Genomic DNA, 129,290 nt, shown 5'->3' with positions numbered 1-129,290 from the left:
TGCTCCCCCCTCTGACACTAACCGAAAAGCCCTTAATGCCTGTTCTCTCCAGCACCCTAGGGTTATACTGGTGGTTCCGGGACAGGAGGGCTGAAGTAACTCTACATTCTGGGATCCTAGCATTCAGTTGCTTAGTTTTCTTGGCAGAGAAAAGTTCCTGGACACTCTGAGCACTGTTTGGGAATATTTATGTTTATATATTATATGACATGTAAATAGAATGATTGGACGTCACACAGTGAAGGAAATTTACACATGTGCATGATACCATCTATTCTGTAGTCTCTCACTTTCTCTTTTTTCTCCTCCTCCCTCTTCATTATCTCCTTTCTCATCTTGACTTATTTTTTATTTGGAGTAGGATCCACATCTATGTTCAAGGCTTACTTTTCTGTTTTTGTTTTCAGGCCCCATCAGTCAGTGTGTGTGTTACTCTTTACTCTGCACTCAGGAATCACTTCTGGCAGTGCTCAGGGGACCCCATGGGATACTGGGATTGAACCTGGGTTCACCATGTGCAAGGCAAGGCCCTATCCACTGTATTATCTCTTGGGTCCCTCAAGGCTTACTCTTGATTTTGTGCTCAGGGGTCACTGCTGGCTATGTGTAAGTGCCTTAACCCTTTCACTTTCACTCTGACCTCTTCTCCTTCAGTCTAACATTCAATACCCTCCAGTACTGATTTGTTTCCTGGAGAAATAAAAGAGACTTAGTACCCTTGTTTGACTGCCCCTCATCTATTCTTTATATTGTCAGTTTGTTTGAGGTACACATTTGCTGGTACTGAGGGCTTACTCCTGACTCTAAGCTCAAGGATCACTTCAAGCAGGGCTTAGGGAACATTATGGGACTGGAGGAATGGAACCCGGATGATGACCACATGCAAGGCAAGTGCCCTAACTAGCTGTACTGTCTCTCAGTCCCCTTTCTCAGCTGTTCTAATCATGAAAGTCTACTTGCTGTTGCACCAAAATGATAGGTAATCTTTTCTTTAACCATAGCTTGCTGTGAGAGAGGAGGGATGGCCCAGAGTCAAGCCTGATATTAACCTCTGATCATGGGAAGATGGCACCTTTTTGTGTTGTCCTTCCCAATCTCTGGAGCAGTGTCTTTGAAGCATTTCATCTCAAGAATTCCCGGAACAATTACTCATTGAGGTTCCATCTGCCAAGCAGTTCAGGAACAGCAGTTCGGGAACAGGGGACTCCTCTGTTCCTCTTTCTCTTTCTTCGATGAAAGGATTTCTCCCTCTCCATTTAAAAATCTTTTAAATTTGAATGATAGAGAATTGAGTGTAAAGAGGTAAACAAGGTAGACAAGAGATAAGCTATGAGTAGAAGGGCATTTTTAACAGAACTGGAGGTAAAGGCTGTGAGGTAAATGGGTGGAATTAGGAAAAGAGAATGGAACTATTTCTATGGTGGTCCCCATATACCAGACTCTATATTCAGACTATAAAATGGTCTGGGAGAGTCTGGCTTTAAGACAGACTTACTTTCATCAATAATCTGGAAGTGATTTTTGGACTAATTCTGAAACAATGCCTTTAGATATCTGCAAGATTCTATTTTCTTTTTTTTTTCTTTTTTTTTTTTTTTTGTGGTTTTTGGGTCACACCCGGCAGCGCTCAGGGGTTATTCCTGGCTCCATGCTCAGAAATTGCTCCTGGCAGGCACGGGGGACCATATGGGACACCGGGATTCGAACTGATGACCTCCTGCATGAAAGGCAAACACCTTACCTCCATGCTATCTCTCCGGGCCCAAGATTCTATTTTCATACTCTAGTGGAAGTCTGATGCCACGTGTAAAAGGATCATTATGAGAATGTCAAGTTAAGAAAGTCCAGCCTCATCACAGAGAGAGGACATATGAAAAAGCACTAATAGGGGCTAAATGTGTCTATTCAAATCCATATGTTAAAGTTTTAATCTTCAAATGTATATTTGAAATTGGGGGCCTGGGTAGATAATTCGGATCAGATGAGATAATAAAAGGTGGACCTTCATGTTACTTCTCAAAAAAGGAACTAGAGAGTTCTTCCCATCCACCTCCACCCTGTATTTGCACAAAGAAAAGATCTTATGAATACATAGAAACAATGTACAACACAAGGAGAGTACTCTTAGAACCCAACCATTGAGGCAACTGATCTCAGACTTCCAGTCTCTAAAGTTGAGAAAATAAGTTGCTGATATTTCAGCCAGTCAGTCTACATGGTATGTTGTTATGATATTCATAAACTAATAAAACACTGAGCCCCAGTATCTTGAGAAGTACACCTAGATCATAACCAACAAGTGAGACCAAGTTCTGACCAAACTGTACACTATAAAAAAAATACATACATGGTTATCTTGAGTCACTAAGTTTAGGTATTGCATTGCAAGTGAAATTGTAGGGCTTTGAAACTATTGCCATGTGTAGTGGCAATACACTAAATCCCATTGAAGTGATATAGAATATGAATTATTTTGAAATGACAATTTTTTTTTTGTGGTTTTTGAGTCACACCCGGCAGTGCTCAGGGGTTATTCCTGGCTCCAGGCTCAGAAATTGCTCCTGGCAGGTATGGGGGACCATATGGGACTCTGGGATTCGAACCGATGACCTCCTGCATGAAAGGCAAACACCTTACCTCCATGCTATCTCTCCGGCCCCTTGAAATGACAATTTAAGCTCCTGAACTATATTTGCATTAGTATCACTCCAACAGTGAACTGTGTAAATGATGAATTCATGAACAGTATACACAATAAAAATGTTCAGACTTTGTGTTCTGATAAAAAGCTTTAACAATAGATTTAGGAGTAATTGGAAAGTTTAGTTGAAAAACATAATGTGGTATATATATAAAATAAATATTTTATCCTCTCAAATAAAAGTAGAAATATGACATGATCTATGTGATATGTAAAACTGTAAAATACAATTTAAAAGTCATGGAGGGGGCTGGAACACAGAAGGAGGCCATTTTCCTTGCACTCAGCCAACCTGGGATTCAATACCTCGCATCCTATAAGGCCCCCGAGCCTATCAGGAGAGATTTTTGAGTGCAGAGGAGTAACCCCTGAACACTATTGGGTGTGGCCCAAAACCCAAAATAAATAATCATGTAAAATGCCTGTTAGTAACAGAATAAATAGAGGAAAAGTTTTCATGTTGCCCACTTATCTTTTGCAACACTACAAAAATAATCTTGGGTGGCCATCCCTACATAACAGAATAAAACTTTTGGATTGTCTGAAGTTAGCAATTTGTATGATATAAAATCATAGGTTTTGATTTTTTGTTTTGTGGTCACACTCAATAGTGCTCAGGGTTTGGTCCTGTCTCTGTTCCTATTCTATCCCCCTGTACTATTTATCCAGCCCCGCCTAAAATCTTGCTTTTATAGAAAGACATGTGCAGAAGGTCAAGCGGCCCAAGACTGCCAGGACTGCAGGACTGCAGGTTACGCTCTCCGAGGCTTCCAGGGCCAGGTGCTTTAAGGCTCCCAGGGGCCTGTGAAGTTCAGCTACCTCCCATTCAGGGAGGCATTATGTTGCGACTGGTCTCTCTGCCGCAGGACAAAGAAGAGAAGAACAAAGTATGTTTTATTCATCCTGATGTCTGAAGCCTCTAGAGAGAGGAAGAGAGAGTTAGATAGAAATTCACAGCCAGAGGTGGCTAGGGGAGGCCCTGGTACACAAAGGAAAGAATAGGGAGTAGATGCAAAGCAGGCAGCATTTCTCTGATGCTTTATCTCTGGCCCTTCACAAGCCAGCAGGCACTGCTCTGGTCAGCATGACAAAGGGGCGTGTCCAGAGCACGTCGCTGGGGATGTGCCCAGGTTCAACAGTCATTACAGTGTGGGTATCCAAGGATCGTGTCTAAGTCCAACTGCCAAGGTCTAAATACTATAGACATGGAACTGGGTTTTGTCCCCTTTCCACTTGAACTGGAGTAAGAGTGTCACCTATTGTGTCAATAGATTAAAATGGCTTGGAAATACTAACATTGCACTGGCTAAGACTTGATCCATTCTGCATCTTGTGACTGCAATACAATGAGAATAGTCCTCCTTTTTGTTGTCTACTATGGAGAATAAGGAACTATAAGAGTGCTCAACTATGGACTTTACTCTCCCAACTTCTCCACTAAGAAACTCTAGATGTTTTCTGTATGTAATGATTAAATTGCTTAAGGCTTGGTTTAATTTCCTTTCTTCTGGTCTATCATTATAGCCTTTCATCCTTTTAAAATGATTATAAGCCTACTTCCACTAGGTGGCGAGCCCTGCTAGGCAGCTCTTTATGAGCGGCATACAGGGGGCTGGTGTCTCACCCATCCATTCCATCAATCCTGATACTTATCATGACTTTGCCCATTAATTTCCTTAACCCCAGGGAAATGTGACAAATGTGGTTGAAGCTTTCAAATGTAAGGTAAGTATACGATCTGTGGAAATATATATATATATATATATATATATATATATATATATATATATATGTACATACACACATATAAGTATATGATCTGTGGAAATAGTTCATTCATAGAATTTTAGTTCCCTTTATTACTGGTTCTATATAAATTAGTGACTCAAGAAGAATCAAGACATAGGAATCCATATTAATTTTGGCAGTGGTGGGTGTAGTAACTTTGTACATCAATACCATAAATGTTAAAACTATCAGAAGATGTTACCTCAATCATAAAACTCTTTTTAAAAAAAAATTTCTTAAGAGAATCTGCATTAAGGTCATTTTGTCTATATAGGATTGCTACCAAATTCACCCTTTTCTGAAAATGGAAACATTCAAAGCCAATTTGGAGAACCTCAGAGACAAAACTAGCAAATGCTAATCATATTTCATTTTTCCTTTATTTTAATTGTTCCTATGTCTGTAAAGCACCAGAAAGCACCAAGGTTACTTTCCAAAATGCCAAATTTTGTTTTGGTCAAATTAATAATAATTTTTTAATTTAAAAAAGAGTTCTTCTGAAGGTAGAGGTGAGCACCACACTCTATGGAGATGTTCCTGGCCTTTTGTAGGAGAGCATAGCCAACCCTCTGGTTAGATTCCCAGCTCTCTTGACAGTTCTTTCTGAAATAGAAACAAGAAATGGGCAGTTGGGGCCAAGGGAAGAGTACATGGTTAGGGTTTTTACCTTGCTTGTAGAGAATCCCAGTCTGATTCTCAGTACCACATTGTTGTGTATGTAAATATTTTAGGGGATTACTATGTTACTCACCCTAACCTGATTGGTGATTGTGCCCTACCCTAGGGTGTGACCTGGCATTCTGCCCCCACCCTAGGGTAGTACCTGATTCTGCTTCCACCATTGGTTGGTATCTGATCCCACCATTGGGTGGTACCTGTTTCTGGGGGATAAGAACAAGGGTCTGTGGAAGGCCGGGGCTTTTTTGCTGGAATGGAGGCTGAGTCTTGGGACTTCAGTCTTGTCCACCGAATAAAGCTAATATTTCCACACAAGCCTGACTGTCTGCGAGCTGTTTACCCGCCGTTTCACTTCAGAACCGTCGGCTAGACAGGGTGGCAGACGCGTGCTTCGAGCTGGAAGAGAAAGGCCTCATCATCCATCCCTCTATCAGTCAACCTCTTCAGGGACTGACTTGCAACACCACATGACACCTTGAGCATTATAGTGTGTGGCCCTGGAGATTCCTGAGCACCACAGGGCCCAGGTAGCAATGCATTCTACTGCATTGATCCATCTGGCCCATTTGGCAAAGAATCACCAGGAGTGGCCTCCAGACTCCCTGAGCACCATTTGGGATGCAACCCTCCTCCAGGCTTCTCACCCCCATTAGAAGGAAAATACATGAGTATTAGTAATACTTATAAGAACCCAAAACTTTAAAATCTGCTTGATTTCTTAGGATTCAACTTTTTTTTTTGAGATTTGACAGATACTCTTAGAAGTAAATTTAAAAGAGAAAAAAGTTCTGCATCTATGAACCAGAATTTATCTGGTTTATAAATCCTAGTGGCTAGAAAAACACAAGCACCTCAGTTTAGTGAGAAAAACACAAGCACCTCAGCTCAGTGAAGATGGAATTTGTAAAATGTCCAGAAAGATCTGAGTGAGGATTTGCCAAACCACAGAAAATTGATCTTTCTTCTTTGTGCTTAGGGTGACTGAGCTCGGGGGGGGGGGGGGGGGGGTGGAGGTTGTGCAGTAGGAGCAGGGGAAGACTTTGAAAGCTACCTCTCTCCACAGTCCTCCATCTCTAGACTAGCTACCCAAATCCTACCACGAAGAAAATTAATGATATTTCTAAGTAGTTGTACTGAAATGTTCATTCATTTTTTTTCTGGACCACCAGTGGTTCTCAAGTCTTACCCCTGGCTCTCGTGTTCAGGAATCCCGTCTACTTGCATACAAGTAAGTGGAGGGAACATATAGGGTGCCAGGGATCAAATGCAGTTTGACCACATGAAAGGCAAGCACCTTATTTTCTGTACTATCTCTGTAGCCCCAAGTGTTCACACCTGGGTTCTATAAAAACCTAAAAAGCACATTATATTACAGACATTTAACTGTAAAGAACGCCCATTTCTAAAAGATTTGTATAGCAGGCCTAAACTATGCATATGTAGCTCTATATAAATTCTCTATGTAAAATTTCAGCTTAAATACATAAATAAATAGAAAAAATAGCTGTATTAGTGGTTTGGGATCTGAATGTGTTTAGATAATTACTGTGGGGGCAGTGATGCTTATTTGCCTGCCAATACAGTCAACTCTTTTCCTTTTGTCTTAAATGAAAATTACCTCAATGTTTAACCTAAAATATAGCTATCCAAGCAAAAATTTACTTTTCCCAACATCCTGTGAGGTGTGATGTTGGATAAGTCTGGCCAATGAGGTAAAAGAAGTGTTGTATGGGATATTTATGAAAAGTATTCTTAAGTGGGGGAGTTGTACTGTCTCGTTGCTTCCTTGGTTCTGTCAGAAGCAGGGACATGAAGACTGGAGATGGTCAGCCCTGGAACATAAGAGAGGGTGAGAAGGGGAAAAAAGGAGCCCGAGACCCCTATGGCTACATGATTTCCCTTGCAATTCTATCTACACACATTTCAATAGACATCTTTCTTTCCTAAACAAATCACTGATATTTTTCTGTAGCTAAATAAAAATCTAAGTGCTATACAGGAACATCACATTTGGTAACCCTGCTTCCCAAATCTTATATTCCATGTTATGTGTTTTCATATTTGTTGACATGGTTTCCACAGAGCCTCCTTATTCTGTCATATTTAGTCATATTCTTCTTTAGACGAACTTTCTAAAGAAGTTAGTCAGGTTCCTGGACTAACACTTGGCTGATCTCCCTGTCCCAAATAAATAATCATTTTAGGACAGGAAATGAAGAATTTTTCCTTCGGATGTTAATGCCTTGGATAACTTGCTTTTCGTTTACTGACTTCCTAAAAGCAAGATGGCAGTAAGATAGATCACTATGTGCTAGAAGTTTCTAGAACTTTGAGGATGTTTGGAGCTATGGAAGGAAGAGGAAGATTTTTGGAGTCTTCTGAAATTGTTTGGCTAATAAACAAGAAAAGAAAGTAATAACTTGGAAGCAGTTTAGACAGTGGAAGTTTCTACATCCTGGGTTGGGTCTTTGTTGGAGAGATTGCCTGAAATGGTATCAGATTCCAGGAGCTCTACAATGCTGTAAGGAGAGCAGTCCTCCAGACCCAGCTTGCTACAGAGCCAGCCACAGAAGCCTTTCTCCATGTCCCGGGCTTTTTGCCACCAGGCTCCCCAGGACCATGAGAGCTGAACCACTGCAGCATAGAGGCCCAAGGAAGAAGCCATGGCCATGATGAGCACTGGATAGAAGAGAATGAGGCAGGGACAATATGAAATCTTGTGCCAAAAGGTCCTCTCCTCATTGTACACAAGGAAGATATTGTACCAGGTGATTGTACCATAATAGAAAGAGACGATGAAGGACAGGATGAATACAACAGGAAGGCAGACCAGTGTCCACAGGACCACATGGGGACCACGGTCTGCTGCCAGTTGGCAGGCCTTTTGGCCCTCAGGAGGAGTCTCCTGTGATGATTCTTTTGGCTTCGTTAGTTCCTGCAGCTCCTTCTCTGTCAATGTGACATGGATATCCACTATTTGACCCTTCTTTTTGCCTCGTGTGATGGTTCCGGTTAAGGTCACATAGCGGCTGTCCAACGGTATGTTCCACATATCTGGAGGGTGTAGATAGAAATGAGATCAGGTAAGAGTGAACTTTTCAAGGGAAGGGGCTGATGATGTTGGGTCTGCTTTTACCACACCTGGGAGGGGACCAGAGTCAGTGACTCAGTGCTGGCATGGCTGGCTCTCTCTCAGGAGGGTGTCCACTGGCACAGTGACTCTGCCATGGAGCTCCACTCCATAGGGATGCTCAGACTTAACCCTGGTCAAACTGTGAAGCACGTCAAACATGTCTCTTCTGGTCTTGCTATAGTTTTCTGAACCTCACACTGGACATAATCTCTGGGAAATAGAGGAATATCTTTTTATAAGGAAATAGGGTACTTGCCTTGCACACTCCCAACCTAGGTTCAATCCCAGGCATCCTTTAGTCTCACAAGCCCCAACAGGAGTGTTGAGTGGAAAACTAGAAGTAATCCTGAACAACTCTTTGTTTGAGTCAAAAACAAAAATAATTAATTTTTTTCAACTGTATGAGTCTTATTTCTCATTTATGAATGTGCAAAAATATTTTCAATGTGTATTATATGTGTAGACTATCCCTTCTCTTCTCACTTCTGACTCTAGAACAACCGAGAAGGATTTCCTGATCTGCCTGTGTAACATCGCCAACTTTCAGATTCAAGTTCTGAACACCTCCCTCACCCCACATATATCTACATTCACATGTATGCATAGATACATACATATATAACCCTATATACTTCAGGATTACCTAATAGCCATCCATGGCCACCTTGGAAGAGAGACTAGAGATATTATTGCAGGCAAGTCCATGGTCTGTAACATATGTGAAAAGCAGGGGAAGGGAAGAATAGACTTTAGGTTGGCATTAACTCTGAGGACCTGGTGAACAACATCTTGACCAAATACTGGCGTAGGGAATCAACAGGGTCCAGGATAGTGACAGAGACTCTGACATTGGTGGCCCAGGAAAAAAAGGATCTCTGATGGCAAGAGATAAAAATATAGGCATATTGTTCCTAAGCCCAGTGCTTTCACAATTTCTTACATTTCAGAAAATGACATCACCATGAATCCTCTCTGTTGTTCCTGCTGAGTGTCCAGAGGGCCCTATTGATTCTTCTTTTCAACATTCATTACAAAGTTCTGGTCTGGAGAGATACCACAGTGGGGATAGTGGTTGCCTTGAATGCAACCAACCCTGGTTCAATTCTGGCATTACAAATGATGCCTTAGAAGTGCTATTTACGGGCCCGGAGAGATAGCACAGCGGTGTTTGCCTTGCAAGCAGCCGATCCAGGACCTAAGGTGGTTGGTTCGAATCCCGGTGTCCCATATGGTCCCCCGTGCCTGCCAGGAGCTATTTCTGAGCAGACAGCCAGGAGGAACCCCTGAGCACCGCCGGGTGTGGCCCAAAAACCAAAAAAAAAAAAAAAAGAAGTGCTATTTACAATAGCCAGACTCTGGAAACAGCCAAGATGCCCTTCAACAGATTAATGACTAAAGAAACTGTGGTACATATACACAATGGAATAGTATGCAGCCATCAGGAGAGATGAAGTCATGAAATTTTCCTATACATGGATGTACATGGAATCTATTATGCTGAGTGAAATAAGTCAGAGAGATAAAAACGCAGAATAGTTTCACTCATCTATGGGTTTTAAGAAAAATAAAAGATGTTTTTGCAGTAATTCTTAGAGACAAGAGGAAGGAGGGCTGGAAGGTCCAGCTCACTACATGAAGCTCACCACAAAGAGTGATGAGTGTTGTTAGAGAAATAACTACATTGAGAACTATCATAACAATGTGAATGAACAAGGGAAGCAGAAGCCTTCTAGAGTACAGGTGGGGTTGGGGTTGGGAGGAGGGAGATCTATAACATTGGTGATGGAAATGCTGCACTGGCGAAGGGTGGTGTTCTCTGCATGATTGAAACCCAACTACAATCATATTTGTAATCAAGCTGTTTAAATAAGGATATATATATTTACACACACACATATATATGTATATATATATAAATGATGCCTTAGAAGGGATCCCTGAATGGAGTCCAAGATAAACAAGCAAGAATCTACCAGGAAGTTCCTAATTGCATCTTCAAAACTGATTTTTGTCCTCTAGCAATTTTTTATGTTATCTCTCTAGTCCAGAATTCCATGTTAGTGAGAACCCAGCCTCCCATCAGCTTCTTCCGCCTCAGAATCCATTCTTTCTAGAAATATGGGAATAATTTATAAATCAAAATAGGGATGTCGTCTCTCATGTACTTAAACTCCCCATTTCAGATTTGTGTATCTTTGTTTTGTTTATGGGCCACCCACAATGGTACTCAGGGCTTACTCTTGACTTTAAACTCAGGGATCACTACTGGCGAGGCTTGAAGGACCATATAGGGTATTGGGAATCAAACTTGGATTAGACATGTGCAAGGCAAATGCCCTATACATTGTACTATCTATCTGCCCCCCCACCCCCTCCGTATTTCAATTTTGGCCCTGACTTGCAAGGTCTTACATAATCTAGCCACCATCAGTGTCAACCTCCCTCTACCAATGTTTCCAGATTTCATCCCATACCTCCACCACTTCTCTGCCCCAGCCTGCCATCATAACACTTTTTTAAGTTTGAAATCCTTTTTGTTTGTTTGTTTATTTTGAGTTACACCTGGTGATGTTCAGGGGTTACTCCTGGATTTGCACTCAGGGATCACTCCTTGCGTGCCCGGGTAATCATATGGGATGCTGAGGATCAATCATTTGCATTTCTGACTCCTCTCCCAGCTTTTCTCCTTGTTCTCTATGCTCCTTACACAACACACTATTTTCTGGGGTCATAGCAATGGTTCAGAGGTAGGGCATTTGCCTTTTATGCAGCTGACCGGGATGGACCCTCATTTGATCTCTGGCATCCCATATGGTCCCCTGAGCCTGCCAGGAAAGATTTCTGAGCACAGAGCCACACTTTGAGTAATCTCAAAGTGCCACTGGATATGGCCAAAAACAACAACAACAGCAACACTGTTTTTAAAAATGAGCCTGAAATACTCCTATCTCAGTGTCTCTGCCGTTGATCTCCTTTTAAACAGCCTTTTACCCTAGATTTTCTCATGCCATTTGGCACAAACATGCCTTCCTCAACCCACACACTCTCCCTCCCATCTCTCTACCCAAAGGTTATTTATCTTTCTGAGTTTAGTTGTCTCTAGACCTCACACCACAACCTAAAATTAATTTTTATTTTCTGACTTGTTATGATCTGTCTTCTCTTGACTAGAAAATGGAGCTGGGCCAATGCTGAGTGTCTCCCTGTGTATGTTTCACTGCTCACTTCAGTCACACAAATAGATCTGCTCCATCTGTCTATTGCTAGACAATGAGACTTAATATAGATTCATGACAATTTATTAGCAGCTGCAAACTTTATCATTTTGCCTCCTTATATGTTCATGGTTCTAAATTTCATGGGAAACAGCCTGAAAATTTCTAGATCAAAGGAATTCATATTTTGAATTTATTTATTTATTTATTTATTTATTTTTGGTTTGAAGCCCATACCCAGTTGTGCTTAGGGCTTAACCCTCGCATTTTGCTCAGGGATCACTCCTGGCATGACTCAGGAGATCATATGCAGTTTATGGTATTAAATCTGGGTTGAATTGGGCTGGAGCAGTGGTGTGGAGCAGTAAAGTGTCTGCCTTGCCAGCGCTAGCCTTGGATGAACCGTGGTTCAATCCCCCCACCCACCCCCCGGCTTTCCATATGGTCCCCCAAGCCAGGAGTGATTTCTAAGTGCATAGCCAGGAGTAACTCCTGAGCATCCCCGGGTGTGGCCCAAAAAACAAAAAAAAAACAAAAAAATTGGAGTTGGCCAGGTGCAAAGCAAGTGCCTTACCAATTGTCTATATTTTGGGTTTTAGAATGCTGACACAATTCCTTACGAAGCAAAACCCCACTTCCTCTTGAGGTATATAATAGTACATTTGTTTCCTCACTTCGGTGTTTTCATACTGGCAGCCTAGATGAAATGGAGTACTAGAATTCACTGTCATTATACTTTATTTTTTAATGATTATTGTAAAAGTAAATTCAAGTATTTCTTTATATTATGTGTATTAAATAATTAGTATGGTCAACTTAAATCTTAGTGTATAAATTGCCCTTTTCCATTAGACTAAGAGTTGTGAAAGGGTGGTGAGCTCCTCCATGTCACTCAGAAAAGAACATCATTGGGGCCCGAGCAATGGCACAGTAGTAGGGAATTTGCCTTGCACATGGCTGACACAGGACGAACTGAAGTTCGATCCCTCAGCGTCTCATATGTTCTCCAGGAGTGATTTCTAAGTGCATAGCCAGGAATAATCCCTGAGCATCACTGGGTGTAGCCCAAAAATCCCCTCCCCCAAAAAAGAGCATCATTGAGTTCTTTAATACTATTGATTTATTAAAGCCTGCAATATTGTTTGAAGAAATCGATCGAGACACTGGTCAGTGTACTTAGGCCTGTCTGTCTTCTAGAAAATTCACATATGTCTCATTCTGTTGGCTTTTAATAAGCAAACTTACTCAGAGAGACTTACCATCATCAACAGGATAATCTAGGAAATCATCACCTTCCTCCCCTTTACGTTGGTCTCCACCTTCAGATTCCTCTGGCTCTTCATCTAATTCATTGTCTGATCTGTAGATGATAATAGATTCTGGGCGCGATTCTTTCCTTTTCTTTTTCCTGCGACTCACTGTGGAATCCCCGTCCAGGGTCAGGGCTGCAGCCACAGCCTTCCTCAAAGAGCCCTGCTGGGGGCTTGAGTGGTGGCTCTCACCTTCCACTGCTGCCGGCTCTTCCATCCTAGTCCCCATGTCTAATGGTTCTTTTTATAAAGAGTCTACTTGGCATACTCTGAATCCACACATCACAGAGCTTCTTCCAGGAACAGGCTAGGTATAGCTGTCCCATCAATAGGTGCCACTTGAAAAATAGGAAAGCAAAATTACAAAGAGTGAACAGCATGAGATGGAGAGTTTGACTTTCTGCATCTTTTTTGACTCCTCTGAACACATAGAAGAACATCATCATCTTCAGGTTCATTCACTACTACTTCAATGACCTGGGTCTCACACTAGTTTTGATGTGCCTGTCATCTCACAGGCCACTTATCAACTGCTTAGTGTAGCAAGACTTTTCTTTTCTATAATGTCTTTATTAAAACACCATGAATACAAACATATTTGTAGTTGTTTTTAGTTATAGAAAAGAAATCCCCCTTCACCAGTACAACCTTCCTACCACCAATGCCTGCCCTACCTCCTACCCCACCTCCTGCCTCTATTCAAGACAGGTATTCTATTTCTCTCACTTACTACCATTGTCATGATAGTTGTTAGTGTAGTTATTTCTCTAACTGCACTCACCACTCTTTGTGGTAAGCTTCATATCATGAGCCAGTCCTTCCAGCCCTCATATCTATTGTCTCTGGGTGTTATTACAATAATGTCTTTTATTTTTCTTAAATCCCACAGATGAGTGAGACTATTCTTTGTCTACCTCTCTCCCTCTGCCTTATTTCACTCAACATAATAGATTCCATGTCCATTATGTATAGGAAAATTTCATGACTTCATTTTTTCCTGATTGCTATGAGTATTCCACTGTGTGTAAGTACCACAGTTTCTTTAGCCACTCGTTTGTTGTCAGGCATCTGGCTGTTGTCAGATTCTGGCTATTATAAATAGTACTGCAATAAATATTGGTGTGCAGGAGGCATTTTTGTATTGTGTTTTTGTGTTCTTAGGATATATCCCTAGAACTTTTCTAATTGCACAAAACCAGGTAAGAAAATGCTTGTCATTGTACTACTGAAAGCTATCACCTGCTCCTCAACTTCCCTTTATAAAGATAGAAGACAATTTGACTCACATTGTGAGTCACATTGGTGCCAAACAGACTTAAAGCTCTCTGGGCAGAGAAATAGTTCAGTGGGTAGGGCATTTGCTTTGCACAGAGCTAACCCAGTTTGAATCCTTGGCATCCCATACAAGCACCATATATATTAATCCAGGCATCACTAGGATTGATTCCTGAATGCAAAGTCAAGACTAACCTCTGAGAATTGCCAGGTGTGCCTCCCAAAGAAAAACAAGCACATTAAAAAAAAAACCCTACAAAACTAAAAATCAAAAGCTCTCAGCTGAATTTTGTGAATCATCCTGTAAGGTGCTATAAACATAATTTCTCTTATTATCATCCAATCTGACAGGTTCTGAAAATCTTTTATTCCAAGACAATTTTATCTGGCAGGGCCTCTGAGATCACAGAGGAAAGACCTCCCAGCAACAAGAGTAGATAATTACAAGGACCTGTGTATTTCCTATCATAAGAGTTGGAAAATCTGATCTTCACCATTTGACCTGTTGTTAAGATGTTTTCCTACCGCCCATGATACATAGATCCTTTCCACCGCTATACTCCTAACATATAGACATGTGAGAATAAATGTCCTCAAAGGTAGGAGCTCCTGTTTGTTCACTGTCCTCAATTCCCCATGCCTTGAAAAGCATTTGGCAACTAGCTGGTGCACAAGAAATATTGACTAAATACAGTTTACTTATTAGGAGTCCTATATATGCATTGGTTCAGGGCTGGTTTCATTTCAAAGTGGCGCAAAGCAAGAGGCATTATTGACATTTCTTGAGCAAGAATATGCTGTGAGTGTGACTGTAGAATTCCATCAGGCACCCTTGTAAGTCTAAGCCAGCAGCTGCTTTTCAGCGAAAAGAGAATGACAGATGGGAGGGGGGTGAGAATATGAGGGAGCAGCAAGAGCTTCTGAAAGGCAGGGAGTCAGTGCTAATGGGGGATAACAGGATGGAAATGAGCAAGATCATGGCTACAGTGCTGCCTTTTTCTGCCCAAGACAAAGGGGGCAGTTATATAGAGTAGCATTTGATTCAGCCACAGGAGCAGACAGTGCCTTATGGCAGTGAGGTTGTCCTGAGAACAGAGGGCTAAACCAGAAGCTAGAGTTAAATTCTGGAAACAAAGGATCCCCAAGAGGCAGCAATTGCTGGGTCTCCAGACTAGTGGAGTGTGGAAATATCCAAGCCTTATCTGAGGTCAGTTGGCAAAGAAGTGATGCTTTTTATACTTGGAATAGTTAATTTCTCAATTCCCACATTTTTCGTCACTACAGGCTCAGTCTAGTTAAGACTTTTCTGACTGCTCTTCTGCAATTTTTTTCTAGCTGGGACTGGCCCCTATTCACCCTTGGCATCAACCAATGCTGGCTCACAGCCAGTCCTGGCACCACTCACTGGAGATGGCCAGAATCCTTCTCTCTAGCTTCTCTTGTCACACAGAGGCTGGGTATTGCCAGTCCCATTCTATCTACCTTGGCAGAGCTTCATCAAGCCACACTTGGTATCAAAGCTTATTAAATCATATCTTCCAAGAAAGTACCTTTAAAAGCAACTTAAAAGGTTCCTTCCTCCCAAGAAAGAAAAGCCTGGAATTTTCTGGGATAATAAATCATACCTTTTTTTTTTTTTTTTTTGGCCTTCCCTGTTGATCAAAGCACAAGGAATTTTTTTCTGCAACATTTCTTTGATTGTTTCCGTGGGTTTTTTTTTTGGTTTTGGTTTTGGTTTTGGTTTTTGGGCCACACCCAGTGACACTCAGGGTTTATTCCTGGCTCTGTGCTCAGAAATCGCTCCCGGCTTGGAGGACCATATGGGATCCAGGGGGATCGAACCGCAATCCGTCCTGGGTCAGATGCATGCAAGACAAATGCCCTACCGCTGCGCTATTGCTCTGGTCCCTGATTTTTCCTATTTTTAAAGGAAGTGATGGATGGTATAATTTTATTTATTTTAGCTTTTCTTTTCTTTTTTTCTTTTTTTTTTTTTTTTTTTGGTTTGGTTTTTTGGGTCACACCCGGCAGTAACTCAGGGGTTACTCCTGGCTCTATGCTCAGAAATCGCTCCTGGCAGGCTCGGGGAACCATATGAGATGCTGGATTTGAACCACTAACCTTCTGCATGCAAGGCAAATGCTCTACCTGCATGCTATCTCTCCGGCCCCTTTTGTTAATTTTGTTTCGGGGTACACCTGGTGATCTCAGGAGTTATCTGATTCTGCACTCTGACTCCAGTTGGTGCTCTGGGGACCATATTGGGTGTCTGGATCCAATCTACGTGAGCCACATGCAAGGCAAGAAGCCTATGTCCTGTACTGCATCTTCAGCTCCTGGGATGGTATAATTATATAAAATACTTCTAACTAAATAACTGGTTCAAGTAGCAGACTGAAGTGGTTCCTTAATTCACTCTAGCAATATGGGAAGCAGAAATTTCTTCCCTGCTTTACTGAATACAGACTGGCTGTATCAGCCACAAAGAGAGCCAAGTATTTCTCAAAGGAGGTCAAAGAAGGCCAGATGGTATAGGGCAGTGCTTCTCAAATAGTGGAGCGTGCCGGAGGGGGGGGGGGGTCCGAGGCTCGGTAAAAAGGGGGACGCGCATTTGACCTCGGCAAAAACTGTCCTAACAAGCTAAGCCCTGTGTTTATGTCTCTGTATGTCTCTGGAGCTGAGAGTTGCTGTGTCCTGCTTCAAACCCCGATTCGAAAAGCTATGCATTGCAAAACGTGCTCATGGTAGCCATTAATCCAGACATCACCTCTGATTAAAAAATCAGCTCAATCATTTTATATATTTTTGTTTTGCAGGTTAAATTTTTTTTAATAAAGATACTATTTACAGTCGCGCGGGGGGGGCGCGAAAAATGTTTTCTTCTTCCTAGGAGGGGCATGACAGAAAATAAGGGGGGGCGCGAAAAATGTTTTCTTCTTCCTAGGAGGGGCATGACAGAAAATAATTGAGAAGCACTGGTGTAGGGTCAGAGAGGAAGATTCTGATTCTACTCTCAGCCAAACAATTCATTGCCAATTTCTTTGTAACTCCAGGTGGTGGGCCTAGCCAAAGAATGATGATGTTTGCATTTTACAGAAGTTTAACATCTGGAGGCGGCGGGGGGGGGGGGGGGGATGCAGCATTCTGGCAACAAGCTTACAAATAGTATCCTGCCTGAATTGCTAAAACCTCCTGTTTTCAGCACAGTCGCTGATCTGCCAGTCCAGTCTTGCTCTAGAGAGGTGACAAATTGGAGGAAAATAATGAAAATTTGAGTATCATTGTCCTTGGGCCTCCATACAAATGAAACACTTTTCTTATCCCCAAGACGCTAGCCCCTACACCCCAACCTCCTCCCTGTGAAATGAACCAGAAGGCAGGATGGCAAACCCCTTTCCTTGCAGGCAAGCATGCACCCTGCAAGAAACGATCCTCTTTTTAAATCAAGAAGTGTACATCAAATCTGTTTTCTCTTCCCCTCTCACAGATGAGGGGAACCTGGAGATTAAGTTTATTTTTCTAAAAATCACCTTTTATGTTGGTTCTATGAACATGCCAGCCCACCATCGCTCTTGGGATTTTAAAGGTGGATGAAAAGATCTGAAGCCCCATTTCTGCTTTCTTTCTTTCTTTCTTTCCCCTTCAGCAAACCTGACTCTCCTTTCCAGCCAAGCAGCACAGAGCAGCTGAGCAGCGCCCTAGGTCGGGGGCGGCAGCTATTCCCAGAGGTTTCCTTTTCAATTCATCGTGACAGCTACTGCACAGACGATGACAATTTTTTCCAAAATAAGAGTATCCTCCCGCTTTTTGGTTGGCTTCCCTGACCTACACCCATCGAAATAAAGGACGCACATATACGCGTAGAAAAACGAACAAGGAGTCTCACCCACCCGTGCGGGGTCCCAGACCCGCAGAGGATGCGGACCGCCAGCAAGCCGCTGCCAGCTCAGACGGATGGATGCTCTAGCTTGGGAGGATCCAGAGCTGCAGCAGCCGTAGGGCGGGGCCAAGGGGAGGGAGGGTGCCGAGTGGGCGTGGCTAGTCGCGGTGGGGCGGGGTGTGCTTGGCGGGCGTGTCCGCCGGTCACGCGGGCTCTTAGCTCGGCCCACATTAGAGGGCTTGGGACACTGTTGCACCTTAGGGCCTGGTGTCTGCAAGCTGCAAAGTCTGACCTTGCTTGCAACGCTATGAACTCTGTGGTTCATTTGAAGAGCTGCCTGGCAGCTGGCTTGCTGCAGAACAAAGTGGCCCTCGTCACCGGCGGGGGCACGGGCATCGGGAAGGCCATCGCGACCGAGCTCCTACATCTGGGTGCGTTAGCAGGCCCCCCTGGGGACAGGGACCCCCCCCCCCCCCACACACACACACCCCAGCTAGGGACTTGGAGTTTGGGAGCCAGCGGCCTGGAAGTTTGGGAGAAAAACTAATTGGACAGGGCCCGGAGAGATAGCACAGCGGCGTTTGCCTTGCAAGCAGCCGATCCAGGACCAAAGGTGGTTGGTTCGAATCCCGGTGTCCCATATGGTCCCCCGTGCCTGCCAGGAGCTATTTCTGAGCAGACAGCCAGGAGTAACCCCTGAGCACCGCCGGATGTGGCCCAAAAACAAAACAAAACAAAACAAAACAAAACAAAACAAAAAAAAAAACAAAAAAAAGCTAATTGGACAGAAGAGATTTCTTCCTAAGAACTTGTGGCTAAGGCTTCTTTTTTCCCCTGTGAAAGTTCTGGAATTAACTGCAAATGTTGCTTTAAAATGAATCATTCTCTGTTTTGTCTAATCAGCGAATGGGAATATTTATTAAGTGTCAGGTACAGAAGGTTGAAACAAATGATAATAAATATTTCTTTCCTATTATCTCCCATCTTATAACCACAGCAAGATTATTTCTTCTTAATCTTCCTATAAATATTTGTCTCAGATGAAAAGATGACCTTGGAAACATAAAAATAAAAGAAATTACAGAAATACAAATACATTTCCCCTAAGAATATGCAAATTATGTTTCTCAATTCTCTGGTCAACTACCTTTTTTGCAACTTAGCAGCTGGTATGACCGGATCATGTAGACTACTACTATTCTACATACTGATAAATACTCTTAGAACAATGGCTTTAATTTCTATCTTTGTAATTTCTATCTTTTAATCTATTTTAGTTTCTATCTTTGTGAAATATCTTTGTCCTCTTTTTAGCAGTGACAGGTATAAAAATGTTGAAGATCACTGATGTATGTCATTGTAGAGTTAAAAAATATTCATATGTATAAAGTTTAGAGGTCCATGATGAAAAAGTATTTACAATAGAAAGTAAATTTGTTCTTTCCAGACATTCACAAATAAGACAAGGAAAACATATAATAATCTTGAAAGCAATTTAGGCTAAGAATACTAACCAAACATTCTAACTAGGGTCTGTTTATGAGAAAATAATCAACTTTAATTGTTGAAAAAAATGCAAGGTGAAGCATAACAAGATGCCATTACTTCCTAATAAAATTTCAGTTATCAGGGAAAATGTAGAACCAGACAGTTGCCTTCATGCTGTGAACTGGTCAAATCCCAACATCACATATAATCCTGGGAACATTTCTTCTGAGCACAGAGCCTGGAAAAGCCCCTGAGCACTGGGGTGTGCACCTATTCTCCCCAATTATTGTTCCTTGCCTCCACAAAAATTGTAAAAAAATGTATTTTAGGGCCCGGAGAGATAGCACAGCAGTGTTTGCCTTGCAAGCAGCCGATCCAGGACCAAAGGTGGTTGGTTCGAATCCCGGTGTCCCATATGGTCCCCCGTGCCTGCCAGGAGCTATTTCTGAGCAGACAGCCAGGAGTAACCTCTGAGCACCGCCGGGTGTGGCCCAAAAAACAAAAACCAAAAACCAAAAAAAAATGTATTTTAATAACTTTTTTATTTAAGCAATGTGGTTACAAAGATGTTTGTAGTTGGGTTTCAGTCTTCGAATATACACCCCCCTTCAGTGTAACTTTCCTGTCACCGATGTTCCCCAATTCACTCCTCCCTCACCCATCCCTGTCTTTGGACAGGGATTCTATTTTTTTCTATCTTAGTCATGGCAGTTGTTAATGCAATCTATTGTCTCTGGGTATTATTACACAAAATAATAAATGCTATAATTTGTAATTTTTTTGTGGGGCAGTACTCAGGGGTTACTCTAGGATTTCTTTTTTCTTTTTCTTTTTTTTTGGTTTTTGGGTCACACCAGCAGTGCTCAGAGGTTACTCCTGGCTCTACACTCAGAAATTGCTCCTGGCAGGTTATGGGGACCTTATGGGATGCCAGGATGCAAAACACCATCTTTCCTGGGTCAACAGTATGCAAGGCAAATGCCCTACCGCTGTGCTATCTCTCCAGCCCCACAAAATGTAATTGTTGAAGTGAGATTGGAAATGCTGACAAGATTTTTTTCAAAGCTTTTTTGGGAAAAGTAATCCCAAGTGTTAACAGTATTCACTTTTAGGAGCTAGGCCCTTCAAAGAATTAAAAGAAATAAGTGGAAACTAACACTGATTTGAATACATGTTGTAGTATTAAGTAATGAAAAGCTGAAAATCAAATATTTTTGTAAGGAAATAGCAAAAATCAATTAACAGTGTCATATTATGCTGCTATTTAAACATCTTGCTATTGAAGACTTTTTTTTGGGGGGGGGCAAACCTGGCGATGCTCAGGGGTTACTCCTGGCTCTCTGCTCAGAAATCGCATCTGAGAGGGGTCAGAGAGATAGCATGGAGGTAAGGCATCTGCCTTGCATGCAGAAGGACCGTGGTTTGAATCCCGGCATCCCATAGGGTCCCCCTTGCCTGCCAGGGGCGATTTCTGAGTGTAGAGCCAGGAGTAACCTCTGAGCGCTGCTGGTGTGACTCAAAAACCAAAAAAAAGAAAAGAAAAAAAATTGTATCTGACAGACTCAGGGTCTGATATAGATACAGGATGCTGAGGATCAAACCTGTATCTGTCCCTGGTTGGCCACGTGCAAGGCAAATGCCCTACCATTGTGCTCTCACTCTGGCTCTGCCACTGAAGACTTTATACTGAAAAATGTGTATTATAGAAATGAAAAAACAAGATTCTAAACTATCATCTCAGTTTTATAGTGAATGCAAATATGCAGAAAAAGGTATGTGAAGTCAGAAACTAATGTTTTGTATTTGTTTTTGTTTGTTTGTTTGTCTTTTGGTTTGTTTTTTTTTTTTTTGGATCTTGAGTAATAATACCCAGAGGCACTCAGGGTCTACTCCTGGCTCTGCATTCAGAAATTGCTCCTGCCAGGCTCGGGGGAACATATGTGATACTGGGAATTGAACCTGAGTCTATACCAGGTCGGCTAAGTGCAAGGGAAACACTGTACTGCTGTGCTATCTCTCTGGTCCCACAGAAACTAAAGTTTTAACAACAACCACTTTTTTGTTGTTGTTATTTTGAGGTCACACCCAGCAGTGCTCAGGGCTTACTTCTGCTTTCTTTTCAGGGATCCTCTTGGTAGCTCTAGGGAACATATGAGGTGCCAGAATTGAACCCTGATCAGCCGAATGCTATACTATCCCTCTTGTACCTATTTTTAGAAAATGATTTGAACTATGGGTGGCTTAGATTGCCTTCATTATCTTATTTATTTTTAATTAATTAATTAATGAAAAGAAAGTACATCACATAGTTGATCATAATATTATATTTGTTTTCAGATAAGTGAAAGTAAAACTATTGGAAAAATAGAAAGAAAAACATAAAATGAAAGATGAAAAAATAGAACAGAATAAAGAATAAAGAAAAAGTACAATAGCAAGCATATCAGAGTTTATTTGTGAAAATTATTGTATCTCCAATGAAGTCATTAATGCAAAGGAAGAAAGTTTAGTAAGTTCTTGTTGTTAGCTATCCATTCTGTTAAATTGGGGTGTTCCTGTAGGGAGGACAGCACAAAACAAATGAAGTCTATAAATTCAAAGCACTATTCTCAATACTGTGAATTTTAGGGCAATGTACTTAGGCTGCCAGGCTTCCAGGGAGAAGGAAAATATAGGAAAGGCTGTCCGCACTTGCTATGAAAATTCCTGGTGATATCAAACTCCAGATCGGTATACCATGCCCTCTAAGGGAATCGTAGAAGGTTACGGATGAGGCAGGGTCATCAGGGAAAATGTTGATTCTGGTGATAGAGGCAGCAGATGTGGCTTGGCCCACCCTTTGCTCCTGACATGGCCAGCTTTCTACTGTGTGGGTCTTGAGGCAAGATTTGTTGATTATTGCTAACATTGAGGCCCGATGGTACTTAATAAATGTAAACTTTAAAAATGAGCTAATGGAGCGGGGGTGGGAGTGAGTGCAAGCCATAAGGCGTCTTTCCTTGCACGGGCTAGCCTAGGACGGGCTGCGGTTCGATTCCCTGGCGTCCCATATGGTCCCCCACGCCAGGAGTGATTTCTGAGCTCATAGCCAGGAGTAGCCCCTGAGCGTCACTGGGTGTGGCCGAAAAACAAAACAAAACAAAAATGAGCTGATGGGGTGGGGTAGGGAAGAGCTAATGACTAAAAGGAGTCCATATTAGCACAGGTAGGAAGGGAGCTAATTCCAGTGTCTTTGGTGCGGAAATAATCCCAGATTCACATGTTAAACCTGACCTCCTGATCATTTTCTAATTATTTATCAATTATTTACTCCTCATTCATATAAACCACAATAAAAATGCCTATTCAAATTACTTAGCATAAATATAGGAAGGATTTTTCTACTTTTTTTTTTTGGTTTTTGGGCCACACCCGGCTGTGCTCAGGGACCATATGGGATGCCGGGAATTGAACCGACTCTGCACACAGAAATCATTCCTGGCAGGCACGGGAGACCATATGGAATGCCGGGATTTGAACCACCGACCTTCTGCATGTAAGGCAAATAAAGGCCTTACCTCCATGCTGTCTCTCCAGCCCCTAGTTTTCCTGTGACGCTCCAGGGTTACTCCTGGTTCTGCACTCAGAAATTACTTCTGCTGGTGCTCAGAGGACCAGATGGGATGCCGTTGATAAAACCCAGGCCATCTGTGTGCAAGGCACTGTGGCCTTTTTTACTTTAAGCTGTAACTGCTTTTTAGAGATGGTGGCCAAGGAGATAGTAAAGAGGGTAAAATACTTGCTTTGTATGTGGCCCAAACACAAAGCCAGATTAGTCCTAAGCAAAGACCAGTGTTGCCTCCCTTCCCCCACCAAACCAAACAAAACAACAAAATAAAACCCACATACTATGAGGAAGTCAAACTGAGAGGTGAAAACTTGTATGTGTACACAATTATTATAATTCTCTTTTATCCTTTCAGTAATATCTTTTCAATGTCCTTCTATTTGAAGGATTCCCTTAAATACCTTTGTGCAGTGAAGATATGCTTGTATGAATTTGTGTGCACAATTCTGTATTTTGCCATTATTTTTGAAAGTTATTTTTAGTACAGCAAATTTTTAGATTCATAATCTTCTATTCTCCTGGTCCCCTTCCTCCCCCACCAGCACACATGTTTTGGCATTCCATTGCCATATGATGTTCACTTAGTACAGTGTATCTAAACTTGTTTTCTGTCTCCATTTTCCTTATTTCTTACTTATAAAATATTTTACCTTATGCTACTTTATTTAATTTTATCACGATTGAATTTATGGTGCTTTTTTTTTTTAATCAACTATCAGTCATTTGCATGCTCTAGAGAATGCAAGTCTTTCCCATTTAACTTTTGGAGGTTATTGAGTATGGAAAGCTGGACCATGCCTCATGTAGCTGGGGGATATTCTCAGCCCTTATATTCATGGGATGCTCTACCACTGCTTAGAGGCAATCTATATATTGTTTTTATTCTTTTTTTTTATTCTTTATTTTTATTTTGCAAGGATACACTAGTGGTTCATTGGGCCTATTTGAATCACTCCTGGTGAGGCTTGGGATATTATATGGGGTGCCAGGAATCAAACCAGGATTGGCATAAGAGAAGTACACCCCGCTGGACTATTGTTTCAGCCATATATATATATTGGGCATTGATCTGGAATGCAACTAGATTATTTGGAAGGTTTGATTCTTAAAAATAAGAAAGGCTTTCTTGGGGCCGCGAAGGTGGCGCTAGAGGTAAGGTGTCTGCCTTGCAAGTGCTAGCCAAGGAAGTACCGCGACTGTGGTTCGATCCCCCAGCGTCCTATATGGTCCCCCCAAGCCAGGGGCAATTTCTGAGCACTTAGCCAGGAGTAACCCCTGAGCGTCAAATGGGTGTGGCCAAAAACCAAAAAAAAAAAAAAGAAAGGCTTTCTTGAGTTAAATATTAATCTGAAAACTGTCTGATCCCTAAGACTGTGTCCTTCTGACCACTTTAGTAAATGTGTCATGAAATCTTGTTCTGATGGGGCAAGTACTATTTCAGTACTTTGTGAGCATCAGAATTCATTTCTTCTGCTCATTTTGAGTGATTCTTCATTCTCAGATCTTTTTCTTACCCACACAAGCTCTCACCACAGATCAACTGAGGATATGATGCAGAGCATATCATTGTCCCTCTCTTTTCTCTGTCCCTCTCTTTTCTCTCTGTCCTGTGTTGTTATTAGCTGTTTGAGTGCCTTAGATTTCGAGCTTTGTCTGTCCTAGCCAACAGGCTTCTCTCTGAATATATATCCCCTCCTTCTGCTGCAGACAAACTTTTTGAGGCTATAAATTAGGCTAATCTCTGAATCCTCTGATGTGTGTTTCTCTCTCTGAGATCCCCATCCTATGCTCCTTGGTGGCTAATGATGGAAAAACCATGGTTGCATATATTTTCTTCAGGTTTCTTTTTTTAGTTTTTTTAACCTGAATGAAAAATTCAGTTCTTGTTATTCCAGAATGGTTGGAAGCACGTTTCACATGAAATAGTTTTTTACATTATTTTGGAATTTGTAAAATTGGAAAAAGCATATTAACTTGTTCTTTGGCTATTTTCTTCTCAGGATGTAATGTGGTCATTGCGTCCCGTAAACTGGAGAGATTAAAATCTGCTGCAGATGAGTTGAAGGCCAATTTACCTGCCACCAGCCAGGCTCAGGTCACTCCTATACAATGCAACATCCGTAAAGAAGAAGAGGTAACACATACACACATATATATAATATGCATATAAATCTAGCCAAGTGTTTTGAGTCATTCATTTTATTTTCAAAATATCCTCTTGGGCTGACTGTGTTTTACTTTCAGTTTTGGTTTGTTTTGGTTCACATGATCTGTGTCGAGGGCATACTTCTGACTCTGTGTTCAGAGATCACTCCTGGTGGGGCTTGTGGAACCATGTGTATTGCTAGGGATTGATTGCTTGTCCTTCATATGAAATAAAGTGCCTTCTTTACTGTACTATCTCTTTTTTGTTTGTTTGTTTGGGTCATACCCGACAGTGCTGAGGGGTTACTCCTGGCTCTATGCTCAGAAATCGCTCCTGGCAGGCTCGGGGGACCATATGGGAGGCTGGGATTCGAACCACCGTCTTTCTGCATGCAAGGCATGATTGTAGAAAATTTGGAAAGAAAAGTTTTTTTGATTCAAAGAGATAGCCTTACATCCATGCTATCTCTTTGGCTCCTGCTGTACTATCTCTTGATTGGGTTCTTTTATACAGCTTATAGAGTATCATATGTGGGAGACTTTTTCTGTTAGTGATTTATTAAGCTGGTAAACTTTAAAAAAGAGGTAAAGAAGCAATATAGTTGTGAAGCAAGGAGAATCATTAGTGTGTCTGTAACTGAGACTGATAGCTTTTTTTGGGCTATTTGCTCTTGTAATAATTTTTGAAGCTGCAGATGACCCTTTTCTCTCCATTATGGGTCAGGAGCTTACAAATTAATATCACAATGGACACCTGTCCTACTCAAAGGTGATCCAGCTCCTTTGAAAAACCTCGCCATTCCAATGAGAACTTTAGCTTTAAGATCTGTGGCTATTTGAGGACTCAGATTTAAGTGAAATAAGAGAGATGACATGTTGAGAGATTTCTAGAGCAAGCCTTTGGTCCAAGTGAAAAGGTAGGTTGTTAATGATTTTTCTTTTAATATTTCTCTTTAGGTGAATAATTTGGTTAAGTCTACTTTAGATATTTATGGTAAGATTGATTTCTTAGTAAACAATGGAGGAGGTCAGTTCATGGCTCTTGCAGAAGACATCAGTTCGAAGGGATGGAATGCTGTGATCGAAACTAATCTGATGGGCACCTTCTACATGTGCAAAGCAGGCAAGTATAATCAATAAGCCAAAAGTCAAGGTACCTTTATTTAATGATCACAGACAAGTTAGGGCTCAGGGATATGGCTCAGAGATAAATTGCATGTCTTGTATATGAGACTTCAGAAAATAATAAATAAATAAATAAAGATGAGAGAATTCCATGGAGGACAGGAGGAGCTGCACTTGCTGGTTCTTATAATTTATTCCTGACTATGTGCTTAGTGTTCACTCTTCTAGGGACTTATGGGCACCATTTGAAGTGCTTAGCCAACTGCATGTAAGGCAGGTGCCCAATGCCATGTACTATCTCTCTAGCCTGATTGTAGGGAATTTGAAAAGAAAAGTTTTTGATTCAAAACATTGCCACCATTATTTACTTCTATAGCTTGTTTACAACATAGGAATGTAGATTGATACCTTTATGGTGAAGCAAAAATAGTTTTTACTGAAAGAATTTTAGAGTGATGTGATAAAAGAAAGTGAGGGGTAAGAGAGAGAGAAACTGATAACTTTCTGGATAGGAATTTGGTAATACTAAAAAACCACAAAATTTTATTTCATGAGAAAATTATGAAGGAAAAGTTTAAGGCTGCATATATATATATATATAAATACATAATTACAAATTTTAAAAATCTCATAAAATTAATGAAAACTCCAATAATTAACTTGTTTGAAATAAATAAATCAACTCTCCTAGGACTTGTGAATTGAACCAAATGATTTGGCAAAATACCAGAATCCATATTCTTTGTGACAAAAACTAAATAGCCTGCATGAATAGTCTTTGGGGGAAAGGCTCTATTTCATAAGTAGTAATATTATACTATTGAAGTTTGTTGACTCATGTGGCAACTTCCACAATAACCAAAATGTTTTTATGATGAAAATCAATGTGTTTATAGTTCTAAATACAGAATATTTACTCTTGGTATTTTCCAGTTAATATCATGAGACATTTTGAAGCTCACCTTTAATCAGTAATATAGAGCTATATATTTACTATGACATGTAGGATTGAGTATTCCAGTATAGAGACTCCCCCAAAAAACCAGGCCCTCAAGTGAGGTAGTTTATTTCTCTGTCAAATAAAAAGTAACTAAGGTCAGAAAGATAGTACAGGGAGTAGTTATATCTGGTTTTATCCCTGTCACCACTTGGTGTCCTTGGCATAACCAGAGAGTAGTTGAGATCCCCACACATAGCTGGGGTGGTTTGGGCAATCTCTAGCACTGTAGACCCTAACTAGCATTGCCTTGTACCATGGTTGGCCAAGAATCACCATGGCACTGCATCACGGAGCCCTCATGTTGAACCACAGTTGGTCCAGAATCAATACAAGTTGTTCCTGGATTGCCTGAACACTGTTTAAGAAACCCTACCCCCTCAACCCCAAAAGCACAGTGTATGACCAGCTTTCAGCTGGTGAATCAGAACATTTCCACATATCCCTGAGTTGGTGCTAAATTCCTAGAAGTAAGGGGCTGGACACAATATAGCAGGTAGGGTATTTACTTGCATGAAGCTTACCTTGGCTTGATCCGTGGCATCTCATATGGTCCCTTAGCCATTCTCAGTTGTTATTCCTGAGTGCATAGCTATATGCAACTCAAAAGTATTTCTGAGTGTGGACCAATAACAAAACTAAAAATCAATTAAATAAATGGAGTCAGATACTCTTTTTGCTTTGACATTGACCTGGGTTATTGACCCTTAATCTTTAATCATCTTTGCAATAATTTAGTAATCTGGTGAGTAAATTTGTTTCCTGAGTTCTGTAAACCCCTAAAATCTACAGCAACCAAATCAAATCCAGGATGAAGATTATAAAAACATCTAATTCATATCATAAACCTAGGGAACATACTGGACTTATATTGGTATCTCATGAATATTTAAGAAATCATGAAGGCATGATCCTGGTGAAAGTGCCAAGGGAGAAATTATTTCAGAGTGTAAAATATATTGCATTAGAAACAAAAGTCTTCCAAATCCCATGTGGGATAAGGCATTGCAAGCATATATACATAGAATGCTTAAAATTGAGTAATATGAAAACAATTAAACTAAAAATGTTAAAAATCAGGCATTCTGTGTTTAACAGAGTGGACATAAGCATATTTAGGTGGTCAGTCATGGACCTGGGATGCAGCTCAATTCCCAAACCTGCTTTTCCTCAGACATGAAGTCTACCTCTGAGCCCAATGCCTGACCCAGCTGAACTCTTCCCTTTATTGCAAGCCTGAGGGAATTCCAGGTACCCTACATCAGGCCCCCTTATTATGGGCTGTCTGGTTTGAAATCACCCAGAGATCATGTGACTGCTGAGCATGCATTACGCAGTGCAGACTCAAAAAAGATTAATGGATAGGAAAACAGCCACATTAAGACAATGGAGACATCCCCTAAAAGTATAGGGGGTTCCCCCTTGAATGGAACAGAGGACACAGTTTGGGCCTTTGGCGATTCTAGTGAGCCCCTAAAGCTAGGCAGGGCGCTGAGGTTAAAGGTAATGGCACTCCCAAGGAGGAGGAAGAAGAAGAAGTAAAGTAGGAAAATGTGAGGAGGAATTGAAGAAGGAAGAAGAGATTATCTTTGAAGAAGACTTTGAAATTGAGGCAACTCCCCTTCCAGAGAAAAATGTGGGAGATGGGATGATTCTTCTGCACCCTTGCACACTAACTGAAGAGGATCAGGAGCAGAGAAAGATGGTTTCATACTTTGAGGAAGGCCCTACCTAGGAAGGGGGTCAAACTCCCTCCACCTCTGAGGGTCAAGAGCCCCAGTCAAGGAGGCAGAGGCTGGTGCTGAGAAGGCAAAGCTCAGTCTTCAGAGCCTCTCTCCCCTTTGGGTCTGAGATTGAACCCACACAATCATCGAGAGGAATGAGTACTGGGTCCCAGGAAGGTGGGTGATATCTGAACAGCAATGTGAGGGCATTTCCTGGACCTGCTGCTCTGGCTGCCTTCTTGTGCCGAGAAAGGAAGGAACTCTGGACCCTACCTGTCATGCTTTTCCTCCTCTTCTTCCTGTGCATTCTCCCATCATTCATCTGGCCTTCCTCCTAAGGCCAGTTGAAGGTGGTTTCTTGTAGTTTCCCAAGTTAGGTTAGTGGCCTGAAATGCTTCCTGACCTCTAGCCTTCACTCCTTCCCTGACCAACTTTCTGAAGGTAGTTTTTCCATCAGTTTTTTTTTCCAAATATGTTTTGTTTATTCTCCAAAGTTCCAGAGCCCAGAGCACTGCCAGGAGTAATTCCTTGGCACAAAATCAGGAGTAATGACACATGAATACTCAATGTGTGGCTCAAAAATGAAAAAAAAAAAATGTGGGCAATCGTAGGATAGGGAATTGGGAACCTTAATGCATTTCTGGTCATTTGTAAAATGGTGGGATGCCTTGAATAAAGTTGGAAAATTACTTAAAATACTATATGACCCATTAATTTCATTACTAGGTATCTACCCAAGATATTAAAAATGATTTCTACACAAAGACTTGTTTATATAATCACCCCAGGGGGAAACAATCCAAATTGTTTCAGCTAGCAGAGGGAAAAATAAACTATATCAGGGTCCCCAAACTACAGCCTGTGGGCTACATGTGGCCCTCCAAAGATATTTATTCAGACTGCTGGGTGATTTTGCCACTGCTTCCTGTCCTGCTTAGCAGCCCACTTGACCTGGACCCATAGTGCACACGTGTGGGATGTGTGCCACACTCTCTGACTCTCCTTTCTGTCTCTCAAGCCCTCCTTTCAGTCTCGGGCAGGGGTCCTCAAACTATGATACCCTGCCAAAAGCAGGCCATAGTTCCCTTTGAAATACTAGTAAATTTGTTGATTTAACTTTATTTGTCCTTCATTTAAATATTGTATTTGTTCCTGTTTTGTTTTTATTTCAAAATGAGATATGTGCACTGTACATAGAAATATGTTCAGTTCTTTTTTAAACTATAGGCTGATCCTCCAGTAGTCTGAGGTACAGTGAACTGGCCCCTTGTTTAAAACTTTGAGGACCCCTGAACTATGGCATATTCATGCAGTAGCATGCTTATCTATAATACAAAGTAAATACTGATTCATGTTACAATACATGTGTGTGTGTGTGTGTATATATATATATTCCTCACAAATATCACCCTAAGTGAAATGTCAAGCATTAAAAAACACATTTTATGTCATTACATTTGTGTGAAATCTTCAGAAAAGGCAAATCTCTGGAAACAGAATATAGATGGATTTTATAAGGAAGGATTGCTCTAAAGGAAATCCTAGGGTGATGGAAATATTCTAGAACTGGATTAATGACGACTACAGGACCCTTTATTTAACGAAAATTAAAGTGTAAATGTAGTATTAAATTTTATGGAATATATGGGATTCTAATCAAGTATTATAAAAAGAAAAAATATTGCTGAGATTAGGATATATTCAAGGCTGGTTGGATCTCTAACACTAATTGGCCCTGAGTATCTCAGAGTGTGAACCAAACACTGCCAGGGAGGTGCTGATGGTGGTTTCCCTCCTCCACTGCATCATAGGCCTGAGCATCACCATCTCTTCAGCCTAGTTTCTCCAGAATACCAAGCCACTCCCTGCTGCCCTCACCACTTAAAAGGCCCCTCCTCAAAAAAAATTGTTAATGGAAAAGTTCGTGAATAGCAGCATGCTGGAACTGAGGCTGGAAAAAAGATTAGGCACTAATAGCATTGCTCTTTGTTTGTATCTGCAGTTTACAAATCCTGGATGAAGAAACATGGAGGGTCTATTGTCAACATCATTGTCCTTACTAAAAATGGATTTCCAGGAGCTGTGTAAGCATTTTCACACTTTTTTTCTATGTCTTTATTTTTAATGGAATAAAAAAAAAACCTTTAATTCAAGATAGTCAATCCCTTTAATGTGCTGGAATAGCAGTGCCTAGCATTTTATTTATTGAACTTTGGTACTTCTGAGATATTCCCGTTCATATTAGGATTACTAGATATATAACAACAAAATGGAAATAGGACACTTATAATATTGAATTGTAGTATGTTCTGAATATTGTATGGCATGCACTTATGCTAAAAAGCTTTCTTGTCTTTCTGCAATTCAAATTATGCTGACTAGCTCTGTATTTTATGCTATACTTCACATACAAGTGTTACTAATGAGTCATCTTTTTCCATCAGTCTCTTTTGTTACAGTATAGAAATGAAACTAACATATGTTTAGGTTTGAATACTGTGAATATACATATTTGAGTGTAGGCAGAACAACTAAAATATAATTCAAAAATTAAATTTTATATATTTTTCTATAATCTTTAATTCTAATTTTGATAAATTTTCACAGTTCAGGTCTGGGGGTGATTAAATAGGCTTTCCAGAGCTACACAGGGAAAAATTTTTTTTTATTTTAATAGAATGGAAAATGAATTTTATTTAAAGAAAGGAAGACAATGATGTAATTTAGCTTCTTAGCTCAGTAGATTGTTTTGTCCTAATGTAAAAGACCATTAGAATAAAACTATTGAAAGATCAGTTTGCTAGAAAATTACAAGTGTAGCTATTAAAAACCGGTTTTAGGTTTGGAGGGACAACTCAATGGACTGAGTACATTCTTTACTTGTAGAAGACCTGGATTTGGTCCCAAGCACCACCAGTTCCTAAGTGTAATGATAGTTGTAACCTCCAACACTGAGCCAGAAATAATCCCTGAGTACCACTGAATGTGACTCAAACCTCAGCAAAAAATAAAATTTTGGTTAAAAATATTGATTTTGCTGGCAGGGTGGGGACCATATGGGATGCGGGGGATCCAACCCAAGTCGGCAGCTTGCAAGGCAAATGCCTTGTTGCTGTGCTATCACTCCAGCTCCATATATGCACATTTGGTACTGAATAACATTGTACTTCCTATTTATGTGCTTCCTATTTATGGAGGCATATTTCAGAATACATGGTGAATGATGCATTTGTAGGTGAAGGATTCATAAATAACTTTAGTTATTTTCTTTTTTCTTTTTCTTTTTTTTCTTTTTTTGGATTTTGGTTTTTGGGCCACACCCGGCAGTGCTCAGGGGCTACTCCTGGCTCTCCACTCAAAACTCGCTCCTGGCAGGCACGGGGGACCATATGGGACACCGGGATTCGATCCAACCTCATTAGGTCCTGGATCAGCTGTTTGCAAGGCAAACGCCACTGTGCTATCTCTTTGGCCCCAACTTTAGTTATTTTCTATTTTTTTCTCCTTTGCACTCTCTCATTTTGTATAAGAATACCTTTTACCTTATACAGGTATATAGGCATTATATCTGTATAGTATGTATTATATACTATCAAATTTGGGGTAACTATGATGGGCAAGAAATGGTATTCAGTGGACCATCTATTTATTTCAATATTAATAGGTATCTTTTGTGTGTGTTTAAGCTGTATTGCTGTCTTTAAACATTTTTTATGGAGTCCTGATAATTTTCTTCTTGATACCATTTATGACTAGTCAAGTTTCTATTACAGTGAGCTAAGGGAGTTTAGACTGGCCTCCTGTACTTTGGGTTAATTGTGAATATTACAAAGTAAGAAATAAGCCAAAAGTCAACTCACATCACTCATGGAGTGGTAGTTAATTGCCCAAATGTTCATAGTTGGATGAATGAATAAAGATTGGTGTGCTTATATAATGATCTAGTACTCAGGGTTAGAAAAGAATGACTTATTGGGCCAAGCAATGCAATTATTGAATTTTTTTCTGGGTTAAATTTATTTTTATTAAGATGACATGATTAACAAAGTTATTTACAAGACAGTTGTTTTGGACGTACAGTGCTCCAACACCAATCCCACTACCTTTGTGTCCTCCCCTCTGCTAGTATCCCCAGGTTCCCTCCTATACCTCAGCCTGCCCCCCTGGGTGGCAAATAAAAATTTATGTACTAGTGATTGCTCCAACAAAATGTAAAGAAACAGTAAACGGAATAATCATAAAATAAGACAATAAAAGCCAATTTGTTTGTTTGTTTGTTTTTTGGGCCACACCCGGCGGTGCTCAGGGGTTACTCCTGCCTATCTGCTCAGAGATAGCTCCTGGCAGGCACATGGGACCATATGGGACACGGGATTTGAACCAACCACCTTAGGTCCTGGATCGGCTGCTTGCAAGGCAAACACCGCTGTGCTATCTCTCTGGCCCTTATAAAAGCCAATTTGTAATGATTGATTCTTTCATGATTTTAACCTGTATACATAATTATAGAAACTCAAATCAATTGATAAAATGTAATATAATATTTATTCTTGTTTATATAGGTAAGCTTTTGACTATGGCATCTGAAACATTGCATTAAATTTTATTCTGGATATGAATATTATTGTAGTAAATATATCTTCCCTATCATAAAACAAGTCTAATTTTTTATTTTTTAATTCGCTTGGTTTTGGGTCACACTTGGCAAAGTTCAAAGGTTATTCCTGGCTTTGTACTCAAGATTACTACAAGCAGTGCTCAGAAGATCATGTGGAATGACCTTTGTCAGCTGAATGCAAGCAAAATGTTCTCCCCACTGTACTATAACCATGGCACCATGAATAAGTCTAATTTTTAGTTATACATATTTTTCTTATAAAAATATGAATTCCTCACAAATTTGCTTGTTATCTTTATGCAAGGGCCATGCTAACTAATCTCTGTATTATTCCAATTTTGGTAGTTGTGCTGCTAAAGCAAGCACAAAATGCTTAAATTTCAAAATGATAATAATAATAATATTAATAATTTTGGGGGTGTTGGGTTACACCTAGAAATGCTCAGTGGTTGCTACTGGCTTTGTAATCAGGAACAACCCCAGGAAGTGCTTGGGAGACCATTGGACTGTGGAGAATGAATCCAGGTTGGCCCACATACAAGGCAAATACCTATCCACTGTACCATTGCTCTGACTCCTCAAAATAATCTTCAAAGTGAAAGAAACACAGTGTAAGGAGTACAAATCATAGGAGTACAGAAAACATTTGTTAGTGCCCTAGCAAAGAACTTATAATAATTATAATATATTTATTTTTATATATAATATATACCATATTTTCCAGTGTATAAGATGACTTTTGAAACAAAAAAAAGTCAACGAAAATCGGGGTCGTCTTATATGCCGAATATGCTGCTAAACGAAAATTGTCTGAATATTGCCACAAAACAAATTTTCCAACTCGATCCTGCACCAGTCACTGCAAGGCTGCTCGGACCGCCTCTCTAACTCAGCCAATCCAAGCACGCTTTTTATGCATGTAAATTAGACAATGTTCTGTACCCAAATCTACACTGTAAAACGCCTGCTCAGATTGGCCAGAGTCAGAGAGGAAGTCTATTACAGTATAACCTTTGAACCTTTGCTTGTTGTGATTGGCTCACTGTGGTACATGAGCACAGGAACACATGCAGCACAGGAACGTTCTGTCTGATACAGCAAATATAGGCCTAAACCTATGTTTTAACTGCAAAATTAGGGGGTCGTCTTATACGCCAGAAAATACGGTAATATATATATAACTGAGAATTATACATTATTACACCTTTTATTAATAAATTACTTTAAGGAAATGAAGTAGTGACTGAGAGCATTCACATTATTAGTTATAATTGCACAAATTTTAAGCCACTTAAGTTGCATTTGATGCATAAATTGGCCACCATAACAAAGATTGATGTGGGGCTTCTCATTAAAATGGCCAAAAAGAATCATAGCCAAGGAAGTCTTGCTCCAGGGGGCAATTTATCCTGGATGGTGACAGAAGGCTTGCCATGGCATACTTAAACTTTTAGGGGAGCTCAGCCCACCAGATGTATCCTCAGATTTTCCTGGTGGGAGAACTGAAATAACCCCCATGGGGTTCCTCCAAAGACCTGCTGTGGACCATTTTTTCCCGTGCATGAATGAATGAAGAATTTCTGAAGAGATGCTTGGCATTACATTTTCTATAATTATTTGGCTATCTCTCCTTTGTAAATCTCAGGCAAAATTGTGGCCTCTATCAAATAATTTGGCTCAGAAATTCCAGCACCAAAGATTACTATGAGAACCCTTTTCTGGATAATATTTAGCACCTAAAAGCAAAGACAATATTTTTTTCTCTTTTTCAAACATAACCTTGCAGCTACAGTCTCTGGGTATCAAGGGTGAATGCAGATCCTGGGCTATTGACTCTCCTTAGAAACAACAATTTAGGGGGGCCGGGCGGTGGCGCTAAAGGTAAGGTGCCTGCCTTGCCTGCACTAGCCTTGGACGGACCGCGGTTCGATCCCCTGGTGTCCCATATGGTCCCCCAAGCCAGGAGCAACTTCTGAGCACATAGCCAGGAGTAACCCCTGAGCGTTACCGGGTGTGGCCCAAAAACCAAAAACCAAAAAAAAAAAAAAAAAAAAAAAAGAAACCACAATTTAGGGGATTTGGTTCCTTCCTTTACATGACCTCTAAAACAATAGAGTCCAGCCCAGTGAACATCAAGTTTCTAGATAATTCCTACTTCCTCCTTATCCTGATTTTGCATTTGAAGTAAGCTTGCAAAGAGTTGCCTTGAGTTGCAACCTTCTTCGTAGCTTAGCATTTTTATGGTCACACCCATAGCTTAGGTATTGTTACTGTTGTACTTTGCTTTGTGATTATAATTATTCTTCTCAACACCTATGGCTGGTTTTACCCCCATAAAAGCCCTTGCCTAAAGATTAAATTTGTCACACTCCTGCCAGAAGACCTGTTGACCCCACATACTCTGTGTGTGGTTTCATTTATTTCATATTTCACTGCCCGTGCAACCCACTATCCCTAAGGTGGATTCACCGAAACCTCACTGATGGCTGTAGGACAGAAGCCGCCTACAGCAAAGGCTTAGATCACGGGTCTCAAACTCGCGGCCCGCGGGCCGTTTGCAGCCCTCCGTACAACATTTTGTGGCCTGTGGCCGGCCTTCAAATATCGCAATATTCACGATTATTCACTTACCAAATAATCGCAATAAGAATTGCATTAGTAAGAAAAAAATCGCATTAAACATTCACATACCCCAAGCAGTTCCGTTCGGGGTATGCAAATGTTTAATGTGATTTTTTGCAATTTTTTCTTACTAATGCAATTTTTATTGCAAATATTCAGTAAGCGAATAATCGCAAATACTTTGCGCCTAGCGCAGATGTCATTTCCGCTGCTCCTGCCCGCTGTCCCTTTCATTATCGGAGGCCTAAGGAAGAGAGTTTATTACAGAATTAGATTTTGTCATTATGACTTCATCAAAGCCTGCAATGAAGAGAAAGATTGATGACGAGCACAGACAATTTCAGGAAAACTGGGAGCTGCAGTAATTCTTTGTTGAGCACAGGGGCATCCCCACATGTCTTATTTGCTCAGAGAAAGTTGCACTGCACAAGGAATCCAACTTGAAATGCCATTATTCAACTAAACATGCTGAGGAATGTGCAAAATATCAAGGAAAGGAGAGAGCCAAGCGGGTTGCCAGTCTTAAAGAATGTCTAATGAGGCAACAAGATTTCTTCAAGAAAGCAACCAAAGAGAATGTTGCATCAGTCGAAGCTAGTTACATGGTAAGTGAGACAATTGCTCAGGCAGGGAAACCATTCACAGAAGGAGAGTTTGTTAAAAAATACATGTTATAGGCTGCAAGTAATATCTGTCCAGAAAAGAAAGGTCAGTGTAGCAAAATCAGCCTTTCTGCCAACACTGTGGCAGAGCGTGAAAAAGCCAAATGTTTTGATGCATACTCAGTTGCTCTTGACAAGGGCACAGATATAACAGACACTGTGCAGCTCACAATTTATGTCCATGGTGTTGATTGCAATTTTGAATTGACAGAGGAGCTGCTCACAATAATTCCAATACATGGCCAGACCACCACTAATGAGATATTTCAGCATTTGTGTGATGCCATTGAGAATGCAGGTTTGCCATGGAAGAGGTTTGTTGGAATAATAACCGATGGAGTGCCATTGATGACAGGGAGGAAACATGTACTGGTGGCACTTGTTAAAAAAAAACTTGAAGAGGAGGGTGTAGAGAAGGCCATTGCTCTTCACTGCATTATCTATCAGCAGGCCCTTTGCAGTAAATGCCTGCCATGTGACAATGTGATGTCTGTTGTTGTGAAATGCATCAACCAAATCAGATCCAGGGGCTTAAAGCACAGGAGGTTCCATGATTTTTTAGAGGAAATGGAGTCAGAATATGGAGATGTGCTCTATTTCACTCAGGTACTTTGGCTCAGCAGGGGAAATGTCCTGAAAAGATTTTTTGAATTGAGAGAAGTGAAACCCTTCATGGAGAAGGATGGGAATGCTGTTTCTGAGTTGAGTGATCACAAATGGCTCATGGACTTAGCTTTTCTTGTTGACATCACACATAAGCTGAATGTACTAAACAAGACATTACAAGGCTCGGGGCAGCTTATCAGTGCTGCCTATGACAACATGAGAGCATTCTCCACAAAACTTGTGTTACAGAAATCCCAGCTCTCTTAGACAAACCTTTGCCATTTCCCAGCATGCAAGGAACTTGTAGATGCAGGCATACCATTCAGTGGTGAGAAACATGTTGATGCTATTTTTTTTTTTTTTTTGGTTTTTGGGCCACACCCAGTAACGCTCAGGGGTTACTCCTGGCTATGTGCTCAGAAGTTGCTCCTGGCTTGGGGGACCATATGGGACACCGGGGGATCGAACCGCGGTCCGTCCAAGGTTAGCGCAGGCAAGGCAGGCACCTTACCTTTAGCGCCACCGCCCGCCCCGTTGATGCTATTTTTAAGCTAGAGAAGGAATTTGGTCACAGATTTGCAGACTTCAAAAAGCACAGAGCCACTTTCCAAATTTTTGTGGACCCCTTTTCCTTTGATGTGCAAGATGCCCCTCCTGTGCTTCAAATGGAGCTCATTGACCTGCAATGCAACTCTGATCTCAAAGCCAAGTTCAGGGAGATTAGTGGAAAAGCAGACATGCATGGGCAATTTTTGAGAGAATTGCCCCCCAGCTTTCCTGAGCTTTCCCAAATGTTCAAGCACACCATGTGCCTTTTTGGGAGCACATATTTCTGTGAAAAGTTATTCTCCACATTAGTTAATGATGGTCATCTTCAAGCCATACTGAGGGTCTCAACTGCTTCCTCTATAAAGCCAAATGTGGTTCAGATTTGTGAGAAGAAGCGGTGTCAAGTCTCTGGCAGCAAGGCGTAGGCAAAAGATGCCACGTTCAGAAGAACTGTTCATGATCTTCACTCAATGTTCTATTCATGTTCAGAAGAAATAATTAAAACTGTTAATAATGACGTTCAAGGATTTTTTTTTTTGTGAAATCCCTTATGCGGTCCTGCCTCACCCCAACTTTGCCTACTGCGGCCCCAGGTAAATTGAGTTTGAGACCACTGGCTTAGATACTTTTATGCAGTATCAGACCACAAATATCTTTTAGGTTTTGAGGACATAGTAAACAGAAACCTCTAAGCCATTGTTTATCTCTTTTGCATGGGACACTGTATGTATATCTTCAGATTTTTAACCTGTGTATAGATTTCTATACATTTTCTATACATTTCTTAACATTTATTTAAATTTTGCTATGTCTAGAAAGCCTTTAGATCAGAATCATAGACGTAAAATTGATTTCACATCCCTGGTTATCTAAAATAGATTTAAAAAGCAAGTAACTTGGGGGCCGGGCGGTGGCGCTAAAGGTAAGGTGCCTGCCTTGCCTGCACTAGCCTTGGACGGACCGTGGTTTGATTCCCCGGTGTCCCATATGGTCCCCCAAGCCAGGAGCAACTTCTGAGCACATAGCCAGGAGTAACCCCTGAGTGTTACCGGGTGTGGCCCAAAAACAAAACAAAACAAAACAAACAAACAAAAAAAAGCAACTAACTTGTGACTATCACAGTTTTTCATTTATTTTTTCCATAATAAAAAGCTCTACAGGTTATTCCTCGCATCCTAATGGGATTTAAAGGGAATCTTCAATGGACCAATTCACAGCATATTTGTTTGACTGTCAGGTAGCTGTGCTTTTAATATTAGAAAATCTGTTTCTTTTCCAGTAGGTCAGCAGACTTGGAAAGACACACATCTATGTTCAGAATAAGTTCCTGTTGGTGTCTGACAGATGATTAACACACTCATCAATTTAGTCACTGAGAAATGTATTTCACTGAGGGGGTTGTAATGCATCTCTTTTGTCTTACAAGTCACTCTGGAGCTGCAAGAGAAGGTGTTTACAACCTCACGAAATCCTTAGCTATCGAATGGGCTAGCAGTGGAGTGAGGATCAACTGTGTTGCCCCTGTAAGTAATCATTTTATAGGAAAGCTCTTGATTAATTATGTGCTTCTGATTGTACTATTTGATATACAACAACATTGTCAAGAAGGTTAAATCAGACCAATGATTCTAAATTTTGTTTGTATATGAAAATTGTATGTGAAATGTTTTAAAATAGTGATGTATATCTTTATTCCAACTATGAAATCTAGGCATCTGTCTTTGGAAAACCCACAAAGAAAATTGAACTGTATGGCAAAGATTTTGAACCACTACTTTAAATAATTATTCATCCAGATTACTGTTATTTCTTATTTATCATAAATACTTTATTGGGAGATAAAAACTTAAGGTAAAAATCTCAGACCTTTACCTGAAGTAAAGGTTAAACTCAGTTAACTAGAAGTTGAGAAAATGTATCTGAGATATATTTACTATTATAGTGGAAATCATAGTATGTTTAAATTCCAATATAGTTATATCTTGTCCCTATTTTATATACATAATTTAATATATAGCTAAAGCTTGCTTGGTAATTTCATATTGGTTAGGTACTCCAAGAAAGACATTAAGTGAAATACCACATTCAGCAAAAATTAGATCCAATGTCTTCTAGAAAAACAAAACAAAACAAAAAAAACAGCGTGTTGTTCAAATATATTGGTGTGATCAGTACTACCAGATTCTTCCATATTTTTTCTTTTTTAAAAGTAAAAACAGATTTTATGTAGAAATTCTGATGAAGGACAGATGAAAGGGAAACAAAAAGAAAGTAATGATCAGAGACAGCACAAACTTCTCCAAAGGCAGTGAGAACCCCAGAACACATCCCAGCATTCAACTGTGAAAGTATAAAAATACATGCCTCAAGAAGGGAGTTCTGGGGATTGAGAGATAGCATGGAGGTGGGGTGATAGCCTTGTGTGCAGAAGGTCAGGGTTCAAATTCTGGCATCCCATATGGTCCCCCAAGCCTGCCAGGAGCAATTTCTGAGCATAGAGTAGCCTCTGAGCACTGCCAAGTGTGACCCCAAAACCAAATAAAATAAAATAAAATAAAATAAAATAAAATAAAGGATTCTGGGCAATGTGTTTTCAGGCACCATGTCCATGGGCTGGCAACTTTGACTCCTCCTATTTCTTCTTCCCATAAGCTCTATTGTAATTCTGAGCTAATGACAAACGGTCCTAGCCCAGGTTTTTAGTTCTGAGTAATTTTCCTGGCTTAATATATTCCCTTAAAACTAATGAAAAAAATAATTCTTTAAAATAATTTATTTTTACTGAAGCACTGTGATTTATAATACTGTTAATGATAATTTACGCACACAGTATTCCAATACCATCTCCACCATTAGAGTCAGTGTAGCTCCACGGACTTTAACTCTCACGTTTTGTGTCTCTTGACCATTTGTTATTCCCTGGTGATATTTCTTTACATTACACAAGTGACAGAAGTCATTCTACATCTGTCCCTCTCCTTCTGACTTACTGCACTCTGCATGAAGTAAGTTAACTCTAGTTTTATCCATGTTCCAAAAGTCCTATTAAGAATTTTTTTGGTTGTTTTTTGTTTTGTTATGTTTTGTTTTGGGACCACACCCAGTGATGCTCAGGGGTTCTTCTTTTTTTTGTTGTTTTGATTTTGGTCACACTGGCAGCACTCAGGGGTTACTCCTGGCTCTATGCTTAGAAATCGCTCCTGGCAGGCTTGGGGGACCACATGGGATACCAAAATTCAAACCACAGTCCCTCTGCATGCAAGGCAAATGCCTTACCTCCATGCTGTCTATCTGGCCCCCTATTAAGGATTCTTAATGAAAAGGCATGTCCTCTGTGACATCAGGCCAGAGGAATCTGCCTCTGCTGAGTGATTACCAACTGGAAAAGACTGTGACTGTTGCTGTGAGTGTTTTTCTACTATTCTGTGTCCTGAACTTCTCCTGAGCGGGCCAAGAAGGGCCCAGAAAAATTGCTTTTCTAGAGTTGATTGGGCCAGAAAGCCAAGGAACATGAGTGCCAGAGTGAAAACTGGCTATAGAAGTAACTAGCAGAAAGGCAGGTCCTCTGTCTGTGACATCAGGACAGAGGAATCTGCCCTTGCTGAGTGATTACCAACAGGGAGAGACTGAGTGTTGCCTGTGCATGTTTTTCGACTGTCGTATATCCTGAACCTCTCCTGAATGGACTGAGAAGGGCCCAGAAAAATTGCTCTCCTAAGACTCCAGAAAAGCACAGCCATTCTGCTTCGCTTTGCAGCCATGCACTCTTTCTAACCAATGAACCCCACCATAACATGCAGAAAAAAATCACACTACGAGTGTGACAATGGGGAAACCTTGCAGGCAAACACCATGCACAGAGAATGAAGATTGATAGCTCTGATGACACAAAAATACAGACCATCTAATTAACCTCTCAGATAAGGAGTTTAGAATAAAAATATGGAGGATCCTCATGGAAATCAAAGAAAAAATAGCTCTAGCTGACCAGAACACAAAAACAGATATCAAAAACCTCAAAAATGAAATAACAGATCTTAAAAACATGGTAGCTCAACTGAAAAACTCAATATACAGCCTTTCCAGCAGGGTAACAATAGCCGAGGACAGAATCAGTGAACTGGAAGATCAAATACAGAACAACTCCATACATTAGAAGAGACTAGAAAAGAACGTTAAGGCAAATGATCATACAATAGAAAAAGTACTCCAAGAATGTGAACAGATGAAAATAGAAGTCTTTGATAAACTCAACAGAAACAACATAAGAATCATTGGAGTCCCAGAGGCCCAGGAAGGGGATCCACAGGAAGAATCAACAGTCAAAGACATCATCACAGAGAAACTCCCAGAGCTAAAGACTGCATGCAATCAAATCCTGCATACCCAATGAGTACCAGCTAAAAGAGAACCAACATCACCCCAAGACACATCCTAGTCACAATGACAAATCCTACAGCTAGAGATAAAATACTGAAAGCAGCAAAATAAAAAAGGGAAATTACATTCAAAGGAGCATCCTTCAGATTTACAGCAGATATGTCACAAGAAACTCTCAAGGCCAGAAGACATTTGTGGGGTATTGTGAAAAGACTGAATGAAATGGAGGCTCCACCTAGAATACTGCACCCAGCTTGACTCACATTGAGGTTTGAAGGAAGGATACATATCTTTAAGGATAAGCAACAATGAAAAACTTCACAGATGCAAAACCAGCCTTAAAGGCAAAAAAAGGTCTGCTTTAAGACAAGAGAGACCAGGGGCCAGAGAGATAGCACAGTGGTAAGGTGTTTGATTTCCATGCAGAAGGATGGTGGTTTGAATCTCTGCATCCCATTTGGTCCCCCAAGCTTGCCGGGGGTGATTTCTGAGTGTAGAGCCAGGAGTAGCCCCTAAGCGATGCTGGGTGTGACCACCCCCACAAAGAATACAAGAGAGACCAACAAACACACCAAACTTATACACAAAGATAACATTAAATCCTGTGACAATCATCTCCCTCAATGTCAATGGACAAAATGCACCAATTAAGAGACACAGAGCGGTGAAATGGATCAAAAAATGAACCCACTCAACCTTCTGCTGCCTTCCAGAAACACACCTGAATAGTCAGAACAAGCATATACTCAAAATTAAAGGCTGAAGGAAAATCATCCAAGCAAACAACACCCTTAAAAAACTGGGGTTGCCATATTAATATCTGATGACACCGACTTTAGACTCAGAAAACTTGTAAGGGACAATGATGGACACTTCGTACTATCTAAAGGATATGTGCAACAGGAAGAAATCACACTAAACATATATGCACCCAATGAGAGACCAGCAAATTATCTAATACAATTATTGACAAATTTGAAAGAAGACTTCAATAATAACACAATAATTGTGGGAGAACTCCACATGGCTCTGTCAACACTTGATAGATCAACCAGACTGAAACCCAACAAAAATATACTAGCCCTAGGTCCCTCCTGGATGGGGTCCCAAGCTTTCCCCGCCCTTCCCTCAGCTCTAGGGTGGGAAGGGCACAGGGTGTAGGGCGGGCAGATCCTGGCTTCCGGCTCTCTCTGGATCCTCTCTTGAGCTGGAGGCTAGCTCTAGCCTCTAGGCATGGGGTTGGGGGAGACCCCATGTGGAAGGCCTTCTCTCTAACAGGTGCGCTTAGAACCTTGATAGGCCCCCAGCCTTCCCCTCTTCTGCCCCCGGCCTCCAGGCCTTCTAGGGTGGCAGCCCAGGCAGCCAGACAAGGTGGGTGTCGGGGGTCCCTCCTGGATGCGGTCCCAAGCTTCTTTCCCCGCCCTTCTCTCAGCTCTAGGGTGAGAAGGGTACAATGTGTAGGGCAGGCAGATCCTGGCTTCCGACTCTCTCTCGATCCTCTCTTGAGCTGGAGGCTAGCTCTAGCCGGCATGAGGTTAGGGGAGATCCCACGTGGAAGGCCTTCTCTCTAACTTGGGTGCACTGGGAGCCTTGATAGGCTCCCAGCCTTCCCCTCTTCTGCCCCCGGCCTCCAGGCCTTCTGGGGTGGCAGCCCAGGCGGCCAGAAATGGTTGGTCCTAACTTGAGGTGTGCTGAGATTTGCTCGGTTGCGCTAAGTTTGTCACTAACGATATCTGACCATCTGCATATGGAAAATCGGCAGGGGCTAGCAACCCGTGCGCACTGCATGTATTAAGAGTATTCCTTATCTCTATGTTATGTTTTGCATATCCAGAATGTTCATTTTGTATTCTGCCCTTTCCCACACCCCTACATAGCTCTATTTTACTCCTTAACTCTCTCACCCCGCCCCAAACATCACTAACCCACATTACTCTTTTTAACTTCAGTATTGCACAATCCTAATCACAGACCAAAGCTGTGCATTGTGTGTAACAACCCCAAACTGTTTCAAAAGACATAAAATGGACACATATTTCTTTAGAATATTTTGTGTTTTTTCTCTGACAACTATAAATCTTACTAAATATTCTCTTATACAGTGACAAATCTAACCACTTTTTATCTTCTCTTTATGAGCTGTTCAACAAGGAATTTTGGTGAAAGAGTCCCCCAGTTTAATGCTTATGATTGAACCATGTCATGGGGATTGTTGGACTTGTTCTTATGGCCCCCATATGCACCAATAACGCCACGTGGCATTGCTCCTTTTGCATAGGCACATTAAAATGGGAAAATACTATACATACAAATAAGATCCTATCTAATAGAGATTGGAATACACAAATCTTGTAGTGCAAAGGGACCTTACACCCTGAACATTGACATAATGACCTGGCACAGACCTCAGAAGAAAGGACATTTTCCATTCACCCCTGAACCAGGGAAGCCATCCATGAAACATCCAGTTTTGTCTATAACATCACCTGGAAGCAATCCTCTACCATGGAAGACCCTACCACCGCTCAGGCATTGACCTGCTCAAAAGAGATTTCTCTTAACACTGAGAAGACTTAACAGCAACAACGACTTGCTTACAGGACAGGGCTTCCTGCATTGTCCTTTAATAGTGAGGTGAAACAAGAGGGCGCTCCACATCCTGACTTCAATGTAGGATATGCAGATTCCAGGATCTTTAATACAGAAACATGATACCAACAACAGAGACTGTGTGAAAAGTGTGTTGGCACTAATGACAATGTCTTGGATTGGACAATCTAATTTGCCTGAGCTTAGAGTTGGTCTTATGCCAGGAAATTTCAGGGGTAGGGTCTCTTTGTATTTAGGCCAAGGTTATTCCTTTCCATGCCCCTCATATTTTGGTGGGCCTATGCAAACAACAATTGCCACTCTAACACCATTTTTACTGTGCTCCTTTGACTCTAATCCTTAAAGAAAAACCCACTTAAAATTTGAAGTTAACTTAAGCTAATATGCATATACATAAAAATGTAAAAAATACTATGCCTCTAAGCTTTAAGGAGTTACGTAAGTTTTATGGCTTTAGATTGCCTTGTGTGCTGTTAAGAAATATTATGATGTGTTATAATCTGGGGACTTGAGGGACAAAGTAATTGTACATGGATTTTGTTTTATTTATCTTAATATTCTTTGGCTGAAAGTTCAAAGTTAAGATATCAGCAAGGGGACTTCTTCTGAGAATTATGTTATGGGTGATTGTCCTTCCACTGTAACTTTACCTTGTCCTCTTTCTTTGCATCTTTTTTCTCATAATTAAAAATAAAAAATTAAAAAAATATACTAGCCCTGAAAAGAGAAATGGAAGAAAGAGGCCTAGTATATATATATATATATATATATATATATATATATATATATATATATATATATATATATATATATATATATATATATATATGACACTCCACTTCCAGAAACCTGTAAATACATTCTTCTCCAATGTGCATGGGTCATTCTCCAGGATAGACCACATGCTGGCACATAAAACATATCTCCATAAAATCAAGAGAATAGAAATTTTGCAGGCTACCTTTGCTGACCACGAGGCTCTGAAATTAGATGTGAACTACAAACAAACACAGAAGAATTACTTAACAACTGGAAATTAAACACCTTGCTACCAGTGGGTCCGAGATGAAATCAAAGAGGAAATCAAAACTTTCCTAGAAACAAATGACAATGAAGACACAAACTATCAGAACCTATGGAACACAGCAAAAGTTGTTCTGAGAGGAAAATTTATAGCTTTGCAAGCACACATCAGGAAAGAAGAAGGGGCATACCTGAACAGCTTAATGATGCAGCTTATAAAATTAGAAAATGATCAACAAGGAACCAAAAATAGGGAGACAGAAGGAAATAACAAAGCTGAGAGCAGAAACCAATGAAGTGGAAACCCAAAAAACAATCTGAAAGATCAACCAAACCAGAAGTTGGTTTTTTGAAAAAATAAACAAGATGATAGGCCATTGTCAAAACTCACAAAGAAAGAGAGCGAAACCCATATTAGAAATGAAAAGGGGGAGACCAGCGAGGTGGCACTAGAGGTAAGGTGTCTGCCTTGCAAGTGCTAGCCAAGCGGTTTGATCCCCTGGCGTCCCATATGGTCCCCCCAAGCCAGGGGCAATTTCTCTGTGCTTAGCCAGGAGTAATCCCTGAGCATCAAATGGTGTGGCCCAAAAAAACAAAACAAAACAAAAAAATGAAAAGGGGGAGATAACTATAGATATTGCAGAGATTCAAAGGGTAATCAGAGATTACTTTGAGAAACTATGCCACTAAACATGAGAACCTGGAAGAAATGAATAAATTCTTGGACTCTTATGACCTTCCACGGTTGAGTAAGGAGGATGTAGCATATCTAAGCACCCCCATCACTATTGAGGAAATTACAAGGGTAATCAAATGTCTGCCCCAAAAGAAAAGCCCAGGCCGAGATGGATTTACTAATGAATTCTTTCAAACCTTTTAAGAGGAACTACTACCAATACTAGCCAGACCCTCCTGAAATTGAAAAAACGGGAACACTTCCAAACAGCTCTAATAAAGCCAACATCACCTCGATACCAAAACCAGACTGAGATGCTGCCAAAAAAGAAAATTACAGACCAATATCCCTGATGAACACAGATGCAAAATTCCTCAACAAAATCCTGGCAAATAGGATCCAATGCTTCATCGAGAAGATCATTCACTACAATCAAGTAGGTTTCATCCCAGGAATGCAAGGATGGTTTAACATCCGTAAATCTATCAACATAATACACAACATCAACAAGAAAAATAAAAATCACATGATCATATCAATAGATGCAGAGAAAGCATTTGATAAGGTCCAACAGCCATTCTTGATCAAAACTCTCAGCAAAATGGGAATGAAAGGAACCTTTCTCAAGGCCATCTACCATAAGCCTATGGCAAATATTATCCTCAATGGAGAAAAACTAAAAGCCTTTCCTCTAAATTCTAGTACATGACAAGGCTGTCTGCTCTCACCACTTCTCTTCAACATAGTACTGGAAGTACTCGCTATAGCGATTAGGCAAGAAAAAGATATCAAGGGAATCCAGATAGGAAAGGAAGAAGTCAAGCTCTTGCTGTTTACAGATGACATGATACTCTACTTAGAAAATCCTAAAGACTCTACCAAAAAGCTTCTAGAAACAATAGATTCATCTAGCAATGTGGCAGGCTACAAAATTAAACACAAAAATCAATGGCCTTTTTAGACACCAATAATGATAGGGAAGTAATGGACATTAAAATAACAACCCGGGGCGGGAAAAATAGCATGGAGGTAAGGTGTTTGCCTTGCATGTAGAAGGACTGTGGTTTGAATCCTGGCATCCCATATGGTCCCCCAAGCCTGCCAGGAGCGATTTCTGAGTGTAGAGTCAGGAGAAACCCTTGAGCGCTGCCAGGTCTGACCCAAAAACCCAAAAAAGAAAAAGAAAACAACCCCATTTACATTAGTGTCACACAAACTCAAATATCTTGGAGTCAATTTGATCAAAGATGTGAAGGTCCTATTCAAAGAAAACTATAAAACCCTGCTTCAAGAAATATGAGAGGACACACGGAAATGGAAACACATATCCTACTCATGGATTGACAGGATTAACATAATTAAAATGGCAATATTCCCCAAAACATTATATAGGTTTAATGCAGCCCCTCTAAAGATACCCATGACATTCTTCAACGAAATCAATCAAACACTTTTGAAATTCATTTGGAACAATAAACATCCTTGAATAGCTAAAGTAATCCTTGGGAAAAGGAATATAGGAGACATAACTTTCTCCATCTTTAAACTGTATTACAAAGCAATCGTTATCAAAACAGCATGGTATTGGCATAAAGACAGACCTTCAGATCAGTGGAATAGGCTTGAGTACTCAGAGAATTTTCCCCAGACATACAATCACCTAATTTTTAATAAATGAATAAGAAATCCTAAATGGAGCAAGAAAAGTCTCTTTAACAAGTGGTTTTGGCAGAACTGGCTAGCCACTTGCAAAAATTGAACTTAGACCCCCAGCTAACATCATGTATGAAGGTAAAGTCCAAATGGATTAAAGACCTTGATATCAGACCTGATACCATAAGGTATATAGAACAACACGTCGGTAAAACACTCCATGACATTGAGAGTAAAGGCATCTTAAAGGAGGAAACTGCACTCTTCTAACAAGTTAAAGCAGAGATTAACAGATGGGAATATATTAAGATGAGAAGCTTCTGCTCCTCAAAGAAATAGTGCCCAGAATACAAAGAGACACTCATTGAGTGGGAGAAACTATTCACCCAATCCCTGTCGGATAAGGGGCTAATTTCCAAAATATACAAGTCACTGACAGAAATTTACAAGAAAAAGGAATCTAATTCCATCAAAAAATGGGGAGAAGTAATGTACAGACAATTTGACAAAAAAGAAATACAAATGGTCAAAAGGCACATGAAAAATGCTCCACATCACTAATCATCAGGGAGATGCAAATCAAAACAACTATGAGGTACCACCTCACATCCCAGAGATTGGTATACATCACAAAGAATGAGAACAAGTAGTGTTGGCGGGGATGTGGAGAGAAAGGAACTCTTATCTACTGCTAGTGGGAATGCTGCCTAGACCAACCTTTATGGAAATCGATATGGAGAGTCCTTCAGAAATTGGAAGTTGAGCTCCCATACAATCCAGCTATTCCACTCCTAGGGATATAACTGAGGAACACAAAAATACAATACAAAAATCCCTTCCTTACACCTATATTCATTGCTGCTGTACTATTTACAATAGCCAGACTCTGGAAACCACCAAGATGCCCTTCAATAGATGAATGGCTAAAGAAACTATGGTACATATACACAATGGAGTATTATGCAGCTGTTAGGAGATATGAAGTCATGAAATTTTCCTATACATGGATGTACATGGAATCTATTATGCTGAGTGAAATAAGTCAGAGAGAATGAGATAGATGCAGAATAGTCTCCCCCATCTATGCGTTTTAAGAAAAATGAAAGACATTCTTGCAATAATTTGAGAGACAAAAGAGAGGACGACTAGAAGTTCCATCTCACTTCATGTAGCTCACTACAAAGAGTGATGAGTATAGTTAGAGAAATAACTACATTGAGAACTATCCTAACAATGTGAATGAATGAGGTAAGTAGAAAGCCTGTCTAAAGTACACACAGGGATGGGGTGGGGAGAAGGGAGACTTGGGACACTGGTGATGGGAATGTTGCATTGGTGAAGAGGGGTGTTCTTTACATGAGTGAAAACCAACCACAATAATGTTTGTAATCAAGGTGTTTACATAAAGATATTAATTAAAAAGGAATCTTAATGAAAATTATAATTAAATGTTCTCGGTTAATAGCATGAAAATATTGCATGTTTTAAGTCTCATTTGATCACAGCCTTTAATTTCTAAAACAGAACAGTGTATCCCAAAGAGGAAATAAATCTCACTGTGCCTTTGCTCCCAGTTAAGTGCCATATACTCAAGAGGTCATACTTTCAGAAATTCTAGAGTTTCAGGAAGAAAAATACTTGTCCATTACTGGTTATTAAGGTAGCAGGAGTCCAAAAATGAATATTCAGCTAATCTATTTACATGTCTGGCTGAGTAACCTTTGACAATATTGAGAAAGTGCTCTATAAATGCTCTATTGCTGCGGATGGCCTGCATCGCTAGCAAGACCTTAGTGGGGTCCGTAAATCCTCACTGGGAATAAGTAGGAACATGAAGCGGACAAATATGAAATATGAAAATGAAATAAATGAGACCACACAAAATGCATTGTATGGGGACCCACATCCCATGGGACGAGAGACAAATTTTATTTTTCAGCTGATGACATATTTAAGCACAGGCTTTGGAATGCAGGGTGCCATCAGGGAAAACAAAGAGTAGGAGATCTTCCAGAGAAAGTACAATGGGGACCAGGCCTAGAATCTACATATCAAAACGACTATCCTATAGGTGAGAAAGAGCCCTGCTGGAGGTAGGTGGTGGAAATGTTTTTGGGTAAACAGAAAAACAGGTTTAACAAGGAAACAGGAGGAGAGAGATAGAAATATTTATGATGTTTTTCTAGTTGCCAGAAAATAGATTTTTGGGGGGACAGAAATAATTGTTTACCATCATAGAACTAGACTCAGAAAAACAAGCTGCTGAGGCCAGTTTATAATAGAAATACGAGTCACAAATAAACTAACCAGCAGGGAACTTTTGGCGGGCTTTGGTACTGACATTTCTTTGTCTGTAGGAAAGCTGAGGCCGGATTTCTATAGTGACCAAATAAAGAGAAAATGTAATGTCACAGCCATGTTGGAATTACAGCCAATAATCCACGTAAAGGGTCAAATGATTGACTTCTCTGAACGGGCCTTTTGGCAAATAATTCTTTGGGAGGAAGGCACTGCACCAGGAAGGCAAAAAGCACGTCTGGTGCGTGCTTTCTTTAAGTGGGGGGTAACACTCTATGTTTGTTTTTATTACCCCTATAAATTAATTTTTATTATTAGTTGATAGATTGCTTTGATATCTTTGCTGTTGAAATTTAATGAATTATTTGTCCTTTATTCTGCTCCTATTTTATTTTTTAACAGGGAGTAATATATTCCCAGACTGCTTTTGACAATTATGGCCATTTGGGAGCTGACCTATTTGGAGGGTACTTTGAAAATATCCCTGCTAAACGAATTGGAATTCCGGAGGAGGTAATGTATATTGCTAATATTGATCCAAAATACTTTTTTTATACTCTAGAGTTTTATAATATTTTTTGTCATTTTTGTGTTGCCTGTTTTAAATATTTGGTGCCCTTTTTATGTTGTTTGTTTAACTGGTAGAGGTGTTGACTCTACTGCCAGTAAATCCCTTCCTCTTCCTGGCTGCTGGGAATATCCAGTTGTGCTTTGCATATCCTGTTGAGACTTTATTTAAAAGCTAATGCAGCATGAATTAAGAATCACATGCCTATTGTTTTATTGGATCTTCCTACTAAATTATTTTGACCCATGTCATTTATTGGCTACAAGATCCCAACCCAGGTCGGCAATTATAACACCACTACATACCACATGTATTTTCCACAGGGTTGCCAGATTGAAGTATGCAAAAACAAAACAAAACAATTATTTTCTTTTTTTTTTTTTTGTTTTTGGGCCACATCCGTTTGATGCTCAGAGATTACTCCTGGCTATGCGCTCAGAAATCGCCCCTGGCTTGGGGGGACCATATGGGACACCGGGGGATCGAACCGCGGTCCGTCCTAGGCTAGCGCTTGCAAGGCAGATACCTTACCTTTAGCGCCACCTTCCCGGCCCCGACACAATTACTTTCTTAAATGCCAGCTGCATCAGTTCTAAAATGCAATGAAAGCAAAAGAAAATATTTTTCTTTCATAATAATAAAAACAAAAATATTCAGGAGTTGGGGCTGGAGTGTTGGTGTTAGATGTAAGGTGTTTGCCTTGCAAGCACTAGCCTAGGACGGACCTGCGGTTTAATCCCCCGGCACCCCATATGGTCCCCCCACGCCCCAATTTCTGAGCACATAGCCAGGAGTAACCCCTGAACGTCAAATGGGTGTGGCCAAAAACAAAACAAAACAAAACAAAAAAATATTCAGGAGTTTAGCACAAACTAGCCATAAAAGTAGTGCACCCCTTTAAATAAGACACAGCCCCTATACTATCACTATTGGCTGCTGAGTCTATAAAACCCTACCCAGGTTGGAAGAGACAGTGGAAGAAGTTTGTTGGCAGTTAGAAGAGACAGTTGGAGGAGGAAGAAGATAATTTATTGGCATTTGGAAGGGACAGAGCTAGTGAATTGATTGATGTGTTTCTACCTGACTACTGCTTTCTCCCTGATTTTGGACAGACCTTTGGCAACTTTCAGCTGTATCGTTTTGCTTTACCTGGCCCTCAATCTGACCTTACCCTGTTCCAAACCGAGCTCTCCTTCCCTCTTTATCTTTCTCCCAGACTAGAAGATCAGAAGCCCCTGGGCTTCTCTAATAAACAAGATTATGATATTTGTCAGAGTCTTGCCTGTAAGGCCCATGGACTCCAGCAGTGTGGGCCCATTTTCAGCAGATTGGCTCTGACACAGGAATATAAATAGATTTTGGGGAGCTACACCCTGCACAGCTGAGGGCTTATTCCTTGCTCTGTCCTCAGGGATCATTCCTGGTGACACTAGGAAACCATACTGAGTGTGGGAGATCAAACCGGGGTTGCCCAATGTAAGGCTTTACCTGATATCTCTGGCTCCAAACCATAAAATTTTTTTGTTTTGTTTTTTGGGCTACCCTGGCGGTGCTCAGGGGTTACTCCTGGCTCTGCACTCAGAAATTGCTCTTGGCAGACTCAGGGGACCATATGGAATGCCGGGAATCAAACCTGGGTCCTTCCTCGGTTGGCCATTTACAAGGCTGTACTGCATGCTATTTCCTGCCCTAAACCATGCAACTTTTAAAAGAAAAATGTTTTCTAAGTCCTAAAACTAACTTCCACAATTTTATGTATTTTTTTTTCAGAAATTTACTGTATTTACACAATATATCTACTTTCTTGGTGTAGCAGATCTGCTTCTGGAACCAGCAATTCTTTTTTTTGAAGGGGGGGTGTTTGGTTTTGGGGCCGCATCCGGTGACTCTCAGTGCTTACTCCTGGCTATATGCTTAGAAATCACTTCTGGCTTAGGGAACTATATGGGATGCCAGGGGATCAAACAATGGTCCGTCTGGGTCAGCCACGTGCAAGGCAAACACCCTACCACTTTACCATCACTCCAGCTCCATGGAGCCAGCAATTCTTTACCTGCATCATCTTTACTACCCTTACCTGGCTGCCCTAGTCAAGCCTTTCTTAGAAGCTTGGGAAAAGGACAAAAGCTGCGTACCCACACTCAGAGCTAAAACTTGGTTTGTCAAGTCTAGACATCAGCAATTTCACTAAGTAGCCCCAAGTAATCTAAGGCTGGGTTTAGGATCTCCCTTAGAGAAATGGCTTTACATGCAGACCCTTTCTATACCCAATGAAATAAAATTATTTCTGTGTTGTTGAGCTTATCCATTACCTACCTGAATGTTGAGGGGTTGCAGCAGAATTCAAAAGTCCTTAGAATTATGGACTGAACTGCTGGAGGTGGCTTCTGTTCTACAGCCATCAGTGGGATTTCAATGAATCCACTTCAGGGAGAGTGGGTTGCACAGGTGGCGAAACCACACAAAATAAATTGTATGGGGACTCACATCTTCAATAGACATGAGACAATTTTACTCCTCCATGTTGATAAATATATACAAGACTCTTGTATGAAAGGCATTTCCACGCTGACAAAAGGTGGGGAGTCTTAGTAGAAGAGACACAATGAGAGCAGTCCCTAGAATATACATATTCAAATTTAGCCAATACAGGTGAAAAGAATCCCGAGCTAAAAGGGAGGAAATAACATAAGGAGAAGGGGGTGTTCTAGTTTAGAAAGGAGGTTCTTATGACAAAGGATGAAAAAACTTGCTTTGCTATAATTTGGGGACTAGCTCATAGCAACTAGCAAGGAAGATAGAAACTGTTTGTTTACCGACTAGAAGCTGAAACTAGAGAAGCAAGTTTGCTTTTTCACTAACCACTTTGCTTTAGAAATGCAAATTTATCTGGCCATGGGGGAAACCCTGCAGAATTTTAGTGCTGAAAATTTCCCTGAGTCATTGACTGAGGCCTGTAATTTTGGCCTGCATTTTTTGCAAGGGAGAGAGTGTGCCAGATAGTAACAAAGAAATTGTAACATTGCTATCATGTCATGAATATCAGAAATATTGCCAGTAATCCACGTAGAGGTATAATTAACATCCACCAACAGGCCTACAGGCTAAAATATTTCTTGGGGGAATATCAGCTCACTGCTTCAGGAAAATCATAATAGATTCATCTGGAGGTGTGCTTCCCCTAAAATGGGGTGTCTATGCTGCATGGTGTGGCATTGAACAAACTAGACTTCTGGTAGATTGAAAAGCAGCCCCAAATGGAGAGAGTGTGCTTTGCTTATCCTGTGTTTCTGTTTCAGATTTCTCCCTTGGTGTGCTTCCTACTCTCACCAGCAGCTTCCTTTATCACTGGACAGTTGGTGGATGTGGATGGAGGCCAGTCCCTGTACAGTCATTCATTTCAGATACCAGGTGAGTACTCCAGAAATTAGTCATCACAACTTGACACCTTTTTGTATTCAGGTAGTCAGAGTTCCTTAAGTGGTTTCATAAAATTAGGGGCTTCTGGGATGGAGAGACAGTGAGTGAGTTCTTGCCTTGCATGTGGCCAACTTGGTTTGATCTCAGACAATACTGAGTGTGGTTTCCCAAACCCTGCCATTTTTGACTCTCCCTGCTTCTTTCTTCAAATGCAGTTGCCTGCAGAGGAGGGAAGATGACTTTTGTTGTTGTTGTTGGGACCACACTCACCCATGCTCAGGAGCTAGACCTGCTCTGGGCTTGGGCATCTCTCTTGATAGCAGTGTATGAAGGACAAAGGAGTGTTTGGGAATGAACCTGGGCCTCTTGCAAGCAAAATATGAGCTCTGTTCCTTGATCTTTCTCTTCAGTCCTGGGAGCCGAAGGATTTTGTTCTAGTCTTCTAAAACTATTCTTAGATTCCCCTCTGCTGTATCCCCACTTATGCAAATGTCCACACTCAATAATCATAATCTGGGAGGGTTGACGTTGATTTAGATCATTCATTGACCTAAAGGGAATCTCTTTCCCAGACTATGGATTCCTAAATGGAAACTGAGGACACTGGAAAAAATAATCAGAGAAGGGATGCTGGAGGAGCCACTTTGTGTGCTTGCTCAAAGGCAACATATATATAAAAATTATTCTAACTGGGTGGGAGAGATGGTATGGCTGGTTAAGTCACTTTCCTTGTATGTGTCCTTTGCTGATTCAATCCCTGGCACCACTATGAGTGATTCCTGATCACAGAGCCTTGATAATCTGGAGACTGTCAATAGTGGTCTAAATCCCCTCAAAACAACAGAAATTATTTTTACTAAGGTTATAAGCCTTATTGAATAGTCACAGTATACCCAGGGCTATACATTCAGACATTTACCATGTATACTCGAGTATAAGCGGACCCGAGTATGAGTCGACCCCCACTAATTTCACCCTAAAAACTGGGAAAACTTAGTGACTCGAGTGTAAGCTGAGGTAGAAAATGCAGCAGCCACTGGTAAATTTCAAAAATAAAATATATACCCAAAACAATTACAATAATTGAGGAATCAGTAAATAAATAAATCAGTAAATAAATAAATACATGATTACATTTACAATACATGATTGTTTGATATACTGTATACCATTAACATACCACATTAACCCATAGTATTCCATGGCAACTTTAATAAAGTTAATAAACCATTTAAGAGAGTAAAGCATTGTAAATAAATGATTAAAAATCCTGAATCCTGGGGCCAGAACGGTGGCTCAAGCAGTAGGGCATTTGCCTTGCACACACTAACCTAGGACTGAGTGTGGTTTGATCATCTCATATGGTCCCCCAAGCCAGGAGCTATTTCTGAGCACATAGCCAGGAGTATGCCCTGAGTGTCACCAGGTGTGGCCCCCCCCCCAAAAAAAAAAAAACCTTGAATCCTTTATTCTAAAACTCCTGATTATAAGGATTCAGGATTTATAAACATTTTTTACATGACTTTATTGCCTTAAAATGGGTTTTTCACTTAATTAAATGTGCCATTGAATATTGTGCTTTAATGGCATACAGTTCATGTCAGCCGCCTACCTCTTCAGCTCAGCCAGGATTTGTGGACTGAGCCACCCCCTCCAGCAGGCAGCAGAAGATGATTGGAGACTACTTGCTTTTGATTCAGTGTGCACTGAATCAAATAACCTATATGACTCAAGTATAAGCCGAGTTCGGAGTTTTTGGCACAAATTTTGTGCCAAAAAACTCGGCTTATACTTGAGTGTATACAATATGTTGTCGGTTATTTTATTTTATTTATTTATTTTTTTCCATATCTGGTGATGCTCAGGGATTATTCCTAGCTCTGCACATAAGATTCACTTCTGGCAGTGCTTGGGGATCCATATGGGATTCTGGAGATTGAAAAACTCAGATTATAGAGCAAGGCAAGTGCTCTGTTCTTTGTACTATCAACCCAACACTTGATTTGTAGATTTAAAAAGAGAAAATGTTGTTTCACCCTTTATGAGATGAGAAATCAAGAGAACATTTCTCAAAGCTAGTGTGTGACAGAACTGAGATTTCCACTAACAACTCTTATTTGTTACAACAATTTCTTTTTCTTGTTAAGAAAGGGGATAATCACAAGAGGGTTTATTAAAGTACTTTATTAAATACTGTGGTTATATAAGGCTGTTCATAATACAGTTGGGTTTTTTATTTGCTTAACTACAAAAATTGTTATGATTGAGTTTCAGTTATACAATGTAGAAAACCTTTCACCAGTGCACATCTTCCACAACCAATGTGCTCACTTTCCCTCCACCTTCCCTTTTGCCCTTCCCACTGCTATTTCCATTCTCCTCCTCACTTCCCTCTCTATGGTCTAGGTCTAACTCTGGGACAGGCATATTTTTTCTCTCTCTCTCTCTCTCATATCTCTCTCTCGCTCTCTCTCACTCTCTCTCTCACTCTCTCTCTCCCCCTCCCTCTCTCTCTCTCTCACACTCACACACACACACACACACACACACACACACACACACACACACACACACACGAGGTTTTAAAGCACAAACATGAAAAAGAGTGACTGGAGGTTTTCTTCTTTACAGATCATGACAACTGGCCTGCAGGACCAGGGGACCTTTCAGTAGTGAAAAGGATGAAGGAAGACTTTAAGCAGAAAGCCAAGCTCTAAGTCAAGGAAGCAAATATGTCACCATATGAGAATGCGTTGCATTTCTATACTTTTTAAGAGTTTATAATTTGTATGAAGAAATCACTCTCTGATTTTTAAGTATTATTGAATATGCCCGGGATAAATATGTTTCTGCAATCAAGTCCCAACTAATTCACTTGAGATTGAAAACAATTTGATAGAAGTGCAAATTTATTTGACTTAGTGGTCATACTATTTGTTTATAAGAAATATCTTTGTTTATTTTTCTGCCACACATGGCAATGCTTAGGCTCTCTGATCTGGAATTACTCCTGCAATATGTAAGGGTCTCCATAGGATGCTGGGGATGCAAGCCCAAGTCAGCCATATGCAAGAAAAATGCCTTATGCTCTGTGCTATCGCTCTGGCCCCTAAGAAAGATATTTGAAAAGTAAAGTAATTTAAATTAGTCATAGAGATAACTTGACCTCAGAGGGTTTTTAATATTTAATTGTAAAGGCAGCAAGAAATCTACATGCTCATGCTTCAACCCTGAATTATGCAATGATCTTACATTTTTATGCCCAATATTCTTGGATTAAAAAGCTTTTTAGTAATTATCTCTGTGTATCTCTGTTTTAATGATAAATAAAATGCCTTACTGCAAAGGAATAACTCTTATATCAAGTATTTTTATTTTACAGGGCTCTGTTTGTCTTGATTTTCTATCCAAAGCATTTTTTTCACTATTTCCTCACTTCAGTACACCAATACTTTGCATCAAATTTTAAGAAAAGGTCTTAACTCATCCTTCAGATGAACCTTCTATCAGTTATCCCTGCTTCTGAAATGCCATTCACAAATTCTGCCTAAGCCTTCTTTGCTCTAATTAAATTGTATCATTGCACTTATTCTTTTTTCACACACACATGCAGACATGTATGTGTGCATACAAGTGGACACACACGTTTTGTCCAGTCCTCAAGCCCACTAATTGTCTTTTGAGTCAAAATTACTATCTCCTTTTTGATTGATAATTCTTTTTTTTTTTTTTTGCCACACACATCCGGTGGTACTCAGGGGTTAATCCTGGTCCTGTACTCAGAAGCCTCTCCTGGCAGGCTCAGGGGACCATATGGGATGCTGGGAATTGAACCTAGGTCCATCCTAGGTAGGCCATGTGCAATGTAAATGCCCTAACACTGTGCTATCGCTCCAGACCCATGATCAATAATTCTTAAAGTAAAGCTTGGGTGATGGCCCAGAATTTTTCATTTTATCAAAGTTCTTGAACGAAATGTATGTGTCTTGTGCAGCTGACATTTGCTGAGAACCAGTCCCAGATATTGATCTGGGATAAAGACCTGAAGCAGGAGCACTGTGAGGATTATTAAAACAAGATAATTGTGTAGATGTACCAGTTTCTTTTCTTTTTTTGGAGGGGGGGGGTTCAGGTCACATTCAGCAGCACTTGGATTATGCCTGGCAGGCTAGGGGGACCATATGGGATGCCAGGATTCAAACCACTATCCTTCTGCATGTAAGGCAAACTCCTTACCTCCATGCTGTCGCTCCAGCCCCAGTTGTACCAGTTTCTTTACCCACTCATCAAATGTAATACTATAGAGCTGTTAAGGAAAAACGAAGTCATGAGATTTTCTTACATGTGGAAGAATATGGGGAGTATTATGCCGAGAGAAATAAGTCAGAGGGAGAGAGTTAGACATAGAATGATGACACTTATTTGTGGAATTAAAAAAAATAGGTGGTGTGACCCTATTGAAGCCATGCTTGCTGCCTCCATCACCCAGAATCACCATTTCCCAAATGGCATGCCTCATCACCGTCCCTCTACCGTCCCTCTACAATTCCTTGACGGGACACCAAACTGACCGCACTTCAGGTATGCCAATTGTGCTGATAATCACCAGGACATTTTTTGGAGCGAGAGTAGACACGTTCTTCCCCCCACCCTCCCCATCTTCCTTCTTCGGGGAAGGCCTGGGAGCTGTAACCACTCTCACAAACATCAAGTTCAAACCAGGCCTTCTTTTTTTTTTTTAATTTTAATTTTAATTAAAAAAAATTTTTAAATATGGAATGCTTCACGAATTTGCGTGTCATCCTTGCGCAGGGGCCATGCTAATCTTCTCTATATCATTCCAATTTTAGTATATGTGCTGCCGAAGCGAGCACTTAATTTTTATTTTGATCATTAATGGCTTACATATCTTTCACAGTAGTATTTTAGGTACATATTAACATTGAATCAGGGGAATACCCATCACCAAATTTGTCCTCCCCCATCCCAGTTCCCTTTCTGCAACCCATATACTCCACCATCAACCCCTGGGCTTCTAGAGTAGGTGGTCCCCTCTTTGTCTAGTTTACTATTAGTGATCATATTTCTGTTTGGTCCTGGTACCCTCCCTTGTTTTCCCCTCTATTTAAGAGGTGGAGCTAGATAAATCAAGTTATGTGGGTTTGGTTGAAGGAAAGAAAAGCAATAGAATGGGGTACAAAATAAGAAAAATAAATAAATAAATAAAAGAAGTCAAATAAGCTGAAAATAGGCGGAGTTCTTCTAGAGGTTTTCAACCTCAGTTTGAGAGAGGATGTGAAAAAGTTAATTGAAACAACACAACAATACAGAAAGAAATATCAAATTGAATATCCAGTGAGCACTACAGTAATAAAAACAAGCACCACACAATAGTCTCGGTTCTGAAATCAAATCATGGTGGAGTGCAAAAAGAAAGAGAAAGGTAAGATAAGATAAAATAAAATAAAATTGGAGACATCAACTTCAATATCTACACCAAAATAAAGACATCAAAAAATCGATCAATCAATCAATAAATATGTGGAAAAATGATTATTTTGTGCTTTTTTTTCTTTTTCCCCCTGCTTAGGCACAGTAACTATTGGGGATATTATAGAGGGAATTCCCTTGGCCTAGGAGATATAGGGTTTCTCCACCCCTGAAGTATACTGTCATGAGGTTAACTATAGACTCCTTGCATGATCATTTACTCTCCCGTCGGTGCTTTTGTGGTGTATGGAAGACTTCTTCTTCGTCTTGGATGGTAAAATCAGATCTCTGTATCTAGAGATCTTGGTGACTGTGCAGCTCAAGGAATGGAGCTTATGATGAAGTCTTTCTTTTAAAGACTTTGAAGTCTTTCTAGCAGTTCTGCTTCTTCAGTGTCGTTTTAATCCATCTTCTGTAGTTGGTGGTCCTTGTCATTATGCTGCTCCTAGGATGGAGCCTATGATAGAGTCTTTCGTTATGCTTCCGAAGACCTGTTCTGTTGCAGTTGTCTCAGTTAGACCTCTGGACTTGGAGATCTTGTTTGTTGAACAGATTGTAGACCAAAAGCTAGGTTAGAGCTTTTTGTTGCTGTTGTTGTTGTTATTGGTCCCAGGATGCATACTGTCCAGTTGTAGCAGCCAGTCATCTGTATATAGCAATCTTGGCTTTTGCACAGATCAAAGGGTGACATGTTTTTTTTATTTTGTTTTATTGTTGGCTGATGAGGAAGGACAACTTGCTATTAGATCAAGTTGTTCCCATTTCCTTGTAGTCAGATTATCAATTTAGAACTGGCACATGTTGGCTTCAGAGCAGCATTATGAATGCCCTGGAGGGGATTTGGTTCCTGGAGCTGTTGTGGAGAACTCTGTCATTTCTATGTCTGGGATCCAGGAGTCAAGGCTGGACGGTTGGTATCTAGTTCCCTAAAGTCTAAGTTGGTTCCCCATGACATACGTTCAGGATGGGAGATGTCCCTGTGTTGTAAAAATGTATGAGTTCTTATTCCTAGTAGATAAGAGCTGGTTTTTACATGTAAAATTTCCCCTTTGTTTAATATATTTTTGCAGGAAGAAGTGGTGCTACGTTATATTGCTGGTGGATTTAGGGGTGTAGAGAGAAGAAAACAGACACATGACAAAAACTAAAAATATATATGCTCACACATATCTAAAGAAAAAAGTTTCTTTTTAAAAAAAAAAGATTAAATAAAAGACGTAATTAAAGGGGCTGGGAGAGATAGCATGGAGACAAGGCATCTGTCCTTCCTGCAGAAAGACAGTGGCTCAAATCCCAGCATCCCATATGGTCCCCCATACCCACCAGGGGCGATCTCCGAGCATAGAGCCAGGAGCACCCTCTGAGTGCCACCAGGAGTGACCCAAAAGAAGCGAAAACAAATCAAATCAAAAACAAAAACTAAAACAAAACAAAACAAAACAAAACAAAAAAATGAACAAGAATAAAAAAAGGAGAAGAAAAAAAAACAAAGAAAAAGGGAGAAAGTGATACAGGAGATTACATTTGGGGAGAAACAGGATAAGAGGTAGTGTTATACTTATGATGAAAGTATAGGCTTCCCCATTGTCTTTTGAGATTTCCTTGTGAGGTGTGCGGTCCAGGCAGGGAGGTCTTGGGTAGAGTTCTTGCAGTGGGGGTCCTTTGAAGCTAGTTCCAGTATCAAGCCACCAAGCCACCGTCCACATTAGGGAGAGGTGATTAGGAGGGCCACACTGCACAAGTCAGTCAAAGTGTTCATTGTATTTTTTTGCCGGGAACGAGGTGAGAGTTTGAGTGGGTGTCTCTTCACTTGGGGTAGTGGGTACTGGTTCGTTGGGGTAGGAGGTCGGTCTTGATGCCTAATGGATTAAGAACTGAGGGTGAAGAGTTACAATGTGGTGGGGAATTCGGGGGTGGGATTGAGGGGTGAAGGGATAGTTGGATTTCTGGAGGAGGGAGAGGGAATAGTGTTTGGGAGGGGTTATATAGGGTATAGGTATGGGTTGTTCAAACTGGGCCTTCTTACAGGAGACCTTGCAGCCTCTAAAAATTTTATATTGTAACTTTTAATTACAAACCATGAGGAGGCCAGAGCTGAGAATGGCCTTTTTTTTTTTTCAAGTAAACTTCAATGGATGACAGCTAACCACCCCTTAAATCTCTAGACTGCTGATATTTATTTTTGCTGAAGACATGGACAAGACATTCTTGCTTGAGGAACATAGATCATTATCTAGACATTGATTTAGAACTGTGTGCCTGCCTGAAGCAAGGTTAGAGGGTTCAATCCCAGGTACCCCATGTGGTAACCTGAGCACTGCATGAAGTGATCTTTCAGCTTAAAAACAAGCAGTGGGTGTTGCCCAAATAACTCCCCCCCCACCATTCACACACACACACACACACACACACACACACACACACACACACACACACACACACACACACGAATGAGAAAGCAGAACTGTCTATCTACTTTTCATCCAACTCTTTATGCAGGAAGCATGCACCCATCAAGAAAATATCCTCTTTTGAGTTAATTATTGTATAGATTAAATCTGGCCGTGGCTTCTCTTCCCCTCTTTTATGAATAGAGGGGGCAGAGGAAGACCTGAGGGGGATCTGGGGATTGAGTTTATTTTATTTTTATTTATTTATTTTTGGTTTGGGGGCCACACCCAGTGATGCTCAGGGGTTCCTCCTGGCTATGCGCTCAGAAATCACTCCTGGTTTGGGGGACCATATATGACACCGAGGATCCAGCCCAGGTTCATCCTGGCTCAGCTGTGTTCAAAACAAAAGCCCTGCCGCTGTGCCCTCGTTCCTTTTATTGGTTGAGTTTATATTTTTTCTGTGAACATTTCTGCACCCTCATTCCTTCTGCGATAAGTGAAAGTTCTGGTAGCCCCATTTCTGCTTTTCTTCTCCCACAACAAACCTGACTTTTTTTTTTTTTTTTTTTTTTTGGTTTTTGGTTTTTGGGTCACACCCAGCAGTGCTCAGGGGTTACTCCTGGCTCTATGCTCAGAAATCGCTCCTGGCAGACACGGGGGACCATATGGGACGCCGGGATTCGAACCATGGACCTTCTGCATGAAAGGCCTTACCTCCATGCTATCTCTCCAGCCTCACAAACCTGACTTTTTCCTTTCCAGCCAGCTGCACACAGTAAGTAGCTGAGCATCGCCCCAGGTCGGGGCGGGCAGGAAGATTATTCCCGGAGGCACTAGAGATTTCATTTTTATTTCCTTTTCGTGACATGGCGTGATTCTTGCCTTAGATGACCCAGAGCTGCCTCTGCTGTGGGGTGGAGACATTGGAGTTGGTGAGTTAGGTGTAAGTGAGGCTGAGCAAGGGGCGTGTCTGCTGACCTGACTAACCCTTCACTATGAACACCTGCAGGAGCTCAGGAACATCCAGTCCTGCATTCCTGGAAGTAAGACTGCATGGCGATGGACTCTTTGGTTCATTTGAAGAGCTGCCTGGCAGCTGGCTTGCTGCAGAACAAAGTGGCCCTCGTCACCGGCGGGGGCACGGGCATCGGGAAGGCCATCGCGACCGAGCTCCTACATCTGGGTGCGTTAGCAGGCTCCAGAGGGGTGACAGGGAACCCAGGGCAAGGGTTTAACAGAGACACAGGCTAGAGTGACCTGGGGCTTGAGAGCCAGTAGTCAAAAATGCATGAATTGCAAAGCCGAGGAGAAGTGGCCTAAGTAAAAAGAAGAAAAGAAAAAGGAGATTTTCTCCTAAGAACTTGTGGATAGGGCTTCTTTTTTCCTTAGAAGCATGCTATGGAATTTATGTTGCGAATGTTAATTTCAAATAAATGATTTTCCGTATTGTTTAAAAGGAGTGAATGGAAGGCCAGAGATATTACAATGGGTAAAGTGGCTTGCTTTGCAGGTGTCTGACCCTGCTTGTATCTCCAGCATACCGAATGGTCCCCTGAGTCTGCCAGAGGTGATTGCTGAGTGCAACACCAGGAGTAAGTCCTAAATAATGCTGAGTGTTGGCTCCCCCCAAAAACCCCCCTTCAAGCCATAGTGAATGGAAGTTTTTTTTGTATAATCTACAGGTTTTTAACAAATAATAGAAATTTTTCTTGTAATCTTTCATCTCATAAGCACAGCAAGAATATTACATCCCACTCTCACTGTGAATGGTTTCTTAACGTAGGTGAAGAGATTACCTTGTAATCATAAAAAGTATAACCACAGGGACAAAATTTATTTTCTGTAGAAATGTGTAAATTATGTTTTTTCAACTTCTGGTCAGCAGAAATTGTTTGCTGCTTAATATGTGTTAAGTCTGTATTATGTAGTTTATTTACTAATACTCTACAAATAATGTTTTATTTTTTGACCTTTGCAGCTTGTTAAATATCTGTCCTCTTTTCACCAGGTGTACAAAAAGAAAAAAAAAAGGCTTTGATGTGAATTATTGTTGAGTTAAAAAGCAATATATAGGGTCAGAAAGAAGTACAATGGGTAAGACATTTGCTTTGCAACAGTGGATATGGCTTGACCCCTGGCATGCTATAAGCTGCCTGAACACTTGTCAGAAATGATTCCTGAGTACAGGACTGAAAGTAAGTCCTGAGTATTGCAGGGGATGGCACAACACTCCTCCTTCTAAAATATCAAGCAATATAAATAAAATTTGAGGTCCATGAAGAAAAATATTTTCAATATAAAAGAAATTTATTCTGTTCAAGACTCAGAAATAGATAAATCTAATAGTCTTGAGAGCAGGTTAGGCTAATGATTTGAACTAAACATTCTAACCAGGATCTACTTATGACAAAATAATCAATTTTATTATTAATAAAACATAAAGTAAACATAACAAGATAGCACTGCTTTTCTAATAAAATTGCAGGTATCGGGGCAAATTAGGACCAGAGAGATTGGACAGGGTAAGTATTTACTTTGCAAGCTATGACTTAGATTTCAGCATTGCATATGGCCCTTGATAAAGGCATCCTCCTGAGCATAGAGCCAATAATAGCCCCTGAGCACCATCGGGTTTGGCCCAAATACCTCTTTCTTACAGTTACCCTTCCCCCATCCTGCCAAAAATAATAGTTTATTTCTTATAATTATTTTATTAAAGAACTTTGATTTAAATATTTTAATAGTTGGGTTTTTGATATATAATGTGTTAGCACCAATCCCATTACTAGTATTAACTTCTTCCTTCCATTGTGTGCCCAAATTCCCTTCTGCACATCTCCCACCACTCCCTCCACTTGCCTCAGCCTACAGCTTTAACAAGATTAGTTTAAAGTTTGGTAGCTGTAGTTTGGATTTCATGTTCTCAGTGTTGTTGACTTAGTTTGAGTATATAGCTATACCACTCCCCATATTGCTGATATATCTGAGATCCTTAGCCACTGTGACTTCCTTTTCTCACCTTCTTTCTCCTTTGACTTTTTTTCATTCTTATCTTTTTCCTTTCTACTCTGAGGTGAAGGAAGATATTGTTACCTCCTTTTTCTACATTACAATTCCTCATCCAGCTATTTTATATACCACAGATAAGTTAGCTTATCCTGTTTGTTTCTAGCTTGCTTCACTTAAATCCTGTTCCGATTCCATTCAGGTGCAGCAAATTGCATGATTTCACTGTTCCTTGCAGCTGCATAGTATTCCATTGTTTATATTCAATACATCTTCATGAATCATTCATTTGCCATTGGACACCAAGGCTGATCCCATATTTTAACCATTGTACTAAGTGCTGCAATGAATATGTGTATATGTCTTTTTTAACGATAATTTTTATTGAGACCATTGTGAATTACAAGTCTTTCACAGTTGTATTTCAGGCATTTAGTGACAGTGAATGTGTGTTGCCCCCATTTGTTGGGTCCCGTTTACTCATTTGTTGGTTGTTTGTGTATCCGCAAAGAGCTCCCAAAATGGGAAATTGATTCCCATCCCCTTGTCCCCTTTTTGGGGGAAGATCTTCGTAATATTTATCCTCAGCAAATAATCCACAAAGACAGGAGGGTTAAGGGGTAAAAGGTTGGGCAAAGAGAGTCCTTTGACAGCCTGCTGTTAGCTCCAAAACACACCTGGAGCCAGCCAGCCAAGTCTGGCAAAAGACCCTGAACACCTCTCTCCCAAACTATTCGGCTCTCAATAGCGCCCCCACCTGGAAGGTCAAGGTGGGACAACACGCAAAGAATAATCTTATGGAAATATTTTCATATACAACAAATGTGTATATGTCCTTTTGTATCTTGTGGGATGATACCCAAAGTGGAATTTCCGGGTCTTATGGTAGCTCACTTCTTAGGGTGCTGAGAATTCTTACTGTTTTCTACAGGTATTGAACTAGACAACATCCCACCAGCAGTGGGTGGGAGTTCTTTTTTCACTGCATTCCTGCCAACACAGATTGTCTTTGTATTTTTTGATATTGGCCATTTTCACTGGTGTGAGATGACATCTCATTGTCATCTTAATTTGGATTTGCCTTTTTTTTTTTTGCCTATTAAGTGATAATGAACAATTTTGCATGTACCTACTGACAATTGATTGTCTTCTTCTGAGAAGTGCCATTTATTTCTTCTCTCCATTTTTGTTTGGATAAGATTTTAGAATATTTTTTCTTTTTGTTGTTGATCTGTGTGAATACTTTATATATCCTAGATGTCAACACTTTATCACTTTATCTGATATATTAAATATAATTTTTTTCCATTCATTTGCTTTCCTTTAGTTTTAGTTTGTGTTTCTTTTACCAAGTAGAAACTCTAATTTGGTGCAGTCACATTGGTTTATTTTTTATTATGTTGCCTTTGCCAATATCATCCTATTATTGATGTCATTGATCCCCTTGAGATCCAAATCTTGGAGTATTCTGCCTGTGTTTTCCTCAATGTACTTTATAGTTTCTGGTCAGATAGGAAGGTCTTTGAGTAGTTAGTATTGACATTTGTCTAGGTATGAGATATAGGTTCAGCTCTAATTTATTATTTTTACACATGGTTATCCAATTTTCCCAGCACCTTGATAAAAAGTTTATTTTTACTAATTTCATATTATCATCTCCTTTGTGAAAATAAATATGGAGATAACACTTAATTGTTGAAGTGATAATAAAAATCATTAGGAGCTTTCTGTATGGTGTTCACTTGGAATCCCTCTTCTTCCAACAGTATATGTAAATAAATAAATGAGTACAAGGTAGTCTCTAAGGATGGATGGTGGACTATGCATTCTGCTTAGTGAATACTTATTTAGCAGTGTTCTGGTTATATGTGGTTAAACAAACTGCCCCAAGACACAATGACTTAAACTTTTTTCCTATGGGTCACACCAGGGGCGCTCAGGGTCATTCCTGGTTCTATACTCACAAATTGCTCCTGGCAAGCTCGGGGGACCATATAGGACGCTGGGATTTGAACCACTGTCCTTCTGCATGCAAGGCAAACACCCTATCTCCATGCTATCTCTCTGGCCCCACAATGACTTAAACTTTGACTCTTCAGAGTTCTTGTGGGTGATAGTCTCTGAGGCTCAGAGCTTCCTGAGACAGGCTAGTGGCTTCACATGTCAATTTCCAAGCCATGGTGGGGTATTGTCCATCTGTACCACCGGCCAGGAACAGAACTTAACTGTTGGATGCACACCCCGATGGTGACCAGGACAGACTATGTCTGATATAACTATTATCATAATCTACAGTAATAATTCTTATGCAGCTACTATTTCATTTACAGTTACCAACTTGCTTATATAAATTAAGGCAGTCTTTATTCTCTTCTCAAATGAAAACCATGTGGAGTGCATATTCTGGCTGGCTACTAATCCAGTCTAGAAATCAATCCCACATCATCCTCACTGTGTCTCCCCAGTTAGTTCCCTAAATATATCAAAGGCTGGGAAAACTGGGTAACTGTGTAAAAATATTAGAGCTGAATCTATAATCGCATACACTACTAGATAAAGGTCAATTCTAAGTACTCAAAAACCTTGAGCTCTGACCAGAAACTATAAAGTACATTGAGGAAAACATAGGCAGAATATTCCAAGATTTGGATCTCAAGGGGATTTTTTTTATAACAGTAAAACCTCTGAGCAAGACTTGACAAATGTCTGGATTGTCTCCTTATAATGCTTTACTCTGCTGAGTAATAATCTCTGAGGCCTTTCATGTAGCTCCTGCTAATTAGCAGAAGAAGCTGGAGTCATCCGACAGCATCTAAGCTCATATTTCTGTTGCCTGTATGGGTTGGAGTCTCTCCACATGGTCTCTTTGTGTGAGTAGCTTGGGATGCACAATGCCAAGGTGGTCTCTGGGTAAGTGGGATTTTTCTATATCTTGGTGCAGGGGGAGTAAACAACTAGCTGTGCTGGGCCTGGGGAACCATACACAGTGATAGGGCTGAAAAGGACTTAACTATGTGCAGAGCAAGCACTTTGCCATCTCTCTGGCCCTCTTTTACTTCTATTTTTTTGGTTTATTTTTGGATTTTGGGCTAAACTCAGAGATATCCAGAATTTTCTCCTGATTCTGTGCTCATAAATTACTCCTGGCAGGCTCAGGATGGCAGGATGGCAGGTACAGAACCCAGGTCTGCTACATACAAGACAAACACCCTATCTGTTGTGCTATCATCTGGGCCCCATCTTTTATTACTATTTTTAAGAAAAGTTTTATTGAGACCATTGTGAATTACAAGTCTTTGATGTATTTCAGGCATATAGTGACAGTGATTTAGGGCCATTCCCACCACCAGTGTTGACCTCCCTCCACCAGAGTTTCCAGAATGCATCTCATACCTCTAACCTTAGCCCCCTGTTCTACTAGTGTAACAGGTCCATTTTGTGTTTAGTTTGTTATAATTTGGGTCTCTTGATTCTATTGTTGTTGACTTTGGCTAGGGTATTTAGTTCTGACCATTTTTTCCCCACCCAATGCACCTGAGGCCACTTGGTTCCTGGGCCCTATCCACTTTTTTCTTTTTCCTTTTCTTTTCTCAGTTTCTAGAAAAACATAAACTATGAGGTAAAACAAAATGATTCATGTTCCAAGGTTCTATGAAAAAAAAAAAAAGGTGGGAACCCCTGTCTAGAAGATATAAATAAAATTTTAAAAAAAGGAGAAGCAGACGTGACTTTTTTTTTCCCCCCGCATAGGTGCAGTAGACATTGGGGGAAATTAGGAAAGAAACAGGGTGTCTCTAATCATGAAGCATACTGTCATAAGACTGACTACAGGCTTCGGGCATGTTAATTGTCTAACCCCAAGGTCTTTCTTTATGGTCCCAAAAAAGTTCTACTTAGTCACGGTTGTCACAGTCAGTCTTCTATAATTAGAGATCTTGGTTTTTGCACAGATCCTAGGTTGAAGCAGGGGTGAGATTTCATCTCACCATTATGTGGCGAGGTAGGGAAACCTGCCCTTAGAGCAAGTTGTTGCTGTTTCTTTCTCATCAGGGTGTTATATGAACCTACCCTGGAACAAGTTGGTGCCAGGGTGGGCCACCCCTGGAAGGACTTTGATTCCTGGTTCTGGTACAGAAAATTGTGCCAGTTCTAAGGTTGGGATTCAAGGTTCAAGGTTGGAAGGTCGTTATCTGATTAATTGAGGTCTAAGTCAATATTACTACTTTTTTTTAAACATGGACTGGTTTCATCAAAATGTTGAATGGCTTTCCATGAGGATTTTTTTTTAAATAGGCCTTAATTTTAAATATAGATTTAAGACAAATTGTGCATGACAGATTGTGTCTGTCTATGTGAGTATGTTTATATCTATTTCTTGCCTGGATTGGCCTGCTAGTCACATGGGTATATTTTTTAACTGAAGATCTACCTGTATAACTTGTAATGATATTCATATTCCATGGTAATTGAGAATCAAACAATGCTACTAGGAAGCTGAAATGATCTAATTTAGCTAAGATTACTGATATTAGTAAATATTAGAACTGAGCAAATCAAGTCCTGACTACTTCCATTTTACCTTGTCTACCTACTAATCACACTTTTGTTATACTTTTTTTTTATAAATACCACTATACAATATTACTGTAAGCAATCACTACTTCTTAAGGATAATATGGACTAGAGAATATGGACTAATAATATGGACTAGAGAATTAGTACTGAGAGAAAGTCACTTCCCTTGCATGTAGAAAACCTGGGTTTTATCCCCTATGCTACTCTTGGTCCCCAGAGCACTGCCAAGAGTGATCCCTAAGCATAGAGTCAGGATTAGACCTCAGCAAAGCCAGATTTTGCCCTGCCTTAAAACACATTCACACACACACACACACACACACACACACACAGAAAATGATATTGTTGAATAATGATATGAAAACTTTATGTGCACATAATTGTATATTTTGGTTTTCTTTATCACCTTTCCTACGTATGTCATTGTTCTTTTATTTGAAGGATTTCCTTTAAGAAATGAAGATATACTTGGATGAATTATTTTAGTATTGTGTGTATATACAAACTGTTTTGCCATAGAGAAGTGAACACACAGGATATTGTTTTCACTAGGCCAAGTTTCTAGATTCACTATCCTCTCTCCTCTGGATCCCACTACTCCTACACATGTATTTTGGGGCATTGCACAGTCATCTGGCACACAGTGTTTTGTCTTCTTTGTCTTCTTTTTCTCTGACCTTTAGAATTTTTCATTTCAAAAAGCTTATCACTATGGAGTTGGCTTTTTTGTTTGTTTGTTTGTTTGTTTGTTTTTTGGCCAAACCTAGTTGTGCTCAGTTGTTACTTTTGGCTCTCCGCTCAGATATTACTCCTGACAGGCTCAGGGGATGCCAGGGATGAACCCAAGTCGGCTGCCTGCAAGGCAAATGCCCTACCTGCTTTGCTATCTCTCTGGCCCCTTTTAGTTCTTTTTAAAGAACATAATTGATTCTAATTTACTCATATATCTTAAAGAGTGTAAGATATGTGCATTTTATTTGAAGATTTGGGGAGAGAATTGGACCATACCCAGTTTGGCTGGAAAATAATTCTTGCTCTTATTCTTTTTTTTGTTTGTTTGGTTTTTTATTATTATTTGGGGGGGGTCACACCTGGCAGCGCTCAGGGGTTACTCCTGGCTCTACGTTCAGAAATCGCTCCTGGCACGGTCGGGGGACCATATGGGATGCCGGGATTCGAACCACAGACCTTCTGCATGCAAGGCAAACGACTTACCTCCATGCTATCTCTCCGGCCCCAATTCTTGCTCTTATTCTTGTAGGTACTCCTAGAGGTTTCTAAGGCAGTTTATAAATTCTTATGCATTTGGGGGAACCATATTTGGGGATGTAGTTAAGTTGTTTGGAAACAGTTTGATATTTTAAAGAAAGATGCTCTTGAGTAACCGCTGAACAGCTTCTACTTGAGAGGTCAGATTTCCTGACTTCTGCAGCTGTGCCCTTCTGAATACTTTACCAAATGTACCATTTAGATGCTTTTAATGGTGGGAGCAGGTACTATTGCTGATGCTATCTCTGGAGCACCAGAGCAAATTCCTGCTGCTCATTTTGTGTGATCCAGTCTCAAATTGTTTCCTTACCCAAGAGTATATTCACTGGTTAGCTGAGAGATGAAGAAGCTCTCTCTCTCTCTCTCTCTCTGGAAGCATATCTCTGGAATTCTTTTTCTCTGTACCTCTCTACTGTCTTTGCCCCGTGTTTAATCTTTCCAGACTTTCAGCTTTGTCCCTATCAGAAGGCTTCTGAGTAGGTTCCTCCTCACTCTGCTGCAAATTGGAAACTCTTTTTAAGGCTATAAACTAGGTTAATCTCTAAATTCACTGATGTGTATTTCTCTCTGAGATCCCTATTCTATGGTTCTTGGCTGCTAATGATGAGAAAATCATGGTTACATATATTTTTTTCAGTTTTTTTTCCTTTTTCTTTTTAATTGTTTTACTATGGAGTATAAATTCAGTTCTTCAAAATGGTTGGAAGCACTTTTCACATGAAATAGTTTCTTACACTATTTTTAGGAATTTGTAAAATAAGCAAAAGCACATTAATTTATAATTTTGGCTATTGTCTCCTCAGGGTGTAATGTGGTCATTGCATCTCGTAAATTGGAGAGATTAAAATCTGCTGCAGATGAAATGAAGGCCACTTTACCTGCCATCAGCCAGGCTCAGGTTACTCCTATGCAATGCAACATCCGTAGAGAAGAGGAGGTAATATATGTAGAGCCAAGTGATTTGAATCATTCATCTTCATTTTCAAGTGTCTCCTTAGCCTAACATGTTTTGATTTTGGTTCACACCTAGCTGTGTCAGGACTTACTCCTGCCATTGTGTATGGGATCACTCCACTGTAAGACCATATCTGATGCCAAGGATTAAACCCTGTTTAGCCACATACAAGCCTTTCCCAGTGTACTATCTGTTTTGCCCCTGGGTTCTTTTATAGTCGCTTATAGAAACATTTTGTAAAGGAAAAATGTTCTGCTAGTGATTCATTGAGCTAGTAAATTCATAAGAAGATGTAAGAAGTCGGATAGGAAAGAAAGAAAAAACATGGACGTGTTTGCAGCTTGAGACGACTATCTTTTAAACTATTTGCCCTTTAAATAACTTTAAAACCTACATATAACCCTATTTATTCATGTTCCATTATTTTGGATCGGCATCTTACAAGTTAATACCACCGTGGACACCTATCCTACTTAAAGATGATTCAGGTCCTTGAGCAAATGTAGTCATTCCAACGACAACTTTAGGTTTATGATTTAGGAGGATTGGGGGACTCAAATTTACCATGCAATGTGAGAGATGGCAAGTTGAGAGACTCCTAGAACAAGGATTTGGTCCAAGTGAGAAGGTATATTATTAATAATTTTGCTTTTTATATTTTTCTTTAGGTGAATAATTTGGTTAAATCTACTTTAGATATTTACAGTAAGATTGATTTCTTGGTAAATAATGGAGGAGGCCAGTTTACTGCTTCTACAGAAGACATCAGTTCAAAGGGATGGGATGCTGTGATCGAAACCAATCTGAGAGGCACCTTTTACATGTGCAAAGCAGGCAAGTGTTGTCAATAACACAAAGTCAAGCTATCTTATTTCAACATCACAGAGAAGTCAGAGGGCAGAGATAAAGCTCAGAAATAAAGCACATACTGTGTATGTGCTAGACCTGGGTTTGATTCCAGTCACTTCAGATGTCAATAAATAATTCTCACCTCTCTGCCTAGGAATTTGACAATATTTATAAATATAAATTTTGAGAATCTTATTATTTGATTTTATGAAAAAATTATAAAGGAAAAACTAAGGATAGAGACATAATTATAAAAGATACTCATAACATAAAAGAAAATTCCAGTCCTTATTTTATTTGAAAAACAACAAACCTGTTAGGATCTGTTAATTCAACCAAATATTATGGCAGAACGCCAGAGTCCTCTATCTTTGTGATTAAAAATAATTAGTGTGCATGAATAATTTTGGGTTAAAGGTTCTGTTTGATAAGTAGTAATGTTATACTCCTAAGCTTTGGTGACTCAAGGTATTTACCTGATAATAAAAATAATTTTATGATAAAATACTGAGCTTTTATCCCCACACTTGCTGGACTTTTTATTTTTAATATTTCAAATTCAAATCTTAAGCTATTCTGAGGTTTCATCTTTACTAAGCAATATATTCACTATGATATGTAAGATTGACTATTCCAGTATAGAACCTTTCCAAAAGGCAGACCCTTAAATGAGGTGGTTTCTTTCTCTCTCACATATTAAATGTAATCAGAGCAAGAAAGATAGTACAGTGATGTGTATGCCTTCCATGTAGCTGACTCCTGCTGACTCCTCTATCACTTCTTGGTCTCGGAGGCATGACCAGGTACAACCTTGGAAACCCCCATGCCCAGATGGGGTGGCTTGTGTAATCTCCAGCACTACAGGTGCTAACACTGTTTCCTGAGGCCCATGAATTGAATTATTGTTGACCAAAAATCACCGTGAGTGATCTCTGAATACCCTAAGCACATTTTATGAGCCCCACCGACCCCCAAACTTCTATACCCCAAAGTTTAAGCAGCTTTTAGACTGGTGAATCAGAACACTGCCACATGTCTTTGAACTAATGCTAAATTCAGGAAGTCAGTTGCTCTTTTTGCTCTGATTTTGTCCTGTTTATTTCTTCTGGTTATTGATGCTTAACCATTAATATTCCTTACAATAAACTAATAGTCTTGCAAGTGATTTCCTGAGTGATTGGTTTCCTGAGTACTCTAAAACTCCAAGTCTTATCAAATAAAATTCATAGAGAAGACTATAGGAACCTCTGACTTATAGCCAGCTTATCAACACAGAGAATATCCTGGATTTTTATTGGTATTTCATGAGTATCTCAAATGTCTTGATAGCATGACCCATGGAAAAGTATCAGGGGGAGGAACTCAAATATGATCCAGAGTTGTAAAATATATGGTAAAACTAAAATAGAAGCAGAAAAGTTTTCCAAAGATCATATGTGTTCAATATGTGTAAACAGAATATACAAAACTCATTAATTCAATAATAAGAAAATGACCCAGTTAAAATGGGGGAATATTTTGAAATATTTTATTAAATAAGATAAATGAGTAGGCAAAAATTCATAGGAAAGTGTCCAACACCATTAGTCATTAAGGACATGTATGTAAAAATCTAAATGAAATGCTACCTTGCACCCACTAGGATGACTATAATCAAAAAGTAGAACTGGGGCGCAAGAAAGTACAATGGGTAAAGTTTTTGTCTTGCATCTGGTCAACTTAGACTTGATCCCAAGCTTCATAAGGTACACTGAGTGCTGCCAGGAATGATCCTGTGTACAGAGCCAGAAGTTAGCCATGAGCAGTGCCTGGTATTGCCCCAAAAGAAAACGGGTGTTAGGCAAGTGAGCTGGAGAGATAGTCTAGCAGACATATTGGCCTTGCATGAGGCCAATGCTAGTTCTTATCTGCAGAGTCCTAGTCTCCCTAGCACTACCATAGTGATTCTTGAGCACAAAGCCAGGAGTATGACTCAGCTTTATGCATGTGGCCCAAAAATTGAAAGAAAAAAAAAAGAGTTAGACAATCATAGAATTAGGAATCTAGGAGCTTAATATATTTCTGGTTTAAAAAATGTTAAACATAGGATTCCAATAGGAACCAGCGATTTTACTACTAGGCAGCAATTTTGTTACCCACAACATTCAAAATCATGTCTATATGTGGGATTAATTGGATGCCATCCCACATGGTATATGGCTTGTTACTCATTAGTTGGAAACATCTTTGAATGTTTAGACCAATTAATCTCCACCTCTGGGTGTGTGGTCTGATTCTTCCTAATAAATACCCTGGGTTTCAGAAAAAAATGCTCTCTTGCAGTTTTGGACTTTCCACTGAGTCTCCTGCTCTTAGGAGTGGAAGGCTTGTATGTTAGAACTCCTGAACCCATTTCATCCTCTTACTGTGTGTGGATTATTTCCTATATAGATGTTTGCTTCTGGAACTGTGTCTCTCCAGTGTCCTGGCTTTGGTACTTGAAGCCCGATTTAACATTTATACAAAGAAATGTATTCATAATTATCCTAGAGTAGAAACAGTCAAATGCTTCAAATAAATGCTGGCATATTCATGCAATGGAATACTAAGTAATACTAAGTAAATACTAAGTAATACTAAGTAAATATTGATTCATACTACAACATATCTAAACCTCACACATATCATCCTAAGTGAAATGGTAGACACTAAACACTATATTTCGAGTGATTCCATTGTTTTGCTTGTTTTTGGTTCATATGGGTTTACTCTTGGTTCTCTATTCAGGGATCACTACTGCTCATTCAGTAGACCATATTGGGGACTAGACATTGGTCAACTGCCTTAGTACTAGGCAGGCACTGTACTGCTGCTCCTACATGCTATACTGTTAATCCTTGTGTGATTCCATTTGTGTTAATATTCAGAAAAAGCAAATGAATGGAATCAGAAAATAGATGAGTGTTCCCTAGGAAAGAATTGGGGTATAAATGGGCAAATAACTGTCTGAAGTAATGGAAAGAATCTCAAACTAGATTAGAGATGGTTACATAACTCTTGTAAAAAATAAAGATATGTGTAGGATACTTGAATTTTATGGTATATAAGTTGTCTAATCAGGTCTGCTATAGAAAGGAAAGAGAACTGTGGTAGTGTACATGAAGGCTGATTTGATCCCTGGCACCATTGAACTCTAAGCATCTTAGGGTATAAACCAAGTATTTCTGGGTGGTACTGGTGGTCCTCCTAACCCCACCACACCATGGGCCTGAACGTTACCATATCCTCAACCTGGTTTGCTAAAAACACAAGGCCACTTCCTGCTATCCTGAACACTGCTTAGGAGGCACTCCTCAAAGAAAGTATAAATTGATAAATTTGTATATAAGCAGTATGTTGGAATAGAGGCTAGAAATAGGTTTAGGCACTAACAACATTGCCAATTGTCTGTCTCCTACAGCTTACAAATCCTGGATGAAAAAGCACGGAGGGTCTATTGTCAACATCATTGTCCCTATTAAAGTTGGAATGCCAAGATTTGCGTAAGCACTCTCACTTTTCTTTTCCTTTCTTATCTTTGGATTTTGTTAAACAAATAGAGAAAATTCCTTAATTTAAGATAGTTGATGCCTTTAATGAGTTTAGAATATCAGTACTTGGGGCCGGGTAGGTGGCGCTGGAGGTAAGGTGTCTGCCTTGCAAGCGCTAGCCAAGGAAGGACCGCGGTTCGATCCCCCGGCGTCCCATATGGTCCCCCCAAGCCAGGGGCGATTTCTGAGCACATAGCCAGGAGTAACCCCTGAGCGTCAAACGGGTGTGGCCCAAAAACCAAAAAAAAAAAAAAAAAAAAAAAAAAAGAATATCAGTACTTAATTTCCCATTATTAAACTTTAGTTCATTTAAAATATCATCTTTTAAAATATGATATTAAAATATCATAATTCATATGAGTTACTTGATTCATAGTAAGAAATGAAAATTGGACACAAATAATTGTCCTATGTTTTGAGTATTGTATGGGGTATATATGTGCTAAAAATTTACTGGATTTTGTATATTCAAATTTTATTGAATATTCCTGTAATTTTTTTCTTTGTTTTGAGACCACCTGCTGTGATGCTCAGATGTTTTCTCCTGGCTCTGAGCTTAGTAATCACTTTGTATGGGGCCTGAGAGGCTATATGGGTATTGGACTCAGGTGGGCAGTTTGCAAGACAAGTGCCTACTACCACTCTGATCCAAATGTCACTATATTTTATCTTATAGTTCAAATCTAGGTGCTACTAAATGGGTCATCACTTCTGTTATTATCTTTTTTTGGTAAGGTACAGAAATGAACTAATATAAATGAGTTTAGATAGAACTGCTAAGTTAATATTCCATAGGAAATTTTACATCTACCTTTTCCTTCCTTCCTTCCTTCCTTCCTTCCTTCCTTCCTTCCTTCCTTCCTTCCTTCCTTCCTTCCTTCTCCTTCCTTCTTCCTTCCTTCCTTCCTTCCTTCCTTCCTTCCTTCCTTCCTTCCTTCCTTCCTTCCTTCCTTCCTTCCTTCCTTCCTTCCTTTCCTTCCTTTCCTTCCTTTCCCTCCCTTCCCTCTGTTCTTCCCTTCCCTCTGTTCTTCCCTTCCCTCCCTTCTTCCCTTCCCTCCCTTTCCTTTCCTTCCCTCCTCCCTCCCTTCCCTCCCTCCCTGCCTCCTTTCTTTCTTTCTTTCTTCTCTTTCTTTTTTCTTCTTTCTTTCTTCTTCTTCTTTCTTTTTCTTTATCTTTCTTTTCTTTCTTTCTTTCTTTCTTTCTTCTTTCTTTCTTTCTTCTTTCTTCTTTCTTTCTTTTCTTTCTTTTCTCTTTCTTTCTCTCTCCTCTCTCTCCTCCTCTCTCTTCTCTCTCTCTTTCTTCTTTCTTTCTTTCTTTCTTTCTTTCTTTCTTTCTTTCTTTCTTTCTTTTCTTTCTTTTTCTTTCTTTCTTTCTTTCTTTCTTTCTTCTTTCTTTCTTTCTTCTTCTTTCTTTCTTTCTTCCTTCCTTCCTTCCTCCCTCCCACCCTTCCTTCCTCCTCCCTCCCACCCTTCCTTCCTTCCTTCCTTCCTTCCTTCCTTCCTTCCTTCCTTCCTTCCTCTTTCTCTTTCTTTCTTTCTTTCTTTCTTCTTTCTTTCTTCTCTCTTCCTTCCTTTTTCTTTCTTTCTTTCTTTCTTCTTTCTTTCTTTCTTCTTTCTTTCTTTCTTTCTTTCTTTCTTTCTTTCTTTCTTTCTTTCTTTCTTTCTTTCTTTCTTTCTTTCTTTCTTTCTTTCTTTCTTTCTTTCTTTCTTCTTTCTTTCTTTCTTTCCTTTCTTTCTTTCTTTCTTCTTTCTTTCTTTCTTTCTTTCTTTCTTTCTTTCTTTCTTCCTTCCTTCCTTTCCTTCCTTTCCCTCCCTTCCCTCTGTTCTTCCCTTCCCTCTGTTCTTCCCTTCCCTCCCTTCTTCCCTTCCCTCCGTTCTTCCCTTCCCTCCCTTCTTCCCTTCCCTCCCTCCCTTCCCTCCCTTTCCTCCCTTCCCTCCCTTCCCTTCCCTCCCTTCCCTTCCCTCCCCTTTCCTTCCCTTCCCTCCCTCCCTTCCCTCCCTCCCTGCCTCCTTCCTTTCTTTCTTTCTTTCTTTCTTTCTTTCTTTCTTTCTTTCTTTCTTTCTTTCTTTCTTTCTTTCTTTCTTTCTTTCTTTCTTTCTTTCTTTCTTTCTTTCTTTCTTTCTTTCTTTCTTTCTTTCTTTCTTTCTTTCTTTCTTTCTTTCTTTCTTTCTTTCTTTCTTCCTTCCTTCCTTCCTTCCTTTCCTTCCTTTCCCTCCCTTCCCTCTGTTCTTCCCTTCCCTCTGTTCTTCCCTTCCCTCCCTTCTTCCCTTCCCTCCGTTCTTCCCTTCCCTCCCTTCTTCCCTTCCCTCCCTCCCTTCCCTCCCTTTCCTCCCTTCCCTCCCTTCCCTTCCCTCCCTTCCCTTCCCTCCCCTTTCCTTCCCTTCCCTCCCTCCCTTCCCTCCCTCCCTGCCTCCTTCCTTCCTTTCTTTCTTTCTTTCTTTCTTTCTTTCTTTCTTTCTTTCTTTCTTTCTTTCTTTCTTTCTTTCTTTCTTTCTTTCTTTCTTTCTTTCTTTCTTTCTTTCTTTCTTTCTTTCTTTCTTTCTTTCTTTCTTTCTTTCTTTCTTTCTTCCTTCCTCCCTCCCACCCTTCCTTCCTTCCTCCCTCCCTCCCACCCTTCCTTCCTTCCTTCCTTCCTTCCTTTCTTTCTTTCTTTTTTACTTTCTTCTTTTCTTTCTTTCTTTCTTTCATTCTTTTTTTCTTTCTTAATTTCTTCTTTCTTTCTTTCTTTCTTTCTTTCTTTCTTTCTTTCTTTCTTTCTTTCTTTCTTTCTTTCCTTCCTTCCTTCCTTCCTTCCTTCCTTCCTTCCTTCCTTCCTTCCTTCCTTCCTTCCTTCCTTCCTTCCTTCCTTCCTTCCTTCCTTCCTTCCTTCCTTCCTTCCTTCCTTCCTTCCTTCCTTCCTTCCTTCCTTCCTTCCTTCCTTCCTTCCTTTCTTTCTTTCTTTCTTTCTTTCTTTCTTTCTTTCTTTCTGGTTTTTCGGGCCACACCCGTTTGATGCTCAGGGGTTACTCCTGGCTAAGCACTCAGGAATTGCCCCTGGCTTGGGGGGACCATATGGGACGCCGGGGGACGAACCACGGTCCTTCCTTGGCTAGCACTTGCAAGGCAGACACCTTACCTCTAACGCCACCTTGCTGGCCCCTACATATTTCTCCCCCCCCCTTTTTTTTAAATTTTTATTGTGACCAAAGTGCATTACAAATCTTTCACTGCATCATTTATGGTACATAGTGACAATGAATGAGGGGCATTCTCACCACCAGTGCTGTCCTCCCTCCGCCCCCTGTTCCCAGTATGCATCCCATATCTCCCTCCTTTACCCCCAGAATGCTAGTGCAACTCGTCTCCACTTTACAGCTTGTTGTAGATTGAGCATCTATTCCACCGTCTTTGGAGATAAAAAGGATAAGAAAAAAGGGAGAAAAAAATTTGGTGACTACTACCAAAAAAAAAGAAAGAAAAGAGAGAGAAAAAAAAGAAAAGAAAAATGGAAAAAAAAGAAATAAATGGACCCACCAAATAATAAAAATAAATCTCTAAATAATAACCACAAGAGTGAAAAAGAAAGAGAAAAGTGGAAGAAAAAAGAGAGGGAAAGTAAAGTAAAAAACTAACAAATTAAAACAAAACAAGAAAAAGTATGGGTGCTGGAGTGGTAGGGTTTGGCATTCCCCCCCCCCCCCTTTTTTTTTTTTGCATAGGCACAGTAAGCATTGGGGAAGAAAGGGAATTCCCATTTTGGAAACTGATTTTTATTTGAAAAAGGAAGTTAATGATATAACTTAACTGATTGGCTCAATAGATTGTTTTCTCCAAGACCATTCAAATAAAACTATAAAAAAAAGTTTGCTAGAAAACCACAAGTGTAGTTATTAAAAAGCTGGATTGAGGTCTGGAGAGATAGATAAATGGACTGAGCACATGCTTTGCTTGCAGGAGGTTCCAAGTACCTCCTGGTCCCAGAGCATGACAGGAACAACCCCAACAAAGAAATGGCAGATATGAAAAATACAGTACTATAGTCAGAACTCCTGTTGAAGTCTGACAGATTATTTGGACACCCATCAGTTAGGTGGTGAGAAAAATATTTGACTGAAGAAGTTTATAGTATGTCTCTTTTGTCTTTGCAAGTCACACAGGAGCTGCCAGAGAAGGTGTTTACAACCTTACGAAAACTTTAGCTGTCGAATGGGCTAGCAGTGGAGTGAGGATCAACTGTGTTGCCCCGGTAGGTAATTGTTTTCTAGGAAAGCTCTTGATTAATTATGTGCTTTTGATTATTCTTGTTTTTAATAATTAGATATTAGTTAATGACTGCATATAAGAAAAGATAACTTCTAAAAATGAATAAACTTGAAAGACTAATTTATATTATCGAAATATTCTTTGATTTACAACCAAATTGTCAAGAATGTTAAATCAGGCCAATGACTCTCAATTTTTACTATATTAAAAATTTAAAATTTGGGGCTGGTGAGGTGGCACTATAGGTAAGGTGTCTGCCTTGCAAGTGCTAGCCAAGGAAGGACCGCAATTCGATCCCCTGGTGTCCCATATGGTCCCCCCAAGCCAGGGGCAATTTCTGAGCATTTAGTCAGGAGTAACTCCTGAGCATCAAACGGGTGTGGCTGAAAAACCAAAAAAAAATTTTTTTAATTATATTAAAATTTTCTGTGAAATATTAAAAATAATTTTAAATTTAATTTCAATGGTTTTTATTTTAATTTTTAAATTAAAATTCTAAATTATAATTAATTTTTTATTTTAATTATTTGATTAATTAAATCAATTAAACTTTAATTTAATTTTTTGCTTTTTGTGGGGGTTGGGTTTCATCTGGTGGTACTCAGGGTTTACTCCTGGCTCTGGGCTCAGAAGTAGCTCCTGGCAGGCTCGGAAAACCATATGGGATGCCAGGATTCGAACTGGGGTCTTGTCATGTGTTGGCTGCATGCAAGGCAAATGCCTTACTGCTGTGGTTTCTTGGCCTTCTCAGGAGAGTTTCAGGAGACAGAAGAGTAGAGAAACATGCAAAGGTGACAGGTCTTCCACAGTCTCTCCCAGTTGCCTAAATCAAAATTCTTAATGAAAATTGTAGTTAAATGTTTTATTTTTAGTTGTTTTCTTGGTTATTAGCCATGAAATATTGCATTTTCTAAGTCTTATTTGATCTCGGACCTGTAAAGCTCTAAAGCAAAGCCATCAGCCAGAGGAAATTGATCCCCATTGTGCCTTTGCTCCCAATTAAGTGCCCTTACAATTCACTTATTGGGTTATGCTCTAAGAAATCCTTGTATTTCTGGGAGAAAAAACCCCAAGTTGTAATTGGTTATTAAGGTAGAGGGAATCTCAAAATGAATACTCAGCTAATTCATTTATGTGATTGGCTGGTTGACCTTTGAAAACATTGAAAAAATGTTCAGCAATGTTTCCTTATATTACCCTTAAATTAATTTTTATCTGATGATAGACTGCTCGGATATTTTTACAATTGAATTGCAATTAATTATATGCCCTTTATTCTGTTCCTGTTTTATTTTTAAACAGGGAATAATTTATTCCCAGTCTGCTTTGGACAACTATGGTCATTTGGGAAATGATTTATTTGAAGGGTTCTTTAAGAGTATCCCAGCTAAGAGACTTGGAGTTCCTCAGGAGGTAATATAACTTTCTATTATTGATCCAAATTACTTTTTTTTATACTTTGGAAGTTTGCCATATTTCATGTCGTTTGATGTCTGCTTGAGTGAAAGACATAATCACTCTCACTGCTATCAAATCTTTTCCCTTCTTCTACCTGTCTCTTAGGACTATCCAGTTGTGCTTTGAATACTTACTTACATAGTCTTTATTCAGGAATCAATGTGAATTAAGAACACCATGTCTACATTTTTGTGTGCTGGTTTTTGAGGCACATCTAGTAGTGATCAGTTCCTGACAAAGAGCTCAGGAATCATTTCTAGCAGTGCTCAGGGAAGCATATTGTATCAGAGATTGAACCTGGACTTCTAGTTCATTGCGTTATCTCTCCAATGATGTACATTAATATATTTTGGGATGTAGCATGTTCCTTCTATAGTTTGTCTAGAAAAATATTGATACAAAATAGCCACAAAGTGCTTTGAAAACAGTAGTGGGAGATTTGACCCTCCAAGTATCAAAGTGCTGGTACATTTGGCACTATTCCTGGTACTAGAATAACTGGCTTTTCTCAGGACTGACTCCTGATTCAGTACATAGGGATCACTCCTGGCAATGTTTAGGAGAAAATATTTAGTGTTAGAAACCAAAACCAAGTCTGTTAGATGCAATGCAAGGGTCTACTTGTTGTAGACCTGGTCCCTTCTATAGTAATTCTTATTTTTTTTTGGGGGGGTTTTGGTTTTTGGGTCACACACAGCAGCACTCAGGGGTTACTCATGGTTCTACACTCAGAAATCACTCCTGGCAGGCTCGGGGGACCATATGGGATGCGGGGATTCGAACCACCATCCTTCTGCATGCAAGGCAAATGCCTTACCTACATGCTATCTCTCCGGCCCCCTATAGTAATTCTTTAGTGAGCATAGCTAGACATTCCTGTCTGAAATTGTAACTTTGATTTCTGAACTATAGAATATTTACCTATTTAATTTTCAAAGACTCAGTTAATTGATGTTTATATTGAAAACTGTGATAGAATTTATATTCTAAAATCAAAGGAGTTTAAAAACATTTTTATATGATACATTAAATTTTTATTTAGAACCTGTATTTTATTCATATGAATTGTATTAGAATTTTAAATTTCAGCTTTTTCTGTCTTGGACACTCACCTGCATCTAAACCTAAGATATATACTTTCTCTTTTTTTTCTCTCTTTCTCATTCCTTTCCTATCTCCTCCTTCTCTACATAGTTCTTCAAATAAGAATATTTTGCCTTACTATTTTGCCTCATCTGCATTTTTTCTAGAGGGAAGACAACCACTTTTCATAATAATTTTTATTTTGACTTAAATGGATTACATATCGTTCACAGTAATATTTTAGGTACATATTAACATTGAATCAGGGGAATTCCTCATCAAAGTTGTCCTCCCTCCACCCCCATTCCCAGCTTGCATCCTATATCCCCCCATCCTTAACCCCCGAGCTGCTAGTATAAGTGGTCCCCTCTGTGTCTAGCTTACTACTTAGTGATCATATAACTGTTTGGTCTTGGTACCCTCCATTATTTCCCCCTCAATTTGAGAGGTGGAACTAGATGGTTCAAGTTATATGGTTCTGTTTGAAGAAAAGAAAACAATAAAATGGGGTAAAAATCAAATAAGCTGAAAATGGGCAGAGTCCTTCTAGAGGCTCTCAACATCAGTTTGAGAAAAAAAAAAAAGGGAAAAAGGAAGAGAAACATCACAGCAATACAAAAAGAAGTATCAAACAAACTATCCAGTGGGCATTACAGCAATAAATACAAGCACCACATAATAACCATGGTCCTGAAATAAAAACAAAACAGAGCACAAAAAAATGGAAACATCAAAACCAAAAAAATATATAAATAAATAAAAAGATTACTTTGTGCTGTTTTTATTGTTTTGTTTTGTTTTGTTTTTGTCTTTGTTTTTCCTGCATAGGCAACAGTAAATATTGGAGACATTAGAAAGGGAATTCCCTTGGCATAAGAGATACAGGATTTCTCCACCCTTGAAGTATACTGTTATGGGAATAACTACAGACTCCTTGCATGTTCATTTACTTTCCCCTAGGTGCTTTTGTGGTGTATGGAAGACCTGCTCCGTCATGGGTGATAAAGATCAGACCTCTGTATCTAGAGATCTTGGTATATGCATAGGTCAAGGAATGGAGCTTATGATAAAGTCTTTCTTTGCAGTTCTAGAAGTTCTGTTCCTTCTCTGTCCTTTTAATCAGTCTTCTGTAGTTGGTGGTCTTGGTCATTGTGCTGATCCTAGGATGGAGTCTGGGATAGAATCTTTCGTTATGTTTCCAGAAGACCCATTCAGTTGCAATTGTCTCAGTCAGACCTCTGTAATTAGAGATCTTGGTTGTAGTGCAGATCGTAGACCAAAACCTAGACTAGGGCTCTTTTATTGGTCCCAGGATACTTTCTGCCCATGTCACAGTCAGTCATCTGTAGATAGCGATCTTGGCTTTTGCACAGATCAAAGAACGTCAAGTCTTTTAATTTTGTCTTATCGTTAGATGGTGAGGTAGGACAACTTGTTCTTTGATCAAGTTGTTCCCATTTTCTCGTTGTCAGGATATCATATCAAAACTGGCACATGTTGGTGCCAGAGCAGTATTAAAGATGTCCCTGATGGGTTTGGTTCCTGGATCTGTTGTGGAGAACTGTGTCATTTCTATGTCTGGAGTCCAGGGTTCAAGGTTGGACAGTTGCTGTCTAATCACCTGGGGTCTAAGTTGGGTCCACATGACCTATGGTCAAGGTGGGAGGTGCCCCTGTATTGTAAAAAAGTATGAGTTCTTATCCCTAGTAGATAAGAGCTTGTTTTTATAAGTAAGATTTTCCCCTTTTTCTAGTATGCCTTTGCAGGAAGAAATGGTGCTACATTATATTGCTGGTGCATTTGGGGGTGGGAAGAGAAGAAAACAGAAACAAGACAAAAATATATAGTCACATATATATAAAGAAAAAAGAAGTTTTTAAATTAATTAAAAATGTAATTAAATATAATGTAATTAATGTAATGTAATTAAATGTAAACAAAGTGATGCAGGAGACTACCTTACATTTGGGGAAAAACAGACTAAGAGGTAGTATTATATAGGTCTTAAACTTAAGAAGGAAGTATAGACTTCCCCATTGTCTTTTGAGATTTTTCTTGTGGGGTGTGGGATCCAGGGCGTATTTTCATCACACACCCTGGTCTTCTTGAGATTGAGAAAAGATTTGCGGCAGAGAGGTCTTGGGTAGAGTTCTTGCAGTGGGGATCCTTTTGGAACTGAGTTTGGTCTCAAACCAGTCTATGTTAGGGAGAGGTAAGAAGGAGGGCCACACAGCATGAGTCAGCAGGGGTGTTGGTTGTAGTTTCTTGTCCGGGACGAGGTGTGGGTCTAAGTGGGTGTCCCTTTGCTTGGGTGCTAGGTAATGGCTTTTTGGAGTAGGAGGTTGGTCTTGATGCCTAATGGATTAAGAACTGAGGGTGAAGAGTTTTAATAAGGTGGGAAATCGGGTTGGGATTGGGGGGGGTGAAGGGATAGTCAGATTTCTGAAGGAGGGAGAGTGGATAGTATATAGGGGCATATACACTATAGGTATGGGTTGTTTACAATTTAGGTTTGGCTCTCATGGAGGAGTCCTATCTCTGTGTGCTCATGCCCACATATAAACATACAATAGTTAGCTTAGGTATAGCTTAAGAAAAAGAGAAGGGGAGAGCAAGAAATAAGATGAGAACAGAAAGATAGGTAAATATAGTACAAGTAAGGTAAAGAAACTAATAGATAAAAAAAAAGAAACTAATAGATCAACTAAGAGAGATTGGGCCAGTGTGTCAAAGTTGGGAGATTTTCTCAATTTCTAGGGATTTTGTTAGTAATGGGGTTGGGCCTCCCTGTATGAGGGTTTCAGGATTAGGTGATGACTGGAGCAATTTTGGATACATGTAGGTTTCACATCTTGAGTACTAAACAATGTGTTTAGTGAGGTCTACCTATATAGGTGGTTACTCTATGCAGTATTGTCCGCAGCACATTATATATATCAAATTTCCTTTCCTAAAGAGGAAGTAGCAGTGTGTTTTTTATTTGACATGATTGAATTGATGATAATGAGGAGGAAAAGGTAGAAGAAGAAAAGGGAGAAAGAAAGAAGTAGTGAGGGACCGGGAAGGTGGCGCTAGAGGTAAGGTAGACACCCAGTGTTCGATTCCCCAGTGTCCCATATGGTCCCCAAGCCAGGAGCGATTTCTGAGCGCATAGCCATGATTAACCCTTGAGCGTCAAATGGGTGTGCCCCCCATTAAAAAAAAAGAAAGAAGTAGTGAGAAGAGAAAAGAAAAGAGAAAGGAAATGTTAGTTTGCTTGAACGTGTTCGATGAGTAGGCCCTATAATCTGAGTCTGTGGATCACAGTTGCCTGCTTCAGGGCTCTGGCTGATCACATGCTTCAGGTCCTAATAGAGGGCATAACCTAGAGATAAAGGGTATGTTAAAGTGTTTTATCAAGACATTTTTATAGTGCAAACTGAATATGGTATCTAGTGTGACTGAGCACCGAGGTGCCACCTTAGGTTTTCCACCCTTTATATCCAAGAACCCCTGGGCAACCACTTTCTAATAAAAAATATTTTAAGGGACTGAAGATATAATATAGTTGGTATGGCATCATGTGGAAACCCATATTCACTCCCCAGAACTTTATATGTTCCCTTGAGCATGTCCAAGAGTGATCCTTGAGGGCAGAGCCAGTAGTAACCACTGAGCATCACTGAGTACTAACCAAAAACTTAAAAAAGAGGGGGCTGGAACAATAGTATAGTGGGTAGAGTATTTGCATTTCACACAGTCACCTGGGTTTGTCCCCTGGTATCCCATATGGCAGTCCCCAGCACTGCCAGGAATGAGTGCTAAGCGCAGAGATAGGAGTAAGCCCACACCACCCCTGTTTAACTGATCAGACTTTGTACAAATATAGATTATACCTTCAAAAGTTTTGGCTGTGAAGAGAAGGAGAAATGGAATTTAATTCTGTGATATTCAGGAGGAGAGTTTGGGTCTCTTCTTTCTTGTTTCCTAGAGTTCCTATCTTGCTTCCACATTATTATGTCTTCCCACACATGTGTCACTTGTTTGTTTGGGGACACACTTGGTATGCTCAAGGATCACTCCTGAGTGTACCAGATTCAGTGGGATTCCAGGGATTGAATATTGAATATGGGATTCCAGGGATTAAATTTAGATTGGCTAGCATGCATGGCAAGTGCCCTACCTGCTGTACTATCTCTCTTTATCCACTATTGCCCCCTTTTGGGCAGAACTTTCATACCACGATAGATCCAACTGCTTCTCAGTGACATGCCTAGGGACTGGGGTAAGAACTGTGATTTAACTTGATTTAACAAGAAAGTCCTCGATTTTTCTGTATTTTTAAATACCTAGTAAAGGGAAAACAGTACCTGACAGAGTCTTTGGTTGGCTTGTTAGATATTTTAAACTTATATGCAAATTAAAAAGCTAAGTACTGGGGCCGGCGAGGTGGCGCTAGAGGTAAGTTGTCTGCCTTGCAAGCGCTAGCCAAGGAAGGACCGTGGTTCGATCTCCCAGCGTCCCATATCGTACCCCCAAGTCAGGGGCAATTTCTGAGCACTTAGCTAGGAGTAACCTCTGAGCATCAAACGGGTGTGGCCCAAAAAACCAAAAAAAAAAAAAAAAAAGAAGAAGCTAAGTCCTGGGCTTCAGCGAAAGCACAGTGGGTAGGGCATTTGCCTTGCCTTGCTACAGGACTGACCCAGGTTCAATCCTTGACATCCTATATAGTCTCCTGAGCCTGCTAGGAGTGATTTCTGAATGCAGAGAAAGGAGTAACCTCTGAGTGCTACCAAGTGTAGCCCAAGAACAAAGAAAGAAAGAAAGAAAGAAAGAAAGAAAGAAAGAAAGAAAGAAAGAAAGAAAGAAAGAAAAGAAAGAAGAAAGAAAGAAAGAAAGAAAGAAAGAAAGAAAGAAAGGAAGGAAGGAAGGAAGGAAGGAAGGAAGGAAGGAAGGAAGGAAGGAAGAAAGAGAGAGGAAGGAAGGAAGGAAAAAGGAAGGAAGAAAGAAGAAAGAAAAAGAAGAAAGAAAGAAAAAGAAGAAAGAAAGAAAAAGAAGAAAGAGAGAAAGAGAGAAAAAGAAAAGAGAAAGAGGGAAAGAAAGAAAGAAAGAAAAAGAAGAAAGAGAAAAAGAAGAGAAAGGGGAGAGAAAGAAAGAAAGAAGAAAGAAAGAAAAAAGAAGGAAGGAAGAAAGAAGAAAGAAAAAGAAGAAAGAAAGAAAAAGAAAAGAGAAAGGGAAAGAAAGAAGAAAGAAGAAAAAGAAAGAAAGAAGAAAGAAGAAAAAGAAAGAAAGAAAGAGAAAGAGAAAAAATAGAGAAAGAGGGGGAGAAAGAAAGAAGAAAGAGAAGGAAGGAAGGAAGAAAAAGAAAAGAAAGGGAGAGAGAAAGAAAGAAGAAAAGAAAGAAAGAAAGAAAGAAAGGGAAGGAAAGAAAGAAGAAAGGAAGTAAGAAAAAAATTAACTTCTGGAGAGAGAGAGAGAGAGTGAAGGTTAAAGGCAATTGCCTTGCACATGGCTGACCCATGTTTGATTCATGTCTCTGCTGATCACTCCAAACATATTCAGGAATGATTTTGGAGCACAGAACAAGAAGTAATAGCACCTGAGCATCACAATTACATTCTCTTCAATAATTTTCTTTTAAGAAAAGAAACAAAGGCCCTGAAAATATAAATTATAAAATAAATGAGGCCAAACCAGTGATTTATTTAATGAGTTAAAAGAATGGGGAAGGGGCCCTAGAATAGGGGGCATATGTATATGGAGGGGGTTCACATAAAGAATGAGAGAGCATTGGCTTTAGTAGACAAAACCCTACCTCTGGGTATTTGCTCTGGCTACTATGATCAGTGATTTTTTTGAAGGTTGGAGATCGTAACTCTAGGTCATTTTTATTCTCTCAAGCTATTATAACATTTTGTAACCACATTATTATAACAAATGAGAGGGCCTCTCCTCAGTTTAATTCCACATGATACATGTGGTGGTACTGAAATATCCAGTTTGGGTTGACAATTCAGGGAGTGGAAGAAACTGGATTGTTTGTAATGAGAATTACATTTGTTTTCAGCTTTTTCACATCATTTAACTCATTAAACACTGTCATAAGCTCCTTCATCTCTTGCCACTTAGTCACCTGATTTGACTAATGCTCACATGGAGAAAGACAGTCACCCATGTTAGCTCAGCTCATGAGGCACACACATTGAACTCATTGTAGTCCTGTGTTTGAGATGTGTTCACGCAGAATGGAAAGCAGCCCCAAATGGAGAGAGTGTGCTTTACTTAACCTGTGTTTCTGTTTCAGATTTCTCCCTTGGTGTGCTTCCTACTCTCACCAGCAGCTTCCTTTATCACTGGACAGTTGGTGAATGTGGATGGGGGCCAGTCCTTGTACAATCATTCATTTTATGTACCAGGTGAGTACTATAGAAATGAGTCACCACAACTTGACACCTTTCTATGTCAGGTGGTCAGAGTTCCTTAAGTGATTTCTTTAAAGATAGGGTTTTCTGGGATGGAGGGACTATGAGTGGGTACTTGCTTTGCATGTGGACAGTTCGGTTTGATCTAAGGAACTAAATCCTGCTATTCCTGAAGTTTCCTGCTTCTTTCTTCAAATGTAATTGTCTGCAGAGGAGTGAAGATGACTTTTGTTGTTGTTCTTGGGACCACACTCACCCATGCTCAGGAGCTAGACCTGCTCTGGACTTGGGCATCTCTCTTGGCAGTGTGTGTGGGACAAAGGAGTGCTTGGGATTGAACCTGGACCTCTTGTATGCAAAATATGAGCTCTGATCTTTTATCTTTATCTTTATCCCTAGGAGCTGAAGAATTTTGTTCTAGTCTTCTAATACTATTCTGAGATTTCCCTTTGTTATATCACCACTTATGCAAAATGTTCATAGTTAACCAATAATCACAGTACAGAGGTTAGGACATTTTCCTTACATACAGCTGATCCGGTTCAATCCCTGGCACCCCATAGAGTCCCCTGAGCCTGCCAGGAATAATTTCTGAGTGCAAAGCCTAGACTAACCACTGAGCACTGCCACCCAGGTGTGACCCCAAAACAAACAAAAAACCAAAAAAAAAAAAAACCCGACAGTCTGAGATTATTGATTAAGGAGGCCCCTTTCCAGAACTTCATGAATTCCTAAATGAAAACTGAGGCCATTGGAAAAGATAAATACTGGAGAAGTCACTCTATATGCCCACTCTAAAGCAATATTATTCTTTTTTGTTTTGTTTTTTTTTGTTTGTTTGTTTGTTTTTGGGTCACACTCGGTGGTGCTCAGGGGTTACTCCTGGCTGTCTGCTCAGAAATAGCTCCTGGCAGGCATGGGAGACCATATGGGACACCGGGATTCGAACCAACCACCTTAGGTTCTGGATCTCTGTGCTATCTCGCTGGGCCCTAAAAATTATTCTTACTGGCTGGAGAGATGGTAAGGTTGATAAGTACTTGTATTGTAAGCAGCCAATCCTGGTTCCATCCTGGCACTCCATCTGGTCCACTGAGCACCACTAGAAATGATCCCTGAACACAGTCATAAGTAATTCCTGAGCACCATCAGTTGTGGTTCCAAATACAAAAAGCAACAAAAAAAATTATTCTTCTTAAGAATGTAAGCCTTATTTAATTGACATAGTATTCCCAAAACTGTATATTGGGACACACATTTAATTTGTGTGTTTATTCTTTTGGGGGGGGTCAAACATTGTGATACTCAGGGGGTTACTCCTAGTAGTGCTCAGGGACTATATGGAGAATGAACTCAGGTTGGCTGTAAGCAAGGCAAGCTCTAACCTCTGTACCATTGCTCTAGCACCTGACTTGTGGATTTAAAAGAAGAGAAAATGTTGTTCATCCTTCATCGGATGAGAAATCAGGGGCTCAGCAAGGGGAACATCTCTAAAAGCTAGTTTCTGGGCTTTCCTCTAAATATCTATCATTCATTACAACAGCTTCCTTTTTCTTGTTGAGAAAGGAGAGGCTCACTAGAGGTTTAATATCACAAATGAGAAAAGAAGTGATTAGAGGTTTTATTTATTTATTTATTTATTTATTTATTTATTTATTTATTTACAGATCATGACAACTGGCCTGAGGGACCAGGGGACCTATCAGTTGTGAAAAAGATGAAAGAGGCTTTAAAGCTGAGAGCCAAGCTTTAAGTCAAGGAAGCAAAAGGGCTGTCTCTGCAGATGTGTCACCACTTGAGAATGTGTTTCTGATCTTAGGAGCTTGTAATTTGTTTGAGAAAATCACTCTCTGCTTTATTATGTGTTATTTATTATGCCTAGGGGAGATTTATTTCTGTAATCAAGTCCCAACGAAGACAATTCAATCAAGGAGTGGGAATAATTTGACTTTGTGGTCATACTTTCTTTCTTTTCCTTCCTTCCTTCCTTCCTTCCTTCCTTCCTTCCTTCCTTCCTTCCTTCCTTCCTTCCTTCCTTCCTTCCTTCCTTCCTCCTTCCTTCCTTCCTTCCTTCCTTCCTTCCTTCCTTCTTCCTTCCTTCCTTCTTCCTTCCTTCCTTCCTTCCTTCCTTCCTTCCTTCCTTCCTTCCTTTCCTTCCTCCTTCCTCTCTTCTCTCTTTCTCTCTTTCTCTCTCTTTCTTTCTGTCTTTCTCTCTCTCTCTCTCTCTTTCTTTCTTTCTTTCTTTCTTTCTTTCTTTCTTTCTTTCTTCTTTCTTTCTTTCTTTCTTTCTTTCCTTTCTTTCTTTCTTTCTTTTCTTTCTTTCTTTCTTTCTTTCTTTCTTTCCTTTTTTTCTTTCTTCTTTCTTTCTTCCCTCCCTTCCTCCCTCCTCCCTCCCTTCCTCCCTCCTCCTCCCTCCCTCCTTCCCTCCCTCCCTCCTTCCCTCCCTCCCTCCCTCCCTCCCTTCCTTCCTTCCTTCCTTCCTTCCTTCCTTCCTTCCTTCCTTCCTTCCTTCCTTTCTCTCTCTCTCTTTCTTCTCTCTCTCTCTCTCTTTCTTTCTTTCTTTCTTCCTTCCTTCCTTCCTTCCTTCCTTCCTTCCTTCCTTTCTTTCTTTCTTTTCTTTCTTTCTTTCTTTCTTTCTTTCTTTCTTTCTTTCTTTTCTTTCTCTTTCTTTCTTTCTATCTCTTTCTTTCTTTCTTTATTTCTTTCTTCTTTCTCTCTTTCTCTCTTTCTTTCATTCTTTCTCTTTCTTTCTTTCTTTCTTTCTTTCTTTCTTTCTTTCTTTCTTTCTTTCTTTCTTTCTTTCCTTTCTTTCTTTTCTCTCTTTCTTTCTTTCTTTCTTTCTTTCTTTCTTTCTTCTTTTCTCTCTTTTCTTTCTTTCTTTCTTTCTTCTCTTTCTCTCTTTTCTTTCTTTCTATCTTTCTTTCTCCCATTCTTTTCTTTCTTTCTTCCTTTTCTATCTTTCTTTCTCCCTTTTTCTTTCTTTCTTCTTTCTTTCTTTGTAATTTTCTTTCTTTCTTTCCTTCTTTCTTTCTTTCCCTTCTTTCTTTCTTTCTTTCTTTCTTTCCTTCTTTCTTTCTCTTTCTTTCTTCTTCCTTCTTTTCTTTCCTTCCTTCTCTCCCTCCCTCCCTTACTTCCCTCCCTCTTCCTTCCTCCTTCCTTCCTTCCTTCCTTCCTCTCCTTCCTTCCTTCCTTCCTTCCTTCCTTCCTTCCTTCCTTCCTTCCTTCCTTCCTTCCTTCCTTCCTTCCTTCCTTCCTTCCTTCCTATGTTGTCCACGTGTAAGGCAAATGCCCTACCACTGTGCTATCAATCTGCACCCAGTATACATTTTATTTCTAATGAAGATTTATGAAAACTAAAAAAATCACAAATGAGTCATAGAGCTAGCTTGGCCTTCCAAAGGTTTTAGTGTTTAATTGAAATGATTCAAGTTTCTACATTGTGGCATCATTCTCATGTTTCAAACTGAGTTTAGTAATGATATTTTCATGCAAAGTAATTCTGTATTAATAAAGCTCTTTAGTAATTATATCTCTTGAATGACACTCCCTGAAAAGCGAGGAGAAATCTGTCAAATAGAGACCCCTGGTAACTAATATGGAGGCAGTTGCAGAGGGATGATATGACCCCTAGCTCCCCACACCCTGGCTGGAGTGTGGCAGCTATTGGTGGTTGGTTCATTGAAAGAACTGTTTACTGGACTAGTGATTTCTCCGAGAAGACCCCTGTCTTCCCTATCCTGCCGGTTCTCTATTAAACCCAGTTTGAGAAAAAACCATCTAGACAGACTCATTTCTACTTGGCCTTAGGTAGAAGGTGATTTTCTTTACAATATCTGTGTATGTCTGTTTTGTTGACAGTTTAATTTATACAAATCTCCTCTTATGTCAGGGCCAGAGCAATAACAGTGATAGTGTGTTTGCCTTGCACACGGCTGACCCAAGACAGACGTGGAATCGATCCCCGGTGTCCCATATGGTTCCCCAAGCCAGGAGTGATTTCTGAGCACATAGCCAGGAGTAACCCCTGAGCATCACTTTTGTGTTTTTCTGATGTGGCCCAAACAAACAAACAAACAAAAAACTCAAATCTCTTATGTCAAAGGAAAAACACTTAAACATCAAGTACTTACATTTTGCAGTACTGGTTTTGTATTGATTTCCTATCCAAAGCATTTATTTTCCTCTTTGTCCCTCTTTTTCTACACCAATTTCTTGTGCAAATTTTATGAATTTGTCTTCACTCAGTGCCTTCTTGAACCTTCTGTTATTTATCTCAATTTCTGAAATGCCATTCATAAATTCTGTCTGTGCCATCTTTGTCCTAATTAATCCTGTCAGTGCACTATTCTTTCTTTCTCTACACATGCACTTTCTTTTGAGTCAAAGTCACTATCTCCTTTCCTGATCTCAAAGTGAGAGTAACCAAATTTTGAGAGATGGTCCAGAATATGTCATTCTATTAAATTCCTAGAGTTAATTTTATGTGGCCTGTGGGGGTCAACAATTTATGAAGGCATTCACTTCCTGGTTTACACAATTACAGAGTTAACTCTGAGTGAGTGCAACTTACACCTTACATTTCCTGCCTGGTGCTATAAATGTGGAAATTTCTGACATCTTTTGTTTCCTCTTAGACAGTACTTTAGCAATGGCCTTCTGAAGATGAACATTTTTATGGCTTTTAAATTACAAGTCATGATGAGGCCAGCATTGAGGATAAATACCTTGTTTTTCAGATAAACTTTCCTGGATGACAGCTAACCACCTCTTAAATCTCCAGTATTGATATTTATTTATTTATTCTGAACTCATGGGGTTTCAAATTTAAATTTATATATCTTTTTTTAATTTAAATTTTATTTTATTGAAATCATTGTTTTTCATAGTTGAATTTCAGATATATAGTGGATTCCTACCATTACACCACCAGTGTTGACCTCCCTCCACCAATGTTTCTTTTTTTTTTTTTTTTTTTTTTTTGGTTTTTGGGCCACACCCGGCGGTGCTCAGGGATTACTCCTGGCTGTCTGCTCAGAAATAGCTCCTGGCAGGCAAGGGGGACCATATGGGACACCGGGATTCGAACCAACCACCTTTGGTTCTGGACTGGCTGCTTGTAAGGCAAACACCACTGTGCTATCTCTCTGGGCCCATCCACCAATGTTTCTAGAGTGCATCCTATACCACCATCCTTTTCCACTTGGCCTGCCAGTATAACATGGTCATTTAATTTTAGATTGTTAAAGTTTAGATCTCTTGATTCCATTGTTGGTTGACTTTGGCTTGGATATTTAGTTCTGTCCTTTTTTTTCTCCACCAATGCACCTGAGACCACTTGGTCCCTGGACCCCATCATTTCTTATATTCTTTCTCTTTATAGAAAAAAAATGCAGAAATATGAGCTAAAACAAAGTAATCTGTGTCCCAAGGTTCTATGAAAAAGACAAGAGCCTTATTTAAAAAAAAAGAAAAAAGAAAGAAGAAAAGAAGAAGAAGAAGTAGTAGTAGTAGTAGTAGTAGTAGTAGTAGTAGTAGTAGTAGTAGTAGTAGTAGTTTTTTGCAGAGGCTCAGCAAAAGTTGGAGAAAATAGAAAGGAAAAACCTTTGGCCTAAAAACAGGGAGACCCCACCCATGAAGCATTCTGCCATAAGACCAACTACAGGCTCTGGGCCAGTAATGTTCTCCTCAATCATGGTTGTCATAGTCAGGTTTCTCTAATTAGAGATCTTGGTTGATCCAATTTGAAGTTAGGGTGTCACGAAGCGTCTTCTGGTTCCAACTTAGTGTTAGATGACAATGCAGGGAAACCTGCCCTGAAAAGCAAGTTGTTTTTGTTTCCAAGTCAGCAGGGTGTCATACGAACCCACTCTGGAGCAAGTCAGGGCAGCATTTGGGGTTTGATTCCTGGTGCTGGTGCAGAAAACTACCTGTTTCAAAGATGAGATCCAAGGTTCAAGGGTGAAGGGTAGATGTCTGATCGACTGATGCCTACTAAGTCAGGTCACTGTGATAAATGAAAGGCCTCCTTGCAATATAAAATTTATGAGTTCCTATCCCTATTATATAAAACTTGTTCGCACACATAAAATTTTTCTCCTTTTAATGTACCTATTAAAAAATGAATAATGCTGCATGATACTACTGGTGTATATGGGAGTAAAAACAACATGCTAAATAATCCCTATAACATGGTTCTAACAAGAACTCAGAACCCAAGAGAAACTTACCTACTAGAATTTCCTACTTAAAAGATCAAAAAAAAGGGATGGGTAAAACTACATCTACTTAAGGAAATATACAATAAGAATTATACCTATTAGGGAAATATATACAAAAGAAATTATGTATTTTTAAAAAGTCAGGGTGAGGTGGGGAATAAAATCCAGAGCACAGCTTCAGCCTGTGATGTGGTCTTGTGAAGTTTAAAAAATGGCTCCCAACAGTCACAGATCAGGAAATGTACTTGAGCTGAAGGTTTCTCAAAAGCTGAATCTAAGATCAAGCAGCAATTCACAGCAAAGGAAGGTGGGAAAAAGCTTTTAATATGTTCTTTGAGGAGCACAGATTATAATCAAGATTATTAGAGCTGTGCATTTGGGCTGGAAGGGTGTTTACATTGCACACACCAGACTTGAATTCAATTCCAGGCACCCCATATTGTCCCCTGAGAATGACAAAATGATTAGCACAGAACCAGGATTAGGCCCTGATCACTGCATGATGTGGCCCTCAAAAATTTTTAATTTTTAATTGGTAGTCAAAGTGAGGTAACTTTGTATCTCAAAACTTTAAAAGTAGGGACTGAGGGACCAGAGCTATAGCGCAGCAGTAGGGCATTTGCCATGCATGCGGATGACCCAGGATGGAGCTGGGTTTGATACCCAGCATCCTATATGGTTCCCTGAGCCAGAAGCAATTTCTGAGTGCATAGCCAGGAGTAACAACAGAGCATCACCGGGTGTGGTCCAAAAACAAAAAAAAAAGAATGGAACTTGTAATTACTGGTCCAAGCAATTATTGATTTGCCTCAATCTAAACTCTGCCCCAAAGTCCATAAGCTCATCAGTGTTCTCAGTCAACTTTAGCACAAGTCAATTGTGTAAACAATGAAGGTTACAGAAAATGAACAGTCATTCTACTCTCAAGGTAACTTTTATATACCTCAGTTCATGTATTTGAATGAAGAAATTAAGTCCTGTTGGTAAGTATGTATATGTGGGAAACCCTCAAACTGGCAAATAAAAAATAAAATTTCTTCTTTCTAGTTTGAACCATTAAATGTTTGTTTTCTGATGTCTAAATTGATCCCCAAAGTAGGCTAAGTGTGACATAATAGCATCTTTCTCAAATACTAATAATTATCATGGACTTAAATGTAAAAAATAATTTTCATGGGTGATTCTGGGTAGATGGAATTCAGAATTTGTTACCCTGAAATTTAATGTTCTGAAAAGACTCTATATGTGCAGTCTTGTTTTGTTAGATTTCTTTGACTTCTTATTTTCAGATAAGCCAAGAAGAGAAAATGTGTGTATTTTTTTCTTGAGGAGTGATTCATTGAATCTGGATTTGGGGTTTGTTGGGGTTCACAATCGAGAGTTGTGGGATGGAAAATGGACTGGACTTCCAGTTATCTAATATATCATTGCATATGCTAGGTATGAGTTTTACCACTTGAATCACATCTCTTCTTTCCCCGCGTGCACAGGTGTGTGTGTGTGTGTGTGTGTGTGTGTGTGTGTGTGTGTGTGTGTGTTAGAGACCATTCTGTTTGCTTGCTTGTTCTTTCAAGCTTGGATTCTCTCTTGAACACCTTTTTCTTTTCTTATTTTCCTCTCACATCTTTCTAAGTAAGTTTCAGCCAATAAAAACTAGCTTGCTTCACTATACCTTCTGTAATTCTTTTTGTGAAGGGAACAGGATGGACCCAGAGCACCTGTGCTGAAGTTAGGTCCATATGTATAATAAACTGAGTTCTCATTTCTCAGAAGCATGCTGCTTGATTTTCACTGGTTTTAGTGAGAATTCTGCACAGCACAAATAACAGATAACAAATAACAAATAAATAACTATTTATTTAATTAATTAATAATATTAATTAATAATTAATATAAGGTGCTTGTCTTGTCTGTGGCTGATCTGAGATCACTCCTACACATCCCATATAGTCTTCTGAGTTCTGTCAGGTGTGATCCCTGAGTGTAGAGCCAGGAGTAAGTTCTGAGGACTTCTGGGTATGATCCAATAACAGAAACCAAGAAAAGTTAAGGCTCCTACAGTAAAAAAATTACTAAAATGTTTAATTGTGGTAAAACAAACAGTTCCATGGAAGATTTTTTAAACAAGGTTTTTAAATTTAAGTTAAATCAATGTAATAGAAAATTAGCTATTTTAAAATCAAAGTGTTAGTGCAATTTAGTGCACTTGTGTGACTGGCAACCAACATCTCTATCCAGTTACATTCAACATAAAGTCTGTATCCTTAAAGTACCTACTCTTTATCCCCTCTCTCCTGGTAATATCCAATCAGGCCATGTAGTGCCAGCAATTACCAGGAGCACTCTAGCAGTGTTTGAAGTCTTGGGAAGCATTGTGGTACCATGGATCACACCTGGGTTGGCCACATACAAGATATATACCTCAAGCCCTGTTCTACCTTCCCAGTCCATATTTGTATATATATATATATATATTTGGTTTTTGGGTCACACCTGGCATTGCTCAGGGGTTACTCCTGGCTCTACACTCAGAAATTGCTCCTGGCAGACTCAGGGGACCATATGGAATGCCGAGATTCGAACCACCGACCTTCTGCATGCGAGGCAAATGCTTTATCTCCCTATCTCTCTGGACCCCCCATATCTGTATTTTTAAATTTACTCTATAATTTGAGATTCATCCATACATCAATAAAATATATATTCCATCAATGTAATACAGTATATTTCTCTCTACTCATGAATAAAGTTTCATGAACCTTATTTCTGTAATATCGCTCTATCCCTCACACCACTTAATAACAGAAAAAATGTTTTAATGACAATGATGGAGGATTTGGTATTTTGTACCAAAATAACAAGGGGAAGACTGTTAAAAATGATTTTTATTCTATTGAAGATATTTCACAAAAGAAACTCCTGAAATTTACAGAAGAAGGAAATTAGAGCTTGTGGAGCAACCCACAGAGATAAATTTAGCTCTGAGAGTTGCTAGGCAGTGGCTGCTATGATGCATCGCACATAGCCTACCTTCCTAATTAAAGGAGTGCTAGGGGTAAGTGCTGGAAGTTCTTACAACACAGCGCCTCTATAGGCAACTGCTGTCCTACACAACCTCAACTGAAGATCACTTCCTCACCAAGGTCATGCTTCTTTCCCAGGTGACCTTCATCCAGGTTACCCTGGTGATATAAGGGCCCAATCCTCTCATGCTATTATGGAGCTCTCTTACAAGGTTCTATCGTCATGATGCCTTATTTTCTCTTCCACAGGTATTGATTTCATAATGATCCTCATAAATCTCCTGTTAGCTAGCTTCATTTGAGTCAGCTTCCCTGGGTGCCCTCTCCATCTGTGGAACCAGATCCCTTACATAGTTTCTTAGTTGTTTCTGTGGATGGATGAAGGCCTTTTAATTCAAAAGCTTGTCTTGCTACTGGAGGCTTGCTCTTGGCTAATAAAGGACTTCTTTCCAAATTTCTAAATTATTTTCTCTTACGATATTAAAAGCAACCTTTTCAGAGTGTCTGTAGAGGATAGACAAGGAATGTACTCTTATTTGTAAGTCTCATTTTCCTTCAGAAATCAGGGGCGTTTGCCTTGCTGGCAGTTAACCTGGGTCCTATCCCCGGCATTCCATACAGTCCTCTGAGCATTGCCAGGAGTGATTTCTGAGTCTGTAGAGCCAAGAGTAATCTCTGAGCACCACGAGGTGTGGCCCCAAAACACCCCCCAAACAAACAAACAAGCACAAAACACAAAAAAGAAATCACCTTTTTTCTCTGGCCATGTTGAGCATTTGTAAATGTCCTTTTAACTTCCCAAGGACCTCAGTGGTGGTGGTAATATAAAGGTATTAAATGTTCATATTTTGAATTTTCAAGCCCACAACACTTCAATGTATTCAATTTTAAAGTTTATATTGATAATACATTTTCTATAGGCAAAAAAATCATCACTGCTTCCCATGAACGGGGCCAGGATGGGTCCCATAAGACTAAAAAAATCCTCCTGACCCATCAGAGTTTATGATCCATAGCCATGACACCTCCTCTTCTGGTGGAAGATGTGAGGGACAAAGAGGCTGGTTCAATATATAGTTTCTACTGAGTTAATAAAAGCTTTATTTTATTTTGTTTTTGGGCCACCACCCAGTGGTGTTCAGGGTTACCTCCTGGCTCTGCGCTCAAAATCGCTTCTGGCAGGCTCAGTGGACCATATGGGATGCCAGGAATCGAACCCAGGTCCGTCCTGGATCGGCCACATGCAAGGCAAACACCCTACCACTGTGCTATCTCTCTGGCCCTTATTTATTTATTTATTTATTTATTTATTTATTTTTACAAATAGTGAAGACAGATTTCATGGAGAGAAAAAGATTCTTGAGGGCTTGAAGTATCCAGAGAGGAAGGAGAAAATAAAGTTTAGGGGGTCAGGAGAAGGGTCCTCAGGCAGTAACAAGCGAGTACTTGTTATACGAAGCCAGCACTTTTCTGACCATGCCCTTTTTTTTTTTTTATCTTGCTTCCTTCCTGTGACCCCACTGTCTTACAGGTTGATTTCCTAGTCTCATGTATTACTTTCAGCTGAACCCCCAGCTGAGAAACTTTGACATAGAGGCACGAATGCTTTCTCAACTTCTTAAGAGCTATCCCATTGGGGTCAGAGAGATAGCACAGAGGGTAAAAACATGTGGCAGGTCCTAGCTTCGATCTCCAGCATCCTATATGATCCCCTGAGCACCTCCAGGAGTGATTTCTGAACACAGAGCCAGGTGTAACCCTGAGCACCACCGGGTGCGGCCCCTCCCCCAAGCTAGGTGATGCCAGGTGGCACTTCCCTAGGACAGCTACCCATCTTGCCTTTCTAGCTCCAGTTGAGCTGGATTTGATCTCCAGAATCCCATATGTTACCTCAAGCTTGCTAGGAGTGATACCTGAGTGCAGAGCCAGGAGTAACCTTTGGGCACAGCCCAGTGTGGCCCCCAAACCAAACCAACCAACCAACACCAACCCTAACACCACCACCACCACCACCACGATGACCACCACCACCACCAACAACAACAACGACAAAAACTAAAGGAACCTAGCCCAGAGTCTGTTAACCTTCCCACTTAATTGTTTCAGTGATTCTTTAAGACCTACAATGTTTCTTTTAGTGAGTGAAAGAGTTTTTTTACCCTTCTCAGATTCTTTTTTTTTTTTTTTAATTTATTGATTAATGATGGGTCGTTGGGCCACACCCGGTGGTGCTCAAGGGCTACTCCTGGGTCTGCACTCAGAAAACGTTCCTGGCAAGCTGGGGGACCATATGGTTGCTAGGAATAGAATCGGGTATCTCCCTGGTCGGCCGCATGCAACACAAATGCCCTACCGCCCTACCTATCTTCCTGGCCCCCGCTTCTCAAATTCTTAACCCTTTCTCCATTTACAATTAAAGCCCACGATGGTGGCAGCATAGAGAATTGAAGTCAGCCTGGCTTTTTGTTTGTAGATAGTGACTGTAAAAGTTGCATGATTCATTTGCTCCCTCCCAAACCATCAGCACCCCAGATTTACCCTTCTTAACTTTAGTAAACACATAGTTTTAAATCTTGACCTAAGACATACAGGAGTTATAACAAATCCCTGAACTATTTAGAAGGACACAAATTGAACAACATATTGAACACATATATCTTTTGAATATTTTATGGGTATTTTCTTTAACTGATGTAACTTTCTATATATTTTTCTACCCATGATGTTTATATCCACTTTTCATCTTGTCTTTTCTTTGTAAGCTGTATAGTAAGGATTGTTGTTGGAACTGTCCCCTCAGTTTGATGCCTGTGATTGAACTATGTCATGGAAATTGCTGGTCTTGTTCCTATTGCTCCAGATGCACCAATAACGCTTCATGGCATTGATCCTTGTTTGCATAGACACAATTAAAATGGGAAAACACCATACATATAGATAAGTTCTTATCCTAATAAATCTCAGTACAATGTACCCTTACACCCTGAAACATTGATATAATGACCTGGCACAGGCCTCAGAAGAATGGGCATCCTCCATTCACGCCGGAACCAGGCAAGCTATCTACGAAACATCCAAGGTCTTTTATAGCAACTGCTGGAAAGCAGTCCTCTACAGGAAAGACACTACCAAGGGTCTGACATTGACCCCCTAAAAAAGAGACTTCCGTTTACACTGCAGAAGATTGACAACAACAATGACTGCTCTACAGGACATGGTTCTTCTTAGTGCCCCTTTAAGTGTGAGGTGAAACGAGAGCCTTGCTCTGCACCCATCCTGACTGCAATATGGGATATGCAGAACTCCAGGATCTTTAATACAGAAGCATAGATACCAACAACAGAGACTCTGTGAGGAACTGGAGGTGTATTGCCACCACAGATGATGACTTGTGAATTGGACAAACTAGTTTGCCTGGAGCTAGAGTCAGTCTGTGCCAGGAAACTTCAGGGGTAGGGTTCTCCTTGTATTTAGACCATTAATTTTGTCTTTCCATGTCCCTTATGTTTTGGTGGGCCTATGCAAACAAATGCCACCTTAATACCGTTTTTTACTAAGTTCCCTTGACGCCAAATCCCTTAAGAAAAAACAACCCACTTAAAACTTTTGAGGTTAACTTAAACTAGTAAGCTTGTGCATGGAACTAGAGAAATGTACTTTGCCCTCAATGTTTAAGGAGCTTACATAAGTCTAATGTCTTTAGATTATATTGTGTGCTGCTAAGAAATAGTAGGTACTACAATTGGGGATTTGAGGGACAAAAGTAATTGAAATTGTACATGGGTTTAGTTTGCTTTTCTTAATGTTCTTTGGCTGAAAGTTCAAGGCTGGGATATCCTCGAATGGGAATTACCGGTGACTTTTGTTTATGGGTGATTGGGCTTCCACTGTACTTTACCCTGTCCCTCTTTCTTTGCATCTTTGTTGTCATAATTAAAATAAAAATAAAAATAAATAAAAAAAGAGAAAAAAAAGTTGCATGATTCTATCACTCGGGAGAGATAACAACAGCGGTAAGGCGCTTTGCATTGCATTGCACATGGCCGACACAGGATGGACCCGGTTTGAATCCGACATACCATATGGTTCCCCCAGCTCTCCTTGATTGTGCTCGAGAGTAACCCTGAGCACAGCTTGGTGTGGCTTCTAAACTAACTAAATAAACAAAATGAGGCTTTAATAAGCTACACCACATACTATAGTTTCTGATGTACGGGTTTGTAACTTTGTGTCACTGAACTATAGCAGTAGGGAATAAATATGAATATTAGAGTTTAAATAATGCAGAACAAGTGAGATGATTGAGGGATCAAGTTTCTGTATAATTTAGTTATCGGGCAAGACTTTGGAGAGTCTAGGACATACTTAGAATATAGAGACATTTGGGGCCGGAGAATAGGCATGGAGGTAAGGCGTTTGCCTTTCATGAAGAAGGTCACAGTTCGATTCCTGGTGTACCATATGGTCTCCCATGCATGCCTGGAGCAATTTCTGAGCTTGGAAGCCAGGAGTTTCCCTGAGCACTGCCGGGTGTGACCCAAAAACCACACACACACACACAACACACACACACACACACAACACAACACACACACACACACACACACACACAAATAGAGAGAGAGAGAATTGGTAAGTTTTTTGAGCTGGAAAAACCATAAGATTCTGTTAACTGATAACAGAAACCAAAATATTTTTGTTATAGTCAAATATTAAGCTATGAGAGAAGATTTAGCCATTACGACTATAGTTAGTAAAGGAATTTTATTGGATAGTTAGCTGTGATAGTAGTTAGTTATAGAATAATAGTTTAACACAGGAAAATCAGGGTTGATATATATAGAAGAAACATATTATGGGAATCAAGAAGGGGTGCCCTGGGGACACAGATGATTACAAAGTATTCTAAGCTTTATTAATTTCCCAACTTTTGCTTTTGGGCAGTACAATATTTTTTTCACCCTTTGTATTCTCTTAGCACATCACCTTGCTTACACAATTGACACTCACTCAAACATTGCTTACATTGAATAACTTTGGGTTATATTTAGTTGGTTATAGAAGGTGATAACAGGCTATGACTAAAGTACTCTATTAACAGTAAGAATTTAGAACTAACAATAGAGTGTGTCCCATTTTACATGAAAACTGTTCTTGTATATTAATTAACTTAATACCTGATAAGCCACGGGGAGGGGGGGGGCAATGTGATCTCGGAATTCATACTCTTCACCTAGTAACCAAGGACTCTCAATGTTGTTGTCTAGATAAATGTTTTCTGTACTACTATAACAATACCCACACACTTGTTGGCTTAAGCAACAGGAATTATTCTGGAGTCTGAAAGTTTGAATTTTATTATTATTTCTTCCTCCCTCCTCCTCCTCCTCCCACCTCCTTCTCCTTCTCCCTTTTTTGTCTTCTGCCCACATCCAGTGGGTTACTCCTGGTTTTGCCACTGAGGGAAACAAGCCTGGCAGTGCTCAGGGGACCACATGGGATATTGGGGAATGAATCTGGGACTGCTGTGTGCAAGGCAAGATAGTACCCACTGTAATATCTCTCCTGTACCAAGATGTATTTTATTCTGAGGGTTCTCTTTTTGATTTGTAGATGGCGGCATTTCCCCTTGTCTTTCTTTGTGTCTGCACCCTAATTTTCTCCTCTTATAAAGAAGAAGCCACTCTCTAGTGACCCTTATTTAACCTCAGTGACCTTGAAAGATCTTTAATTATACTGGTGATGGAATGTTGGTGGAACATCTAAGCCTTAAACCTCACTCATGAACAACTTTGTAAATCAGGTTTCTCCAATACATCATATATATATTAAAGAAGATGGGGGCTGAAGAGGTAGGTAGGGCATTGCTTGTACATGGCTGACTGTCCTCTGAGAACCACCGAGGAGTACTTTTGAGGGCAAAGCCAGGAGTAACCACTTAAGTATCACTGTGTGTGGCCCCCCCAAAACCCTGAAGCACAAAAAATAAAAATCTTTAAAAAAAAAAGTCTTTTTGGATTTTGGACCAAACTTGGTGGTGCTCAAAGATTAACTAGCTTTGTGCTCTGGAATTAATCTCTGGTGGTAGGTTGAGGATCAAACTTAGGTTGGCTACATGCAATGGCAAAGAAAAGAAAAGTTGGGGGTTCTGGTTTGCAATATTTAAGGATATCTCTTGGGATTGAAACCAGTACAAGGTCTATCCCTGCATCGATGCCTTAGTTGCCTAGCTACCAGCCCTGCTTGCTAGCATGTGATTGGTATCAACCCCTAGAACTGACAATTCAGTAGAGCCAAAGTGAAATCTAGGAATCTGGTAATTCAAGAAGCCTCTCAAGAAACTCAATATTTAGAATCCCTTTGAGAAACTCTGCCTATGCCAAGATTCTAGTAGGAGAATCCCTTCCCATCTGAGAGAATTGTTTCTCTCTCTTTCTTTTGTCTTTCTTTCTCTCTCATCCTCTCTTTCTCTCCCTTCATTTAGATGTAGATTGCTGAATCCATCACGTACAATTTGAATTTTTAAAGGATGATGTGGGATTTCTGGAATTCCTTTTGTAAAAAGCACCCGTGGTTTGCTTTAGCTGTCTTTCAGCCTGCAGGACCCTGGGCCAGCTTTTGTAATTTTTCCTATTTATTCAAATTTTTTTTGGATATACACACAGTCTTGGGTGACCCAGTGTATTAGTAGTGGACTTTGTCATTGTAGTGATCAGATATCCTGCTCATATCTGCATCTCGGCCTCTTTCATTGTGATTCCAGTTGATTTTCCCTAGGAAACTTTCATCTGTGGTCGAATCACTTCTGCCATGTCTCAATTTCAAATACCCTGGTGTTGGGATTAGTTTTAACAGAATATTTTGGGGCAAGAGGGTACAATATCCAGTTTCTAGAGAATCCAATACTTAATCCACTTTGAAGAACCTGTATCTAATGTTGTTTTTTTTTTTTTTTTTTTTTTTTTTTTTTTTTTTTTTTTTTTTTTTTGGTTTTTGGGCCAAACCCCGTGGTGCTCAGGGGTTACTCCTGGCTGTCTGCTCAGAAATAGCTCCTGGCAGGCACAGGGGACCATATGGGACACCGGGATTCGAACTAACCACCTTTGGTCCTGGATTGGGTGCTTGCAAGGCAAACGCCGCTGTGCTATCTCTCCGGGCCCCTAATGATTTCTAATGTGACAATTATTTCTGAATTTTACAGTTACTTAATCCAGTAAGTTTTCTTTTATATTAAACCAGTTTTGGTTATTCACAATACGAGTTAGTTAGTATTAGATAAAGGTCACTCAAATCTAGACAAAACAGTATTTATATAGAATTGACACCAAATAGAATTAAGTTCCCTTCAAAGTAAAGGATAAGAATCAAGATTTATTTTTCATTTTGCTTTGGGTCACACCTGGGTCTTCCCATGGTTAAGGACATTGCTTGGCTTAACTCCCAGCAATGTTCAGGAGAACATGTAGATCTGAAGATCAAAGCCAGATCTCTTTCATGCAAGCATGTTCTGGGCCTTTGAATCTCTCTTCCTGGCCCAGCATCAAGATTTTTTAAATTTTTATATTTAGGCACCATGATTTATAAAATTACTTATAGTTGAGTTTCAGGCATACAATTTTACAACACCTAACTAATCACTGGTGTCAACTTCCCTCCACCTATGCCCCCTTTCCCTTCCCACCCATCCCCTAGTCTGTCTCCTTGATAGACACATTTTAGGTTTAGTTATTATAGTTTGGATCTCCTGATTTCAGTCTTTTTGGTTCTATGCTTTACATATACATTCACAACCTCCTTTTGCCCAAATCTACTTCAATTTATTTCCTTCTCTACCTTTAGTTCTATAGTCCATGTTCTTGAATAATATAGATAGCTGCTTTAATGCCTTAATTTACCTTGTCCTATATATAATTAGCACAGATAAGTGAATTTGTCTCATATTTTTTAAATTATTTTGTTCAATCTGATATCATCCAGGTCCATCCAAGTTCCTAACTGCAACTAATGCAAATTGCATGGTTTCATCTTTCCTTTTGGCTACATAGTATTCCATTTTGTATGTATACTACTACTTAATTATTTACTCATCTACTGTTGGACACTTGGAATGATTCCATAGTCTAGTTATAATGATAAATGCTACAATGAATAATGGTATGCATATTTCCTTTCAAATGAATATTTGTGTATCCTGAGAGATATATACAGAGGAGTGATTGCTGAGTCATAAGGTAGATCTTTTTGTTTTCTCTTTCTTTTTCTACTTTTTTTAAATTATTTTTTTGTTTTTGGGTCACACCTGACAGTGCTCAGGGATTACTCCTGGCTCTATGCTCAGAAATTGCTCCTGGCAGGCTCAGGGGACCACATGGGATGCCAGGATTCGAACCACCCACTTTCTGCATGCTAGGCAAACGCCTTACCTCCATGCTATCTCTCAGACCCCTTCTCTTTCTTTTTCTTTTTTTTTTAATATTAATAGTATTGCATGCTGAAAAATAAAAAGAATTAATCTTTTTCAGGTATATTATTTGTTTAAATGAAGGCTTGGATTTTTATTACATGGAAATTAAGGAAAAACCTCAGAATACAGAAGTTAACATTTAGTTACTATTTTTGCAAGCATAATAATACTGTCTTAATATTGATATATATGTTTAGGACACTAAGGTATAATCTAAATAATGAATACTTGTAACTTTACATATAATATTTTTTGTGTGTTTTTTTTTGGGGGGGTCACACCCAGCTGTGCTCAGGGCTTACTCCTGGCTCCATGCTCAGATATTGCTCCTGGCAGGCATGGGGGACCATATGGGATGCCGGGATTCGAACCAATGACCTTCTGCATGAAAGGCAAATGCCTTACTTCCATGCTATCTCTCTGGCCCCTACATATAATATTTTAATAACAACAAAATTAACTCTTATGATGTCAGGGACCTGACAGCCCCACACAGCAGCAGGAAAGTTTTATCTATTGAAACTGTGTTTTTCTATTTTGTATGACGGGCTAAATAAAATTACCTGTCTTCTCCATAACAGTTGCAAAAGACTAGTCAAATCATGGCTGTAAAATCTGTTGGCAACTTTAAATTACTAACCAAATGTAAACTGAGTAATTCCTTGCTCGCTCACTTTCTGAAAAGAATTTTGTCTTGATGGCAAGTTGCTACTTTTTGCATGATTCCAAGTCACATTTTTGCCCTGGTAAAGAAATACTTGGTCATGTTATTTCAACTCATGCTGCTCAGCTGCTGGCATAGTGGCAGAGTAACACAGAAATGGTTCATTGACAAGCTACTGTTGAGAAGGGCCCTCCTGCTGGGCTGCATGCATAGATGGAGTGAGGAGGAACCTGACACAAACCCATAGGAGATGCTCAGAGGGGCTGCTATTGGATCCTCCTCTGTCTTGCTCAGAGACATGGGGGTTTCCTCGTTGATCACACTTCTCAACTCTTGGAGAAGCTGTTTCAGGTCCCTTGTTGGATCTTCTTTCAGGACATTAGGTTTCAGAGAGTTCTGAATTAAAATTTGACAAAACAAAGTCACTTTCTTCTTTTCAATTTTGTAAGCTATTTCCTAATAGAAAGTTAATTTACCTGGTAAGTAGAAATCTAAACAGATTTTTAATATAAGGTAATGATGCTCCTTAGTGTTCACTCAAAGACTTGAAAATCTTATTTCTATACACACACACACACACACACACACACACACACACACACACACACAAAACCACACATGATATTTATATCAACTTTATTTATAACGCCAAACTTTGGAAGTAACATCTGTCATAGACTATGGATTAAAAATATACTATACATTTATACAGAATATTATTATTTTTTCTATACAGAATATTATTTTAAAAAGAGCATATTACCTATGAAGGTAGAAACAGAAGGAGGAATCTTACAACTATATTGCTAAATAAAAAATAATCTGAAGATTTTGTCTCTGTCTATGGACCTAATTCTATGACATCTTGAAAAAAAATAAATCAGAGGCAATTATAGATCACTAGATTCCAAGGCCTTGATGGAAAAAAGGAAGAGATGAACAGATTATGTATGGAGCTTTTGGGATACAGCAATAATAACAATTCTGCATGATATGATAAAGTATATATGCCATATTTTTGTCACACCAATAGAATATAAAAAGGGAGTGAACATTAATGAAACTTCAGTCATAACTCATTTTATTGTGCTTCACTTGTTTGTTTTTTCTTTTTTCACTTATTTGTTTTTTTATAAACTGAAGTCAATATTGTGTGAAATAAATATGTTGGTGTCATTTTTCCAACAGCAGGTGCTAACTTTAAAAAAAAAAAAAAGGAGGGAGGAATAAAGGGGAAGAAAAGGAAAAGGAGGGAGGAAGAAAGCAACAAAGGAGAGAAGATGGGACAGAAGGAGGACATGAAGAGGAGGGGAAGGATCTTAGGCTCATTTGCTCCTTCACTGGAGGTTTATATAGAAGGAGGGGGAATGATCTAGAATCAGGGCAAATAGATAGGCGGTAGATGTATGTGGAAACAAATAAGGAAATGGCAGTGAGCACTAACAGCTTTTTTGATGTCTGTGTTTGGTGCCCTTGGGATTATTACTGGAAATCTCTTATTATTTTTTCAGAACTTTAGACTGGAATGGGTACAGAGCCTATCTGTGTCAGGAGGAGTCATGTCAAGGGAAGCAAATGAAGAGAGTCTATGTCCATTGGCAGAACAGCTTTGGATTACTAATGAGTTTTCAATAATAATATACCATTGGCAAAGGAAGCAAATAAATAAACAAATGAAACAACATCAAATTTAAATTTCTGCATGGCAAAACAAAACCAGCATGGGCTCAAACCAAAATACACCCTCTAAAATAAGAGCAAATATTCCCATTACACATAGTTGATAAAGTTTAATAGCCAAGATATATATAAAGAACTCACAAAGATGAACAGAATAAAGATTTCTTTCTTTCTTTCTTTTTTTTTTTTTGGGCCACACCCGGCAGTGCTCAGGGTTACTCCTGGCTGTCTGCTCAGAAATAGCTCCTGGCAGGCACGGAGGACCATATGGGACACCGGGATTCGAACCAACCACCTTTGGTCCTGGATCAGCTGCTTGCAAGGCAAAAGCCCGCTGTGCTATCTATCAGGCCCAGAATAAAGATTTCTTAAATAAGAATCTCTTGAATGTTTTATACCTCCTCTGACTATCTTTTTGAGTTCTGATTATTTCACTTTTAAAAAGGCAAAATTATTTTTATAATGAAGTTGACTGATAAAGAATCTTTATTGAATTTTAAGAAAAACTAAGATATTTGCCTCCTTGACACTGACCCATACAAATAGACACCACTATTTATGAGAAAGGAACAAAAATGAAATTTACTATCAGATGGTACCAATTAAATTGGTGTAAAGGACCAAAGAGTTAGTATTAACAGATAGGACACTATTCTTGCATGAGGGAGACATGGGTTCAATTCTGGCACTCTGTCCCTTAGGCACAGAGTCAGAGGTTAATCCTGAGCAATGCTGATTGTGGCTCCAAAAAAAATTCTCCCAAAGCAAAGTACCCCAAAAACAAAACAAACAAACAAAACCCTCAAACCCCAAAACCAAAAAATAGATGTGAAAGTTTACATCAAAGAAAACAGTGCAGATATTAAAAGGTTGGGTAGTACATATTTTTTGAGAACAGAAGTAGAGTAGAGATAGGAGTTAACTTCTGGTCATTCCAGAAGCATTCCCACTAAGCATGGCTGAGTATAATTTCTAAGTAGAGTTAGGAGAAAGCCCACTGAGCACTGCTAAAAATAGACCAAATGCACCTGCAGCCCACCACTTTCCAAACCCATCCAACTTTATTTAAATGGTAGGCTTTCTAAACATTTTTTTCCTGTTTTTATAACATTTATTTGGCATATTTGTTAAGAGTTTCAGTGTGTTTGGACTGGAGAGTTAGTACAATGGGTAAATCATTTGCCTTGCTCATGGTTTACCTCATTCAATCCCCACTATCCCCTATTGTTTCTCTGAGCCCTGCCAAGGGTGATCCATGAGCACAGAGCCAGGAGTATGTTCCTGTGCACAGCCAGGATGTGACCAAAAAACAAAACAAAAAAAACCCCAAAAAAAAATAAAACCACCATAATCCAACAACAGCAACAACATCAATAACAAAATTTTAATTTGCTTCCATTGTTCTAAATATTATGATCCAGTTGCTATTTCTACTTATTGGGTCACAGCTATGGGTCTGCACTTCTCCAAAAACTAGAGAAATGCAAAGAAAAATACAAAGTCCCCATCTTCAAGGATAAGAACCTACCATTGGTCACCAGTATATTCATTAAATGACTTCATTTAAATGACATCAGCTTTGGCTTACTAACTCTAAGCATAGCTTTTCTCGTAGATGTTCCAATGATATTGGTGCTGGTGCTAAAATACCTAGATGTTCTAAATTTTTTCCTGTCTTGTGTATGTCTTTTCCTTCATTCTCAGAAGTCATTAATACTATGATTAAGAAGAACTCCAAGCTACATTGATTGTTCTTCAAGTTTCCTCGCTCAGTTCCTTCAAGAAATCAGAAGAAATACAGTCATCAGTGGCCCCAAGGAACAGTCTATTCCTCCTATATCAGGTGCCTACATTTGGTAAATGTCAGATGATTCAGCTCATGGTGGGTGGTGTTGGTATCATTTCTTTATTACCTAGTATCACACTCAAGAAAAGGAAGCTGACTACCATCCTATGAACAGGGTCTGAAACTGAAAATGGGATGGCCCAACTTGATTTCAGCTCCCTGGAAGTGGAAATTTGAGGGCTTCCAACTTAGTGTGCATATTTCTAGCAAAGATCCAATTTACTAAAAACAGAGAATTTAGGAAAGTATTTAACTTCTGGGAAGAGAAGTATTATGAAACTACACATATAAATAGTAATTCTTAGAAAATTAATAGATAGAATCACTTGTCAGTTAAACAGAATGAGGTAGCGTATTGTACTGGTAAGGCTAGACTCCAAAATAGAAAAATCTTACAATGGATTAATGCAGACATTTTATGTTAAAACCAATCTTTCTATCCCAAATAACAGACACAATGTCTGTGTATGCATTATGTACACATATACGCCATTTATAGAACACAATCCATATATACATATACACACAACACATATACATCATAGACCACATGTCTGTATGTGTACAGAAAAGCTACATATTCTACTGATAATGATTATTCTCAGGTAGGTGGTCCAAGAAAACTTAATCTAATGATTAACTCAAATTAATTGACTCAAATTAATCTAATAATCAAAATCAAAATTTTAAGAGGAATGTTTAATTTATAAATTTTAATAAAAATTAATTTTTAAAGACAAAGACAAAGACAACTAATTATTTTAGTGGCAAATATTACCTATGACTTTTGTTTGTTTGTTTTTTTGGCCACACCCGGTGATACTCAGGGGTTACTCCTGGCTATGCGCTCAGAAATTGCTCTTGGCTTGGGGGAACATTTGGGCGCTGGGGGATTGAATCGTGATCTCCTAGGTTAGCCGCATACAAGGCAAATGCTCTACCGCTGTGCCACCATTCTGGCTCCTACCTATGACTTTTGCTTGTTTGTTTGTTTTGGGGACACACCTGCAGTGCTCAGAGGTTATTCCTAATTGCACTCAGGAATCATTCCTGGCAGGCTCAGGGGACCATATGGAATTGAACCTGGGTTAGTTGTGTACAAGACAAATGCCGTACCTGTTTTATTATCATTCTGGCCACTTTACCTGTGACTTCTATTTTACTTATTTGGTTTTTGAGGCAGGTGCTCTCAGGCATCACTCCTGGCAATGCTTGGGGGACCATTTGGGGCTCTGGGAATCAAACCTAGGTCAGCCACAATCAAGACAAGCACCAATCTGCTGTTGGTTGCTTGCTGTGGCTGTTCAGGTAACTTTTATGAAAACAGGGCATTAGCCTCCTGATCAACCAATAAACAAGCAATTTCTATTCATTTTTAGGTATATATTTGAAACTCACACCTCGCAGAGTTATTGTGCAAAGAAAAGTAAGCCAGGGATGTGAGGGTGATATGGCTGTAACATCTGTCACTCCATTGATCCCCAGGAATTCAGCTGATCTGCCTGTCTAGGTGGGTGTCCTCTTCCTCTCTCACAGCTCCTGAAACTGCTTATTAGGTCAAAGAGGACTGCTTTCCTTGAGTAAGTTTGTTCCTCTGCTAGAATCTCCAAATGAGCTTTCAAGGCTCATTTGTAGGAGAATATAGGTAGTTAAGCTTCCAAGACTCCAAACACATCCAAATGAGAGGCTGCACTTAGCAGTCTGCCTTAAAAAAATGAAAGAGAGAGGGAGGGAGAGAAAGAAGAAATAAAAGAAAGAAAAATAGAGAAAGAAAGAGAGAGAAAGAAAGAAAGAAAAATAAAGAGAGAAAGTAAGAAAGAGAAAGAAGAAAGAAAAAGAAAGAGAAAGAAGAAAGAAAAAAGAAAAAGAGAAAGAAGAAAGAAAGAAATAAAGAAAGAAAGAGAGAGAAAGAGAGAAAGAGAAAGAGAAAGGAAGGAAGGAAGAAAGAAAGAAGAAAGAAAGAAAGAAAGAAAGGAAAGAAAGGAAGGAAGGAAGGAAGAAAGGAAGAAAGGAAGAAAGGAAGAAGAAAGGAAGAAAGGAAAAGAAAGAAGTAAGCCAAATAATGCTGGAACTGAATTTACTCAATAGGTCTTCCTTATTTGGATTTAACCAATAGTGTCAATGTTTGATAAGTCTAAATACCTTAAATTGGGGGGGGGTGCTTTCTGTTTTAAAAGCGTTTTAATTTGTCTAAGAGTTGTGTCTCATAGGCAGGCCTAGATTTGTTTCACTGATTAGAAAATGGGGGTTTAGAAAATTTAAGTGATGGGGCTGGAGCGATAATATAGTAGGTAGAGTATACCTTGCATGCAGCTCACTCGGGCTTGATCCTTGGCATCCTATATAGTCTCCTGTGAAATATTAGGTTGAGTATTCCACAAACTCCAGCAAGGAAGCGAGATTCCCATGCCCCCAATCTGGATAGGACGAGAGACATGAATCCGCTAGTAATTCCAAAGGAGGAAATAATCCACACATGATTGGGAAAGAACAACAGGCCAAGAGCCCACATCACAAGCTGAACACCCACAAGTCAGTAGCTACACCGCCAGGCAGAATGGCTAGCCAAGATGGCAGCTTTCCCTCCTGTGTTCTTAGTGGGAAAGCAAAGTGAAAGCCAGCTGATACCAACAGTCTCCCAAGCATTACCAGGCATAACTCCTTAGTATAGAGCCAGAAACCCCTGAGTATCACTGAGTGAGGCCCAACCCTTTCCAGTCCTCCTCCCAGCCCAAAATTTTTTTAATTTTAGGCCACACCTGGTGATGCTCAGGGGATATTCCTTACTCTGCACTCAGGAGTCACTCCTGGCAAGCATAGGTGACCATTTGGGTGACCAACTGTGCTATTGCTTCTGCCACATCCCTCAAAAATGTTAAGACTTAAGGTTACAGTTTGTAAAGGCCCTATATTTCCCTGAGCTGTTATTTAATTTCTCCAACCTCAAGAAATACAGCTCTAGGGGCTGGAGTGATAGTATAATAGATAGAGCATTTGCATTGAATGTGCCAGGTATGGTCCCAAAACAAAACAAAACAAAACAAAAAAGAGAAATACAACTCTAATAGTCATAATAGCTTTCAGGCCCTCAGTTTCTTAATGGCAATCCCAGATCACACTTCCACCTTGAACCTGTTGGATTGACTCAAATTCCAATTCCAATTTCATTACATATGCATTACTCCAAGATCCAGTTAATAGCAAGTTTTCTGCCTAGAAAGCCATTCACCCCATATTCACTTGTAAGTAACAGACAGCATGATGCTGAACCTGCTGCCATATCCCTGTAGCATGACACTGAAGACCTGGTACATAGTTTTATCCTATGAACTTTCTATATTTGCTCTATATTTTATCTCCCAACCAAAAACAGAGTTTCTTATTCTCACTTATACTGACCACATAATCAATATATGCATTTCATCAGTTTCTTCAGCCTCATAATGTAGGCTGAATAGACAAACTTAGGAGGAGCAAACCTTTTTTTTTTTTAATTACTGGAAGAACCTAAATTTTGGCTGCCCAGCCAGGAACGTCGCTATTCAAGGTTAGTTGCAATTTTTATAGGACAATGCAACCTCATCCTCGCTTGAGGGTTTGAGATGGTCCTTTAGGCTTTTTTTTTTTTTTTAGGCCCAATAAGAATAGGAAAAAAATTAAAAGTCAGGCGATGAAAAACTAAGTAGGTCAATAACACATAATATCATATCCTAACTTAACAAAACTAATTTAGACCATGTAGGTCATATGTAGATAACTAGTAGAATAAATTGTTCAATGAACCTGCTACATTGTAAAAAAAAATTCTGCAAATCAAACCTAACTATAACCCAGGACTGAAAAACTAGGTTACATGAAATACTCCAAAGCATAAACCATTAAGCTCACAATTAGGTGCTAATAAATAGGCTTAAGTTGTCAACCAGACTCCTATAGGCATGAAATAATGATTCTCTTTTGAACAATTGTATTCTCCTAGGGTGGGGAGCACCATTCCTGGTGATACTGCATTTCCAGGTCAATACACGGAACGGATGGAGTAAGCTTCTTTTCCATTTCCTAGTGCCAAAAATTCATTTAATATATTGTTGTCAGATAGATGATGTATTAGATATTAAACTGATAAGAACAGATACTACACTTGAACTTAGCCAGAAGGCTGAGGAGTGATCAGATGAATATATCCTATGAAAATACACATTTCTAAAAATAAGCAGTCTTCCTCCTCATCCCTCCAAACTGGTTTCTTCTACAATCTTTGTTTTAGGACTTACTCCTGACTCTGCTAAAGGATCACTCCTGGTGGTGCTTAGGGGAGCAGATGGGATTTTGGGGATTGATTCTGCATGGCTCTATGCAAGGGAGGCATTTTATTTGCTATGTTATATAGCTTCCTCTATAATATTTTCTGTTCATTTCAGGGATACACCTAACTGTACTTGGAGCTCAGGGGGTCAGTCCTGGGGTCACTCTGGGGTCACAGCAGGACCCCCCCAAAAAAAACCCAAATAAAGCCATGCCAGTCTCATCTTGGTCTCTGTGTTATGTTTTGTATAGAAGGGGCATGACATGAAGTCCCTCTCAGATGTAAAGGGGCTCTTAGATGTAAAGCATGCTCTGCAGTACTTGGAGCATTCTCTCCAGCTTCCCTTCTCTTAGTCAACTGTATTTCAATAACAACAGTTTGAAAATCTTGTCTTAAAGTCACTGTTTTCCTTTTGTATCCTTTAGCAAAACTCGCTGATTCTGCTTTCATATTCCACCCAAAGGCTGGAGATATGCCTATGGTTTGCAAATTGGAAGCTTGGTTTTGATCATCAGTAACACATGATCCCTTAAAAGCATTCTGAACTCATTTCCAGGAGTGATCTCTGAGTTCTGAACTAGGAAGAGGTCTTCAGTGCAGCTGGATGTGTCTGCTAAAACCATGCCACCATCATGACAAACAGGATCTCCTTCAACAAATTCCTCCCAGAGGTCAACCATTTCTTACCATCTCTATTGCTACCTCCCTGGTCCAGTTACCTGTCAGCTGTCTCTGTCACATGTGTCATTAGAATGGCTTCTATTTCCATCATCTTACAATAGCCCTTAGTACTCAAGTTCTTTCCAAAGGAGGAGCCAATGTGTCTTACAGCCACTTGGGTAAACTCTATCATTTCTTCATCTCAAAAAGTTTCCAAGTTAGTTTAGCTCACACTAAGCAAAATCCAGAGTACTTAATCTTCAAGGTTTCCATGACCTCATTTCTCTAAGTCTTCCTCCTGGCACACACTTTTCTAGATTTACTTTGTCCCTGAAGTCTTTGACTCTCCCTGAAGTATTCTTTCTGGCATCATGGTCAGCATGCTTATTTCTTTCAAGCTTTTACATCAATGTTACTTTAGCAGGAAAGCATTAAAAACTGCAGGCACTACCCATCCTGTCAGCATACACGCGCACGCATGCACACACACACACACACACACACACACACACACACACACACACACACACTTTTCTGTACCTACCTTCCTGTTACAGTTTTTCCTCTGCTCTGATTTATTTTTTTCTCTATAGTTAAACTATGTCTCAGTGCACTACTTATTGTACTTGTTCTGTTGTCCCAACTTCCTTTCTAGCATCCCATAAGGTCCCCTCAGCCTGCCAGGAGCGATTTCGGAGTGCAGAGCCAGGAATAAACCCTGAGCCAGTGAGTGTGACCCAAAACCCCAGCTTCCCCCCAAAAAAATTGAAGAGAAGAGATGGACAGACAACTTTCTTAAAGAGGACGTGCACATAGATGGCCAATAGGCAAATGAAAAGTATTCATAGTCACTTCTTTAAAAACTAAAAATTCATGGGCAAGGGCAATAGTGGCATTTACCTTGCACACAGCCAACCCTGGTTCAATCCCTAGTTTGAGGAAAATTGATGGAAATCTGGGAATATAAAGGAAATTGGCAGAGATTTAAGGGCAAAAAAGGGGAGCAGGGGCCAGGAAGGTGGCGCTAGAGGTAAGGTGTCTGCCTTACAAGCACTAGCCAAGGAACGGACCGCGGTTCGATCCCCCAGCGTCCCATATGGTCCCCCCAAGTCAGGGGCGATTTCTGAGCACATAGCCAGGTGTAACCCCTGAGCGTCAAACGGGTGTGGCCCAAAAGCCAAAGGAAAAAAAAAGGGGAGCAAAGGAAGATAATGAAGAATTTTGAGTACAAGAAAGGCCTGAATCAACAGAGCATAGAAATCAAAGCAGAACTGTTAGTTTAGTACAAGAGTCTTTGTTCTTCAAAGCCACAACAACCTTAACTAACTGAAATTTCATTTGTATAAGTCTGCTTGCTTATGTGCTTCAGCATTAGAAGACATTAAAAACTGGAGTGGCAATAGTAGGGCATTTGCCTAGCTTGTGGCTGGCCCAGTTTGGAATCCTATATGGTTCTCTGAGGCTGCCAGGAGCACAGAGCCTGAGTGCTGCTGGTGTGGCCCAGAAACCAAAACCAACCAAGCCAATAAAAAAACTGGAATGTGTTAGGTTACACATTATTTTTCCTAAAACAAAGATTATCTCTGTTCCTTTGCATGTTTGTTTACAACTTGGATTAACCCCAAAACAGAGATTGTCTTACTTGTAAACCAGGGTGGGACTGGCTCAGGATAGCCTGAGCTATTTTTCCTTACTCTGTCCTTACTGCCCCACTCAGGGGTGGTTTCTGTACTCAGTAAAAGTGGCAGCTCTGGCAGGTAGCTTAGTGGAGATAAGAGGGAGAAGACTGCCAGATTTTACATGTTTCACCATAAGCCTGGTTTGAATTATTTCATACATGACCCCATTCAGACTTGTTCACCTGGGGTTGGAGATAAGGAACATGGGGTGATTTTATTGGAGTGGATCCTTTGATGCCAGAGTTATCAGGACTACCTGAACTTGTTGGAGCTCAAATAAACTCCTTTCTCTTCTACCTACCTTGGGCTGCAATCTCTATTCTTTGAGCCTTTCCTAACATCAGCATCTTATATGGTCCCTGGTGTTCTGGCAGGAATTATCCCTAAATATTAGCCCTGAGCAGTCAAGTGTGGCCCCGAACTTCCCACAACAAAGTAAACAAACAAAACCCTAAAACTCACACCTCTATATGATCCAGTGATCCCACTTTTTGTCATCTACCTCCCAAACATGAGAATTTTAGAAGGAAAAGAAAAGTATGCATATCAATTGTACATAGCAGTGCTAAGGACTATAGCCATACATAATATGGAAACAACCCCAATGTCCAACAACTGATAAGGGAATAAAGTTGTGGTAGTTGGCACCAAATGGAATACTATGCAGATATAACAAAATGAAATCATGCAACTGCCTGCAAGGTGAATGAAACAGGAAGGTGTCAGGTTCATGGATCAGAGGGAGAAGGGCCAAATACTGTATGATCTCATTCGTCTGTAGCATATACCAAAAAAAAGGGGGTGGTGGTGGGAGTAAGCAGTATCTTTGATTGCAAAACTGAGAGCACCAAGCAGTATTGGGAAGGCGGAGGTGAAAAAGCAAGAAGTGGCCTTGTGATGAACAAGAACAGAGATGGCAAGTCTTGAGCACTTCTGTGGTGGCTAGGCTGCAGTTCCTTGGTTCATCAATAACCATAAGCGTTTATGCAGTTTTAATCAGGATACCTTGAGGGAAAAATAAAAGCAACAAACGAACCCACTTCTAGAAGCCACCAATCCAAGTTCAAAAAATGCCCCAAATAGTTTGAACGATATTGAGTTTTTTTTTTTCCTTCTCGGGGGAGGGAAGCCAATAAAAAGTATGACTAGACTCGTGCTCCGTGTGACTCCAGGGTTTCCCCATTTCCTTCCCGCAGCCTGGGGGTGGCGTGGCTGTGCCCTCATTTTTGTCATCTGAGCTGGAATCCCGGGTTTCTCCTGAGAGGGCAGCAGCGAAGCGTCTAGGAGACGCTCCAATTTGCACCCGGGGGAATTAAAGGAGAGAGACAGACACGCACACACAGAAGGAGAGACAGAGAAAGAGAGAGAAAGTCCGAGCAGAGCCCGCGCCCCCCACAAAACCCAAGCGCTGGGGAGCGCGCGGCGGTGCCCAGCCCGGCGGCACTGCCTGCCACGCGTCTGCCCGCAGCTTCGCCCGTGACCGCGGCCGCGGCGTGATGCGCACGGACCGGCTCCAGGACGCCCGCCAGGTGGCCGCGCTCCCGCCGCGCTCGCTTTCGGCCGCGGCGTTGCCCCAGTCGCCGGTGGGGCTCCTCGCTCCCCATGGGGCTGCGGGACTGGCTGAGAACCGTGTGTAGCTGTTGTCGCTGCAAGTGCCTGGACCCGGAGCCCGGGACGCCCGAGAAGGAGCCCTTGATCAGGTGAGGCCGCCGGGCGAGGAGGAAATCCTGCGTTACTTGATGGCCGGAGTGAGGATACTTGGTTTTTAGAGTATATTTTTTTTTTTTTTTTGTGGAGGCATCTGGGACTTAGATGGAGGCTCCTGGAAAGTCTACCTACCTGAACCCACGCCCCCCCCCTGCAAAAAAAAAAAAATATATATATATATATATATCTGGGGACTGTGTTCCCAGAGATAGTTGGCAAAGGTGACTCTCGTCTTTCATTGGTACACAGATTTCAGGACTTTGAGTTTCTCTTTCACCCAGGAAAAGCAGGCAATCAATGCTTTGACACTCAATTCTACTAACCAAAGTAAGATATTTCAGACACTGAGCATGAGGAACTAAAAATCATAAATGATAATGAGAGAGAGAGAGAGAGAGAGAGAGAGAGAGAGAGAGAGAGAGAGAGAGAGAGAGAGAGAGAGAGAGAGAGGTGTAGTAAGTAGTTAAGGTGCTAGTCTTGCACACAGTCGATCCAGACTCCATCTCTGTTATCCATTAAGATAATAGAGCCCTTCTGGACCGATCCCCAAGGGACAAGAGCCAGGCGTGAACCTTGATATCACCAGGTGTGGCCCAAACCCCATCCCACCCAAATTCCTTTCCTGTTGTCCCATAGGACAGCCTAGTCCCAGGGTAGGCTGTGAACTGTGAGGATATGTTTCCTTAAACAGTGTGCTAACTAAAGAAGTGGTTCAGTGCTTTGAAGCTAGGATATATATTTATATAATGTATTACTATAATAAATTATTAAATTGTATTTAATATAACATAATTTATATTTGATATATTATATATAATATATAATCATATATAAGTATACTTCAGTCTTACAATTGTACAACATCCTTCACCTATGAACATTTCCCACCACTAAAGTCTTTGGTTTCCCTCCCCCTCCCTCTTGCCTGCCTCTGGGACAAGCATTTTGCTCCCCTCTCTCTCTCTCTCTCTCTCTCCTCTCTCTCTCTCCATCTCACTCTCTCTCTCTCTCTCTCTCTCTCTCTCCCTCTCTCTCCCTGCCCCCTTTTCCTTTTTAGACATTATGGTTTGCACAATTTTAAATGAAGGGGTCCTGGGTACTGTGCATAATTACTTTATCTCTATCCTACACACACTTATTGTTGTGATCAGTTCCAATTCATGATCATAAGTCTATATGGTCCCTTTTTCCTCTATTCTAGCTGTACTGCTCCACTCTTTATGACAAGCTTCCTACCACAATACTGGTCCTTTGCCCTTCCTCTCTATTGTCTCCGGATATTATTACCACATGATCTTTTTTTTTTTTTTATATTATTCCGCAATGAGGGAGTTTATTCTGTCTATTCTCTCCCACTGATTCATTTCACTCAGCATGATACTCACCATATCTAGTCATGTAATAAGCACATTTCATGGCATCCATTTTTCCTAACAGCTACGATAATATTTCATAGTGTGGAAATGTACCACAGTTTTTTATTCACTCATCTGTTTTTCAGGCACTTTGGGTTGTACTTGGGTTGTTTTCAGATTCTTGCTGTTGTAAATAGTGGCTGCATAATACAGTAATGCCATACTGCACTCCTATGTCAATCTCAGAGCTATTTATGCTGTAGCTTTTATATCTCAACTCTGCTGGCAAGAAATTGAGATCCTTCAAGGTGCGGTTGACCTGCAGGTAGCTAGTACCAAGTAGCTGGGTCCAGCCTTGGATAAGCAAATACTTGAGTTGTGTTTCTTATGATGGATGTGAGTGATACACTAAGGCTTTCACATTTTAAAGCCTGACTTACCTTTTCTCACTCTACTAAGTCCAAACATTTCCCTTGACTTCTGAAATCTTACACAATACCTTCCTACCAGTCCTCCTCATTTTCCAACACATTAAGCACATTTAAGCAAAGTTATACCTTTGATTTTAGTCAGACAGTCCAGCTATATTTCCTCCCTGCTTAACTCCAGGAGGGACCATTTTCCTTCTGCTCCTCCCACAGTTGGTTCTCAAGGCCCCTCAAGCAGTCTTCTTTAATTATTTTGCTCTTATATCCTTGCCTAGGGGTTAACATTGAATTTATTCTCTATCACTTCCTGTTCATTGAACACCAATATATACATGGTGTTATACATATATAACATGTTATATAATATACATATATATAATGTAAAATCATACACACAAAAAACACAAAATTATTCTTGCTAATGGTAAGGTTATTAGATTATCATGGCTGCAGAGACCTAGCAATAAACTACTATAACCTTAAAAGTTGGGGTAACAATCTAGAATTCCCTAGTTGGTGGATGCATATTCAATAGCCCTTGTTTGTAATAATATGAAACACTCACTCCTTTAATTCTTTCTTTAGACCATGGGTCTATGCAAATCCTTTTGTTTTGTTTTTGTTTTTGTTTTTGGGCCACTCCTGGCAGCACTCAGAGGTTACTTCTGGCCTCTGCACTCAAATTTCTCCTGGTAGGTTCAGGGGATCATATGGGATGCTGGGGATTGAATTCGGCAAGAGCACTCTCATGCTGTGCTAACGCTCCAGTCTGATGCATTTAGTCTATTTTGAATTGCTATTTGAGTCAATAGTTTAATGCTTAAAATTTCCCACCTTTTTCCTACCCCCCCCCCCAAGTGTAACTGGTATTAGCATTGAGACAGCATTGCATACGTACTGTGAATTGATTGCCTGGGTTAAATTAAATGCCTGGGTAACCAACCTAAGCTTTGAAATTTATTTGTGCTTTCATTTCCTCCTCTGTAAAGTGGGATGATAATTGACTGTACTTCTTAGGGTGGCAGTGACACATGAAAGGGGAATCTATGTAAAGTGCTGGTAGAGTGGGGCATTCAAAACATTATAGGGATTAATTACCATTGTCAGTCATTTCTGTGGGAAGAACAGTGAGTGTGTGTGTGTGTGTGAGATGTGTGTGCGTGTGCATGCATTTGTGTTACTTGTATGTTTATTCTACTATAAGTTATCAGGCCTAATATCTTTTATTGTATGTGGTCCCTTGAAAACTTTTTAAAATGAAAATTACTATTTTTTTTTAGTAAGTTTACAAAGTTGTATGATCATCACTATCTAGCTTGGAACATTTTGTCATTCCAAAAAAATACCAGATACATGAGTGTCATTCTCTTTTGCTTCTATCAACCTTTCCATTCCCCAGGCAATGATTGCTTTGCTCTGACTGTATAGATTTGTCCATTTTGGATATTTTGTATGAGTGGAATCTTGCAAATGAAGCTTTTTCATCAGGTTTCCTCCCTTCCCTTCCCTTCCCTTCCCTTCCCTTCCTTCCCTTCCCTTCCCTTCCCTTCCCTTCCCTTCCCTCCCTTCCCTTCCCTTCCCTCCCTTCCCTTCCCTTCCTTCCCTTTCCCTTCCCTCCCCTTCCCTTCCCTTCCCTTCCCTCCCCTCCCTTCCCTCCCCTCCCCTTCCCTCCCCTCCCCTCCCCTTCCCTTCCCTTCCCTCCCCTCCCTCCCCTCCCTCCCCTCCCCTCCCTCCCCCTCACCTCCCTTTCTCCCCCTTCCCCTTCCCTCCCCTCCCCTCCCCTCCCCTCCCTTCCCCTTCCCCTCCCCCCCCCCCTTCCCCTCCCCTCCCTTCCCCTTCCCCTCCCCTTCCCCTCCCCTTCCCCTCCCCCTCCCCTCCCCCCTCCCCCTCCCCTCCCCCTCCCCTTCCCCTCCCCTTCCCCCTCCCCTCCCCCCCTCCTCCCCTCCCCTTCCCCTCCCCTTCCCCCTCCCCTCCCCTCCCCTCCTCCCCTCCCCTTCCCCTCCCCTCCTCCCCTCCCCTTCCCCTCCCCTCCCCCCCTCCCCTCCCCTCCCCTCCCTTCCCCTCCCCCTCCCCTCCCCCTCCCCTCCCCTTCCCCTCCCTTCCCCTCCCCTTCCCCCTCCCCCTCCCCTCCCCCTCCCTTCCCCCTTCCCTCCCCTCCCCTTCCCCCTCCCCTCCCCTCCCGTTCCCCTCCCCTCCCCTTCCCCCTCCCCTCCCCTCCTCCCCTCCCCTTCCCCCCTCCCCTCCCCTCCCCTTCCCTCCCCTTCCCCCTCCCCTCCCCTCCCCTCCTCCCCTCCCCTCCCCTCCCCTTCCCCCTCCCCTCCCCTCCCCTCCCCTCCCCTTCCCCTCCCCTCCCCTCCCCCCTCCCCTCCCCTCCCCTTCCCTTCCCCTCCCCTCCCCTCCCTTCCTCTTCCTTCCTTCCTTCCTTCCTTCCTTCCTTCCTTCCTTCCTTCCCTTCCTTCCTTCCTTCCTTCCTTCCTTCTTTCCTTCCTTCCCCCTCCCCTTCCCCTCCCCTTCCCCTTCCCCTCCCCTTTCCCCTCCCCTTCCCCTTCCCCTCCCCCTTCCCCTCCCCTCCCCCTCCCCTTCCCCTCCCCTCCCCCTCCCCTCCCCCTTCCCCTCCCCTCCCCTCCCCTTTCCCTTCCCCCTCCCCTCCCCTTCCCCTTTCCCCTCCCTTCCCCCTCCCTTCCCTTCCCCTCCCCTCCCCTCCCTTCCCCTCCCTTCTCCTCCTCCTTCCTTCCTCCTCCTTCCTCCTTCCTTCCTCTCTTCCTTCCTTCCTTCCTTCTTCCTTCCTTCCTTCCTCCTTCTCCTTCCTTCCTTCCTTCCTTCCTTCCTTCCTTCCTTTGGGCCACACCTGGTGGCAGTCAGGGATTATTCCTGGCTATCTGCTCAGAAATAGCTCCTGGCAGGCATGGGGGACCATATGGGACACCGGGATTCGAACCAACCACCTTAGGTCCTGGGTCGGTTGCTTGCAAGGCAAACGCTTCTGTGCTATCTCTCCAGCCCCTCATCAGATTTCTTTTACTTAGTATAATGTTTCTGTGTCTCACCATGCTGTGGGGGGGGGTGTATAGACATTTCGCTTCTTTTAAATTATTATTATTATTATTATTATTATTATTATTATTATTATTATTTGGTTTTTGGGCTACACCCAATGATACTCAAGGATCGCTTCTGGCTCTGTATTCAGAAATCTTCTTGGTGGGCTCAGGGGACCATATGGGAACCTGGATATCAAACCTGGAGCCACCTATGCAAGGCAAATGTCCTATCTGCTCTACTAGCATTCCGGAGCCACACTTCAGTTCTGTTATTGTTGGATAATATTTTATTGTATAAATAGATGACTGATTTATCCATCAAGTGATATGTTTTATCACTTTGGGGCTCTTAAAAATAATGCAGGGGAAGGTGGCGCTAGAGGTAAGGTGTCTGCCTTGCAAGCACTAGCGTAGGACGGACCGTGGTTCGATCCCCCGGCATCCCATATGGTCCCCCCAAGCCAGGAGCGACTTCTGAGCTCATAGCCAGGAGTAACCCCTGAGTGTCAAATGGGTGTGGCCCAAAAACCAAAAAAAAAAATTAATAATAATGCTATAGAATAATCTATGTACATATTTTCAGTTACTTTAAGTATATATTTAGAAACTAAACTTTTGATAATGCTGCAGTTTATTTTGCAGTTTTATTTATTAAAATTTGATACCTTTGGGCCGGGGCGGTGGCGCTGGAGGTAAGGTGCCTGCCTTGCCTGCGACTAGCCTAGGACGGACCGCGGTTCGATCCCCCGGCATCCCATATGGTCCCCCAAGAAGCCAGGAGCAACTTCTGAGCGCATAGCCAGGAGTAACCCCTGAGCGTCACAGGGTGTGGCCCAAAAACCAAAAAAAAAAAAAAAAATTGATACCTTTGTTCTAATTAAATTGAAATTGATTGGGGCTGAAGTGCTAGCACAGCGGGTAGGTCATTTGCTTGCATGTGGCTGACCTGGGTTCAATCCCTGGCATCCCATATGGTCCCCCAAGACTGCCAGTAGTTATTTTTGAGCACAGAGCCAGAAATAACCCCTGAGCACCAGTGGGTGTGACCCAAAACAAAATAAATTAAATTGATTTACTTTGGATATTAGGGATCACACTAAAAGCCTTAGCCCTTAATAATAATTTTACATTGAACTTTTTGAGGAACTGCCAGGCATTTCTCCAAAGAAGCTGGTTTGAAATTCTCTTTTTGATTGTTTTGTTTTGGAGTCACACCTAGCTGTACACATAGTTTTATCCTGACTTTGCACTCAAAGATCACTCAGGCAGCATTTAGGAGATTGTGTGGTTCTGGGGACTGAACTCCGGCTTATCAGAGGCAAAAGTGCCCTACTTGTACTATTGCTCTGGCCCTGTGAACTCTTTAATGGAGTGAAATTATATATGTTCAAGGGACCTAAATTTTAACTCTTATTGAGGACTCTATTTTTCATGTCATTTTTATTTTCATGTATAAGGATGGTTTTGTGGAAACTCTTTACCCAATGTCTCAACTAAATAAATCCTCAATAAAATCTTCAAACTAATGACTTTTATTTTTTGTGTGATGCAGTAGTACCTGTAGTAGGTAGGATCCAAGGGAACAATGAGTGCCTTTTCTTTTTTATTTATTTATTTATTTATTTATTTATTTATTTATTTATTTATTTATTTATTTTATGAGTGTCTTTTCTCCTCCAGTTCTTTTCCAAAATACACCAGTGCCTCTTGATTTCAGAAAAGACAAACACACCATGCTTACTAATATGACAATTGTTATATTTGCTTGTGTTCATGGTTCCTTTTGCCTTTTCTAAAAGAAAATAATGTTTTGTGATTTCTTTGTCCCAGTAGTTTTTATTTTACATTTCTTTAGAAATAAGTGGAAGTTGGCTGGTCCGATGGCAGTGATTTATCAGAACTTATTAACATTAGTATCACAAAAGTAGGGGCCGGGCAGTGGCGCTAAAGGTAAGGTGCCTGCCTTGCCTGCGCTAGCCTTGGAAGGACCGTGGTTTGATCCCCCGGTGTCCCATATGGTCCCCCAAGCCAGGAGCAACTTCTGAGCACATAGCCAGGAGTAACCCCTGAGTGTTACCGGGTGTGGCCCAAAAACCAAAAAAAAAAAAAAAAAAAGTATCACAAAAGTTGATATATAACCCCCTCCCACTGCTCAATTTGACTGGCTTAAAAAAAAAATAAGTGGAAGTCATCTATATATTGCCATGCCTTTCCATGACCATTATTTGCTTTTCCTTCTATTAGACACAAATACCTTTAAAAAAATTAACTCTTGGCCTCTTTCTGCTTCTGCTTTTCCTTTTCCTTCATTATTATAATTATGTGAGGTGTGGAAGTAACCTGTCCCTCCTGTGAGAGCCAAATTCTGTGGGACTTAAATGACCTGAGGCTTTGTTCCAGTTATTTATGCTGGTGGTGGGATCCTTGGGAAAGTTACTAAGTCACTAAGTTTAAACCTTAGTTTTTTATATAGAATGAGAAGATCAGACTTTAATATCTTCAAGTATTGTTTCAAATTTGCTTCTGTGTGCTGTGGCCCCTAAAATTCTGCTGATACCTAGTGGGGCATAGTGTGAATGTGTGGAGTCTAGGGAACAAGTTTAAGGCCCGGAGGGTAAATTCTGATCATTTGTTCAACCCTTTAGCTGCCCTGATCTGCTTTCCGAGTGACTAGTTAAAGAGTCATTTTTACTGCCAGAAAGTTTAAGAGCAAGTTTGGACTTGCTGATTTTTCATACCAGGTTTCATTCAGTCCTAAAGAAACACAAAGGTTTTATTCAACCTCTGAATCTCATACTCACTGGTTTTGACCTTCACTATAGTTTTAGTATAAGTCAGATAAGTGTCATCTTATCAATCATCCATAATCAACTATAAAGGTTTGAGGTTCTGCATATTGTCTATTTCTGAACTAATCTTTCTAAAATAGAGTAGTTGGGCTGGAGATATAGTACAGTAGATAAGGCAATTGGATGCAGTTGACCTGGGTTTGATCTCTGGCATACACCCCTGAGCACTCCTGAATGCAGAGCCCGGAGTAGCCCCTCCCCCCCAAAAAAATCCCCAACAGTAGCTATCAATATAAGAAAAACAGTAACTATCAATATAATAGGAAAAACTCAAGTGCATTGAGGAATAATAGTGTAAATGGATATTTGGTACTGATCAGAGTTTAATAATTTGTCTACAAAGGAACTATGACTTATGTAAATGGGGCTGAGCAATAGGACAGTAGGTAAGGTAAGCCTTGCATGCAATAGACCTGGTTCAGTGCTTAGCACCCCATATGGTTCCCTGCGAGTCATTAGGAGTGACCTCTGAGCAAAAGAGCCAAGAGTGAGCCCTGCATATCACTGGATGTGGCCCAAAAGCTAAAAGGAAAAAAAAGAAAAAGAAAAGATTTTATATTAATAATAAAGAGAAAGGGCTGGAAAGATAGTACAATGGGTAGGTCACTTGCCTTGCATATGGCTGACCCATGTTCAATCCCTGATATCCCATATGGTCCCCCTAGTTGGCTAGGAGTAATTTTTCAGTGCAGAGCCAGGAGTAACTGGCTTGTCTTGAATCACTGGGTATGGCTCAAAGACAAAACGAACAAAAATTAAAACACATATTTGGGGATATGTGAATTTCCTCTGGCTGCTGCAATAGATTTCCACATATTTGTAATATGAAACACTAGAAATGCATTCTTTCACTGTTCTAAAAGCTTGAAGTCTGAGGTGGAAGCCATAGTACGGCTCAGGGATAGTCATTTCTTCCTGATTGCAGCTTCTGATGTTCTTTGACTTGTGACCAGAGGCCCAGCTCCAACCTCCACCTCTATGTTCTTCCACATATCTTAACTAAAATCTCTTTTTCTTTTCTTAGATACATACTAATCAAGTAGGATCCCCCATAAATTCAGGATAATCTTTGTTTTGTTTCTATATTTGGGCCACACTCAGCCATACTCAGGTGTTACTCCTGACTTTGTAGACAGGAATCACTTCTGGAAGTGCTCAGGGATGACAGAGATGGAACCCAGGTTTATTGCATGCAAGACAAGTGCCCTACGCACTGTATTATCTCAACAGCCTCAGTCCAGGATAACCTTATCTCAAGATCCTTAACTGAATGATATCTTTAAGCTCCTATTTCTGAAGAAGGTCACATTCACAGAAATGGGGTCTAGA

General features: G+C 40.2%; 3 protein-coding genes and 3 non-coding genes across 6 annotated transcripts; 2 read left to right on the top strand and 4 right to left on the bottom strand.

The window, feature by feature from the left end:
- Positions 1–7,024: 7,024 nt before the first annotated feature.
- TMEM169 (transmembrane protein 169) lies at positions 7,025–13,498 on the bottom strand. Its single transcript, XM_049770391.1, has 2 exons — positions 12,775–13,498; positions 7,025–8,221 (listed from the first exon to the last, which is right to left on the bottom strand). The coding sequence occupies exons 1-2, from the start codon at positions 13,052–13,054 to the stop codon at positions 7,599–7,601; spliced, it is 903 nt and encodes a 300-aa protein (XP_049626348.1). The 5' UTR covers positions 13,055–13,498; the 3' UTR covers positions 7,025–7,598.
- A 4,761-nt stretch (positions 13,499–18,259) lies between these two features.
- Positions 18,260–58,049, top strand: LOC126004001 (peroxisomal trans-2-enoyl-CoA reductase-like). The gene is made up of 8 exons (XM_049770378.1): positions 18,260–18,411; positions 25,076–25,209; positions 26,178–26,343; positions 31,069–31,150; positions 39,550–39,646; positions 51,166–51,276; positions 54,631–54,742; positions 57,383–58,049. Exons 1-8 carry the CDS (start codon positions 18,288–18,290, stop codon positions 57,466–57,468), a joined length of 912 nt encoding a protein of 303 aa, XP_049626335.1. The 5' UTR covers positions 18,260–18,287; the 3' UTR covers positions 57,469–58,049.
- LOC126029126 (U6 spliceosomal RNA) lies at positions 33,943–34,050 on the bottom strand. The gene has a single exon (XR_007502783.1). It is a non-coding gene; the product is annotated as a U6 spliceosomal RNA (small nuclear RNA).
- A 1,469-nt stretch (positions 58,050–59,518) lies between the features above and the next one.
- Positions 59,519–59,625, bottom strand: LOC125997249 (U6 spliceosomal RNA). The gene has a single exon (XR_007491651.1). It is a non-coding gene; the product is annotated as a U6 spliceosomal RNA (small nuclear RNA).
- A 4,062-nt stretch (positions 59,626–63,687) lies between these two features.
- On the top strand, positions 63,688–91,940 carry LOC126001469 (peroxisomal trans-2-enoyl-CoA reductase-like). The gene is made up of 8 exons (XM_049768782.1): positions 63,688–63,817; positions 72,288–72,421; positions 73,108–73,273; positions 76,728–76,809; positions 80,986–81,082; positions 82,402–82,512; positions 89,924–90,035; positions 91,709–91,940. The coding sequence occupies exons 1-8, from the start codon at positions 63,688–63,690 to the stop codon at positions 91,792–91,794; spliced, it is 918 nt and encodes a 305-aa protein (XP_049624739.1). The 3' UTR covers positions 91,795–91,940.
- Positions 91,941–115,916: 23,976 nt separating this feature from the next.
- LOC126033853 (U2 spliceosomal RNA) lies at positions 115,917–116,107 on the bottom strand. The gene has a single exon (XR_007490684.1). It is a non-coding gene; the product is annotated as a U2 spliceosomal RNA (small nuclear RNA).
- Positions 116,108–129,290: the final 13,183 nt, after the last annotated feature.

This window comes from Suncus etruscus, chromosome 1 (genome assembly GCF_024139225.1).
Source record: "Suncus etruscus isolate mSunEtr1 chromosome 1, mSunEtr1.pri.cur, whole genome shotgun sequence".
Lineage (NCBI taxonomy): Eukaryota > Metazoa > Chordata > Mammalia > Eulipotyphla > Soricidae > Suncus > Suncus etruscus.
Note: the sequence above shows the minus strand (reverse complement) of the source record. Positions and strands in the feature narration are given on the sequence as shown.

What these genes read in the sequence shown, in the direction of transcription:
- LOC126004001 (XM_049770378.1), top strand. Translation starts at nt 18,288, where the DNA reads ATGAACTCTGTGGTTCATTTGAAGAGCTGCCTGGCAGCTGGCTTGCTG. An exon ending in CTTCTACATGTGCAAAGCAG is followed by an intron (nt 26,344 to 31,068) that starts GCAAGTATAATC and finishes TTGTATCTGCAG; the next exon opens with TTTACAAATCCTGGATGAAG. An exon ending in GGATCAACTGTGTTGCCCCT is followed by an intron (nt 39,647 to 51,165) that starts GTAAGTAATCAT and finishes ATTTTTTAACAG; the next exon opens with GGAGTAATATATTCCCAGAC.
- TMEM169 (XM_049770391.1), bottom strand. Translation starts at nt 13,054, where the DNA reads ATGGGGACTAGGATGGAAGAGCCGGCAGCAGTGGAAGGTGAGAGCCAC. An exon ending in AGATTATCCTGTTGATGATG is followed by an intron (nt 8,222 to 12,774) that starts GTAAGTCTCTCT and finishes TACACCCTCCAG; the next exon opens with ATATGTGGAACATACCGTTG.
- LOC126001469 (XM_049768782.1), top strand. Translation starts at nt 63,688, where the DNA reads ATGGCGATGGACTCTTTGGTTCATTTGAAGAGCTGCCTGGCAGCTGGC. An exon ending in GGATCAACTGTGTTGCCCCG is followed by an intron (nt 81,083 to 82,401) that starts GTAGGTAATTGT and finishes ATTTTTAAACAG; the next exon opens with GGAATAATTTATTCCCAGTC. An exon ending in GACTTGGAGTTCCTCAGGAG is followed by an intron (nt 82,513 to 89,923) that starts GTAATATAACTT and finishes TTTCTGTTTCAG; the next exon opens with ATTTCTCCCTTGGTGTGCTT.